The 115,138-nt window shown below is 37.3% G+C and overlaps 16 protein-coding genes, 1 long non-coding RNA gene, 1 other non-coding gene and 3 pseudogenes across 22 annotated transcripts in view; 5 read left to right on the top strand and 16 right to left on the bottom strand.

The window, feature by feature from the left end:
* The window catches only part of LOC106384377, a 3,176-nt gene extending 1,903 nt beyond the window's left edge, over positions 1-1,273 (bottom strand). The window contains exons 1-2 of the mRNA XM_013824350.1: positions 380-1,273; positions 1-255 (exon numbers count right to left, since the gene is read on the bottom strand). The exon at positions 1-255 is cut by the window's left edge and continues 270 nt beyond it. Coding sequence (XP_013679804.1) covers positions 1-255; positions 380-1,273 — 1,149 coding nt within the window. The remainder of the gene's footprint in view (positions 256-379) is intronic.
* A 9,965-nt stretch (positions 1,274-11,238) lies between these two features.
* LOC106389267 lies at positions 11,239-15,868 on the bottom strand (annotated as a pseudogene).
* An 11,977-nt stretch (positions 15,869-27,845) lies between these two features.
* On the bottom strand, positions 27,846-29,160 carry LOC106412461 (F-box/kelch-repeat protein At3g16740-like). The gene has a single exon (XM_013853377.3). It carries the CDS (start codon positions 29,055-29,057, stop codon positions 27,846-27,848), a length of 1,212 nt encoding a protein of 403 aa, XP_013708831.1. The 5' UTR covers positions 29,058-29,160.
* Positions 29,161-33,627: 4,467 nt separating this feature from the next.
* Positions 33,628-34,401, top strand: LOC125583003 (secreted RxLR effector protein 161-like). Its single transcript, XM_048749528.1, has one exon. It carries the CDS (start codon positions 33,628-33,630, stop codon positions 34,399-34,401), a length of 774 nt encoding a protein of 257 aa, XP_048605485.1.
* A 5,481-nt stretch (positions 34,402-39,882) lies between these two features.
* LOC106389264 (zinc finger protein AZF2) lies at positions 39,883-40,984 on the bottom strand. The gene has a single exon (XM_013829473.3). The coding sequence runs from the start codon at positions 40,865-40,867 to the stop codon at positions 40,061-40,063; it is 807 nt and encodes a 268-aa protein (XP_013684927.1). The 5' UTR covers positions 40,868-40,984; the 3' UTR covers positions 39,883-40,060.
* A 9,733-nt stretch (positions 40,985-50,717) lies between these two features.
* LOC106384373 lies at positions 50,718-52,002 on the bottom strand (annotated as a pseudogene).
* Positions 52,003-54,475: 2,473 nt separating this feature from the next.
* LOC111204446 lies at positions 54,476-56,312 on the bottom strand. Of its 2 annotated transcripts, none has more exons than XR_007321451.1 (3): positions 56,010-56,312; positions 55,582-55,658; positions 54,476-55,376 (listed from the first exon to the last, which is right to left on the bottom strand). It is a non-coding gene; the product is annotated as an uncharacterized LOC111204446 (long non-coding RNA). The 2 variants fall into 2 exon arrangements; XR_007321450.1 differs by having other exon boundaries at positions 54,476-55,380.
* A 980-nt stretch (positions 56,313-57,292) lies between these two features.
* On the bottom strand, positions 57,293-58,474 carry LOC125584536 (RNA polymerase II C-terminal domain phosphatase-like 5). The gene has a single exon (XM_048753193.1). The coding sequence runs from the start codon at positions 58,234-58,236 to the stop codon at positions 57,379-57,381; it is 858 nt and encodes a 285-aa protein (XP_048609150.1). The 5' UTR covers positions 58,237-58,474; the 3' UTR covers positions 57,293-57,378.
* A 1,425-nt stretch (positions 58,475-59,899) lies between these two features.
* On the bottom strand, positions 59,900-62,224 carry LOC106384372. Of its 2 annotated transcripts, XM_048753192.1 has the most exons (7): positions 61,569-62,221; positions 61,206-61,479; positions 60,995-61,109; positions 60,800-60,924; positions 60,567-60,648; positions 60,374-60,485; positions 59,900-60,296 (listed from the first exon to the last, which is right to left on the bottom strand). In XM_048753192.1, the coding sequence occupies exons 1-7, from the start codon at positions 61,977-61,979 to the stop codon at positions 60,135-60,137; spliced, it is 1,281 nt and encodes a 426-aa protein (XP_048609149.1). In that variant the 5' UTR covers positions 61,980-62,221; the 3' UTR covers positions 59,900-60,134. The 2 variants fall into 2 exon arrangements, with proteins under 2 accessions (XP_048609149.1, XP_048609148.1); XM_048753191.1 differs by having other exon boundaries at positions 60,374-60,648; positions 61,569-62,224.
* Positions 62,225-62,484: 260 nt separating this feature from the next.
* Positions 62,485-65,038, bottom strand: LOC106384371. Its single transcript, XM_048753194.1, has 3 exons — positions 63,950-65,038; positions 63,543-63,812; positions 62,485-63,476 (listed from the first exon to the last, which is right to left on the bottom strand). Exons 1-3 carry the CDS (start codon positions 64,751-64,753, stop codon positions 62,592-62,594), a joined length of 1,959 nt encoding a protein of 652 aa, XP_048609151.1. The 5' UTR covers positions 64,754-65,038; the 3' UTR covers positions 62,485-62,591.
* Positions 65,039-65,351: 313 nt separating this feature from the next.
* On the bottom strand, positions 65,352-65,729 carry LOC106386481. Its single transcript, XM_013826321.3, has one exon. It carries the CDS (start codon positions 65,727-65,729, stop codon positions 65,439-65,441), a length of 291 nt encoding a protein of 96 aa, XP_013681775.1. The 3' UTR covers positions 65,352-65,438.
* Positions 65,730-66,269: 540 nt separating this feature from the next.
* On the bottom strand, positions 66,270-68,383 carry LOC106389263 (dual-specificity RNA methyltransferase RlmN). Its single transcript, XM_013829472.3, has 7 exons — positions 68,035-68,383; positions 67,727-67,837; positions 67,519-67,653; positions 67,242-67,346; positions 66,970-67,139; positions 66,782-66,881; positions 66,270-66,693 (listed from the first exon to the last, which is right to left on the bottom strand). The coding sequence occupies exons 1-7, from the start codon at positions 68,287-68,289 to the stop codon at positions 66,457-66,459; spliced, it is 1,113 nt and encodes a 370-aa protein (XP_013684926.1). The 5' UTR covers positions 68,290-68,383; the 3' UTR covers positions 66,270-66,456.
* A 2,398-nt stretch (positions 68,384-70,781) lies between these two features.
* Positions 70,782-72,095, bottom strand: LOC106384370 (leucine-rich repeat extensin-like protein 5). The gene has a single exon (XM_013824343.2). It carries the CDS (start codon positions 72,093-72,095, stop codon positions 70,782-70,784), a length of 1,314 nt encoding a protein of 437 aa, XP_013679797.2.
* Positions 72,096-74,283: 2,188 nt separating this feature from the next.
* On the bottom strand, positions 74,284-81,550 carry LOC106384369. Its single transcript, XM_048749529.1, has 3 exons — positions 81,535-81,550; positions 76,700-76,848; positions 74,284-74,600 (listed from the first exon to the last, which is right to left on the bottom strand). Exons 1-3 carry the CDS (start codon positions 81,548-81,550, stop codon positions 74,394-74,396), a joined length of 372 nt encoding a protein of 123 aa, XP_048605486.1. The 3' UTR covers positions 74,284-74,393.
* Positions 81,551-83,317: 1,767 nt separating this feature from the next.
* LOC106385829 lies at positions 83,318-85,443 on the top strand. Its single transcript, XM_022699186.2, has one exon. The coding sequence runs from the start codon at positions 84,102-84,104 to the stop codon at positions 85,410-85,412; it is 1,311 nt and encodes a 436-aa protein (XP_022554907.1). The 5' UTR covers positions 83,318-84,101; the 3' UTR covers positions 85,413-85,443.
* A 1,163-nt stretch (positions 85,444-86,606) lies between these two features.
* Positions 86,607-88,618, bottom strand: LOC106386288 (pathogenesis-related protein 1-like). The gene has a single exon (XM_048753195.1). It carries the CDS (start codon positions 87,921-87,923, stop codon positions 87,417-87,419), a length of 507 nt encoding a protein of 168 aa, XP_048609152.1. The 5' UTR covers positions 87,924-88,618; the 3' UTR covers positions 86,607-87,416.
* A 391-nt stretch (positions 88,619-89,009) lies between these two features.
* TRNAL-UAG lies at positions 89,010-89,089 on the top strand. Its single transcript has one exon. It is a non-coding gene; the product is annotated as a tRNA-Leu (tRNA).
* A 1,980-nt stretch (positions 89,090-91,069) lies between these two features.
* On the top strand, positions 91,070-91,741 carry LOC106384368 (glutathione S-transferase T3-like). The gene has a single exon (XM_013824341.1). The coding sequence runs from the start codon at positions 91,070-91,072 to the stop codon at positions 91,739-91,741; it is 672 nt and encodes a 223-aa protein (XP_013679795.1).
* A 7,617-nt stretch (positions 91,742-99,358) lies between these two features.
* On the bottom strand, positions 99,359-102,100 carry LOC106385828 (methionine aminotransferase BCAT4). Its single transcript, XM_013825728.3, has 9 exons — positions 101,857-102,100; positions 101,556-101,733; positions 100,945-101,121; positions 100,552-100,683; positions 100,364-100,459; positions 100,172-100,288; positions 99,992-100,087; positions 99,798-99,910; positions 99,359-99,643 (listed from the first exon to the last, which is right to left on the bottom strand). Exons 1-9 carry the CDS (start codon positions 101,886-101,888, stop codon positions 99,502-99,504), a joined length of 1,083 nt encoding a protein of 360 aa, XP_013681182.1. The 5' UTR covers positions 101,889-102,100; the 3' UTR covers positions 99,359-99,501.
* Positions 102,101-103,771: 1,671 nt separating this feature from the next.
* LOC106389262 (cleavage stimulation factor subunit 77) lies at positions 103,772-107,145 on the bottom strand. Of its 3 annotated transcripts, none has more exons than XM_022699185.2 (6): positions 106,671-107,145; positions 106,343-106,406; positions 106,095-106,243; positions 105,925-106,002; positions 105,685-105,849; positions 103,772-105,064 (listed from the first exon to the last, which is right to left on the bottom strand). In XM_022699185.2, exons 2-6 carry the CDS (start codon positions 106,366-106,368, stop codon positions 104,946-104,948), a joined length of 537 nt encoding a protein of 178 aa, XP_022554906.1. In that variant the 5' UTR covers positions 106,369-106,406; positions 106,671-107,145; the 3' UTR covers positions 103,772-104,945. The 3 variants fall into 3 exon arrangements, with proteins under 3 accessions (XP_022554906.1, XP_013684925.1, XP_013684924.1); XM_013829471.3 differs by having other exon boundaries at positions 106,343-106,424; positions 106,578-107,143; XM_013829470.3 differs by having other exon boundaries at positions 106,343-106,424; positions 106,671-107,142.
* A 237-nt stretch (positions 107,146-107,382) lies between these two features.
* LOC106389261 lies at positions 107,383-109,662 on the top strand (annotated as a pseudogene).
* The last annotated feature ends 5,476 nt before the right edge of the window (positions 109,663-115,138 follow it).

Raw genomic sequence — 115,138 nt, forward strand, 5'->3', positions numbered from 1 at the left:
GGTTGTTGTCTGTTTTGTCTGCTTTGGCTTCACTGTTTTCCGGTTAATTGCCTCTGTTTTTGCATCTTCGCGCATCCTATTGACCTCTAGCTTAGTTACGCCGCCGCTAAAGCTTGACTTGTTGAAGGGAAATTGCTGCTCGAGTAGACTCATCAAATTGTCCACGATAGGATCCTCCACGTCGTCCGACCAGCCAAGATCAGGTGACGCTTTGAAGTGTTCTTTGTATTCTACTATTATAGAATGAACTGCGACCTACCACGCAAAGTAAAAAAGTAACGAGAAGTCAGTGTTGGTTGCAATGGAGACAGTGCTCAAATTGTACTATTTCACATTTTGACTGAGAACGTGAATAAGTATGGGTAATGGTACTATGTACCTCTCCAGCTGCGTCGATGACGCGAGCATGACCCGGGCTGAGGCTCTGCTTCCCATTCTTATCTTCATCTACTAGATCATATTCCTCACAGCCGTCACTTTCTGAGCCAGATGAGGATCCATCGTTGACAACCTCTGTTAGAGCGGGGATGGCTTCGACCATTACAAGCTGTAGTGAAAGCACAAATCCTTTCAGAGCAATGGTGTTTTGCGACAGTGAAACCTCCTTCCTCTCTTTAATACTACTCATGAGCATGTCAAAGGATACTCTGCCCCATGGGTATGCAAAGAAATCATCTATGTCTTTGATAAGCTCTGCGTGATCTTGTGAGATACGTGGTGTGTGTGTGGTTGGTAGAATAACAGCAGCTAGTAAAGCTAATAGAGCGTATTTCACACGAATGCAGCTATCTTTGACGGTTCTTTTCTTTAGCATTCTTACAACAGAAGTGACGGGGACCTCCTTCAGTGTCCCAAAAAGCTCCCCCCAGTATGGTTTTTCCGAGATAATTTTCTTGGCTCTTTTTTTTGTGTGTTTGGGAAGCTTGCGACAGTTTAGCCCAGTTACATAGGCGACCTCTCGAAGAGAAAAACGTACAGGTTTGCCTGCGAAGATGAACCAAGCTTCGTGTTTGCTTGAGACTAATAGCTGCCTGGAGATTATGAAACGGCCAAAACGTCCGGAGAAAGAAGGCTTCTCCCCAATCTCAATAAGCTTCCCGAACGATGAGCCCCTGATGGTGTCTACTTCTTCAGGATCGAGAGCGTTGAGTATTTTCCTAATGGCATAGGGTTTGTGGTATGGCGTTACTCTAACGCCGACTGGTTCATGGTCCACCGCGAAAATCCTGTCTGGAATGCGTAGAGGTGGAAATGAGAGATCTTCTTCTTCCATTTTGTTACTGATTTTGTAGAAATTGGGGTTTGGTGATGAACCTCGATGATAACGATGAGAGAGATGGATGATTGTATCGGGGAAAGAGGAATGAGATTTCAGAGAGTAAATATATGAATATATGTGAGAAGAGAAAGATTCATTAAATCTATTAAGATTTCTTAAATATTAAGGACTGACAAAATCTCACATTACGTACTTCATATCTTCTATTTTAGATTTCGTAATCTCATGCCGAATTGGTACATATAGGGGTAGCAGTGTCTAGAAAATTTATGAATAGTGGTAGTAAAGTGTCTTTTGGTGTGGTGTTAATTATGGTATAATACCTTGGTATACGTCCTAATTTCTCTTAATTAATATCTGTCTGATCAGTGATTCACCGTTTTGCCACGTTGCTTTTTCCTTATGGATTTACACATTCCAGATCTTTCCCATTTGCTTATTTAGAAGTTGCCGTTTTTTCATCTCACATGTGCCGTTTCTTCTTTTTGTGCGTAGACTTCTTGTCGTTCTTTTTAATATATCTTGTCGTTTTGTCCCAGTATGCCGCATCAATGCATTTTGGACTAATTTTTTTTAATTACTAGGGTCAGACTACGGGCGGGTAAGCAAATGAACGAACAATATAAATATATTTTAAATTGTCACCATTTTACTACAAATTTTACTAATTCTCTTTTTAGATATTATATATTTGTTACTATGTTATAATAATTCTTTAAAAATATAAATATTTTACTTTGTTCACAATATTTTCTTTTTTGAATTGAATAGATTTTAAAAATATTTTTAATAAATTTTTAATAAATATTTCTTAAAAAAATAAGCAAGAACCATTAAAATATGATATTAACTAAAGCAAACATTTTGGATATCGTTTAAGCATGATATATATAACTATATTATTGTATATTTTCATTGCGTATGTTATATTAGCATTTGCAAGAAAAATGTATGATAATGTTTATTGTTTTTAAGAATGTTTGGGCATGGAGGAAGTATATATGTTAAGATTTATTATGTTTGATTTTGATGGCTATGTCTATATTAAGAGGTTGTGGTATTTTTTATATTAAAAGGTTGCAGAGTGTAACATACTAGATAGGTTTGGTCTCTTGGTTGTATGTTTTTTTATAAATCTGAATCCATTATTGATTTGTTAAATTTAGTTTGTTATATTTTGGACTCTAAAAAATGGGTTTGTGGTTTTTATGGTTATCATTTGTATGAATGGCTTGGACCGTAGGAAGTTGCATTAACGGTTTATTTTAGGCTGAATATGATATTGAAGAGGTGAATAAAATAATAAAATTGTAATGTAATATAAATAACTGTAATTGAAGTTAACCCAAAGTTTCACATGATATGTAACGTGGCCAAAGTTACTTGTGTTGTAAAGAAGTGTTTATATGAATATTGTTGGAGTGTGAATAAATTTTATTTGATATGTTCCAGACAACTTTTTATCCATAAGATTTGTTATTTTATTTTTTTATAACTAAAATGACAGCACGTATTTTCAGACGGTTACTGATCAAGTTATGTATATTTTGTGTTAGTTTTATTTTTGTTTGTTTATAATCTTATTTTTCATCCCGGTTAATTTGATTTGTTTATAGGATCATAGTGTTCGTAATTAAAAAAATTAAAAAAATTGAAGCAATGTAAGCACTGAATGCGAAGAGATTATCAAAGCATAACTAATCAAAATTTCAAACACTGAAACAGAGAAGTGAGAAAAAAAAGGAATTGTGTCTATGAGTTGAGACTGTTGTTATGCATGGTAAACTTCCTCTAAAAATGTTTCCATTTACTTGAAATAGAAACAATCAATGCATCTACTTTCAAGATCATTAAACTTCCAACTTTTGGTGGCATTATGAAGATCATGTTAGTACCGCAAGACTTCTTCCTTGTGATAGAAACATCGGGTAAGAAACGTTTGATTTTTCTCCAACACTTTTCCGCTCCGGATTGTTGGTGTGCCACTTATGGAGATACATATATTTCATGCATTCTTTTTGTTCATCCATATCCTTCTATATAAACTATTACTATTTATGAAATAAATATTTTTGATCTAAATTACAAATGAACTTTTATATTACTTTCAATCTTTAGATATCTAAATGACAAAAAGGTAAACAAATTTTATATTTATTTCTAATCTATCTATATATTAGTACAATTAATTATCTTTAAAAACAAATCTTGTGAAAATACTGTTTTAATTTTATAGGAATTCATATTCATTTTACTATTTAATACATAGACTTGATAATAAAAAATAAACTTTAAAATGATAGGGTGTGGTATATATGTATATTTTATATGTCATTATAGAAAAATCTAAATTTTAAAATGGTGAAATATCAAATTTTCTCTGTTTTGATGATTTGATGGCACAAATATATATATAAAATAAAATAAAATATCCAAGTGGGAGAAATTTTTTCAAAGAAAATAGGGGATAAATAGTAAAAAAAATTGTCTTCTTATCTCCGGTCTCAAATTTATCGTCCAACTAACTATATATTCAAATCTAATAGTTTTTTAACCAAATTTGTATCTTTTTAAAGTTTTTATATATTTGATCTATTTAAATATGTTCTCTTGGCCCAAATTACCTGAAGTCCATCTAAAAATAATAAACCCAATATGCAATTAAAGTAATCCAGTAAACATATATTTTATTAAATAGAAAAAAACCTAGACTAAACATTGTTTTTTAGCGGTTGAAAATCTTTTTCTTTCTCTGCCGCATAAAACGACCGGATCAGTTTCTCTATGCTCGCCGTCGTACATCTCGTAATATCTCCTCACCGTTATCCTTTTCTTCTCTGCACAAAATCTAGATCCTCTTTAACCTTCTCTTCTTGCCATTTATTAAAATCTCAAAAGTTTGTTAAAGCTTGTGGCCCTTGTCTGTCTTCCTTCAATCCTAAATCCCTTTTTCACTGTCCAAGTCCGCCTCCGTTTTGCCTCCTTCACTACCCCTTAAAATTTATTACGGCCATCCCGTCCTCTTTGCTTCCTTTGCCTTGATATGCTCCTCACCAGCTAACTACCCACCGTGGTTCATCGGAAAGTTGCTGTATCTTCTGATTTTGAGGTGAAGGAATTACGATATGCTCGTTGAGGAAGTGCTGAGAGATGCGGGGGTGCCATTTCTTGAGTTCGGATTTGACATATATAAAGAAGGGTGGTGTTAGCGAGTAATAAGGCAGCCCTTATTCTGATAATAAAATTTCTCTGGATAATAGGAACTGTGAGGATGATGCTAAAGAGATGAATCCTTAGCTTTTTATAGGTGAGAATGACCGTCTAAATGAATGCTAAGAATCAGTGAATGCAAGATCATGGTGTAGTGGGCATGAAGAGTTAAGTTTTGGTTAATTATGTTCAATTAATTCGATTTGTAACAGCTGGAAGTTGAAGAACATAGACAAAACCGACATAAATAAACACATTCGGAGAGTGCTGACAAAGCTTCAGACCCACACGCAAATTCAGAGACAGGCTCAGCATTTGCTTGGATATAGCGGCCCAAAGAACATTATCCGTACACTACAAATTAGAAAGTTTCGTGGAAGCCCATTTTAAAGACACAGGCTAGCATTTTTAAATTTTTAAAAAGAAGGGGACACGTGTCGACAGCACAGAAGTCGACTTTCTGACCTGGCGCTGAGGTGGCACAACAGGAGGGAGACCAACATATTTTTATATATATAGATACTTGCTCTTTTTTTATCAACAAAATATACTTGCTCTGTTTCACGAAAATTTCTTTAATTATATTTGCTCTGTTTTACGGAAACTAGATCGTTTGTCCGAGCTGCGCGCGGAAAATTGCTTTTAGACATTTAACTATTGTTTTTTTGTGCGAATATCAAATTTTATAGAATAAACATGTTTATAAACAATTAAGAGTATATAATATAGTATAAAAGGATGGAGATTATCTGATTTATGTTATTTCAATGTTGTATATAATTTTATTGGTTTTATCTACTCACATTTTTGTAATAGATTTGTTTTATTAGTTTGGCAAATTAGCAAGACTGACTTATGAATACATAATTAAGTTGGAAGATGATGGAAAGTTCTTCTTAGTTTTGTTTACTTGATGATAATCTTTTTATTTGTTGTTAAAATTTGTTCTTTGAGCTCATGCATTGAACTTGACTCTTGTTTTTTCTTTGAAGTCTTTGATGATGCTTATTGTTTTGTCAAAGTAAAATTGTGTGGCCGATGATGAGGTAATTAATAACTTTTCTATAAATAAGAGTTATTAATATGTATGCATTACCCCTTTAATATTGAAGCCCACACTGAAGCCCATCTTATGATCCATTAAGAAGCATATGTAACTATGTAACTATGTAACTAGGGTTTTATAAACCACTATATATGTCGTTAGAATACTTGCTAGTATGGAACCTTTGGCTGCCTTTCAAGCAGCCTCTCTTTTATCTTTATGAATCAATCCAAAACCTTCTTATCTTGGTGACAATCTAAGCTTTCCTCTATTTAGTTTGTTGCATTCAATAAAGCTCTCATAAGCTATTTCAATATCTCTTTTCTATCTTAATAAAGCTCATTTGAGCAAAGTCTAGTATTGTTTCAGTTTGTCCACATGGTATCAAAGCTGCAGTCGATTCATGGGTTTAACTCTTGACTCTTCTCCAGCTTCCGCTCAAGCTTACAAGTTCAGTAAAGCTCCAAACTTGCAAAAAAAAAAAAAAAAAAAAAAAACATGCGACCAAGACTAAGCCTTTCAACACTGTCTTCACCAAGCCACTCCAGAGACCTGCTGCAGCTGTGACTTTGTCATTGAAAACATCAGTTTCAAAGAAAATCAGAAGATGTACAGAACCGGTCAGAGCTTGCTCATATGAAGAGGGAGAAGTCCGAGACAAGACCGGACTTGTTCCTTGTTTGAAGAAACGTCATGTTGTTACCAGATGCGAGCTGCCTCTTGTCTTTGTTCCTGCAACGGACGAGTACACTTGCAACAAGATGTTCTCGTTGAAGTTTCAGACAGGTCTCAAACTGGTTAGAGAAGAATGAAGACTTATTCAGCTTCCTCACCACTTATTCACGGTATTATCTCTGTTTCTTTTCTTGAGACAGAACAGTGGATGATAAAATATATATGTCGTGTGCTGGATTGAGTTGATGTTGGTTTAGATTCTGGTTAAGATAGGTTTGGAACAGACAGGTTGAAAGAGATAGGCTTGTTTGGTTTTGTTACGTGTGGAGTTGGATGCAAGTTTCTGGCTTTAATACTAATGCACACAAGGTGCTCGGTGAAATGCCAATGAGACAGTCAGATTGTTTAGAGGCAGAGTTTTTTGGTAGTATACTGATGGGAATCAGAGATTGAGTATAGTTTTATTTGGTAGGTGTGGAAAGAGAGTTTTTCATGAGACACATTAGAAGAATGAAATGGGTAAAGTAAACCTAGATTCATAGTGAGACAAATAGTCCACAATTATACCTCTGAGTGAGATCAACTAAGCTCTCCAAGTTCAAGAGAAACCTCTGAGTGAAGCCATGTGATACTCTCCAAGTATAGGTCTGAATAGATCTCACACTAATGTTTGTCTACAATGGTGAGTAGAGCCATTTGCCAACATCTCAAGCATCCTACTTCATCTACTTATGCTCATCTCAAGCCATCTCCATCTGTGCTTTCAAACTCAGCGTATCTGCTCCATCCACGCTAAGTTTGCGGGAGGATATTGAAGCCCACACTGAAGCCCATCTTATGATCCATTAAGAAGCATATGTAACTATGTAACTAGGGTTTTATAAACCACTATATATGTCGTTAGAATACTTGCTAGTATGGAACCTTTGGCTGCCTTTCAAGCAGCCTCTCTTTTATCTTTATGAATCAATCCAAAACCTTCTTATCTTGGTGACAATCTAAGCTTTCCTCTATTTAGTTTGTTGCATTCAATAAAGCTCTCATGAGCTATTTCAATATCTCTTTTCTATCTTAATAAAGCTCATTTGAGCAAAGTCTAGTATTGTTTCAGTTTGTCCACATTTAAGAGTTACCTTGATTGCATAGTAAGTGATTTTTAATATATTTACTTAGAAGGTAGGTGTTTGTTGTCGATGTACATAGTAGTTGATTGTAGTTTTAAGGCGAGAAACTGTACATGTGTAGGGAACTTTGGTATAACCTTTGTTTTTCCACTGCTTTGCATTATTAATGTGAATGATGTATGATTGTAGTGTGAGCTTGTATTTGTTATTGTTAGGGAGCACCAAATATCTGATTTGATATTTTTAACCTACTGGGTTGTTATGTTACTTGATAGTCTCCCTTCAAGAATATGACCCTGAATAGAAAACAAATCATGGTTGGTTGATTTGTTTTTGGGAATATTTTACCGGGTTGACCCTTCTGGAATATTGACACACGTTTTGGCTTAATGCATTATCCTAGAGGATGGCCCCGTTTTCTTTTCTCACCAAGTGATGTGGATGTCTCTGCATGGAAAAATTATTTTAGTTTATGTTCCCTCATAAACAAATTTATCAATTTTTTTATTTTAAATAATAGTATTTAAAAATACAATAACAATGTACTATATAACTACTATATATTTACTGAACAAAAATCTCAAACCAAAACAAAATACGAACACCTATGGTGTGTAAACTATAAGAATTCAAAGTGAAATATATTGTGAAGATAGATGCTAATCATTGAATACAAAAGAAAATAGAAATACAAACCATGTCAAATTAATAAATACACTGGATGACTATTATCAAATGATTATTAAATGACAATTAAGAATGAGCAAAAAAGACTATTATTAAATGACTCAAAAAATATGTATGCAGGCAACTATGATTCATATTAAGAGAAGCTTATTTTGGTTTTCTGTTGCTTAGATTATTAAAAGAAATCAAAATGCGAGAAAGAGTGAATAACATGAATATGAGGATAACTTGGACGTTTCTCAAGTGGTTGGGCATTCGAGTAAGTGTTTTTTTTTGGTGAGAAGTCCTTCTAAAATGGTTTGTGAAGACTAATAAAGAGATTCAGGTGCAGCGCTGAGTCAGTAATACTTTAAAGTGAAACATGAAGGTCCTTGTAGAGAAGATAGTTGGGCTAAATTTGAAGAATTAAGTTCTAATGAATAACTTAATGAGTGTAAGACGGTTCCAATGGTGTTCTTAGAAGCGATTTGGAACATGTGAAAAGAGAGGTTTTTTTTATGCTTTGTGTTTCTTTTGAGAAAGACATTTTCACGCAAAGAAAGTGTGAGTTTTGTTTAAATATTTAGTAGTTCAGTTTAATCTCCTTTTTTTGTAAAATTTTACTTTCCTTTGTCGTAAAGGATATGTGTATATGCGAAAAGATATTCTTGTAATTAAATTGAGAGATGGAAGAAGGTTTGATTCCTTAATTTTGTGCCCTTTTTGTTTTGGTTTTGTTTCTGAATTTCAATGGGATGGTTGCTAAATTTGGAAACCTCTTTGATGGAGTGTAAAAATTATCTACGCATAAGAGGTACCTGATATCAATAAAAATGATCACATAAAAAGTGATAACTCAATAGTCAGTACCATTCATTTGAGCTACCACGGTCGTAATCTAAAATAGCAAGTGCTTCTGAAAGCTGGAAATCATTATGTATGTATTCCAATGAAATCAAAGCCTAAAGAAAGAAGCATACTGTTTGCAAATATTAAACCAAAGCAAGACAGAAAATTCAAAATAAGACATAGAAAACATAGTCTTGGCTCAAAATGAAAATAAAGAAGACAGTGACACTGCATCGTATGAAATGAGTTGTATGATGGCCCTGTTCGTTTCGTAAACTGGACGCGGCATCCAGACGCAGACGCGGATCGATGTTCGTTTAGCGCGAAATAGGAGGTTAAGTTGGGCGCGGCATCCAGATTAATTTTGAAAACTCATCCGGATTTTTCGGGATTTCTGGATGAGATGCTTGAACGCTTCCAACTACAGCAAACTCATCCAAAAGTGCTAAAAGTCGGTAATACACTTATTTTATTTTAAAAATTACAAAAGTTTTGCCATTAATTTTTTTTAACCTAGATCCCGTATCTCTTCATCCTCCTCTCTTCAACCTCAGATCTCTGCAACCATGAACCTCTGATCTCTCTCAGCCCTCTCTCTCTGTCTCTCTCTCTCAGGCAGTCTCTCTCTCTCGAACCCATCTCTCTCTCTCACAGAGTCTCTCTCTCGAACCCATCTCTCTCTCACGCAGTCTCTCCCTCTCTCAAGCTCTATTGGTAAGTCTCTCTCTCTCTCTCTCTCTCTCTCTCTCTCTCTCTCTCTCTCTCTCTCTCTATCGCCGTTTCTGTATCCGAGAGTTTTATCAGTGTTCCATTTCGAGGAAGAAACCGACGGCAGTTACGCAAGACGAGTGGGTGACGGCGGCTCTGACGGAAGACGCGGTGGTGGTGAAGCTTCTTATGCGTCTCAAGCACGCCGGAACGGTAGAGTCCACCGCGAATACACCTCTGCTACGGTGGGGTTCTCGTAAACCGAGGTCGAGATTAGGCGTCGGCGCAGTCTCTCCCTCTCTCTCTCTCTATTGGTAACCTTTTTGGAAACCGACGGCAGTTACGCAGGACGAGTGGGTGACGGCGGCTCTGACGGAAGACGCGGTGGTGGTGGAGCTTCTTCTGCGCCTCAAGCACGCCGGAACGGTAGAGTCCGCCGCGAATACACCTCTGCTACGGTGGGGTTCTCGTAAACCGATCTCGACCTCGGTGCAGTCTCTCTCTCTCTCTCTCACTCACGCAGTCTCTCTCTCTCTCTCTCTCTCTCTCTCTCTCTCACTCACGCAGTCTCCCTCTCTCTCTCTCTCTATTGGTAACCTTTTGGAAATCTCATTTGTTTTGTTTTTCTTAGCAGAAAGAATGGAGCTTTGATGGTATCTCTCACACGGTCTCTGTTCTAAAGCATCTCGGTTTCCTTCTGGTAAGCTTCATCTTCTTTGATGTTTGCAGGATACTAGAGAGTATGTTCTAAAGCTTGAAATGTTATGTGAGATTTTTAATGTTATGGGAGATCTCTAATGTCTCTTGTGTGTTGGTTTGTTGAGAAATGTATTCATTTCTAATGGCGAAATCATTTCTAATGAATTCTCACTGCTCTGTTTTATTGTGTTGAGCTCTGTTCTCTTTTCTCTTGCTGTGTATTTGTGTTGTTTTGTTGTGCTTCATGCTTTTGTTTTTATTGTGTTGAGCTCTGTTCTCTTTTCTCTTAATCATAATCCCAAAAGAAAAGAACAATTATCACTTTATTGCGTTGAGCTTTTGTTTTATTGTGTTGAGTATGGTGTTTGTTTTGTTGTGCTTCATGCTTTTGTTTTTATTTTTGTTTCAGTGACTGTTCAAGCTTCAATGGCATCTGTCCCTGGAAGTGATGTAAGTCATTCTCAACACTCTATTTTGGTGTTTCTGTGTTGCATTTAGTCTTGACTTAGATGGTCTTTACGCACTGAATTTAGTTTAGTCTTGACTTAGTAATGGTCTTAATGCATTGAATTTAGTTTAGTCTTGACTTAGATGGTCCTCTTATGTTCCACGTTTCGGACGCTTAGCCTTCTGTGATTCATCCCTGTTACTGATACTTTCATTTCGCTTATCAGTATTGAATCCAGAGCCCGCAACGACACTTGCAGAGAGCACATCAACTTCATTGTTTGCATCAAGAGGTATTTCAGTTGAGTTGTTACAGGTGGAAGAACTCCTGGTGAGACAATCTTAGTAACAGTTATAGCTTGAGTCTTGTCTGTGGAGTTGTAGTCAGACATCTTGACCCTGAACTAATGTGTTTGCCGAATGGTGTCGAATAAATTTTGGGGGCATGCATCTCATGGTAAGAACCAAGTTCTCGATTAGCCTAAAATTTTTGAGGAGGAATAAAGTGAGTTTTAATGAACTGGGAGAGGATTTTCAGTTGATGGCTAGTTACCTCAAAGTTGTTGTCAACTAATTCCGAGGCATGCTTCCATGTCCACTCACGTCCTGCGTCACCAAGTAGGACGAAAAAAGCCTGGCTATTATTGTCGTAGACAGAGATCTTTGCAAGATTCATGCGAATAAAAGAGAACAAAAATCAAATTTGAGAAAGATAAGCAAGAAGCTGTGAGGTTAGAGTTCATACTTTGCTACACCAGCAATGTTAGTGTTGTGTTGCAACACTTGGTTAACATCAACGAAGAAGGGCCTCTGGTGGTCTTAGTTTGACAATCGCTGCAGGCAAAATAATACCATGCAGTGTCACGCTCAAATCATCATTAATGGCTATGCAGTCGGAAAAAGCTTGCTGCAATAGGTAAAAAGCTAGTGATCTACATGGATATGCTTTTTTTTAACAGAGTTATCTTACGCTTTTATTTAACCTTGGCATTCCTGCTTGGTGTAAGCAAAGAGATTTTCCGAATTCTCATTATCTCAGTTCCGGTAACCTCATCTGCAGTAACCAGCTTAGCAATCTTTGTGTTAGAACACTACCTGAGACAATTTAGAAAACAATAGATTTCTCAGTCCAAGAGAGACTGAATTATAATATTACTTGAAATTGACAAACATAACACTGTTTGCTCTACAACTGATAACCAATAGAAGTGATCAATCGTGGGCTGGACACATGAGGATGACACTGAACTGAGAACTAAATTCCTTGTTTTTGGTTAACTCTTAAAAGAATAGACATCAGCGAAAATGTTTCACAAATGGCAACATATATCGTAAAGTCTATTACTTGAACAACAATGTAATTCTCTACTTAGACACCAGAGTCAACCAGAGTATTGATTGATATCAGATCGGAGAAAATGGCGACGTCGATGATAGAGAGGCAGTTCAAGCAAGGCACCAAGATCGTCGGCGTCAGTCGCAACTAGGCCGCTCATGTCAACGCCCTTCCCAAGGTATGCAGATTCTCTCTTTCGAACAGGAACCAGTTATATTCTTAAAGCCGACTTCATCATACTTGGAGAACGGAGGAACGATTGAGATCCCACATCCTCTAGATTCACTTTATCATGAGGTGGAGCTTGCTGTAGTGATCGGAAAGAAGGCTACCCGAGATGTACCCGAGTCAACCGCCATGGATTACGTTGGAGGTAAGTACTGTTTTCCTGTCTAGTGAGAAAAGAGTTTTGCGAGAAAGAAACTGTTAAACTCTGATCAGCAACTCCATAAATCTCGTTGCTTTTGGTTGCGTAAAAATTCAGAAGTATGTATGGTTGTCCTTACTTTGAGATGAAAGCATTCATACCTGTTCATGGATGAGAAGGAGCTCTAAACACAATAAAGGTTTACCGGTGGATTTCATGACAGTTGCTATAGCTTCTTCAGTATAGATTTTTCTATTAGGGTTGATTGAAGATCAGACAGAACACTTTATATAGAAAGAGATATAAGGGGAGATGGAACAAACCCATTTAAGGTACTTTCAAGAGGATAATAGATTGATGAAGCTTAGGTTACTGTAATGGATAAGTGCATAATTTGATCGTGACAACGATGTGAGATAATCGGAGAAGAACACAAAATTACGCTTCAGACTCTTGAGGCATTTTGGGTTTAATGGGCTGTTTAAATTGTTAAAAAAAAAAAAAAACCCAAAATGAAACCAGTTTCGATGACGTGTAAAATGAAGTCTTCTGATTGGTTGATTGTTTAAGAGGACGTGAACAGCTTAGAATTTGATTTTTTATATACTTTCATTCAAAAACAAAAGGAGTTTTTGTACACTCATAAAGTTATAGCACCAAAAAAAGCCGCAATGTAAAAAGAGAAGCCACTAACAAAATGATTGTGTTCCATCATCTAAATGATTTGAGTATAACATTCTCCTGTTTTTATGTAAACACGCCTTGGCTCCGCTTTGTTCTATCATTCTTTAGTCGCTTTCGTAGTCGTCTTCATCTCCAAACGAGAACACAGATGCATCAGCCGCCATAACCTTGAACTCACTACTCTCTGAGCTTGACGCGTTGACCCCAGACCCAGCAGAGTTCTCTCTTGCTTCAGCCTTGCTTCCGTGCACCAGCTGTGATGAGATGACCCTTTGTTACCCGAAATAGACACTTTCTCGAGCCAGACCAGAGGTGCCATCTGTGCTCTGTTTGGATTCTGGGGTTTGGGAAGAGGCAGTCGGGCCAGTTGAGTCTGCTTTGTTATCCGAGAACACATCGTTCTTCCTTATCAGGGTTCTCCGATTCTGTACTGGGTAATGGAACTGGTGTGATAACCTCTACAGGGGAAGAATTAGCTGGCTGGAGTTTCTACAAATGTCTTGGATGCTGTTTCAGAACTAGGGGTTGTTGGGTTAGTATCAGCAAGAACTACTTCGACCATGAATCCAGGTGAAGGTAGCTTCCTCTGTATTGGAACAAAGGCCAAGCACAATTAAAATTACTTTTAAACCAGAATTGATACTAACTGAGAATAAGGATACAAAAGAAAAAGCAAATCCGTCAGACAAGCAAAAAAATAAAAGCAAAGCTAATGGATTTGGATAACGAGTAATTAGCTTCCCAACCAGTAAAAATCTCCTTAGCCGTCGTGAAAATGGATTTCACATATCTCTACAAAATAATTATTTAAACAGACTCACTAGTCAAAAGTAACGCAAAGGACGTTTTTACGAGGGGCTTAACTAGACTTACAATTTGGCTAGGTAGCACAAGCCCATTTCCATCCACACATCGTTTCTGATTGTAGAAGTCCATGTACTCTTCAGCAGTCGGAAAAAACTGAACAAGAAAAAAGAAAATATGATTAGTTCCCTGTTTTTGACTATGTTTCATCCAAATTTTATGATAAATTATCTACCTTCAGATACAGAAAAAGACTACATATCATGAGCCCGGTCCTTGCCATTCCAGCCTTACAGTGAACAGCCACAACATTCTCTATGTCCTCCTTTAACCAGGAATATGCACTTTGGCAAAATGATGTAATCAAATGGATTGGTGGGCAATTATGGTCATCAAAATGGGAAACTGGCCACCTGGAGCGTTAGCGGAATAAAAGATGTTTAAACTGACAAAAGGAAGGAAAATAGTTCACAATTTGGAACAGAAAAAATAAGGCAATACATTCCACCAAGTTTTCAACATGATAACTTGCAGCATTACAACAAATGAGTAATTTATCACCGTATTGATGGCTAACTGATTCATAAGCATCTCGGAGTTGAAATAGCGCAGTGGGTTTCCTTAACTTTTGACTAATTCATTATTACTCAAGGAAGTCAAACGTTGGTCAAATGCAAGGAAAAGAGTGAAGAAAAAAGACGAGGGTATAACATACCTTCCCTTCAAATAGTGATACATCATACAACCTCTCTGAACATAGATTGTAAGCTTTGTATTTTCCCTACAACAAAAAAAAAAGAAAGCAACTTTAACTAAGACACATACAGATTCTTAGAGACACATTAGCTCTTTTTGAGATGTGATCATCACAATGCCAATTAAACAAAAGACTGGTGCTACCTTGTGTCGAGTTTCAAGAAAGTCAATAACTTCTTCCATCTGGTTGCGGTAGCATTGATTGAGGTTTAACACACATTCATTAGCCAGATAACCTTAAGGGGCAAGCATACTAATTGACTCACACCTCAAGGTATCCAAAAAAGCCAGAGCTCATATCAACAGACCAGCAGGAAATCCCATTGCAATAATGTTCTCAGTTATGTAAGTAAGATCCAAATCAAACCCTCTAAAAACCACCACAAAAGAAACAGCATGTCGAGCCTTGTTGACCTGTACTGCCTTGATAGCATTCTTGGACGTATCCACCAAACCTTTCGTAATGGTCCCAATGAAACCAGGTTGTGAAGAAGAAGTTCCTTTCGCAAAGGCTGACTTTTCAGTATCGTTGACATCGGAGAATGGCTGGGAAAGTTTGAAACTTTTGGCCCAGGTTGAGATCCCAGAGGCATATAGCTTCGAAGAATCCAAATTGTGAAAATCGAAGTGAACAACCAAAAATGGAGCTAGGGCTCGAGGATTTCGATTTCTAGAGGAAGAGTGTACTATCAATCGTCAATCGGAGATGATCAAGTCGCCGTCAGATATACACTATTTTGCGTGAAATTTTAATTCTCTTAAGATAGAATTTCAAATCTAATAAAGATGACATAACAAGGATGTTTATCATTTCATAATAGTAACCAAAGATAAAATAACATATGCGGATAGGGGTATAAGTTTGATAATAGATCCCGAAACTCAAATACATAGAAAATGAGAGACGTGGACGTGTGGGAGAAGAGATGATGATGATAAACGTGGACGTGGGAGATGAGATGAGATCACGAGTTCCTCCTACTCATTGCGGTAGTGAACCAGGAGAAAACGACCGTACCTACGTATAAAAGATAGTATTAATACATATTAATATTACAATTTGCTTTTAACTTGATAGATAAATTTATTTACCTTGTGCTGCACCGGTACATCCTGCGGCAGTAAGTCGGAGCTGGGGGAATGGCAGGGCGTGACTGGGTGACACGGATAGTGTGCCCGCGATGGCTGTGTTGGAAAGTGTGCGTGTCGTGTAACCCATTCGTGTAATTGTAAAAGCGTGGACAGTAGAATAGGTACAGGCCGATGACCCCATGGTGTGGAGGCTGTCAAGGTTCGTCTACGCCTGAGAATCCTGTAGATCTCCGGGCCAGTGAGCCAGCGGGTCAAGGATTCCTGGATGATGAGTCCAACCCTAGCTGCAAATAAGCAGGCCCACAAGCAAAAAATAGAGGATTAAAATTTCATACAGAATCGGCCTTGTATTTAGCTGGCCCACAAGCAAGTTTGGGGACAATCTGTTGACGTCATATCACGTTTTCCGCATGAGGGGGAGAGAGATGAACGGGAACCGAGAAGAGAAGAAGCAGACGAAACCAGAATCAGACTACGGTGACGGACGGAGAATAAAATAAACAGTGTGAACATAGGAGAGACAAAAAAAATGTGGAGATCGCAAGAGAGAGAAAGAGATGGAAAGAAGAAGCAGAGGAGACTAGAATCAGACTACGGTGACGGACGGAGAATAAAAAAAACTGTGATCAGAGGAGAGAAAAAAAAAAAGTGAGTACGCACGATGATTGCTGTGGTTAGTTTGAAGATTTCGGATCCCCGGCATCCTGTTTTCCCTTGCAATCTCTGCGTTTACAGCATTTAGCTCTTGATCCATATTTGTGAATATTTTGTTCTCCTTCTTTATATATAATAATCAAAAAGTAGTTTAGGCCGTCACAGATATTACCTTTTGTGTGCGTGTGTGTGACTGACGATCTCAACAAATTACGAAATTGCCATCTTGTTTGCCACGTGGATCAATAAGCGATGGTGTACGAGAGAATCAAATCAACTTACGAAATTGCCATCTTGTTTTCATTATTTTTATTTTTAATCTCCACTTGAATGGGACAAAACTACAATATTAAAATGTCATCTGAGAAAGGAAAAAAACTGTATTTTCCCGAAATAGGTATAAACCCCTTTTGGGTGATGTGATTCTAAGAGCACCCACATCAATAAACCCTTTTTTGGGATTCATCCTTTTAATTTTTTATTATTAAATTTTTTTTTTTCTTTTTGATTTTAAAAAAAGAAAAAGAAAAAACTAGATCAATCGTGGACCGCCACGACACGTGAGGTCCGCGCTACAGTGATGAATTTTAGGAGAGAGAAGTTCAGCCCAGAGAGCTTTATGAGAGAAGGTTCATGTTATTGAATTATTTTATTTTATTTTTTCTTGATTTCTGTACGAACTCCCCTCCATAAATCCTCATCACGGGTGCTCTATCAAATGTTGCTTTTCAGTTTAAATAATAAAAGTTCGTTTTGTTTGCCCAATTTAACTATTTTAATGTGTGACATCACCAAAGTCACTTAATTCCTTTCTTCCTCTATAACCATTTTCTTATCATATCACCCAAATTTTGATCCGGGAAACCAAATTTAATTACTAAAATTAAAACCTTCATTTTCATGGTGGCTGTTGAAAATAATTAGAAACAAAACAACAAAATTAAAAATAAACATCCTATAGTCCCTTGAGTTGGCTGACCTCAACAATGGTCCGAAGCAGACAGGGTTTACATGAACAGATGAAAAAGGTGGTACTAAAATAAAAGACTAATTAAGAACAATCAACTCCATCCCCTACAAGAAAACAACAAGGATTCTAAGGGAAAAAAATCGTCAGAATTTCGTCGGAATATCGATACTCCGACGACATACCGACGAAACAAGTCCTCGAAAATAATTCCTCGGAATTTCTTCTTTCCTCGGAAATCCCTCGGAATTTTCCGACGGAATTCCGAGGAATCAAATTTCCGAGGAAATTCCGAGGATCACTAGTTTGTCGGAAATCTCCTCGGAATATACCGAGGGAGAACTTCGTCGGGATATTTCCTCGGAAGTTCATCGACCGATGCGTTTTTGGACATATATACATCGATCGATCGGAATATACCGAGGGACATGTGTCCCTCGGTATATTCCGAACGTTTTTTTATAAATAGATCGATCGATGGATTTATGTACAAAAACGCATCGATCGATCGAATAAAAAATATAATTAATTTCCTCGGAATGTAAAAAATATTAATTTTTTTAAAAAAATAAAATTTTTGAAATTTAAATTCTAAAATATAAAATTAAAATTAAAATTGAAATCATATTAATTAATATTCAAAGTTTCACAAATAAAAATAAAACATTCCGAGTTTTTGGAAAAAAAAACTACGGGTCTGCCACGTCCGGGAATACCTCGTTCGGGTACATCCTCTGCATCATCTCCATCATTTGCTGGTTCAGCCTCCTCTGTGCCTCATAGCCCGCCTGTTGAGCCGCCATCTGGGTCTCCAACAAAGATATGCGATCATCCTTGTCCTTCAACTGAGCCGTAAGTACTTCTGGATCAACAAAGGGTGGTGGTGCAGAAGAAGGAGGAACCGACCGGGTGCGACGACCCAAACCGACCAAACGTCCCTTCTTCTTTGGAACCGACTGAATAGAAAATAGCCAAATTTACAAATTTAAACCAAGAAATAAATGAATTGAACTTATGGATTCAACGATTTCGTTGATTCGAAACCGGGACAAGTTGGTCGAAGCCGTCGAAGCGTCATCCTTGGTTTGAAGCTGAGACACTTCGTCTAACACCTGAGTTTTGACCAGGTCGACCACGTCCCTCACAAGACCGTCATCAATCTGGCCGGTCTTCTTGTTGGTATACGCCCTCCTCATTAGGGCGAGATCATCAACCGGCTCGCCATCATTTTCTTCCGCCTTGAAAAAAACATAAATTAAAGAAACATTAGAAATTAGAAGAAATGCACAATAAATTAAAATTCTGAAACTCAAATAATTGAAGAAAAAGCGGTTGAACTTACCATGCGATCTCCCAGAGTGACAATAGATTGAGCACCCAAGTTATGCTTGTAGATGCCCTTCCCTTTACGGTCGCTCCTACGGTTGGTGGAGTTGGTGGAAGAAGTTTCTTTCGTCTCTTCCTTATCCCAATGCGCACACAACTCCTTCCAGACCATGTCGTTCATCGACTTTGAGACCTTTTAATAAAAAAAAAAGAAAATAGTTTAATAAATTAAAAAATAGTTTAATAAATTAAAAAAAATTGTTTAATAAATTAAATCGAACCTTATTGATTTTCACTTCTTCTTCCACTCGTGGATCTGCTTCCCATAGTTGTCCATAACTTTATGGAAGAAGTGGTGATAGATAAAGAGCGTCTCATCGGAATTCCAGTTGAACTCTTGCTGGAAAAAAAACACAATTAGTAGAAAATTTATATTAAAGATTAAAAATATAAGTAAAAAATTAGAATACTTACCGCAAACTGACGAAACCACAGAACCTGCTTGTCGGTAGGGAAGTGAGTGAAAGTCGGATGTCCCCTGTCGAGGGCCGAGTACATCATACGGTTGATCCATGCGCTGATCCCGTTCCCGGATCGGTTGAACCTAATAAAAAGAACAAACGGTTAATAATGAATCCAAATTTAAAGAAAAAAATGTTTAATTACCATGTTTGACCCCGTCCATGTGGATACGGAGTGAGATACGAAAGATGGTCACGACCGGGCTGTTGAACCAACTCCACAACACTCATCACTCCCGGAGGACCCGGAGGAACAGGAGCGGATGCAGCAGCGGGAGCGAGAGGAGCATGAGCGGGTGCAGCAGAGGGAGATGTATGGTTGGAGCTGTGGGGCGAAGGGGAATCCTGAAAATGGCTGGAATCCCGAGACTGGCTCGCCGTACCACCACGACCACGACGCTGTCGAGGCCGGGTCTGATCATCATGAGACCTGTAAATTAAATAAATATATTTAATAAATACAGAAATATATAAATTATTATTTTTTTTAAAAAAAATCCCAAATAATTTAATCACAAAAAAAGAATTATATATATTTAAAAATATTTAATAAATATATAAAAATAGTTCTAATAAACAAAAAATAGTTTTAATAAATAAAAAATAGTTTAATAATTACAAAAAATAGTTTTAATAATATATATATATATATTAAAAATATTTTTAAATCCCAAATAATAGTTTTTAATCACAAAAAAAGTTTTATAGATATTTAAAATGTTTTGTAAAATCTAAAAAATCGAATTTATATAGAAAAATCGTTTTGTAAAATACAAAAATCGATTTTATATACAAAAATCGATTTTATAAATACAAAAAAATAAAAAAATTCTAAATCAATTCAACAAAACAAATTATTCAACCAAATCACAATTCTAAACCTATTATACAACCAAATCACAATCCTAACCAATCACCTTAACAAAAATCTATACAAACTACACAAAAACCTAACAAATAGAACCTAAGAGAGTGGGATAGGGTCCTTACATGATTTGTGTAAGACAAGGGGGAGGTCGCCGGAGATATCGTCGGATTTCAGGGGGAAATCGCCGGAGAGAAGAGAGGAGTCGCGCAGAGGAAGAAGAGAGAAATGGGGAAGAAGAAGGGGCTCGTGGTTATAAAACCTAGGGTCCGACGGACATTATCCGTCGGAATTCCGTCAGAATTCTAAATTCAATTTTCGCGAAATATTTACCCGGTAAAATGAAAATATTCCGAGGAAATTCCGACGGATAGTAAAATATCCGTCGGAATTTCCTCGGAATATTCCGAGGAAATACCGAGGAACTAGTGTTTGGGGTTTCAACACATCAATTTTTTTTTGCCGTATTTCATTTCTTATACAATTGTAATGCATACCATTGATGATTCTTTATATAGATGAGCATAAACCATGAAATAAAAAATTTCAAAACTAATTGAAAGTATTCCCTTTACCGTTCATTAAAAGGTATAAGTGTTTCTCTTATGTTGTGGGATTTCGTTCATACAATCGGAAAAATGTTAATTATACGGTAAGGAACAAATTTTTGACTTCATAATGAACGTAAGACACTTAATAAGGGTTATATAGGCGTTATTCAAACCGCAAAACGTTGTTTTCAGTTTAAAAACCCTATTTCCTCGGAATTTCCTCGGATTATTCCGAGGGAATTCCGAGGAAACCCTCTTCTTCCTCGGAATTCCTTCGCAATATTCCGAGGAACTAGTGTTTGGGGTTTCAATACGTCAATTTTTTTTTTATAAACGGATCGATCGATGTATATATATATCCAAAAACGCATCGATCGATCACTAAAATGGACCAAAGCGTAACAATGTGATCGATCGATTAGATTATCCCATCGATCGATCGAGAATCTCAAGCCTTCCTCAGAATGTCCTCGGAAAATCTCGTACGTTTTTTATAAACGGATCGATCGATGTATATATATCCAAAAACGCATCGATCGATCACTAAGATGGACCAAAGCGTAACAATGTGATCGATCGATTACATTATCCCATCGATCGATCGAGAATCTCAAGCCTTCCTCGGAATGTCCTCAGAAAATCTCGTACGTTTTTTTATAAACGGATCGATCGATGTATATATATCCAAAAACGCATCGATCGATCACTAAGATGGACCAAAGCGTAACAATGTGATCGATCGATTAGATTATCCCATCGATCGATCGAACAAAATCTCGGGAGCCTTTTTATAAACGCATCTATCGATCCGTATTTGTACACAAACGCATCGATCGATGCGTGTGCGGGAAACATAATTATAAGGCAAAACCCAAACTTTTTGGATCAAAACCTCATAACTCTCAACCCCTCCGATTTCCCCTATAATTCCCCCCCCCCCCATTTTCTCTCTATAATCATCCGATTTGAACAATTTTGGGCTCTATTCCCCTTGATTTTTCGAGCTCTACCTGATTCCTACACTCGTTTTCACCCTAAGACAGGTATACTCCGCGAATCTCCACATTCTGAAATCGTGTTCTTGAGCAATTTTTTGGGTTTTGTGAATTTCTTATTTCTGTGTTGATTCCTTGATCAAATATGCATGAAACAGATGTTTAAACATGGAATAGAACACAATTGTCTGTGATCAAGGAGTTTGGAACATGATTTGAGATGATTTAGGGATTGAGAATTTTTTTCAATTTGTTTTTTTTATCACAACTCGATTTCGCCTTTCATTTTCATGTTGCTTTGAGTTCTTAATTGATTATAACCATGTTGAGAGCAATGATTCTATTTTGTAGAGAATGAAGCGCACGAAAACATCAGCAAAGAAGAACACACAAGAAGAGGGTTCGTCTCAGCGAGAGAAGCAAAGGCCAAAGAAGTGGGATAAGTCTGATACCACCCACTACAACAACATGAAGAAGGTAGACGTTCCGGCTACACAACTAGCATGTCCTGAGACGATGACAATATTGGGAATCAAATCAGACATTGAAGGGCTGTTCCAGAACATGGGTCTAGGCCAACTATGCAACCTCAACGAACCCACTTATCCGGAGTTGGTACGCCAGTTCATAGCATCCGCATACGTCAGCCGTCCCGATGATAGCCATCAGAAGGTTTTCTGGCATTCGTAGTGCAGAAAGTATACTTTGAGGTATCTTTCACAGACCTCTGCGGACTATTTGGATTGAGTGCAGGGGAGAGGACATCTGGTCTTTATTGGACTTCAGAGCTGTTGAACTTCTGGGAAACGATTGGCACAGGGGTTTATAGATCTTCTCAGGCAAAGGAGTCACTTATCCGGAGCCCAGTACTGAGATATGCCACACGCCTCATTGGCTCATTGCTATACGGGACAACCACAGCCGCATCAGTCACGCAATGGGAGTTGTGCCTCCTGTACCAAGGTGTGAGGCATTTGCTACCGGCATTTGGAAATCTACATTCCCACCTGCACTGCCTTCAACATGGGAGCGGTGCTGGCCGCAAACTTAGCAGGATACAAGGGGAAAGTAACCAAATCAAGAGCAATGCATGTGGATTTGGTGCAGTGATTACTCGGATCCTTACACATGTGGGTGTAGACTGCGAGAACCATCAGGTAGCACTGGACAGATCGAACAACATTGCTTGGAACTACCTGGATGTCATTTCTCTAGTAAGTAAGGAGTTCATAGCTGGTCCCCACTCGAGGATCGATCGGGATGGTCCTTACGTCTACGTATTCCAGGACCGAGCGAAGAAAACACTCTACTGCCACCTGCCTCAGATCGGCCTGACTGCTCTACTTTCAGAGGCTGCAGTTGAGTTCCTACCCCCTGCTACCACACTAGTAGACAAGCCATTCTTCTTCACGCCAAAATATCAGACCAAAGGCAAGGCCGTGGTTGATGAAGAAGGAGAAGATGAGGCTGCACAAGCCATTCCAGATGATTCACAACCCCATCAGCTACTCCCATCAGACTCCAGCCAGTACAAGCTGCAAGAGCTTCCACCGAATGCCACTTCGCGCCAGCAACAACATTGGAGAGATCAGAGCATAAAGACAAACAACGACATGCTACACAAGATCTGGGTTGCCATTTCACGTATCAGGCCGTGTCGTTGCCAAAAGGATGATTTAGTTCATCGGGACAACTCTCCATCCAGCTCTGGTTCGGGTTCGAGTGGTACACACAGGGTAAGAAAGAGGTCCAAGAGACCCAGAGATGCAGGAACATCTGGAGCAGGAGACGAGGAGTAGGAGCTATCACCGGCCAGTATTGCCATTTGATTTCCGACCGCGCTATTTTATTTTCTTTTCTATTCTAACGTTTCATGGTCTTATTTTCTGTTAATTTTGAACTTAGTTTTTTTTTTTTTTTCTTAATTATGAGTTCGTATTTTTTTTACATGGTTTCTTCGTTTTATTCGGTTGTGTTTTGAGTAGTTTTTAATTCGTATTCAGCTTTGCCTTGTTAGATAAACCAAATAACTAATATCCGAGGAAAGAGGTTATATCAAGTCTTCCTCGGAATTTCCTCGGTATTTCTTAAAAAAAAAAAAAAATCAATGGTAGTCTGTTTCCGAGTCATCATCACCAGATGAATCTGAATCTGGATCTTGGTGAAACTCTCCAATCACTGGTTCATCCTCTACGTGAACGACGGCTTCCTCTCCAAAGTCGGTTAAATCGACTACAAGGCCAACTCCAGCTAAATCTTCTGCTGCACTTAAGTTGCCGGATGTGCTTGGTTGTAGTGGGTCTTCCAGCTCAGAACTTCCCTGAACTCGGCCTCTCGGGTTGAGTCTTGTAACAGTAACCCATGGATCATCTCTGTTCCTTACCCGGGGGTACTTGATATAACAAACCTGTAACATTTAGAAAAATTATAAATTAATACACATGATGATGAATCATTCTGAATAATTAACATTTAATTACCTGATCGGCCTGAGAAGCAAGAATGAAAGGATCATAATATTGCAGCTTTCGCCTCGAATTTACTGATGTAACACCAAATGCATCTGTTCTCACACCTCGATCTGGAGTGTTGTCGTGCCAATCACAATAGAAAACAGTACAGCGCAATCCAACCATGCCCAAATACTTGATTTCCAAAATCTCATGTATGTGTCCGTAGTATACATCATCTCCTGATGCAGAACAAACGCCAGCATCATAAGTCGTACTCGAACGTCTCCTCTTCTGAGTTGTGAATGCATATCCTCGAGTACAAAATCTCGGATATGACTTCACAACAAAGTTTGGTCCAACGACCATCTCACGTATCCAATCGTCAAATGTTTCACCTCTGGCCAAACCAGCAGACACATATTAATAGCACATATATATATTATATCAATAAATGTGAATTAGTATAAATGTGTAGTGATAAAATATATTTTAATTTGTTTAAAGCACTCACATAAGTAAACATCCATCCAGTAAATTCTCTCTGCTTCATTTCTTCTAGTTCGTCCTCTGTGGCGTATCTATACTCGAACCGCTTTTCTGCCATGAAAATCCTGTATATAATGACAATAATGTAATTAATTAAGATTTAAAATAAAAATTTGTAAGCTCATTTATTTACCTCTCATATTGAAGAACGTCTTCGCAGTTGGTGAGCAAATATGTTTGCAAATGACTGCGCTCCTGCTCAGTAAGTCGACGGTCTTTTTGGTTTTCCGCTAAGTCGTCCAACGTCTGTGAAAATGTCTGGAACCGTAACATGATATGTTGCCCGTTTGCCTCTATCATCATGCCGAGCAGGTCTTCTGTTTTTGGTCTGAACTTCTGCTGGAAAGTAGTACTCGGCAAAGTTTGAAGTTTCTTCATTGATCATCTGTGCGACTATAGAACCTTCCACCCTACTTAAATTTTTCACCATCTTCTTCAAATGGAACATATACCGCTCATACAGATACATCCATCTATACTGCACAGGACCACCAAGTTCCAATTCTCTTGCCAGGTGAATAACAAGATGCTCCATAACATCAAAAAATGAGGGAGGAAATATCTTCTCAAGGTTGCACTGAATCACGGCTATGTTAGTCTTCAAATTTTCAATACCTTCAAGAGTCACTGATCTCGTGCATAAATCGCGGAAGAAACCACTTATCCCTGCAATTGCTTCATGAACATTTCGTGCTAATAGTTTCTTGAAGGCGAACGGAAGGAGGCACTGCATCATTACATGGCAATCGTGGCTTTTCAAGCCATTAAACTTTCCTTCCTTTCTGTCGATACAGTTACGTAAATTTGATGCGTAACCGTCTGGAAATTCCACATCGTTTGAAATCCAATCAAAGAACGCATATTTTCCCTCTGCATCAAGTCGGTATATGGGAAAAGGAGCCCTACCATTCTCATCAACATGAAGTTCTGAACGAGCACATATATCGACTAAATCCAGTCTTGACTTCAAATTATCCTTTGTTTTACCTTGAACATTAAGGATCGTGTTCATGAGATTGTCAAAAAAGTTCTTCTCAATATGCATGACATCTAAATTATGCCTAGCAGATGATCCTCCCAGTATGGCAGATCCCAGAAAATACTTTTTTGTGCCAGTTATGTAGTTCTCCAACAGCATCTACCGGAAAACGCTCATGTCCACCGACGTCTGGCGTCCTTTCTGCACCAAAATCTCTTAGTTGTATCTTCAAATCTTTCCCACAAATTTCCGGAGGTGGACTGTCAAACACCCTCTTGTTCTTCATAAACAAATTCATACTCCTACGATATGGATGATCAGGTGGTAGGAATCTCCTGTGACAGTCAAACCAACACGTTTTCCTTCCGTGTTTTAGTTGGAAAGCATCAGTGTTATCTTGACAATATGGACATGATAGCCTTCCATGCGTTGTCCATCCAGACAACATACCATATGCTGGAAAATCACTTATTGTCCACATTAGTACTGCCCGCATTTGAAAGTTTTCTTTACACGAAACATCGTATGTTTCAGCACCTTGAGCACATAGTTGTTGCAACTCATATATTAGTGGCTGAAGAAACACATCAAGTGATCTCTTAGGATGCTCTGGTCCGGGAACGAGAATCGAGAGAAACAAAAACTCTCGTCGCAAGCACAAGTTTGGGGGTAGGTTGTATGGTGTAAGAATGACGGGCCATAGAGAATACTGTCTTCCACTCTTGCCAAACGGACTGAAACCATCAGTACATAATCCAAGGTAGACATTTCTTCTCTCATACGCAAAGTCGGGATACTTTGATTGGAAATGCTTCCACGCTTTTGCATCTGAAGGATGTCTGATCTCACCATCTGTTGAGTGCTCCGCATGCCATCTCATTGGTTGCGCTGTGCGTTCAGACAGATACAACCTCTGCAACCTTTCCGTCAAAGGTAAATACCACATCCTTTTATATGGCACTGGAACTCTTCCACTCTTATCTTTATAACGAGGCTTTCCACAAAATTTGCATGTAACCCGCTGTTCATCCGCCCTCCAATAAATCATGCAGTTGTCGCTGCATACATCTATTACCTGATACGATTAACCAAGACCAGCTACGAGTTTCTGAACCTCGTAGTATGAACCAGGAGCTACATTATCCTCGGGTAGAATACCTTTTACAAAATCAGCAATCGCATCCACACAGTCTTCAGCCAAATTATAATCCGTTTTAATGCCCATCAATCTTGTAGCAGATGATAAAGCTGAATGACCATCTCTGCAACCTTCGTACAATGGTTGTTTTCCAGCATCCAACATATCATAAAATCTCCTAGCTTCTGCATTGGGTAAATCTTCCCCTCTAAAATGATCATTTACCATCTGCTCAGTACCTACACCATAATCTACATCCGTTCTAATTGGTTCTTCTAATCTAACCACTGACTGAGGTTCGCTAGTACTACCATGTTCATAATCAGTTTCCCCATGATGATACCAAATTTTGTAACTTCGTGTAAACCCACTCAAATATAGATGAGTCCAAACATCCCACTCTTTAATAACCTTTCTATTTTTACAATTAGAGCAAGGACATCTTAACATACCTGTTTTTGCTTCCGGTTGTCGGTGAACTAACCCCATGAATTTGGTTATACCTCGTTGGTATTCTTCCGTAAGCAATCTCATGTTCGGATCCAAATGAGGTCGATCGATCCAAGAACGAAAATAATTTGAAGAAGACATATTTTTTATGAATCAAATTCGTGTGTAAATAGAGTAAGAGGGAGGATGGAGATATGGAGTGAATGAAGAGGAAGAAGAGTGCTTGTATTTATAGTTTAAATTCTGCCGACAGACCGAGGAAATTCCGACGGAATTCCGACGGAAAAGGCTAGTTCGTCGGAATTTCCTCGGAATTTTGTAAAATCTCCCAACGGCTCTCCAACGGCTATAATATTTCCTCGGAATTCATCGGTTTTTTCCGAGGAACACATTTTTCCTCGGAATTTCCTCGGAATTCCGTCGGTATATTCCGAGGAAATTCCGACGAAACTCAATTTTGTGCTTCCTCGGAATTTCCTCGGAATTTCCTCGGAAATTCCTCGGGATATTCCGAGGATTTCATTTTCCGTCGGAATGTCTGTCAGAATACCGATGTTTTCTTGTAATGATCAGAAAGAAAAAAAAACTGTTTTGTTAACCAAACAGAAAGAACTTAATCTTCTTGTTTAAAGGAGATGACACAATAAAACAAAATGATACTAATAATCTCGTTCTTTCCTTTTGCCTCGTCTTGCACGTTGTTGGATCTTCACCAATGTCGGAAAATAAGAGCACACGAGTTGCATACTAGTGTATTCTCCAGTTTTTTCTCGGTGGTATCTATCCTCTCCGAGATCCAATGTTTTGTAATATCCATTCTCCCCAATTAGGTAAGCTGTATTGTGGATATATTCTTTGTCTTTATCGAAAATCAGGGCGAGTTTTTGTTCCTCGTCAATGATGAAACTCCCACCGGAAAAATCAAACTGATGAAGACCAAAGAATGGTTCAATATCCACTGATAAAAACACCTTTCTCCATGACACTGCATTAGGCTCGATTCTATTTGTAACCCATATCTCTACTAGACACGATGAATCCCCCTGATATAACACTGCAAGCTGCTCTTCTCTAACACTAGACAGGGCCACAGTTTCCTCAGCATGAGAGTGAAACGGCATAGGCAGACGCGGTCCAAATCTCTCTCTTGTAAAATAAAAACAAAGCAGAAACGTCTCTTGGTCTGTTACGTCTATTTCTCCTTCTCCGTCCCATTCCATTTTTTCTTTAGCAAAAAAGTAAGCACTTCCCTTCAAAGACAATCCACGATGATAATAATCCATCTCCCAGTCAGCATTGACATCAAGATCCCTCCATGAGTTAGACTTTAAATCGTAGATCTCACATACAACATAAGGGTTTCTGAATGTCGCGTAATCATCCAAAAACCTCAATATTTTTTGGTTCTTGTTTACGTCGTAACCGAGAGCATATATGTCGCGTTTGTGGAAAGCTATCCTGGGTTTGATCCGCCTAGTTTGTCCCAAGTACGGGTTCCAAACCACGAGCCTACGCTTGTCTTTGGTCGAGCATAAGAGTAACCCGTTGCAGTGAAAAACTTTTGATATCTCGGGATCTGAATTATTTAGGCTAGTAAGCTTACCTTCTTTAACATATGGAGCAACGTCCAAGTCGTCCTTATGGTTGAGGCTACCATGGAAATCGACGCTCATTAACCAAAGCCTAAACTGAGACCTCATGATTATCAGCCTTGACAACCCTTTAACAAAGTGTTTTGCAAAGTCGGGATCCCTAGATAAAGTGTTCCACCGTTTGCATGTAGAGCGCACCTTTCTCATAGATGTCATCAGTGGAACCCTCGATAGTACATTCTCTACCAAATCCTGTGGAAGATCAGAGATCATCGTCATCTTTTCAAGTTCCAACGAAGGAAGGCTGTAATAATTTGCGTGTGACGGCTTTTCTTTTTTTCCTCCCTCACTCTCTTTTTAATAGGTAAAAGAGGCTAGGTTAACCTTTGCCCAAAAAAATACAAAAAATCTTAACATTTTACAAAAAAATTTATCAGAAAAATGAAATATATATATATATACATATTGATTCAAATAGAGGAATAATACATATATGTGTTTTCCAAAACATGAAGATTGCAGTAAGAAAGCTCAGAAAAAAAAAAGCTTTTTCAAATTTTATTTTATGTATTGCACGTAATGTTACCTTTTATTTTAGATATGCATTTAATTGTATTTGTATTATTTTATGTGTAATACTATGTTTTATATAAATAAAATAGTTGTTAAAAAAATTTGTGTTTTCCAAAAAAAATTATTTAACCGGCGATTGAACCGGATGGGAGGATGCAAGATTAAATATTAAAAAAAAAATGTTTTTGTAAATGCTTAATTAAGCCTCTAATACGCGTTCCTTTAACTACAATGTTATAAACACGATTTTGTTAATCTACTAACATGGCAAGCTTAATAATTCTCAGGTAAGAGGACCCAGAACAGGTTGATTTCACTTTTGTGCCTCTCTACGTTTTGGATTGCGCTGCATACTGATAATTTTCGGATGCTGTTGTGATCACCAATGCAAATATGAACGAGAATAAGCATGAATAAGTAATATAGTCCAGATTGATAGTTGACTTGAGTCATTGGTGAAGAAGGCACACTTTCTTTCTTGACCAAAAAACCTGTGGAATGCATGGGTATCATCAATCTCGCCATTTTGTCACTCTGAGACGGATCAAGTTGCTCTTTCTGATGAAGAAACTGAAACTAGCTTTCATCTTAAAGGAGCAGGTGAGAATATGAACTTCTAGCGATTTCGTATCATTATTTGTAATTTTGCTATATTGATGATAACGAAATAACTGTTTTGAAATTGTGGACAGGTTACCAAGAAGAATGGTCTCTTCTGGACATGGATCATTTGAATTCTTTGTCAGGGGCAACTGAAGCCTTGAAAGCCAGCACGCTTTGTTATCCAATTATTGAAAATCTTGTGGTGAGTGCCTGTTTGCATGGCCCTGATGTTGTTGTTTTTGGCTTATTCTGTATCATTAGAGTCTGTTTTCTGAGTGCTTTTTATGATTTTTTTGTGTGTGAGGCCTTGGTGTCTCATTGGGCAATTCTTGGGCTTATTGGGCTTCGGACAGAACCTGAAAAAAAGACGAATAAGATTAATTCTTGTGAAACAAGAAACTCCTAGTTCTAAAGGGAAACAGATGCGTATGGCGGTGGATTACTAAATCCTGTTCCAAGTAGAACTAGCTTAGATCTTGTAGTATAAATAGACTTCTCCTATCATTGTTTTAGATACAGAAACATATAAACTCTCTAAAGCATAGAACACGCAACTAGTGCGAAGCTTGTAACGTTTTCGATTCATAGTGATATAGAGTTTGTCTCCGGTTTGGAGAGAACTCAGCAAACATATTGGTGTGTCGATTTACTTATTACAAGAACAGCCAAGGTTGATTCTCTACAAGTGGTATCAGAGCTTAGGCTAACAGAGATCCTAGTTACAGGGATTCGAAAGCAAGATTCAATAAAAGTAAAATTCTTATCTGGTAGGGTGAAGAAGACTCAGCTCGTTGGTGATTGAAGCTTGAAGCGTGTTACAGCAACCTGTAAACAAAGGAAAACAAGTTTACGGGTTATAAGAAAGATGGAAGCAATTTCAAAGAAATTTGAAGTGGAAAAATTTGATGGCAAGGGAGATTTTGGTCTATGGAAGTATAAGATGTTGTGTCAGCTAGAGATCTTTGGTTTGGGGTCTGTTCTTAAGGAGAAAACTCCTTCTACGAATGTTGAAGATGAAGAACAGAAAGATGAAAAACCTGATCCTAAGGAACAAGACCGGGAAATGCGTACAAAGAATCTGATCAGTTTGTGTCTATCTGACCTTATTCTGCGCAAGGTTATGCAAGAGCCTACAGCACTGGCTATGTGGAAGGCTCTAGAAGCTGAGTATCAGACCAAGACATTACCTAATCGAATCTACATGAAGCAGAGATATGCAGGTTTCAGAATGGAAGAGCACAAGTCCATTGAGGAAAATATGGATGTGTTTCTGAAACTTGTGGCTGATCTAGCAAGTCTGGACATTAAGATCAGTGAAGAAGATCAAGCAATTCAGATCTTAACCAGCTTGCCCAAGCAATACAAGTCTCTCGTTGATGCATTAAAATACGGCAGCGGCAAAGAAATTTTAACAGTTTGTGATGTTACAAGCTCAGCTTATTCTAAGGAAGTTGAATTAAGAGAGAAGGGACTTCTTAACAAATCCAAGAGTAACTCAGAGGGGCTGTACGTTGGCAACAACAGAGGCAGGGGCGAAAAGAAAAACGACAAGACTTGGAGAGCTAGATCAAAGAGCAAAAATAGATCACAATCAAGACCTTCTCTAAGGAATGTTGGACGTGTGGCAAGGAAGGACACTTTAAAAAGCAGTGTCCGGAGAGAAAGCCATCAAATTCGGTCTACATAGCTGAAAAGAAAGAACAACCATTGGTGTTAGTAGCTAGCCAGCAAGCTACTAAGGACGAGTGGGTACTTGATTCTGGTTGTACATTCCATATCACTCCAAATAAAGATGTCTTATTTGATCTTGAAGACATAGAAGGACGAAAGGTTTTGATGGGAAATAACACTATCAACGAGATTAAAGGGATCGGGAAGATCAGGATCATGAATGATGATGGATCGAGCGTGATTCTCACTGATGTTCGTTACATGTCTACAATGGGCAGAAACCTCATCTCCTACGGTCTATTGGAGAAGATGGGATGCAGATACGAAGGCAAAGACTTCATGGTGCAGTTTTACAAAGGAAATCAGAAGGTTATTTCTGGAAAATACTGTGATGGCTTGTATTACTTACAAGGGACAGTATTGGATGGTGAAGCTACAGTCGCAAGGCCTGATATCGATTTGACTAAGAGGTGGCACTCTAGGCTTGGACATATGAGTCTAAAGGGAATGAATATTCTAGTCAAGGAGGGATATTTAAACGCAAAGGATGTGAAGACGTTGGAGTTTTGCGAGAATTGCGTTTTGGGTAAAGCACACAAGCTAAGTTTTCCAAAAGGCAAGCACACGTCTAAGTTTTCTCCGTACGATTATGGAGAAAGTGAGATGTATGTTGACAGAGGCAGGCTTAGAGCAAAAGTTCTGGGCGGAAGCAGCTTCTACAGCTGTATACTTAATCAACCAATCTCCCAGTACAGCTATTAACTTCAAACTACCGGCAGAGGTTTGGTCTGGAACCAAAACAGACTTAAATCATCTAAGGAAGTTCGGGTGTACAGCTTATGTTCACGTGACTAAGGCCAAAACCAGTCCAAGAGCGATGAAAGGAGTTTTCATGGGATATCCAGAGGGGACTAAAGGTTATCGAGTGTGGTTACCAGAAGAGCTAAGATGTACAGTGAGCAGAAACGTGATTTTCAATGAGGAAGAGATGTTTAAAGACATTAAGGGAGTCAGCGAGAAGAAAAGGAAAACGAAAAAGGTAACGTTCAATCCTGTGCTGATTCAAGGACCTTCAAACACAACTACAGACACTGAGACAGAGGATACAGTTCAAGGTGGAGTTTCTCCACCATCAGAGAACTCAGAACCTGAATCTTCAAGCTCAAAAAGTGAAGAAGAAGTTGTGGAAGCTCAACAGGAAGATCTAGACAACTACATTCTTGCTAGAGATAGAATCAGGAGAGAAGTAAAGAAACCTTCTAGGCTTGATGATTCAGATTGCGTGGCTTATGCTCTAGTTACAGCAGAAGAAATAAATAAGGATGAACCTAAATCCTATTTGGAAGCAAGAAGGAGTAAAAACTGGAAGTTATGGAACGAGGGAATGCAAGAAGAGATGGATTCATTGGAGAAAAATCAGACTTGGAAGCTGGTTGAGAAACCAGTGAAAAAGAAGATTATTGGCAGTAAGTGGGTTTTCAAGCTGAAAGAAGGCATTCCTGGAATTGAGAAGCCGAGATACAAAGCTAGATTAGTAGCTAAAGGGTTTTCACAAATTGAAGGGATCGACTACACATAGGTGTTTGCACCAGTGGTAAAACACGTGTTGATTAGAATTATGTTGTCACTTGTTGCAAATTATGATCTAGATTTGGAACAACTAGACGTGAAAACGGCTTTCCTATATGGAACGTTAGACGAGGAGATTTATATGGCACAGCCAGAAGGTTTCGTTGAGGAGGGAAAAGAAGATCAAGTTTGTCTCCTGTTGAAATCCCTTTACGGATTAAAACAGTCACCAAGACAGTGGAATAGAAGATTTGATAGCTTCATGAAACAACAAGGTTTCGAAAGAAGTGCATATGATCCTTGCGTCTACATGAAAGGTTCAGACTTATCTCATATGGTTTATCTCTTGATCTATGTTGATGACATGCTCATAGCATCTAAGGATTCTAAAGAAATTAAAAGAATCAAAGATAGCTTGAAGAGAGAGTTTGAGATGAAGGACCTTGGAGCAGCTTCAAGAATACTTGGGATGAACATTATCAGAGACCGGAAGAAAGGAACTCTAAAACTATCACAAGGGAAGTATCTACAGAAGGTGCTGGAAACTTTTAACATGGCAGAGAGCAAAGCTGTGGTTACACCTATCGGACCACAATTCAAACTTAAAAGTTTGACACAAGAAGAAGAGCACGTGGAAGCAAGTTTCATGAACGTGATTCCATACGCATCAGCCGTTGGAAGTTTACTGTATTCAATGGTGGGATCTAGACCAGGCTTATGTTTCGCAGTGGGCTTAATCAGCCGTTATATGAGCAAGCCAGGAAAAAAACATTGGGAAGCGGTTAAGTGGGTGATGAGATATCTTAAAGGAGCTCTAGATTCAGATCTATTGTTTACTAAAGGAGAAGATTTTATGGTACAAGGATTCTGCGATGCAGACTATGCAACAGACTTGGACAGAAGAAGATCCGTTACAGAATATGTGTTTCAAGACGGAGGCAACACTATAAGCTGGAGATCAGGTCTCCAACATATTGTTGCACTATCAACGACAGAATCAGAATACATGGCATTAGCCGAGGCTTTTAAAGAAGCATTATGGCTTAAGGGATTTGTTAGTGAATTAGGATTCAAGCAAGATGACGTGAGAGTGTTTTCAGATTCTCAAAGTGCTAGACTACACTTTATGAGAGACGTAATTGAGGCTGGCGACGTTACGGTTCACAAGATTCACACATCTATCAACCCTGCAGATTTTCTAACTTAGTGTGTACCTGGATAGAAGTTCGAGACATGCTTGGAGATCCTCAAGGTTCTGCCTTAGTAGGTCTCGGTGGCTGCAGGTGACACAGCTGTCGAAGTGATCACCTCGCGGAAAGGCCACAAAATGTATCAGTTTCAGGAAAAGAAAACTGATGGTTTCGACAGGGAGTTATAAAAGGCTTGGGATGAGTTCAAGAAAAAAAAATTATTACCTTTGAAGAATGGTGACTGTAGACAGGAGTTGTCTACACAAGGAATCGGCAAAGTTAGTTCAAATACTAGTCAACCGAATGATTTTGCAGGATAATAAGCTTCAACAGAAGTTGAGACACCATTATAAAGAAGCAGGATCATATGTCATACCTGAAGGATACGTGTGGCTGTAGCAAGGAAACGTCTACAACAAAGCTGTGAATATAAGGTTATTAGTTCACAGATTCAAAGCTCTTAAAGGGATTGAAGAAACAACTCTGTTTGATTACCTAATGGAAGTGAAGTGGTGAAGAGACGTCAACACCATAAGCTGTGGAAATTAAACAAGGAATATGTTTAATTTTCAGCAAAGGAATCTTTCATTACAGGTTTTCTTTAAGAGAGCATGAAGACACGGATGTCTACAGGAATAAGAAAAAGTCAAAACAAAAGGATTTACTTTTTGAAATTTGACGTGTCTGATTTGGTCCGTATGAAGGTCGTGTGGTGTAGGATTCACCGGAAGAACACGAAGACTCAAGGGATTTTATTGATTTCATCAAGGGACAAGCTGGAAAATTGAGAAATCAAAGGTTAGGGTTTGTTCAAAATTGTCTAAGGAAACAGACAAATAAAACAAATGAAACCTGAGATTATCATGGTGGAGGCGGTGAGAGCCAACGCCGGTGAAGACAAGCGACGACGGCGTCGGGATCTTGTCTTAGTCACGGAGAATCGAAGAGGGGTAGTGTTCGGAAGCGAGAAGAGAGGCAAAAGGTCGGAGAAAGGGCATGCAACTCCGATGAAGAGTCATCGAAGAACCGACGGAGGAGAAGACGGAGTGGTGAGCTTTCGTCAAAGTTTCTGATCTTTGCGCAGAGAGAGAGAGATGGAGAAGCGGAGAAGCCGATGAATGACCAAAAGAGCCAAGGTGGAGAATGTGAGGCCTTGGTGTCTCATTGGGCAATTCTTGGGCTTATTGGGCTTCGGACAGAACCTGAAAAGAAGACAAGAATAAGATTAATTCTTGTGAAACAAGAAACTCCTAGTTCTAAAGGGAAACAGATGCGTATGGCGGTGGATTACTAAATCATGTTCCAAGTAGAACTAGCTTAGATTTTGTAGTATAAATAGACTTCTCCTATCATTGTTTTAGATACAGAAACATATAAACTCTCTAAATCATAGAACACGCAACTAGTGCGAAGCTTGTAACGTTTTCGATTCATAGTGATATAGAGTTTGTCTCCGGTTTGGAGAGAGCTCACCAAACATATTGGTGTGTCGATTTACTTATTACAAGAACAGCCAAGATCGATTCTCTACGGTGTGTTTTATGTTGATATTCTAGATCTCACACATGTTATTAGCTCAGCTGTTGATGTCATGCACGCTATACAGTCTTCCATATTATCGCTGAGATCGAAGGTAAAAAGTGTAAATAACAAAAGACGCACATAATACAACTAAGCCGGATATAGACCAAAGGGACTTCACAACTGTAGAGATTGATCTCCTCTGAGTTTATGGCTACTCTCAACCATGAGAATAATAGAATGCGGCTCTTGTTACCTGTGAAGTTAGCATTAGTTGTATACAATGAATCTTTTGCCTATGTTGATGTTCAAAAAATCTCTAATGAAAAAAGATGTAAATACGAAAATTTAAGGTTCAAATTAATATCCATCTGATCACTGATTCACCGTTTTGCCACGCACTACTACAAGAAAACACGCCGAATTCCGACGGAGGTTCCGACGGACACCAATGTCGTCGGACATTTGTGACGGATTACTGACAAATTTCCGACCAAATCTAAAAAAATGAAGTCGTCGGAATTCCGTCGGCCATTTCCGACGGAATTCTGACGAAACAAGGGTCGTCGTAATTTTCCGACGACTTTTCGACGACATTCCGATAAAAAATGTAACCGTTGTAGTCGTCGGAAGTTCGTCGGTATATTCCGACGAATTTCCGACGACATTCCGATTAACAGTAAAGTCGTCAGAATTCCGTCGGTATTTTCCGACGAATTTCCGACGAACCATGTGACCGTTGCCGACAAATATATATGACCGTTGTATAGCCGCTTGATGTCTTCGAGTTCATCTTAGTTTTTTCGGCTTTTTAAAACTTTCAGAATGTTTTTTTTTTCTATTTCGGTTTGTATGAATTTTAAACTTTCTGAATGTTTTTTTTCTATTTCGGTTTGTATAAATTTAAATTATATAATATTATTAGTTTTAAATTTCTGATTTTTTTTAATTTATTAATATAAAAATATATATAAAATTGCAAAATCAATTCGTTTTTAAAATTTATATAATTCGGTATATTCCGACGGACAATGGTCGTCGGAATTTACAGACGAACCAATATTCGTCGGAATATACCGACAGACAAATATCCGTCGGAATTTACCGACGAACCAATATTCGTCAGAATATTCCGACGGACAAATATCCGTCGGTATATTCCGACGACCATTGTCCGTCAGAATACACCGAGGAATCCACTACGTCGGTACATAGTTTTTCCGATGAACTCTGGTCTCGTGTGTCCGCATCGTAATATCGTCGGAAGTTCGTCAGAATGACGTTTCTCGGTATTCGTCAGAAAGTCGTCGGAAGTTCTGACGAAATTCCGACGGATTTTTTTTTTCCGACAAAACGATACCGACGGACAGGTTCGTCGGAAATTCGTCGGAATCGGTCTATTCCGACGAATTTCCGACGATTTCGGCCATCAGAATCCCCCTGTTTTCTTGTAGTGACGTTGCTTTTTCCTTATGGATTGACACATTTCAGATCTTTCCAATTTGCTTATTTAGAAGTTGCCGTTTTCTCATCTCACATGTGCCGTTTCTTCTTTTTTGTGCGTAGACTTCTTGTCGTTCTTTTTAATATATCTTGTCGTTTTTCCAGAGTGCCGCATCAATGCATTTTGGACTACGTATTTCAGTGTTTTGTTGTGCTTAACGAACGCGACAAAGGACGTTATCATTCTCATTTGTTAAGTGCAACCAACAGAGACAGCAAGACTTGGTTACCAAGCGATCCTTATTTAAATAACATTTCTAGATAGATAACAAGAACAAATAAAACAAAAGCTTTTTAAAGATGTGTTTGGATAAGATTATATTTGGCAACACGTCAAGAACATCACAGTTTATATGCAAAGCGAACACGAATGGAATGAATACAATTGATGGTTATTTTAGTATTTTCAATGTTCTTATCTCTTAGATAACAAACTTTTTATACATTTTTGTACTTGTCATTTACATAGTTTCTTCACTTCTCTTTTTTTTTGTCAACTGATATTATATTAAACAGAGTTTATTACAAAAAAAACATAAAAATCCAGACAAAAAGGCACATAAACCCAACATCATATACTTAAAGATCTAAGGCCCAACAAACGGCCCAAATATTAAAACACGCCAGAAGAAGATTCGGTGGTCACGTAGTAACCGCTCGAAGAGGAGGGACACGTGTTGGAAGCAGCCTCCACCGTCTTCACCAACTGAGATTCGTCGCCGGAAACCTACCGGAGATAGTAGCACGATCACAAGCCCACCAGTTTCAGGGCATACACCGATGGAGAGCCTCAATTGACCAGAGTCGAGACCTCGTCCATCCCCACACCACACACACACAAAGCTTTACCCAGGTCGGAATCATCACCTAGCGGAGAGCTTCCTCGACCTATTCGAGATCTCATCCGCCTCAACGACTCACCAATCACACACCAAACATACTTTTTCCGCAGATCGGGAGAATTTTATAGGATAACGCCGACTTTACCATAAGAGATCAAAGTCGGAAGCAGAGCTGGCCGCCTCACCAAAGAAGAAAGTGATGACGCCATAGTCATAAGCCAGCCACCCGGTGCACACGATTGCCACCGTTGCCGGAGAGAAATAAACCAAAAAGACTACACAGTCGCCGGAAAACGTAAAAAATAAGAAAAGACAAGCTATTCCGACGGTGACGCCGAAGGCGCGCTACCGCCGGAGAAACACAACCACCAGCCGGAAACGATGAAGAAGTTGAAGAGAGAAGATGGAGAGATCCTAGAGAGAAGTCTCTTCTTCACTTCTCTTCTATGACGAAATTGTTTTTTTTTATCAAGAAAATGTAATTAAAAAATTGTTTTGTGGTGTTCTTTCGGTGAATAACATGTCACGGCACCGCCAAATTATCACTTTATAATTAAATAACTATGTTTTATTGGTAGAAATTAATAAAAAAACGTTGGAAAACATAGAATCAGCGAAGACTTTATGTGGTTTTATTGAGTTTGCGATGCGTATTAGTTAATTACTTTACACTTAATAATAACGTGTTTGGTTCTCGTTAGTTTGATTAGGTGAAACCGTACACGATTCGGTTATGGAAGCAAAACGAAACAACCAATATCTGTATTTTCTATCAGACACTCAATTAATCTAAGGGTAAACTTGAAAAAAAAATTAATATCCTAATAGCAAACACCGTTACATAACGAAAAAATAAACAATTTGTTTTATGTATATCTAATCTATTAAAATGGTAGATGCTCGAATTAATGTTTTGTGTCCAAGGAAGTTACGCAGGTTAAGTTACAAAAAAAAAAAAAAAAAAAAAAAAAAAAAAAAAAAAAAAGTTACGCAGGTTAAGGACATACCTACTCATAATAAGAACCAATGCACAGATGCGTGGTCACATCTGTATTTATGATTCGATATAATCAACAAAATTGAATAATGATGCCATTGCTAAAACACATGTGCAGTTAGTTACGATTTAATACGAATAAGCTTACGGTAAACACTATACTCGAAGAGTATGATTACGAGAAAATTTTTAGAATGAGATTCTTAGCGGAATATAAGAACCCGTTTCTTAACTTTTAACTAAAAAAATTAATAACCGGCTCTTAAAACTCTTATTTAAAAACCGATTCTTAATTTTTTAGTTAAAAGTTAAGAGACGGATTCTTATATTCTGGTAAGAATTCCACCCTAAGAATCTTTCTTAATTTTTTTAGTTAAAAGTTAAGAGACAGATTTTTATATTCTGGTAAAACTCCACCCTAAGAATCTCTAATAATCATGTTCTCAATGGCCAATAAAAGAAGAACCATAAAAATAATAGTATTTGTTATTTATGGACCAAATTATACATGTGCTAATTGCTAATCAAGGCAACGAACGTAACCACATGGAAGGAGTGTCGTTTGCCAACTATTTATACTCTGGGTTCACACACAAAACGCCACGTCCTATAATTTACAGCGTGGATTCAAGAGATTACCAACCAATTAAAAATAATTAAAAAGTAAATTCTGACAATCAAATCCATCAATCAAATTGAATCAATCACTAACCGTCTAAACACAGATGAGTATATATCCAATCCCAGAAATAAGAAGAAAGATTGTAACGAATAAAAACGAAACTAAATTACATAATAATAATAAACTAATAATTAGATTCTTAGAGATAAATCTTCTTTCTTGATGACTTGGTCGTGACCGGTCAACAAAAGCGGTTTTTTACCGGTCAACGGACTTAGAATCTCTTCGTCGACGACTGAGTCGTGATGAAGGCTGAGCTCCGGTAACGCCGGGAGATTCAGATCTATAATAACACGGTTGCTTCGTCCTTCCGAAACCGTACTTGACACGCTTCCACTGTGGCTCACCGACTTGCTTCCGGCGCCTCCGCCGCCGAGGTTCCCTTCGTAGTGACAGCGTTTGTGGCCGCCTAGAGCTTGACCCGTCGGAAACACTTTATGGCAGATAGAACACTCGTGGATCTTCCCGGAAGGAGCGATGGCTGTGGAAGTCGGATGCTTTTCTCCGGTGATGCTCGGAGCTGTTGAATCACCGGCGGTTGGAGGTTTGATTCGGTGACTGGCTTTGTGACCGCCTAAAGCCTGATACGAAAGAAACGCTTTTCCGCAAACGCTACAGTTATACGAAAGCTTCGTCCTTGCTTGAGGCGGCGGCGACAGTGAGGGTTGGAATCGCGTCCGCGGCTGGTCTTTAGCGAGCATGAGGAGACAGAGAGCGAGATATTCTTCCTCCGAAGGATCCTGACTTTGAGATTTAGCGTGAGATCGAGGCGGCGAGGAGGAAGGGCTGGGAGAACGCTGGCGTTTGGAGCGTTTGCGTTTCAGCCAAGGCTCCAAGAAAACGGCGTCGTTCATCAGATCATCCGTTGCTCCGATCCTATCTTTTCGGACTGTGAACGAGGACATAGTTGTCGGAGAATTCATCGCTTCGAGAGCCATAACCAGACGAGTCTTTCTTTGTTGTGTGTTTTCTTGTCGATTTTATATCAGAAATTTTGAGAGTATTATCGCTGGAGAGAAAGAGAGAAGAAGATGGAGTGAAGTGCTGAAGAAAGGTCTGGACTCTGTTTTTATATGGAAATCTACGTGGCGGATGAATTTTAAGTCGGTCAATAATGTTTATCTCTTTATTGCGTCATCTATACACACTCTGTTGCTTAAGAGGCATGAAAACTAGGGCTGGAAGTTCGGGTATTCGGTTCAGATTCGGACCGGTTCCTTTCGGTTCAGATTCGGACCGGTTCCTTTCGGATCCGAATCTTTTCGGATCTTAAATATTTAGATCTAATAGGTACTTAGAAATTTTCGGTTCGGGTTCGGGTCGTTTCTTCTCGGATCCGGATCGGTTCGGGTCTATAATTAAAATACCCATAATACCCGTAATTTTTCGGGTCCATATCGGGTCCGGATGGGGTTGGGGTATTTAGGATTTGAAAAGAACATGATATACCTAATTCAATCAACTTTAGTTGAATATTTGTCATATATATCTAAAATTTTACAAAACAACTTAAATGAAACTATTAATAATTAAAATAAAACATTTTAAAACTCTAAATTTTACATTTTAAAGCTTTATATTACTTTAAAAATGTTAAAAAATAATAACAAATATTGTTAACAAAAGATATTTCAACTAAATCATAAAATAATATATATAAAATAGAACACAAAAACATCATAGTTTTAGATATACATGTGTTTTAAGTCGGGTACAAATCAGTTCTTATCTGGTTGGGTCTATTCAGGTCGGTTCTTTTCGGGTCCGGGTCTATTCGGGTCGGTTCCTTTTCGGTTCCGGTTCTTTCAGGTAAAAAAAATTTAGACCCAAGAAGTACTTGTAAATTTTCGGTCCGGTTTCGGATCGGATATTTTTGGGTCGGTTCCGGTTCGGATCTTCGGGTCCAGGTTAAAATGTCCAGCCCTACTGAAAACTATAGTAAATAACTAACTATAGAAGGAAATTTTTATAAAGTAGAAATAAATTATAATCTCAACAATGATTTTATAATTATTGTACAACATTTTAGCTTTTGAATATGTGTCAGGTTAAAAATAAAAGATGATGCACAAATGCTATGGGATACAAATTATATTAACCTATCAAATCTGAGGTTAGCACCTTTTATTTTCTTTAAAACTTTCGTAATTATGTCTTCTGTTTATTTTATAAAAATAGCCTTACTGATAATAATTTTATATACAGATATATTTTATAAATAAAAAATCATAGATGGTTAACTAAATTTGACCAAAAGCTGACCAAAAAACTAAATTTGACCAAAGAAACTAAGCGAAGTATCGATGAATTTACTGTACACACCGGGTTCTTGGTCACGGCTGACCTAATCAGGTATTAGCCATCACGAGTGAGAGACCAGTTCAAAGTCAAAAACCAGAAAATAAACTGGTAAACTCAAAAATAGATGAGATTTTAGCTAATATAAAAAATTAAATAAAATAAAAAAGGACCTTACCTTTCCCGCGGAGCTGGCTTATGTGTTGGCTACGAGCCACGAGACGTGTGGGGCACGTCTTAAACCGAACGCGTACACGCCTAATTACGGTTTTATCGGTACTAATCTTTCCATTATTTATCGAATATTTTCGATTAATTATCATTATCTGACTAGCATGATCTCAATGATTAGTTAATCCTTACCGCATGACAACAATCACTAAGTAATCATTTAATGAATTTCTCAGAAAATACTTAGAAAAATATTTAGAATAACTCGTTAATATTCGTCAAATGAAATAAACACCTGGATGCCTCGAGAATACGTAGGAATGCTGAGCTAACTTCAGTGGAGTTGAGCGTAGGTGAGGACAAAGATCGTCTGTGGCGTGCCGTACCGTGTTAGCAACTAAAAGGCGGCGTGTCTATAGGACACGTGGTAGTTCCGTTACACTTGTAGGCCGATGTCACTTTTCTTGTTATACCCAACAAGCAAAAATAGTGGACGTGATTTATCCAAACGCGTTGGCGGAAACGTCACGTGGCGGTGTTTACACGTGTCAAATTCATGTGAAGACAAACAATCATAGACATTTTAAGACGCTTTCTCTTATTCTAATCTTCTTCTCCTTTGCTTGAAATAACGTGAAGTGTAATGGGACCTTACGTGGCTGTGCAGTACTGCTGGACTACTGTTTCCGTTGGTTTCAGTGTTCGCCGCGACATAAAAGTCAGACAGTACTGTCTCTTTGTCGCTACTCCCGACCTTCTTTTGTTTACTGAAGTAAAGTGTGAATATGATTTAAAAACACTGTGAACAAAGCCTGCATTCAAAAAGCTCAATGTTATACTTCAAGACTGTTTCCAGTGTTGGAAAAAATGACATTTTGAGGATGTATAGTGTTTAATTTTGCGTTGGTGCTAGTTTAAACCAGTTTGAACTATAACATGTTCCCAACCATACCTCTTACATCAGTTTGCAATTTCTAATATTTGAAAGTTTACAGCGTATGTTGTTAGCTTTGTTGAAAGAAAGGTTGCAATCACAGGCTGCTTAGGCTAAGAAGTATTTTTTCCTCATATTTGTACTTGTTCTCAGATATGGTTTCAAATGTCATCTGAAATCAGAGGCTGGAAGATAAATTGTTAATTTACCCTGTAAATGCCATTGTCTTCCATCCAATGTGAGTTCTTATCTTAGCAGCAGGAGTCCAACTGTTTCCTAGGTTTCTACATTTACTACTTTTTTTAGTCCCCCTAAATAAGGGAGGAGGCAAAATTAATTTAGTGTCAGTTGAAAGCTAGTTGGATACTAATATGCAATGTTTGTAAAAAAAATCTCTAGCTATTTTGTTTTTGTTTCTAATATATTTGATTCAAATATCATAGCTACTAAACTAAACAAAGGTTTACTTATGTATGCTTTGTAGAGATAGAGAGAGGAGATAATGGGAACAATTATAACGCGTAGACACACTGCCCTGAATAATCATCCGAATTTGATAATTGCAATTATGGCACATTTGCAACCAGAGGTTGTGATAGTTTTGTGAACATTTGGGATGGGAACAACAACAAGAAGCTGTATCAGGTTTAGTAAATGACTTGAAAGCTTTTTGGTTTCATTATCTGAAAATGTTCCTTAGTGTTACACAAAAGTGTATTGTTATATGCTCCTTGATTCATTTGAAGTATTCGTTAATAAAATTGAAGTGCAACCCATCCAAAGCATATCTAAATCATGTAACGCAGTAAGGAAGAAACAGAAGCATCCTCAACACAGATTGGGTTTTGTCTTTGCAAATAGTGTCCCTAAGTATAATTAATCCTTTTTGTTGTTGTATGAAGTAGAAGTAAATACCGATGAGACATATTATTACCTAAGAAATACACTACAAGAAAACAACAAGGATACTGAGGGAAAAAATCATCGGAATTTTGTCGGAATATCGATATTCCGACGATATACCGACGAAACAAGTCCTCGGAAATAATTCTTCGGAATTTCTTCTTTCCTTGGAAATCCCTCGGAATTTTCCAACGGAATTCCGAGGAAACAAATTTCCGAGTAAATTCCGAGGATCACTAGTTTGTCAGAAATCTTCTCGGAATATACCGAGGGAGAACTTCGTCGGGATATTTCCTCGGAAGTTCATTGATCGATGCGTTTTTGGACGTATATCCATCGATCGATCGGAATATACCGAGGGACATGTTCCTCGGAATATTCCGAGGAACATGTCCCTCGGTATATTCCGAGGAAAGGTGTCCCTCGGTATATTCCGAGGAAGATGTCCCTCAGTATATTCGGAACGTTTTTTTATAAACAGATCGATCGATGGATTTATGTCCAAAAACGCATCGATCGATCGAGTAAAAAATATAATTAATTTCCTCGGAATGTAAAAAATATTAATTTTTTTTAAAAAATAATTTTTTTGAAATTTAAATTCGAAAATATAAAATTAAAATTAAAATTGAAATCATATTAATTAATATTCAAAGTTTCACAAATAAAAATAAAACATTCCGAGTTTTTGGAAAAAAAAAACTACGGGTCTGGCACGTCCGGGAACACCTCGTTCGGGTACATCCTCTGCATCATCTCCATCATTTGCTGGTTCAGCCTCCTCTGTGCCTCATAGCCCGCCTGTTAAGCCGCCATCTGGGTCTCCAACAAAGATATGCGATCATCCTTGTCCTTCAACTGAGCCGTAAGTACTTCTGGATCAACAAAGGGTGGTGGTGCAGAAGAATGAAGAACCGACCGAGTGCGACGACCCAAACCGACCAAACGTCCCTTCTTCTTTGGAACCGACTGAATAGAAAATAGCCAAATTTACAAATTTAAACCAAGAAATAAATGAACTGAACTTTAAAAAAAAAGAACTTACGGATTCAACGATTTCGTTGATTCGAAACCGGGACAAGATGGTCGAAGCCGTCGAAGCGTCATCCTCGGTTTGAAGCTGAGACACTTCGTCTACCACCTGAGTTTGGACCAGGTCGACCACGTCCCTCACAAGACCGTCATCAATCTGGCCGGTCTTCTTGTTGGTATACGCCCTCCTCATTAGGGCGAGATCATCAACCGGCTCGCCATCATTTTCTTCCGCCTTGAAAAAAAACATAAATTAAAGAAACATTAGAAATTAGAAGAAATGCACAATAAATTAAAATTCTGAAACTCAAATAATTGAAGAAAAAGCGGTTGAACTTAACATGCGATCTCCCAGAGTGGCAATAGATTGAGCACCCAAGTTATGCTTGTAGATGCCCTTCCCTTTACGGTCGCTCCTGCGGTTGGTGGAGTTGGTGGAAGAAGTTTCTTTCGTCTCTTCCTTATCCCAATGCGCACACAACTCCTTCCAGACCGTGTCGTTCATCGACTTTGAGACCTTTTAATAAAAAAAAAAGAAAATAGTTTAATAAATTAAAAAATAGTTTAATAAATTAAAAATTTTTTTAATAAATTAAATCGAACCTTATTGATTTCCCACTTCTTCTTCCACTCGTGGATCTGCTTCCCATAGTTGTCCATAACTTTATGGACGAAGTGGTGATAGATAAAGAGCGTCTCATCGGAATTCCAGTTGAACTCTTGCTGAAAAAAACACAATTAGTAGAAAATTTATATTAAAAATTAAAAATATAAGTAAAAAATTAGAATACTTACCGCAAACTGACGAAACCACAGAACCTGCTTGTCGGTAGGGAAGTGAGTGAAAGTCAGATGTCCCCAGTCGAGGGCCGAGTACATCATACGGTTGATCCATGCGCTGATCCCGTTCCCGGATCGGTTGAACCTAATAAAAAGAACAAACGGTTAATAATGAATCCAAATTTAAAGAAAAAAAAATGTTTAATTACCATGTTTGACCCCGTCCATGTGGATACGGAGTGAGATACGGAAGATGGTCACGACCGGGCTGTTGAACCAACTCCGCAACACTCATCACTCCCGGAGGACCCGGAGGAACAGGAGCGGATGCAGCAGCGGGAGCGAGAGGAGCAGGAGCGGGTGCAGCAGAGGGAGATGTATGGTTAGAGCTGTGGGGCGAAGGGGAATCCTGAAAATGGCTGGAATCCCGAGACTGGCTCCCCGTACCACCACGACCACGACGCTGTCGAAGCCGGGTCTGATCATCATGAGACCTGTAAATTAAAAAAATATATTTAATAAATACAGAAATATATAAATTATTTTTTTTTAAAAAAAATCCCAAATAATTTAATCACAAAAAAAGATTTATATATATTAAAATATTTAATAAATATATAAAAATAGTTCTAATAAACAAAAAATAGTTTTAATAAATAAAAAATAGTTTAATAATTACAAAAAATAGTGTTAATAATATATATATATATTAAAAATATTTTTAAATCCCAAATAATAGCTTTTAATCACAAAAAAAGTTTTATAGATATTAAAAATGTTGTGTAAAATCCAAAAAATCAAATTTATATACAAAATCTTTTTTGTAAAATCCAAAAAATCGAATTTATATAGAAAAATCATTTTGTAAAATACAAAAATCGATTTTATATACAAAAATCGATTTTATAAATACAAACAAAATAAAAAAATTATTAAAAAATTCTAAATCAATTCAACAAAACAAATTATTCAACCAAATCACAATTCTAAACCTATTATACAACCAAATCACAATCCTAACCAATCACCCTAACAAAAATCTATCAAAACTACACAAAAACCTAACAAATAGAACCTAAGAGAGTGGGATAGAGTCCTTACATGATTTGTGTAAGAGAAGGGGGAGATCGCCTGAGATATCGTCGGATTTCAGGGGGAAATCGCCGGAGAGAAGAGATGAGTTGCGCAGAGGAAAAAGAGAGAAATGGGGAAGAAGAAGGGGCTCGTGGTTATAAAACCTAGGGTCCGACGGACATTATCCGTCGGAATTCTAATTTCAATTTTCGCGAAATATTTGCCCGGTAAAATGAAAATATTCCTAGAAAATTCCGACGGATAGTAAAATATCCGTCGGAATTTCCTCGGAATATTCCGAGGAAATACCGAGGAACTAGTATTTGGGGTTTCAAAACATCAATTTTTTTTGCCGTATTACATTTCTTATACAATTGTAATGCATACCATTGAGGATTCTTTGTATAGATGAGCATAAACCATGAAATAACAAATTTCAAAACTAATTGAAAGTATTCCCTTTACCGTTCATTAAAAGGTATAAGTGTTTCTCTTATGTTGTGGGATTTCGTTCATACAATCGGAAAAGTGTTAATTATACGGTAAGGAACTAATTTTTGACTTCATAATGAACGTAAGACACTTAATGAGGGTTATATAGGTGTTATTCAAACCGCAAAACGTTGTTTTCGGTTTAAAAATCCTATTTCCTCGGAATTTCCTCGGATTATTCCGAGGGAATTCCGAGGAAACCATCTTCTTCCTCAGAATTCCATCGCAATATTCCGAGGAAATTCCGAGGTACTAGTGTTTGGGGTTTCAATACGTCAATTTCTTTTTATAAATGGATCGATCGATGTATATATATCCAAAAACGCATCGATCGATCACTAAGATGGACCAAAGCGTAACAATGTGATCGATCGATTAGACTATCCCATCGATCGATCGAGAATCTCAAGCGTTCCTCGGAATGTCCTCGGAAAATCGTGTAAGTTTTTTTATAAACGGATCGATCGATGTATATATATCCAAAAACGCATCGATCGATCACTAAGATGGACCAAAGCGTAACAATGTGATCGATCGATTAGACTATCCCATCGATCGATCGAGAATCTCAAGCGTTCCTCGGAATGTCCTCGGAAAATCTCGTACGTTTTTTTATAAACGGATCGATCGATGTATATATATCCAAAAACGCATAGATCGATCACTAAGATTATCCAGTCTTGACTTCAAATTATCTTTTGTTTTACCTTGAACATTAAGGATCGTGTTCATGAGATTGTCAAAAAAGTTCTTCTCAATATGCATGACATCTAAATTATGCCTTAGCAGATGATCCTCCCAGTATGGCAGATCCCAGAAAATATTTTTTTTTGTGCCAGTTATGTAGTTCTCCAATAGCATCTACCGGAAAACGCTCATGTCCACCGACGTCTGGCATCCTTTCTGCACCAAAATCTCATAGTTGTATCTTCAAATCTTTCCCACAAATTTCCGGAGGTGGACTGTCAAACACCCTCTTGTTCTTCGTAAACAAATTCCTACTCCTACGATATGGATGATCAGGTGGTAGGAATCTCCTGTGATAGTCAAACCAACACGTTTTCCTTCCGTGTTTTAGTTGGAAAGCATCAGTGTTATCTTGACAATATGGACATGATAGCCTTCCATGCGTTGTCCATCCAGACAACATACCATATGCTGAAAATCACTTATTGTCCACATTAGTACTGCCCGCATTTGAAAGTTTTCTTTACACGAAACATCGTATGTTTCAGCACCTTGAGCCCATAGTTGTTGCAACTCATATATTAGTGACTGAAGAAACACATCAAGTGATCTCTTAGGATGCTCTGGTCCGGGAACGAGAATCGAGAGAAACAAAAACTCTCGTCGCAAGCACAAGTTTGGAGGTAGGTTGTATGGTGTAAGAATGACGGGCCATAGAGAATACTGTCTTCCACTCTTGCCAAACGGACTGAAACCATCAGTACATAATCCAAGGTAGACATTTCTTCTCTCATATGCAAAGCCGGGATACTTTGATTGAAAATGCTTCCACGCTTTTGCATCTGAAGGATGTCTGATCTCACCATCTGTTGAGTGCTCCGCATGCCATCTCATTGGTTGCGCTGTGCGTTCAGACAGATACAACCTCTGCAACCTTTCCGTCAAAGGTAAATACCACATCTTTTATATGGCACTGGAACTCTTCCACTCGTATCTTTATAACGAGGTTTTCCACAAAATTTGCATGTAACCCGATGTTCATCCGCCCTCCAATAAATCATGCAGTTGTCGCTGCATACATCTATTACCTGATACGATAAACCAAGACCAGCTACGAGTTTCTGAACCTCGTAGTATGAACCAGGAGCTACATTATCCCCGGGTAGAATACATTTTACAAAATCAGCAATTGCATCCACACAGTCTTCAGCCAAATTATAATCTGTTTTAATGCCCATCAATCTTGTAGCAGATGATAAAGCTGAATGACCATCTTTGCATCCTTCGTACAATGGTTGCTTTCCAGCATCCAACATATCATAAAATCTCCTAGCTTCTGCATTGGGTAAATCTTCCCCTCTAAAATGATCATTTACCATCTGCTCAGTACCTAAACCATAATCTACATCCGTTCTAATTGGTTCTTCTAATCTAACCGCTGGCTGAGGTTCGCTAGTACTACCATGTTCATAATCAGTTTCCCCATGATGATACCAAATTTTGTAATTTCGTGTAAACCCACTCAAATATAGATGAGTCCAAATATCCCACTCTTTAATAACCTTTCTATTTTTACAATTAGAGCAAGGACATCTCAACATACCTGTTTTTGCTTCCGGTTGTCGGTGAACTAACCCCATGAATTCGGTTATACCTCGTTGGTATTCTTCCGTAAGCAATCTCGTGTTCGGATCCAAATGAGGTCGATCGATCCAAGAACGAAAATAATTTGAAGAAGACATATTTTTTATGAATCAAATTCGTGTGTAAATAGAGTAAGAGGGAGGATGAAGATATGGAGTGAATGAAGAGGAAGAGGAGTGCTTGTATTTATAGTTTAAATCCTGCCGACAGACCGAAGAAATTCCGATGGAAAAGGCTATTTCGTCGGAAGTTCCTCGGAATTTTGTAAAATCCCCCAACGGCTCTCCAACGGCTATAATATTTCCTCGGAATTCATCGGTTTTTTCCGAGTAACACATTTTTCCTCGGAATTTCCTCGGAATATTCCGACGGATTGATATTTCTTCGGAATTCCGTCGGTATATTCCGAGGAAATTCCGAAGAAACCCAATTTTGTGTTTCCTCGGAATTTCCTCGGGATATTGGAAATTCTCCGGGATATTCCGAGGATTTCATTTTCCGTCGGAATGTCCGTCAGAATGCCGCTGTTTTCTTGTAGTGATACTATTAGATTAATGTGAACGAAATGTAGTAAACACCACGTATATATGGAATATGCTATAAAGGTTTTGTAATCAAAATTTCAAAGATAATCAATACTTCTTACATATGGATGAGACACAAACTGACAACACTTCAATAAAGTTTTTTTTTTTTTAAACACTTCAATAAAGTTTCTACACTTGAACATACTTCCAAAGCTTATACAAAGTTTTTGTTATAACACGATTGAATTATATCTCTTGTAGCAGCAGCCTCACATCTTTTGACTCAAACTCTTTTTCATTGGCGACTCTGAAGAACTCACAGTGAACTTCTTTAAGTAACTTCGAAACATCAGCCAATCCACCGGTGCTTTCACTTTCGTCTGTCTTCTCCTCAGAGTATGGCTTTGAGTGTCGGCTGTTCATCCTGAAATACTTGTATCTGCTAATTTCAATCAAGTTACGCTTGTGATCAGGCCATACATCACGTGTATCATCCACAATCACCACTCCACGCTCATGAGCCAAAACCAAATCAAGCGTTTTCATGTAAGGACTCTCATCTCTTGTTATCACTCTTTCCCCGAAATAGATTTGTTTCGGATCAATTACGTCCAAGATGAATTTAGAGTAGTCGCGGTTACCCATTGTGTAAGCATACATTGTAAACATCTCATTGGCTTCTTTCAAGAACTCGCGAACAAAAGGCCTTAGCTTTGTCAAGAACACCATGGGATCACCTGGGGCTTTCCACTTGTACAGATCGTCTCTTGTATTCGAACCCGCTTCTTCGATTAGATACTTTTCTGCTTGGGTGAGACGTGGAATACGAGTGGTGTGGAGAAGCGTGTGGTCCAAGTCAAGGACCAAGTGGAGTTTTTTTCTCGTTGGAACAAGAGACTAGTGTGGTGAGATGTTTAGTCACCGCTACAGCCTCGTGGCTTAGCTGTAAACCATGGGAAAGATAATCGAATGCTCTGCTTTGAGATTTATCAACTGTTGATTTGCATGTGGTGCAGATTCCGTAACGGACAAACCAGTGACGACATATACGAGAAGACGGCAAGTAAGAAGACGTGTTGATCACGGGTTCGGTTCTTTGTCTTTTGGCTCTCGGTTCAAGAGAAAGATTCTCAACAACGGACATGGCTTCTTCTATGATCGCTTGTTATAACTTTCAAATATACAAAAACTAAAGTCGAGTATCAACAGAAAAAAAAACCTTTTTCGCTAAAAAAAAAACAGAAAAAAAAACCCTTTTTCGCTAAAAAAAATAAAACAGAAAAAAACCCTAGTCTGATCTCAAAACTGGAGAGGAGATTTGTAGAATCGAGTTTATTGCGAATGGTTTTACAAGAACAAGTGGAGTCTCTCAGTCTTTGATATCGTTGTTTTTTATAGTGAGAGCGAGAGACTTTTTAGAAAGTGTTTAAGAAAGGAAAGTCGTTATATTAATTGACCATTATGCCCTTAAATCTATTTGTTGTCTGTGTTTTCCTTTTTAGACCAATCCGTTGTCTGTGTGTTTCCTTTTTCTTGGGAGCTCTCTCCAACTGTGCCGTGTTTTCCACGCGCAAACATTCGTAATTGACTACTTTAACCCTCTGTAGTCGTATCCTCATGAACCAATTAATAGGCCAGACTTTTACTGTTTTACAGGGCCTTTCTGTTTTAAGTGAAGTTACTATTACTAATTTATTACTAGTCCCTCTGTTATTTTTAAATTATTTTTTAACAGAACATGTTTTATGTTTTTATTAGTTAATAATAAATTACAAACTTCACAAAAATTAAATATACTTATTAGAATAACTCACAATTCTACTATTTTTATCTTAGAAGGTTTTAAAATAAAATCCAAGTGTCTAACTAAGCAAGGGGAAGATGCATAATGTATTAGTATTAGACTATTAGTGTAAGGTGCTGGTGTTCTATCCTTGTCCACTGAGTCAATCTATTTGAACTTTCAGACAATGTTCCTGAGTCTTAGAGATGGTCACAAACAAGTAAATGCTTGAACCGCACACTTGAGTTTAGCAATCTTGTAATGCGAACCCAAGAGCATCATAACTAAACCACTTTAAAAAGATGGCTTTAGAGATATTATGCATAGGAAGCGCCAAGGAGTTTAATTGTTAACCCCTTCCATAACTCGGTCGAGAATGAGCAGCAGAAGAAAAATGATCTCTCGTCTCTTCCATTGCGTTGCAGAGAACACATGTAGAGTCGATATGAGGGCACCATCTGATGTGTTGTGTACTGCAATCCAAGTAATGACTGAGTATTTTGGTGCAGCAGATGCGAACCAAATACCCTTGTGCTAGTTCTGGACTGAAGTAGCTGATCTAGTGATTAACCAAGTAGTTTTTGTATCAAAAGACTTCTTGAACTGATCTCCCAGCCCTTTCCATAGGCGAACATCATCTAAAGTAATCTACTCAAATGAATGGATTACTCATCTGCAGATCATGGTCGACAAACGACAGGACAAAACTGTTCTCTTTTTGCTTCGCTATGTGTTCCAGTCAACAGTTTACGCTATTTGGCGGGAAAGGAATGGTCGAAAACATGGAGAGGCTCCTCAGACAGCTGCAAGACTGCAGAGCTACATTGATAAAACTGTTCGAAACAGGATCTCAACGGTTGTGACTTCGGGGAAGAGGGGATTTGAAGCGGCTATGGGAACATGGTTTGCTTCTAGATAACAAATCATAGTGAGATTATAGTGATGTTTTAATTTTAAGAAAAAACTATAGAACACATGATGCAGTCTTTTTTTTTTCCCAAATTGAGATATTATATATTCCATTTAAAGGTGGGGCAAGCCCAAATATTACAAAATCCAACCAACAAGGGCAATCCTACTCCACACAAACATAAGTCCATAAACCCAAAAAACCGGAAACCCTAGCTACCCAAACGAAAGCGCCGCTCACGCGCTCCACCGCTTCGATCCACGACGGAACCCCGCAACAATCGAACCCCGGTGCCATCTCCAACGATCGATCCACCGGTACAACCCAAGCTCAAAAGCTCCACAACATCATCACCGCTAACGCCCTCAAGACGGAGTTTCTAATATCGGAATGCATCAATAGCAGAAGGAGAGCTAATCCGTCACTATTAAACACCACCACCGACGAGAGGCTTAATGCAAACCATCACCCAGTTACCACCGGTGAGCGTCAATCATCCTCCGACGAGAGCTCCTCCGGCCAAATCAACCCGACATCGCTAGAAAACTAATATAGAAACCTAAAAACGGAAGTAGAAGACCACTACCTGGCGGCACAAGGCACATAACCACCTTCACACCCCAGAGGCAAGAGCCGGCGAAAGCGGAGCTGAGGAAGCCTCCGCCTCCCGGTAACAAGGACGGCGTCGATGGAGCTCTAGAAGCCTCCACCTCCCGGAAAACTAAGACTACTCGAAACTGCCGGCTTCACCACCCCCATCCTCCACCCACTCGCGTCGTTACTCCAAACACAGCGCCTCCACTGGTGATTGATCACCCCCGGAGAAGACGACAGCGGATAAAGCCCGGATCAGAGCTCCGACAAAGCGATAGGGAGAGGACGAGTAAGAGAAGCCATAGAAAATCACTCGGTAGAAGATCGGCGGGCTCCGGCGACGGCACGCGCGCTCACGCGTCGGCCGGACGTCGGAACCCTCAACCCGATCTGCTTTTCTCTCTCTCTTTCTTGACCTCACTCCTGATTTGACATGATGCAGTCTTTATAAAAAGGTTTTTGAGTTTAATAAATTTAACATTCATTAAAAAAAAAGAAGATATTATGCATATATCTTTTGTATTTGGTTTTGGGTTATAATTCTCTTTAACTGGGTGGATGTGGGAGAGTTTTAAGGCACGAAAGGTCTACCAAACCAAAGGGAAACCTAAAACCAAAGCATATCCAAGTTTTGCAGCTAAGTAAAATGAAGCATCATGATTCATGAACACAAGTTGATCTTGTCATAGCTATGAATGTCCCAAAGATTCGATTGATAATTATTGGGAGATCAAGAAGATCTACCGTATCAAAATTATGGAAATACAAAGATAAAAAAGATCTAGAAAATTGAGACGAATTTAGAGTAATCTAGAAAGGTGAAGAAGAATAGAGAGATAACATTTATTTAATTTATCGTTCCATATTAATTTAAGAAATTAGGTTGATTTATTCTCTATATAAAAATATATATATATATTATATATCTTGTAACAAGCCGCCATGCTCAAAATCGTTACTTTGAAACTTTTGTATTCATATACAAAAAGCTAAAGTTTTTTTTATCTCAACAAGTTTATGTTTTTCATTCACGAAAACTAAATTTTGTGATTAAATTCTCGCTTTCATGAGTTGTTTTTCTACTTCGCAATTGCGAATTACTACTTGGACATCATGCAACATTATTGGTTGGACAAAATTTTGTCTTAGAATAAATTAGTATTATTTTTTAGTTAGGGACAAATGCATAAGGATTTTTTTAATTTTGTTGATTATTGGTAGGACAAAAAAAGTCTTTAGCATATTTTCACACATTTATTTTAATGTGTGATTAGATATAAAAGATACATTTTAAATAAAACATAAAAGAGAAGTTTAACATTAAATTGAAAGCAAAATAGAATTACAACAAAAAAAAAAATTAAATGGAAACAAACATTTTATTAAATTCATAAAAACTTATAAATTACATGTTATCTAGACGATGTCCAAATTTTACCCATATATTTTCAATCAAATCATATTTTAAATTATGATGGGTTTGTATATTGCGAACGCTCGTCCGACGATCCATTGTATTGCCGACCGGCGAAGACATATTGACGGAAAATCTTTCCATATCACTTTCTTGAAATCCAGGAACCACATATTGTGTCCTTGATGCCCGTTCATCCTCCACCTATCTACAAGTGCATTAACTACTTTCCAAACTAGCCTTGCAAACAAACTAGACACTTTGGTCACAATCAAAACAGACTCGACACTATGGTCACAATCAAATTAGACTCGACACTACCAAGAAAGTGTGTCCTTGCAAACAAACTAGACGCCTTTAACTATTGTACAAACTACATTACTTGGTAGCTGAAGAGAAATAAGTTTACCTTCAAGTGTGGAGGAAATGGTTGTTTCTCTTTGATCTCCTTGCTAATACAATCCTCGTGATCGAACCTCACCTCACCTAATAAACTCGGAAACATAAGAACACACTTCTCAGTTTCAAGAGTTAAACAACAAATAATTACACAATACACAATCTACTAAATCGTTACACGTCTATAACAGAACGCATTTACCAGATACGAAGAACACATTACACGTCTACTGAATCGATAAACTCATCTCACCTCACGTACACAATCTACATCATAATCCCTAAATCTACACGATAACATCACAAAATACAAATGAATCATTTATCATCAAAGACTAAAGAGACGAAAATATAAATACGAAATCCCTAAATCTATAGAAAATCAAACAAATGATTCAAAGTATAAATACATGCAAATCCCTAAAATCACCCTTTCACCTTCGATTCGCAGCGATAAAGGTCGGGAGGAGACGATCGAGAGGAGATCCGTCTAGAGGAGACGCTCGGGAGGAGATGCGTCCAGAAGAGATGCTCCACAAGCAAACCGTCTAGAGGAGACGCTCGGGAGGAGATCTGTGGTTCTGTTATCGAATCGGGGGGAGATCCGTCGGCGGGAAGGAGATGCGCCGTTGATGAGAGCTCTATTGCATATTCGATCACCGCGAGAGAGAAAGAGAAAGAAGTGAAAAGTTGATTCTCGATTCTTTTCGGTTTTGCCCAAACCAAAACGCTTCCACCATTCCCTTGCCGGCACGTATCACCTAAGGACAAAAAAAAAATATGTTAGCCAACGACAAACCGCGTCCGTCCCAGCGATATTATACGATTTTTATTTAGATAAAATCAAATAAAGTCTAACGACTTCCTCTATCATACCCGATAATGTTGCCCTCACAATGGTAAGTTTTTGTCCCTTATTTGAAGAACCCTATATCCGATCGGGTGTTGCTGCCAGTTTGACTCTACGATCGAATATAAACATCGTTTACCCGACGGTCGGGCGTTGCTGTCGATTTGACTATGTGATCGAGTAAAACATCACTTTATTTGCTTCACTGCAGGGTATATTGCTGATATTTTGAAAATTTTATACAATCTGAGCTTGCAGGAGGGTATTGCTGATATCAAAATTATAGAAACATGAAAATAAGAAAAAATCTAAAAAGATCAAGACAAATCTAGAGTAATTTAGAAAGGTCAAGAAGAATAAAAAGTTAACATTTTCTAATATATTATTCTATATTAGTTTAAGAAATAATTAACATATGTATCTTGTAACATTATTTCTGTGAGAATCAAATAATATTTCTTCCAATTTATAAACTCTCATTAATTTGTCGATAATTGATTCAAAATATGTTTTAAGTTTTAAGACTTTTAGTCCTATTTTTCTGTATCATGCTGAAGTAAATACTAAATATATTCCTTTGTACGTTTCAAATTCTCTGAGCGGTATATTATTACCCAAGAGATACTAAGATTAATATGCAAAAGAAATATAAGAAAATACGTACCCATATTCACCTCATATGGAATATGCTTTTAAGTTTTCTACTCAAAACAGCTTTGCAAACATACTTATTACTTCTTATACATGAAACGAGAACACAGACTTACAAAACCTCGATGAAACTTCTACAGAACAGATCTTTTTGTTGACACAATTGAAGTCAATCTCATATAGAATATGCTTTAAAGTTTTGTAGTAAAAATAAATTGGATTCGCAATACTTCTTATACATGAAACGGGATAAACAGATTTACAACAATGCTTATATTTTTTTTTTACAAATTAAAAGATTACTTGTCAGACACGATTGAATGCTATCTCTTGTAACAGCAGCCTCACGTCCTTTGACTCCAACTCTTCTCTAACCCTAAAGAATCTACAGTGAACTTCCTTTAGTATTCTAAAAACATCAGCCAATCCACTCTTGCTTTCACTTTCGTCAGTCTTCTCCTCAGAGTGCGGCTTCGAGTGTTGGCTGCTCTTCATTCTGAAATACTTGTATCTGCTAATTAAAATTAAATTACTCTTGTGATCAGGCCATACATCACGTGTGTCATCCACAATAATCACTCCACGCTCATCCGCCAAAACCAAATCAAGCGTCTTAATACGAGGACTCTCGTCTCGTGTTATCACTCTTTTACCGAAATAGAATCGATCCGGATCAATCACCTCCAAGATGGCTTCGGCGTAGGAGCGAGTACCCATCGTGTAAACGTGCATGGTGAACATCTTGTTGGCTTCTCTCAAGAAATCTCTAAGGAGAGGCCTTAGCTTTACCAAGAAGTCACTGGATTTCAACTTCCACAGATCGTCCCTAGTAGTACCGGCTTCGCCGATTAGATACTTCTCTGCTTCGGTGAGACGGTAAACTTTTTCGGCGTGGAGAAGCGTGTGGTCCAAGTCGAGGACCAAGTGGAGTCGTTTCTTCTCGCCGAGGGAAGATGATAAAGTTTCGAGGCGTTTGGTTAACGCTACGGCGTCGTGGGTTAGCTGTAAACCGGGGGAAAGATATTCGAACGGTCTGCGGTAGAGGTCGAGTTCGTCGACGATCGAGTTGCAAGCGATGCATATTCCGTGGAGAGAGACCGAGTGAAGACATGTGTTGGAATACGGTGAGAAGGAGATGTTGATCACCGTTTCGAGTACAGACATGGTTTCTAAAACAATATCAGAGGATTACGAAAACGAAGTCTGAGAAAGTAAAGCGTCGAATCGAGTTAAGATGAGAAAAAAAAAACGTTATCAGTTCTTCTGGTCTCCCATCGTTTTTATAAAGAGATAAAGCTACGAAAAAGGAAAATTTAAATATGCATGATTGACCATTATGCCCCTGTCCAGGCGTAGTCTTTAATCCAAAACAATTTGTGATTTCTGTTTGTAGTGTCTCTATATATAATTATATAGTACTAGATATTTTGCCCGGGCTACGCCCGGGTTTATACAAATATCATTATATTTAATATGTATTAAGAAATTTCCTAAACCTTAGTTAATATCCAGAAAATTAAGCACTTGGTTTTAGCCAATTATGTGACTAATTTTTCTTGGGGAGCACGTCAATAAATATAAAAACACAAAAAATAAGTAACCGATGCCTTTCCCTTCGCATGATTAATGACGCAAGAATGATCTGGTGACTCTATTAACACGTACTCTATGTCCTTTCAATTATATATATATATATATAAAATTAAACATATATAAATACTTTCTAAAGGAACATATTGTTTTCCGTTATTTAATGAAACTTATTTTTAAAAGAACTAATTAATAAATTGAGTTCCTGCCAAAAAAATGTAAAGTAAATGTTTTTTTGTCTTGATCAGATTCCCAAAGTGTGTATTTAGTCCGGTGGTAGAGCATCCTTTGTATATGCTCATTATTCAGGGTTCGACCCCTTGCACCAACATTTTTTGTGTTCGGCAAATAAAATCATTTTTGGATTCTAGCAAGAGTTGAAGTAATTAGTCGTTTAGTGATTTAATAGTGTAATGATGATTACTTACGTAGTATTCGTAGTTTTAATATCAAATAATTAAATAGGAGAATTTGTACCTTTCTTATTTTTTAAATCATATATGTTATAATAGAGAAAGTCTACTCTAAAGTTTACTATAAATCATGTATAATTCAATTATCTCAGTTCCCTAATTTTTATTACATACAAATAAGAGATAATTTTATAAATATATATGGAAGAAATATATAAAAGTAAAATAATTTTTTCAAGTTTTTATTTGTCCCTTACTATTTTAAAATAAACAACATAATTATTACTAAAAATAAAAATACTGTATAAATTTTAGCAACTTAAAAAAGGGTAAACCTCAACATAAACAAATGAACCAACGAAGCAAAAATTATCCAAATAGAAAATACGATATATAAATAATGTCAACACAAAACTGAAGCAAACGAACCAAATCATAATATTTCAACAAAGAAAAAACAAAACCAGAAGCAAAAGAACAAACAGATAGTCGTTCTTCAAACACAACCGAAGTACACAAAACATATTAGCCACTTTTTGCACGCTTAGCATCATCTGACACAATCATATCAGCACCTCTTTTCACCCCCTCATCTGCAGTAGGAGAGACAACCACGTCGGCGGCTAAATCGTATCCAAGTGCTGGAACCTCGAGAGGGAGTACCTTGGTGACAGTCAAAGCTTGAGTCTTGCCTTCCAAGTTGTGCTTTGATATTTTGATAACGAACGTGCGTTTCTGTCCGATGGTGTCAATAAGGACTTGAGGCACCGGGACTACATGATCATCTCCTGATCCCTCATTAGCCTATATAAATTTAAAAATTGTTAGAACACAACCAAAAATTGAACGATGGACAGGTATGTGATTACCTCATAGTAACTCTCAACCAATACAGATGCTTTCTTCCCAGTTAACTCAAACCCAGCGTCACCGAGAAGTACAAAGCTCGCATGATCATTGTTGTCATAGACAGATAGCTTGCTGAGATACCTGTTTCAAATGCGCATTAATAATGGACGTTGATGGTATATATGACACAAAAAAATATAATTACAATTCTTACTCTGCAGCACCAATAATCTCAGTCTTTCCACACTTCCTACACATAAGCGTGGTAGGTCCTTTAGTAGCTTTAGTCTTGCATCCACCACAAGCAATGTAGTACCAAGCTGAGCCACGCACAACATCATCAATGGTGGCCGTACACTCGAACCAAGCAACCTATAATATTACAACAGTGAAGATACTCAATAACAAATCTAATTCCAATGCAAGTATGAAAGCATGAGATGTCGTACCTTCGCTCCTTCCTGCTTCATGTAAGTGAGTAGCTCACCGATTGTAGCTGTCTCAGCCTTGGTGACAATCTCAGCATTAACTCTATTAGCAACTTCCGAGTTTGATTCAAGCCTAGAAATGTTCAAAAAACAAAATAAGCAACACAGTCGGTAGATTAACGTAAACGGTGCAAATATATAGATGAATACATACCAAGCCAGATACTCCCTGGTTTGATGAACATCCGTATCAAAAAAAACCCGTGAAGATGATAGAGATGACAGAGACAAAGCACCTGTAGCATAACCAATTTCCATACCCAAAAAATAACAAATTAATCAAACAATCTAGCCATAAAACAGCCCTTCTCAACACCTAATACTACTGTGATTCCCACGCAACTTACTAACATCTATGTACCACAACAATCGTTAGATAATACGAACCTCCTAAACGCTTAGGATTCACAGTTGTCACCATGATAACACTCGGAGGTTTTCCAAGCGATCTAAACTTCTCGCAAAAGGCTGTTGCTACCTTGTCCCATATGTAGAGCTTCATCACAGGACCACTGCATCGAAGAGAACACATTTATTAAACAAAGAAGTATACTTCTAGAGCATAAAACTTAGATGGCTCACTCATGTGTCTGAACATGAACCAAAATTCGCCGATCAGAAGCTATCTCGACTTCATCAAGCACAAAACTCTCGTTAAGAGCCTGCTCATTCACCAATTTGATATGACCAATAAAATCTGCGATAAAAACATAACTTAATAAATAATCAAGAGATATCTGATCAACATAAACAGATAGACTGAGCACAGATCATAAAATATAAGAGATCTTACCATACAGATCCCCTTTGAGGTCACAGGCCGCTTCGAACTGTTCATAACCATGGAAACGAAAACGGTCTTCAGGAAACCAAGCCGAAGTGTCTGTGAGATCGGAGAGGACAGACTTCCATGAGAACGCAATGGTCACGTCTGGATCAGCAACCCGGTACACCTTCTTGGTCTTAGAACCAAAAAAATTGGTAAGTCTGTAGGTGGAACCGGGCTTCATGTGTCGTAGATAAGTGTCCATCCTTGATGGTGGGATGAATCCCTGAATCACAGTGCCCTGTTTAGAATGAACAAATCCGGATTGTTAGTAATCTGTGTCGCAACATAAACAAATTAAAAAAAAAAAGAGAAGATGTCGGAACAAACCTCTGCGTCGACCAGAAGCATCTCTAGACCCATAAGTATCTTCGAGAATGCGTGTTTTGCCTCCCAAAAATGGATCAGTCGAAATCTCAACTCGTGTTCTTGTGGTCCAAACGTCACATCTTTGAAGAACACGACGCGATCGCTGTTGTCAGAGGGGACATCGGAGCAGACAACGGCCTTGCCGTGACGTTTTGTCGAAGAGGAATCACCGGAGACACCGGATTGGCCAATAGGTTTCATCGATGCGGCGAAGGGGATCGTCGGTGCGGCGGAGATTTTCATCGCCGCGGCGGAGGGTTTCATCGATGCGGCGGAGGGTTTGACCGGTGCGGCGGAGGAGACAACGTCCTTCCCGTTAGGTTTCTTGGAGATAAGATCGCCGGATGCGGAGTTTTTGCTGTTGGAATTCATCGGGAGAGAAGATAGTTTTGCGGGGAATCAAACTGGTGGGATGATTGGGGTTATAAAAGAAATCAGAGTGAGGGATGCGAAAGGGATCCATTAATGGAGGTTAATGAGGATTTGATGAAGGAGTGAATGAACAGACGAAACCGTTAAACGGAAGAAGTGGGAAAGACGAAAGGGATGAGATATTTGTCTGCGCAAGGGAGAATGAAGTTAGGGTTCGTCGAGGTTCGTCGAGGCTCGATGCGGTCTGCGTAAGGGAAATAAGGCTAGGGTTCGTGGAGGCTCGATACGGTGTTCTCCGTTTGGCCAAGCTTATGGGCTTATGGGCCAGGTACATAACAAAAATAAAACATAACAACGAAGCCCATCGTAATGAAGCCCAACGTAGCAAAGACGTGGACGAAAGATGCAACGGGATTGGCTGATTATTTCATCCGACGTGGACGTCTGAGCGCTGAGCGTATTCCCCTTTTACTTATTAGATGATACCGTCTATGGCATTAAACCTGAAAACTGCATTAGAGGAACAAAGGAAAAACTACTACACAAATTCCTACTGTCACCATGTCACGACCAAAAAATAATGAAAACCTAAAAAAGGAAATTTGTTCTTTTTCAGTAGTATTGTTGATGAGACATGAGATTGGTATTACGTTGATGACTTAACAAAGAAGTTTTCTCAACATGTCTCAAAAGAATCCTATAAATCTTGTTCCTCACTCTACCACAAGCCTCTCTTTCGGACTCTGTCATCATCATCACCACTTCCTCTTCTTCTTGTTCCTCCTCTTCTCCTTTAACCATAGCGTCTAACCAATCACTCACTCGCTTTATCTGATACATCGTTTCCCCTACTTGCTGACTACTCATCTCTCTCCACTTTGTTACGTTACTGATCTCATCTAAATACTTCTCAACACGACTCAAGTACCACCTTCTTCCTTCTTCCTTTACCAAGTTTCTGAGTTCTCTTGCTGCTCTGCTTAACCTCTCCTTTCTCTCTCCCGACGCCATGTCTCTTTCCCTTGTGTTGTCTTCACGGTTATTGGTTTCTTGAGCGATTAGGGTAAAACTCTTTCTCGCGGGACTCTGCTTAGGCTTACTTGCGGGTAAAGAAACCGGTTTGAGATCCGTAGCTAAAGCTGATTTGATCCACTGAGTCGCCTTTTCGCGTCTTTCCTCTCCCGTTCTTGAGTTGCAATGCTCTGTTTCTTCAGTTGATAATGATTTTATGATTAGCCTGCTCTTGCTTAACTCATCTTGGAAACTCAAGAACTCTCCTATAGGTGGCTGATGATTATGATGGTGTTGATTTCTCTTGTCTGAAAGCTCCGAATATGACCTAAACATATCATTTTCAGTGAGAACATTGCTTGAGGAAGAAGTTACATTTACTTGTAGCACATACCTTAGACATTTGAGCAATCTTTCAGCAGCTGAAGCCTCTAACAAAGCTTGAGACGCAGCGCGAATAGCCTTATCTCTCTGCCTCAGAATCTCCTGCCAAAATATATAGTTTAAGTTTCATTCAAACTTGTTTCTTGATCAACAAGTTATCTGTATTACCTTTCCTAGGTTTGCAACTCTGGGAGGAAGTGAGTTCCAGAGAATCTCTGTCTCTGTCCAGCTTCTTTTCCTCGATATCGAATCCGAGGATTCTAGGGTATTGCTTCTAGGTGGAAGAAGAAGGTTCTTACTCTTGTTACTTCCACTTCCATAGCTTAAACTCTTAGCCCATTTTGGAGACGGTGAAACAACACTATCTCTTCTTCTTGTTCTACTACTTGACTTCTCTTCTATCACTCCACAGCTCCTCACAGAAGGAGAGGGAGAAGCCTGAAAAAAAAATACAATCAGCAAAATGTCAAATTCGGGTTTATTACATGATTCCAACTTAAAAAAAAATTAGTGTTAATTGGATTGGCCCTAACCCTTAAGATACAGTATCCCTAATACATTTCTATAAAACTTACAGCAGGATAACTTCGAGTTCTTGAAACATGTAATCTGATGTCATGAACATGACTCTTAACCATAGATGGATCTAATGAATCTCTTCTTTTTCTAGCATCACCCAAACCCATCCAACTTCTTCTCCTAGCTGCTGAAGACAAAGAAGAAGAGCAATTTGAAACCATTGACTCTGTATCATCCCTCTCCTCCATTACACTCGAGAGATTCTTCAACAACCCAAAATCTGTGACATTCATCTCGGAGACGCTTGAACTGCTCCATCTCGTCCTTCTCGGCCTCTTCACTTGTTCATCATAGCTTTCCTCTGTATCAGACAGGCTTGCACAGAACTTCTCTATACGTTCTTTAGGGATCAGGTCGATAGGTTCACCGGTGCAAGCCCTTCGACCTGGTGTTGGTCTGATGCCTTTGATCATAGGAACCGGATAAGCAAACTCAAGCTTCTCGACGAATATCAACTGACCTATCTGTAACTTGTCGTAGAGGACAAGGTCGTTCTCTTCTCTCGGCAAGGAGGCGTACATTGAATGCGATGAGTCTGAGATTCTCAAGAAGAAGCCTTTGTTTGGCCATAACCCTCCAGCTGCTAGGACGGGGATTATGCTTCTTATCTGAAGCAAAACTGGTCTTTGATCAACGTTTCTTCGCGCTTTTCCTACACCCATTTCCTCTAGAAGCTTGAATAGAACACCTGATCTCAGTTCTGCCATTGGTAGAAAAAATGGCTGTTGGGAGATTTGTGTGAGAAGAAACAGAGAGAGATAGAAAGGAGAAAGAAGGGTGTGTTTCTCAATCTGCTGCATGCAGACAAGAACAAGATTGGTGGAATGTAATGTGTTCTGAGGTTTGATTCTGATTGGAACGGAGAAAGAGTTTTGTTTTTGGGGGAAATCATTCACTGGTTTTGTGATAAAATGCCCTAATGTGGATCTTTTTTGTTCCTTGAATGCGAAGCAATCAACAGATTTTTTCTCTGTTTTTAGTCATTGCATTGTTTTTGACAGTTCTCTTTTACTATTATTGGGAATTATTTTCATTGAATACAATAAGTCAGTTAAACCAAAACAAACAATTTGTCTTTTTTTTCACTGAAAATTTATTAGAAGATTGAAACAAAAGATACAAACCAAAGCTGACAAGGATTAACATCCTTCCAGAAGTGAAGCCGGACATGATTCTTCCAGAAGTGAAGCCGGCGAGTTCGAAGTACGAACATCCCGAAGATAAGAAGTCCAAACAAGGGAGATATAAACAGAACGATCTTACAAAAGTAAGAACAACAAACAAAGGATCTAAAACATTATAGGCTAAAAGACCTAAGGATACAAAACCGAAGCTGAAAGCAACAAACAATTTGTCTATTCTGTTTGATTTGTATAATACATTAATATAATAAATAAATAAAATAAATTAATAACATTTACTTGTACTGTATCTGAAACTTGTTACATAGAATGATCTTATACATTTTTCTTTTGTTACAGGAGCTCAACGTCTAAGTGCAAGCTGAGTATTTGTTGCTATATTCTGAGCAGAAGAATCTTTATTCACAGAATCTTGACATAATGTGTGATCGAACATATCCATTATCACAGGTGGCGTGTACTCTGATCTTGTTCGACGGTGAGAAGATCCCTGATACGAAGAAGAACCTTCTTGTCCCATCATTAATGGTCTGTAGCTATGGCTCGATCCTTCAGACATCGACCGATACCTCATATGCTGAGACTTGTGGTGTTTCTTGATAGCATGAATCAGATATGGAATTAACCCCTCCATTTAAAATTCTCTGTTTCTGTATATGAAAATATCATACAGAAACCTAATATTTATATATCATGGTGCATAAGATGAGAAATCAAGTTTGTCTTTGTATTGAATTGACAACTAGTATTGGTTCAAATAATTGGATAAGTATTGACCACTGTTTGTGATATTATACCAATTTTTTTACTTAGGCTTTCGTCATAATTGATGATAGCATGACGGTATTTACTTTGACCACTAAGAACTTCGATAGACAAGGCTCACGTCCTTCGCAGGCGTCAAACTCAATGGTCTGTCATGCTTCTTCCAACTTCTACTCTCTCAAACCCTACCAGTTGCGTCTGTGGCACGACATCACCAATCAGAGACTTTAAACTCTGGTGGTATCAAGAACACAAGCACTACATGACTCCCGGACCTTAACCCGTGGTTCTTGACCCTAATGATGATCCGGATCTCTGAGTGCATCGCTCGAGCCTACGTCTAAACCACTTCTCCCATCTTTAGCCATAACGATGTATTAATTTGTTTTTATTTGATGAAGCCTATGAGGACGGAGGACCATCTCTTCTTTTTTTTCCGAATAAGAGTGAGAGTGAGCCAAGTGTTTTCACCAGAGTAATGAGGAACAATATGTCAAGTAACTAAGAAAAAGGTTTTCAAGAGTGACTTCGAAGATAATACAAACCATATATCTTTGGTCTCTTTAGGAAAATTTCAGAGATGTCTGGTCCTAAAGTTAGAGATGCAGATCTTCAATGTCTCTAAGTGGTTCTGCTGGTCTCTTGTTGTCAGGTTGGTTCACAACTAGCTGGCCGCAAGCACCGCTAATATCCTGACCCATTTCTTTGCGAACCGTGGTTCGTATATTGTAGGTTTCCCTAAGGATCTTCTGGAAGATCGAGACGCTTTGTTTGGTGCTGGTTTTGAACTGGCTTGTGGACCCAATTGGGTTGAACGGTATCAAATTTATCACCTGTTTTTTTTTTGAGAAAACGCCACAGAGATTCACATCAGATAATTGCAGAAAGTTTTAAGACTATCAAGAAACAGAAGATTTTTACCACTTGAAATGTCTTTAGCAATTCGCCTAGTTGATGAGCGTTCTCCTCTTGATCATTTACTCCATCAAGCATGATGTACTCAATGAAGATCTTCTGCTGACTGTTTAAAATCCAAGGAAGATATTGCAATATGTTATGATCTTTATCAACTTCTGAGATTATGGTTTGAACATGTAGTAACAAATAACCTGTTTTTCTGGAAAGCTTGAAGTGCATCCATGAGCTTTTGAAGAGGAAAGGCTCTAGCCGCTGGCATGATCTGGCAGCGGATTTCTTGAACTGGTGCATGAAGAGATACCGCTAAACTTATACCTGGTAGATCATTGTGAAGCTTGTTTATCGCATGAACAACTCCAACCTATGTGCAAACGATATGGGTTAGTGGAGAAAAAGAAAATAAGAAAGAGAATGTTTCTTCTCTGATTCATGAATGTTTCAAGGTAGTTTTCTCAGTACTTACAGTTGAAATGGTAATTCTCTTGGGTGAGAGCTGAAAAGGCTGCTTTAACATGGCACGCACAGATTCAACAACAGCATTGTAGTTATTTAAAGGCTCTCCCATTCCCTGATCACAATCAGTAAAATCAAGCCAACAACCGGTGAACGTTTACTTCATCGATACATAAACTATAGAAAGACACCTATAGCAATCACCGCAAGGCAAGAAGTGAAGACACGGATACATAATGTAGTAACAACAACAACAGCCAAAAAGAAACTTAGACGAGATGCGTTACCATGAATACGATGTTGCGTATATCAGCTAGGCGAGAGGCGTGGACAAGCTGCTCCACAATTTCTCCTGATGTTAAATTACTTTTGAATCCCATGCTACCAGTTGCGCAGAAGGTGCAGCCCATTTTGCAACCAACCTATTGATTAAACACTTGTATCAGATGCTCCACAGTAACTCAATGAAACACGAGTGATGAAAAAAATCAAAACCTGGGATGAAATGCATAGAGTAGATCTCACACCTCCAGGGCGTGGCTTCCCTCCACACATCCCCAACCGAGTATCATATCTCATTATCACAGCTTCCACAAAAGCTCCATTCTTTAAATCAAGAATCAAGTACGAGTTCATCAGATAACACTATAACAAAGGACTTACTACAAGCAATGTTCAGCAACCAAATCTCTTTTATGTATTAAAAGGACAGCTTCTCATCTACAAAGACTAATCTCCTATACAATTGAAAAGGCAATCACATACTCATATCAAAACCCAGAAACAGAGAGAGAGCGGAGTACCTGGAGCTTGATGAGGAGTTTAGAGGTGGTGCCATCGGAGGAGTGGAAGAGGGAGTGGAGAGACGAAGTGAAAGTCTCGAACTTTGAATGGAGGAGAGTGTATGCGGCGGTGGGCAATGAAGGGATCTCGTCCCAAACGCAATCGGGATTCTGAATTACATACTTCCAGATCGGAATCATGAAATTAGGGTTTATTCCCGCTGATTCGAACTCCGATTTGATCTCCGGAGCATCGAATACAGATTTCATCTTCATCGATCTTCCTTGAACACTCTCACCTCGCCGTAGCCGTCGCTATGTTTCGCCGGTTAAAAGTTCGTCTCGCCGAATTTAAAAGCCCTAAACTTTAAAACCCGTCGCCTAAAGTTAAAGAAGCTAAATCCGGTTCGGTTTTGGTGGAAAGATAAACCCGGTTTGATTAAAACCGGTTTGATTAAAACCGGTTTAGTTAACCTAATTGGCTTTTGGCTGTTGAGCCGAGTATGTTAAAATCTGTTGAAAGACCAACATAATGCTAGATGACAAACAGAATAATCTATTGCAAATGGGTATGCATTGGCGGAGGCAGAAAATATTTCTGTTGGGGGCAAAAAAAAAAGGTACGGAACAAAAAATAATTATGAGTGGGGACATCATATAGATTGAGCTTTAAGTTACACTATTTTTTTAATCTTGTTGGGTTCATTGCCCCCATGTTGTTGCATGTGGCTCCGCCACTGTGGGTATGAACATTAACATAGAGCTGTTCAATGATGAAGCAGCTGGTCCGGGAAGATCCATGTGGACTGTGGTTGGAGGTGTTGGAGGAAGCATATTCCTCTATGTTGGTGCAATCGAGTGGTGTAAGCACAAGCTCAAGCAAGCTATTGGGAGAATAGTGTCTTCACAAATTTTTGTACTCTTTCGAGATTTTTTTTTTTAATTTTTAATCAATGAGCATCTTAGGCCATGAATATTGCGGTTTCCTAAACTAGTTCCCGCAGGAAATTAATGTGTGGACCCCACTTTTTTTTAAAAAAAACGGTTTCTAAAGTCGCGAAATAAAGATCGATCTTGAGACAGTTTTTGCACTGTTTGCGGGCTCCATCGACATGTGGCGGCCCACGATTGGTTCATTTTTTTTAGGACAAAAAAAAATCAAAAAAAGAAAATTTTAAGGACCCCATAAACGGTTTTACCGTTAATCATGCCCTTACTAGCTACCTATTAGCCTATTAGCATAGTTCAACTTGTAAGCAAACTAGAAATAACATTATTTTCTTCTCAAATGAACATAGTTGAATGTTTAATTTAACCATTTTAAACAAAAGATTCTTTAGTTAATTTTTAAAAAGCTTTTGGAATGTGACAGAGAAGGTGAAGACGTTTCATCATTTAGGCCGCTTGGAATCAATCTCTTAGCTCCAAAATTCACTATGGAATGTGAAGACGTTTCATTGTTTGGACCGCTTGGAACCAGTCTCTTAATTCCAAAATTCACTATTGAATCTGGTGGAGAAATCGGAGATGTTTCATTGTTTGGACCACTTGGAACCAATCTCTTCACTCCGATTTCTGCAATAAAATGTGATAGAGGACATAAAGATGTTCAATTGTTTAGACCGTTTGGAACTGATCTTCTTACTTCATCATTGAAAACCTTTCTAGACACATTAAAATCAGAATTAAAAGAATATTACCGCAAATTGCTAATGATAACGTAAGAAATAAGAAGTTAAACACCACAACTCCAAAGAAACTCTTCATGTTTTTGGTATTTGGTATTTTTGTTGTTGATTGGTATATTAGAAATGAATGTGATGTAATTTAACCACCCGAATAGAACTATTTATTGTTATTAGTCTCTCTGCATAAATGTAAGTGCTTCATAATTACCTGTTTATAGGAAATTCTAAAACAATTTAAGTAAAATATCACTTATAAAGAAAAAATATGATATACATAATAAAATCTTTTGAAAATAAAGACATGTGTATGCAACTTTGTTTATATAGAAGTATATTATCTTTTTTTTTTGACAAACCACAATTTATAGAAGTATATTATCTTTTTAGTTTGAAACAAAGAAGTATATTATCTAATTGATGAAATGCATAAATAAAGAAAGATTTATCGACAAAAATATCTATTTTATTAAACCATAATTTTTTTTTGGAAATTAATATTTTTACTACATTTTATTTACACAAAATACTATTGCTTATCAATCTAAGACACTCATTGATCATATTTTAGTACTACTAAAATTATGGAACACTTAATATAACAGTTAATCTACTATACATTGTTATGCATGGAGAAATAATAATATAGATCAAACAGATCTTGATTCCACATAATAGTATATAGCAAACCAAATCAAATAATATAACACAATCATGTTACCTAATTTCCTAATTAAATTGGTTTTGACCATATACTTAACCAAGACAAACTTTGATTTCACGTAATATTATAAGTAAACCAAACCATACACAACATATTACCTAATTATCCAAATTTCTAATTGTCTAAATTGGTTTTTACACTATTAAGTTAAATCACACGTAGGATTATATGGTATACGTTTTTTTATATATTGGTTTAAACCAAAAAACATTGAGTTATAGAAAATCCTTATTATATAGATAACTAAATCATTCTTATAAATTAAAACTTATAAATTACAATATATGGTAACATTTTATAAGTGTCATTTATAGATAAATGCAACATCATTTATTTTAGTTGTTTCGATAAATTATTTTTTAGTATATGGAATGTGGTGGAGAAGGTGGAGACGTTTCATTGTTTGGTCCGCTTGGAACAAATCTCTTCACTCCTAAATTTGCTATGGAATGTGGTGGAGAAGGTGGAGACGTTTCATTGTTCGGACCGCTTGGAACCAATCTCTTCACTCCAAAATCCGCTATGTAATGTGGCGGAGAAAGTGGAGACGTTTCATTGTTTGGGACGCTTGGAACCAATCTCTTCACTCCAAAATCAGCTATGAAATGGGGTGGAGAAGGTGGAGACGTTTCATTGTTTGGACAGCTTGGAACCAATCTCTTTACTCCAATATTCTCTATAGAATGTGGAGGAGAAGGTGGAGACGTTTCATTGTTTGGGCCGCTTGAAACCAATCCCTTCACTCCAAAATCCGCTATGGAATGTGGTGGAGAAGGTGGAGACGTTTCATTGTTTGGGCCACTTGGAACCAATCTCTTCACTCCAAAATCAGCTATTGAATGTTGTGGAGAAGGTGGAGACATTTCATTGTTTGGACCGCTTGGAACCAATCTCTTTACTCCAATATTCTCGATAGAATGTGGGGGAGAAGGTGGAGACGTTTCATTGTTTGGGCCGTTTGGAACCAATCTCTTCACTCCAAAATCCGCTATGGGATGTGGTGGTGAAGGTGGAGACGTTTCATTGTTTGGGCCACTTGGAACCAATCTCTTCACTCCAAAATCAGCTATTGAATGTGGTGGAGAAGGTGGAAAAGTTTCATTGTTTGGGCCGCTTGGAACCAATCTCTTCACTCCAAAATCTGCAATAGAATGTGGTGGAGAAGGTGGAGACGTTTCATTGTTTGGTCCGCTTGGAACAAATCTCTTCACTCCGAAATTTGCTATGGAATGTGGTGGAGAAGGTGGAGACGTTTCATTGTTTGGGCCGCTTGGAACCAATCTCTTCACTCCAAAATCCGCTATGAAATGTGGTGGAGAAGGTGGAGAAGTTTCATTGTTTGGGCCGCTTGGAACTAATCTCTTCACTCCAAAATCAGCTATGAAATGTGGTGGAGAAGGTGGAGACGTTTCATTGTTTGGACCGCTTGGAACCAATCTCTTTACTCCAATATCCTCTATAGAATGTTGTGGAGAAGGTAGAGATGTTTCATAGTTTGGACCGATTGGAACCAAAATTCCAAAATCCGCTATGGAATGTGGTGGCGAAGGTGGAGACGTTTCATTGTTTGGGCCGCTTGGAACCAATCTCTTCACTCCAAAATCAGCTATTGAATGTGGTGGAGAAGGTGGAGACGTTTCATTGTTTGGGCCGCTTGGAACCAATCTCTTCATTCCAATATTCGCTATTGGAACCGGTGGAGAAGAAGGAAACGTTTCATTATTTGGGTCGCTTGGAACCAATTTTTTTATTTCATCATAAGAAACATTTCTAGACACATCAAATTCAGGAGTAAAGAAAAAACTATCACGAATTGCTAAAGATAATGTGAAAAACAAGAATTGGAACACCACAATTCCAAAAAAACTCTTCATGTGTTTTGTATTTTTGTTGTTCATTTGATATGTTGAAAAATGAATGTGATGTATTATTTAACTGTCTGTCTAGAGCTATTTATATAGTTATTAGTCGCTTTAAAAATACAGGCATGTCATAATAATTTGTTTAAGGTAATTGTTAAACTTTTAAAGTAAAATATCACTGATTATATATTCGTAGCAAATATTTGATATACCAAATCAAATCTTTTGAATATAACTACACGTATCTCTTATGTACATTTAACTTTGTTAATATTGAAATTTATTGTCTAATTTGATCAAATGCATGAATAAAGAGATTTGTTGATGAAAACAATATTTTATTACAGTTGAATCCAAATCTAATAAAAATAGACAATGATAAAAAATTAACTATCCCAACAAATAATAAATTTATTATTTTTGTATTTTCTAATTTTTCATAATTCTAAACTAATAGTATTTTGAAAAGTACAATTAATTTTGTTGAATTTATTATTTAACATTCTCCATCCGTTTTTATTAGATCTTGTTTAGGATTGTTGCATATAGATTAAGAAAACATTAACTTTTTTTATATTTTCTAAAGAAAAATATTATTAATTATTCATTTAAACACAATTCCACAAATAACAAAATAGACTACATAATACAAATAGTCATATAACATAAAAATTAATATTTTTTCATTAATAACGGAAATTTTTTATCTAATTTGGAACAATTTTTTTTTTAAATGCCATCTATTAGAAAACGGAAAGAGTACTAACTAACAAAAATTGCATTTAAAACTTCAAGCATGCGTTTATTTGAAACAAAATTTTATTTTAAAACATTTTCTTATAGAATTAGAGGAAATATTCTTCTTGCAATAAAATAAAATAAAATATAGTAGATAAACATTCTCATCGATATTTTAGAAAATTATGCAAAAGAACATAACTATACGGATTCCATACTCATCAAATATTAACTTAAGCTTTTTATGGTTATTTGACAAAATTTCACTAAATTGTATATTTTTAAACTTTTGTGAAATACAATCTCATAACAAATAACTATATTCATGATTGTCAGTGCAAAAAAAAAAGATTTATTTCTCATTTGGATTACAAAAGTTTAAAATTTCCAACCAGAAATTTCGTAAATTCATTGAAATTAAACTACTGGTAAAAAAACATGGGAATTTTGCTAATAGGAGACAACTAATCTCATATATTATCTACTCTGTCATCTATTTCTAAGTACACTAAAATCCACTATATAACACAAGGAAACTATACACCATACTCACTACCTGATTTTTAGTCAACACAACAATGACCGCCCAACAAAAAGGAATAAATGAGCATCCACAGCGTTAAGACCATGATTAAACTGTTTCTTAACTTTTAACTAAAAAAACTAAGAGTCGGTTCTTAAATAATGCTAGAGTATACTGAACTACTTAAAATTGAAAAGTAAAGAGTTTTATTTGATTAAAAAGTTAGCCAATGAAAAACAAACACGTGGAAGGAAAGTTTTTTTAAAAACAAGCAGAGTACGGTCTCCCTTATACTCTTTTTATTCTTCTTTTTCTAACGTTGCATATTTGGTTTTAGCCGAGTTATATAAGGCACAGACGAACTCAAGGCTGCCCATTATCCACCCCGAGTTTATCTACAACGCCCCATCTTCTAAAAGGTTATGGCGTTTCAATCAGTTTAACCGACCCATCTGAAAATCCAACAGCTATGTGATTCAGTTCTTGAGGATGAGCTGTGATTACCCGTGGGATGGATGGGAGCGATATTGCAGAAAAGATACTAGATTTTTGTTGGCTACGTGTGGGTTTGGGCTTGTAGGCTGATGGGGCAATGCGACATCTGAGTCTCAAGTATTGAGCATAAAAAAATCCAATGTTCCCCCATCTAAAATGATGTATAAACCAACGGGTTGTTGCGTGAGATTAAAGATTGATGTGTCGGACATTTCTCAATTTTGTTCAAGTAAATCTTCAGCGAGGAGTACAACCATTGTCTATATAATTTTACTAAAGCATCTTAACATTTGCTTACTTCCACTTAAGTAGATTACAAAGATGCTATTAGCTTTGTGTAAGCTAGGGTTTCCTCAATCTGATAGGCTTTTCCAAATCCATTCAGCACTATCAGAAGGAACTGTAAACTCTGATAAAGGCTCCCCTAAGAGAATATAGCAATCATTCCTATGCAAAAATGTAAGTAACCTCATCCCCCATGTGTCTTGTTTGATGTCTTTTGAGAGTAGCATCAAATTCGATTCTCCAGGATTGTTCAATGCCCATAGATAACTGTCCAATCACTACAAGAATTTATTAAATTAGTTACGGACTGGCGAAGACATTTCTGTAGCCAAATGTATTAGTTACAAAAATAGCGATAAAATACATAAATTTGTTTTTGTAGCTAAATTCGTAGCCGGTTGTAGCAATTTGTAGCTATATAGCTAGAGATAAAATCCGTTGATCTCTGTAGCTAAATAGCAACGTCTTAGTTAGAGATAAGTTGTCGCTATAAATATTATACTTATCAATCTATAGCCACAAAAATATGTAACTAAATAACAATAACTTATGTATCATCACCAATCCCTAAACCCTAAAACTTATAACCTAAACCTCAGATACCTAATTTTATATACTTTAACTTAAACCTACAAATTTATGTATATAATCATCAATCGTTAAAACCTAAATTCTATCCAAACTTAACACACTTACCTTAAACTACAAATGTATGTGTATGAGCAACAATCCCTGAACCTTAAAACCCATACCCCAAACAAAATCTAATATCAAATCTTAACATCCAACTTAAAATCTCAACCCCACACTCCAAAACAAATAACATACAAATGAAAATTTAAAAAATCTTATTAGATAACCTACATTCAATTAAACAATTTTAACACCTTTGGATGAGATTTGATCCGAGAGACAAAAGCGTTTTTTTTTTCCTTTTTCTTATTATCTCCGTTCTCTTCCTTCGACAGGTTCCCTTTCTCTCTTTCTATTGGTCAATATGTTCATTTCTCTCTTTCTACTGGCCAATCTTCCCATTGGCCAATTTTGAGTCACACGGATTGACATATCTACCGTTGATATGTTTTTGTCAATGGTCCAGATTTCTTCTATTTTTGTTTCTACTCTTCCTCTTTTTGTCAATCTCTTAACATATCACAGAGAGTTTCTCTTCATCCATTTTACCTTCAAATTTGACGTCTCTCTGTTTGCGTTTGCTCTTTTTCTTATTCTCTTCACCATTCTAGTAGAGCCAGAGGGTGTTGTGTTTCTCCTTCTCATCTTTCTCTTTCTTAACATCACAGATCTATACTCTATTTGACAAATAAAATTATAGATCTCATCTTCTTCCTCTTTGTCGTACCAAACCTCGTCGTCGTTACCACCATAGCTCGTCGCCGCCGCCACCACCGAAGCTCTTTTTCATTCTTTGACTTCAATTGAAGCGGAGACGGTGAAGCGGAAGCTAGGCGGAGGTGGCGCAGCAGAGACGACGACGTCTGCGGTCATCAAGTTCTTCTCAGCCCCTCTTTCCCATGAACCTCGCCTGTCAAGCTCTCTCTCTCTCTGTGGTTTTGTTTTGTTTATGGTACGGGAAGGGTTGTGGTGAGCAGAGTTGGTGGTCGTGAGCTTGACGGCGCTGTGGTGGTGGTACGATGGTGGTGCTTACCGGAGAGTGAAGACAAAGCTTCGTGGTGGTGCTGCTGATGATGATGACGCTGTTTAGATATAGATTTAGGTTTAATTTGTTTTCGATAAAAAAAAAATAATAATTTGTTTTCTGTTTAGTGTTTTTTTTGCTTCTGTTTAGTGTTTTTTTTTTCAATTTTGGTTTACTTCTGTAAAACAATTTGAATATATAAATCAATTTTAATTTTATTATTCAGTTCTCAGATTAACTTTTGTTTTGATTTATTTGATTTAAAATTTTGATTTAATATGTAATTTATTTTTACAATATATTTTTTAATGTTTGTATCCACATAGCTACGGAAATTCATTAGCTAAATTGTCACTAACTAGCAAAAGAACAAACTGTAGCTAAGTTGTTGCTTTTGGCTACGAAAATTGTTTTAGCTAGTTTGTCGCTAATTGGTTACGAATTGGCTACGGAATGAGTTTAGCGTCGGTGCTGAAGCCAAAGAATTAATCTGTAACTATTTGTCGCCTTCTCAATTCTAGCTAGGGATTATGTCTAATAGCTACAAATCAATCCTTAGCTATATTAACAAATTCTTGTAGTGAATAGCATCAAATCACCTCTCGTATACGTAACTCCTTCAACTATATATATATATCAACAGAGATCAGTATATATCAACAGATAAGAAATATATAAAAAGATATATAATTCACCTTCGGATACGAGTCAGATTTTGATTCCAGCTTCAGCATATTTATCCATCATATCTTTCCCAGAGAGAATACTATTATCCCCGTACAGCTGTAGTGACAAATGACTATGGTAACCCTTATTCTCAAGAGCTCGTTTGCTTTTCTGATAAATGGATTTTGGATCGAGATATGCTTAGGGGTTATAGGAAATCGTCTACGTCCAAGAATACACTGGTGTTACCCGCTGCCAAAAAAAATAATCAAATCAAATCGTGTGTATAATTGATAAAAAATTTACTGTGACAGATCGATCAAATGAAATATAAGCACTATATAGACAAAAGGGAATATTCCGAGGAAATTCCGAGGAACACTTGATATCCTCGATCGATCGATGGGATAATCTCATCGATCGATCACATTGTTACGCTTTGGTCCATCTTAGTGATCGATCGATGTGTTTTTGGACATATATCCATTGATCGATCCGTTTAAAAAAAAATTGACGTTTTGAAACCCCAAACACTAGTTCCTCGGAATTCCCTCGGAATATTCCGAGAAAATTCCGAGTAAATAGGGTTTTTAAACCGAAAACAACGTTTTTACGGTTTGAATAACACCTATGTAACCCTTATTAAGTGTCTTACGTTCATTATGAAGTCAAAAATTTGTTTCTTACCCTATAATAAACACTTTTCCGATTGTATGAACGAAATCCCCACAACATAAGAGAAACACTTATACACTTTAATGAACGGTAAAGGGAATACTTACAATTCGTTTTGAAATTTGTTATTTCATGGTTTATGCTCATCTATACAAAGAATCCTCAATGGTATGCATTACAATTGTATAAGAAATGAAATACGGCAAAAAAAAATTGATGTTTTGAAACCCCAAACACTAGTTCCTCGGTATTTCCTCGGAATATTCTGAGGAAATTCCGAGGAACAATATAAATTAATAGAAATACATGCACAGGATATTCTTTTTCCTCGAATTAATGAAAATATTCCGAGGAAATTCCGACGGATATTTAAGTGGCCGTCGGAATTTTCTCGGAATATTTTCATTTAACCGGGCAAACAAGCCGCCAAATATTTCGGAAAAATTGAAACTGAAAATACTGATGGAATTCCAACGGAAAATATCTGTCGGACCTAAGGTTTTATAAACTCCAAAAGCATCTTCTTCCCCATTTCTCTCTTCTTCCTCTCCGGCAATCTCTCTCTCCTTCTGGCGTTCTCCACCTTCTCTCGCGATGAACTCTCCGGCGAATCCTTTCCATTCCCTTACAAATCATGTAAGGACCCTATCCCACTCTCTTAGGTCCTATTTGTTAGGTTTTTAAGTAGATTTGATGATTTTAGAAGGTTTTTGATAGATTTTTGTTAGGGTGATTGGGTAGGATTGTGATTTGTTGTGTAATAGGTTTAGAATTGTGATTTGGTTGTGTTGAATTGATTTAGAACTTTTTTTTATAAATTGTTCATTATTTTTGTATTTACAAAACGTTTTTTCTATATAAATTCGATTTTACAAAACGTTTTTTGTATATAAATTCGATTTTTGGATTTATAAAAGATGCTTTAATATTTTAAAATTAATTTTGTATTTATAAAACATTTTTTTTTTATTTATAAACACTATTTTTTTATTTTTGTATTTATAAAACCTATTTTTAAATATACAAACCGTTCTTTGTATATAAATTCGATTTTTGGATTTATAAAAGATGATTTCATATTTTAAAATTAATTTTGTATTTATAAAATATTTTTTTTATTTATAAACACTATTTTATTATTTTTTGTATTTATAAAAACTATTTTGTATTTATAAAAAGATGATTTCATATCTATAAAAATTTTTATATTTATAAATCTAATTTTGTATTTATAAAACATTTTTTTATTTATAAACACTATTTTATTATTTTTTGTATTTATAAAAAGATGATTTCATATTTATTAAAACTAATTTTGTATTTATAAAACATTTTTTTATTTATAAAAACTATTTTATTATTTTTTGTATTTTAAATATGTTTTCTATTTCAATTTTAATTTTATATTTTCGAATTTCAATTTAAAAAAAATAAATTTATAATTTTTTTTTTAATTTTGGAAATATTCCGAGGAAGTTTATCCCTCGGAATATTCCGACGACATCTTCCTCGGAATATTCCGAGGAATTTCCGACGACCTTGTGGTCCTTGGAAATTCCGAGGAAATAGGGTTTCCTCGGAATTCCGTCCGAGGAAAGATGAATTTCCGAGGAGTTATTTTCGAGGACTTTTTTCGTCGGTATGTCGTCGGAATAGCGTTATTCCGACGACGTACCGGCGATTTTTTCCCTCAGTATGCCGCTGTTTTCTTGTAGTGAATGGTGATTTCCGATTAGGAGTCCTTAAGAATAAAAAAATAGAATCGAACCAAAATCGAAAGGAACAAACTTGGGATTTTGAAACCCTAAATCGAATGGAGAAAATTTCGATTTTGAAACCGTAAGAACAAACAAGAACAACCCAAATCGTAAATCGAATGGAACTTAAATCGAAAGGAAGAAACTTGGGTTTTGAAAACCCATAAATCGATCGGAACCAAAATGGGTTTTGAACCCGTAAGAACAAATCGAATGAAACGAAGCAATCCCCAAATCCCCTAATCGTTTTATACCCAAATCGTTTTCAAACCCTAATTTTGAAACGAAACTATCCCCAAATCAATTGAATAAACAAAACCGAACCCTAGATTGAGAGGAAAACAAGATGCAAACTAATCTAAATCGATTAATCTAGAAGATAAGCCTTCTATTTACCTTGAGGATCCGAGGGAGACCAATCGCGATGGTGGGTCGAGAGAATCGCCGTCGAGAGTCGGGAAGATTTTTTTTTTCTTTGCTTCGGTCGAAATGACCCATTTTTTCCCCATACGAAACACAAAAGCGGCCCGGTCCACTCAAATTCGGACACGTAACACAAGGATCGAGTCCGTCAACCACCTAATTACGGACCAATCCTTACGTTTATTAAGCTTAATATTATTATTATATTAAACTAATGGGACCATTAAGCGCTAAGGATTCGGGGTCATCCCCGGTTGCGCATGCTCTTACGGATGATGAAAGGCGTTTTGTAAATTAGTGTTATGGCTGTGATTGTTTACAACTGTTGTGATTGTGGCTTTTAAAAATATTTCTTTAAAAACCTTAGGCTTTAGTAAGTTGACACTTTTAAAAAAAGTGTTTCAATATTATATTCTTTTATTGTATTGTATATGTATTACTCTAGTTTTATTACTCTACGTAATTTCTATATATTTGGGTAATTTATATAAATAAAATAGTTGTTAAAAAACTTTTAAAAAGTCTATAGACACTAAATGCTGGTTTTTGCAAAACTTATATGTAACAAGAAGAAATTTAATAAAAATTACTTTAGAACAAAGAAAAATCATAAAAACATGATTGGCTGGCTAAATCTTAGCTGTAAAAGCTTTACAAAGAGTAAAAGTCTCAACAGTCTAATTCACAATCGGAACCAATACTTGTGCTGAGACTTCTGTGTCTATTACAAAGAGAGTGTCTTTTTGGCTGGGACTGCTAGATATGCCCAGTTGTCCTAATCGTTGTGTCCTATGAAGTTAATTTTGTTCGGGTGTTGGTTCAGTTCTTTTTCTGTTTAACACTAGTACATGGGTGAAATACAGTTTTAAGATACAAATCTGACAGTACAGCAAGAGATTGGAACCAAACCTAACAAAGGGAGACTACTAGCAACAACTAAAACATACAAGCAGAGATTGGAACCAAACCTAACATTTGATAAACAAAAAACAAACAAACAGAAGATGATGGTCAAACTGAAACATCAAAGCAACAAACACCTTGAGAGCCGTTGACAGAAAATCACCAAATTTCGAAGATGACTAACTTTTTTTTTTTTTTTGACTAACTCCTTCTACAGTGAATAGCACATGAAAATTACAAAGAAGATAGTTTTAATAACCAGCAAGAAAGACTGGAAGGGCGAAGTCGACAAAGAAGTGATATGGGAATGTCAAAAAGAAGCCATATGAGAAGCGAGATTCCGATCAGATCTCAAAGAAGAATACAAGGAGCGAGTTAATATCCGAACAGATCTACTCACAAGGATGAGACTAGAATTTGATCGAAACTAGAATGGATCCAAAGAAACATACAAGCTATTGTTGGACCCAATTTCGGTCAATCCAATAATGGGCCACGATCGCGGATATGAGCCGTAAAGAGCTGAAGCCCATAGCGAATATACGAGCTCGAGACGGAGACTTCGAGGGCCCAGAGGTCGCGGAACAAGATACGGAGATCGCGGAGCGGTTACAGAGATCACGAAGTCGACCTACTGTAAAGAGAGGAGAACATACATGACCTACTGTAAAGAGAGGAGAACATACATGGAGGGACACACGTTGAAAACCCTAGAGAGAACTACACCCACACTTCGACCTTGTTTTCATCCATCTTTAGATCTTTTCTCTTAGCGATCTCGTTGTAACGTTCGATCTTATTCTGCTCATTGTATTCGATCTTATTCATCAATAAAAGTCTATTTTTTTGCCTACCGGAAACTGATTAGATCGTTGTGTTCGAAAGATATCGTTGCTTACATCATTTATCTTCATTTGATTAAACTTCCGATCACTATCAAATTCTTAGTGTAGATTTTAGGATCTATGGCCGGACATCCAACGACCAAGATGATGATCGCGTCTTGTAATTAAACCTTACAGAGATTAAAACTGTGCTAGCTAAAAATGGTTTATGTTAGCTAATTTTGCATGTGCCATGTCAACATGTACTTAGAGATGTCAATTGGACACACTGTCTATTGGTTACCGATGTCCAAGTCCATTTGAACTAACCAAATTAGACCAATAAATAAAGCTGTCCAGTTGGTCGAAACCCAATAAACTCCAAATCCAATGGGCTTAAACCAAATGGACATGGGCGGCCCAATGTATAAAAAATCCTAGGGTTTCCAATGAAAATCACTCTCTTTTTTTGGCTCTCGTCTCTGCGACTCTCATCTCTGATTCCCGTTCTCTCTCGATGAAGTCGACTCACGGCGACTCTCCGTTCTCTCTCCCCTCGGCGTCTTAATCCTCTCTCTCTCTCTCTCGCGAGTCGCGACTCTGATTGTGTACAGCTTCTCAGTGACTCTCTCTCTCTCGGCGTCTCGATCCGCCTCTCTCTCTCTCGGCGTCTCGATCATCTCTCTCTCTTTCTCGTGAGTGTGATATGAATCTATAAAATGTTTGATGCCTTGTTGAGTAGTGTTTTATACATTGAACTGATGTTTGTATGATATGTACTGTCATGTTACTTTGTTTGAACTGATGTTAGTGTCATGTTTAAACCAATGTATTTTACTATCTGCTTGTGTGATAACTTATGTGTTTTAATTTGATAGGAGAGGCTGAGAAGATAAAGAAGAGAAGGGCAATCAAAACTTATGCTTTGGATTTTTTATTTTTATGTATGAACCATTATGTATGAAATAATATATGAATTTTCTATGCTTTGGATATGTAAAACTTATGAAACTTAATGTGTAAAACTTGAAATTTATGTTTTTTATGGATGTTTCACAAAAAAAATGTTTTTTTTATGGATTTAGCATATTAAAGCAGAAATTGTATTTGGGCTTTGTGGAATGCCCATTTGGACTTGGGCCAATTTGGTCTGGACAATTTGGTCTGGTACAATTTGAGCTTAAAAAAATAATGTCCATTTGGACTGTTGTGTCCATTTGGACAACCCATTTGGACTTGGGCAGCCCAATTGACATCTCTACATGTACTCAGAGTTTAATCACATGTGGAAATTAATCACATTTGACACATCAATACATGTCATCGTAGCCATGTCATATTTTAGAACTGATCAAATCATAATGCTTTTATGTGAACGTATTTTTAATTAATAGTACGATGCTAATTTATTTTGTCTAAATTAAAATTACTACTGTATTAGCTTAGTCATACTTTATATGAAAACATGAAAAGTTTTATATGAATATTTTATTTCTTTGGATATATGATTTAGCTTCCACGCATGTGTCGCCTTTCTATAAGGAAATGGTCCAGAAAGTTGGATATATATAGCTGTCGTATGAATGATGATTTTGATAATACATATTGATCTTAAGTAAAATAATGAAAATAATATTTTGGCTCTGTGTGGGTGGCCATACATACAGCTGCGGCTCGAGAGTCTCCTCAACATCCTCCTGTAATACAGGTCTTCTTGCTCATTTGACTTCTATTATCCTTGTTATATGTCAAACTTCTAATTTCTCAACTAATTCATCACTTAACAATTAACATAAACCCATATTGACATGACTATGATGATATGTATTGATGTATTGCATTGATGATCAATCATGACATCATGTATTCATTTTAGTAGTGTAACAAAGTGGAATTAATTTGACGGCATGAAACCATACGTGTCGGAACAGAACAAAACGACAGAAGTTAATGAAAAAATAGATAGAAGTCAAGGCAATTCTAATATTTCATGTTTCATTACTTAATTATTTAGTAGAAAATAAATAAAAGGAAATGATATAGATCGATTGAATGCATATTATTAGCAGCCTTCCACTGAAGATGATGCCAACTAAATACATACGTGCTTCACTTTGAGGCCAGCTCATATCTCATCTCTAAGTGGTGAACAGAGGTCGAAACTATAAGTTTGCGTAAAGGGAGGGAGCATAGCTAATCTCAGACCCCACCTTGGTATCCAATGGCAGCCACTAACCTCTAGCGTCCACGGTGTTTCACAATTATTCCGGTAACATAAAATATCAATCCTTGTCACGTATATTTTTTTTTGTTCACCTAATAATTCATTCAAAAGGGTTAAACCGGGTTCGGTACAAAACCACTAAAAGCTTGTTTAGCGAAACCGTCTTCCCAGACAAGGTTCTCACGATGACGAAATCGAAAGCAAATATCATCAAAGTACGAAGCAAGCAAATGGATATCAGAAATAGTTCCATGAAGACCGGAGAAATCCTTGTCACGTATCTACCGACTACAAATTTTAGCTGAATAAATATCATTTATGATCTAAACAAATGTTTGTTTTGATGATCTGAATAAATGATTTCTATTATAGTGTGAGGATAAATGGTTTGATCATTTCCTTGTATCCAATTAGTACAAACCCCATAAAAAATCATTTTTTTATCCGACGATTGCATGAATCATACACGTACTACAATTTGGAAACGTTTGACAAAATGTTCAAAAAAACGTTTCCAAGAAAAGAAAGAAAGATAGTTGAAACTGATGATTGAAATGTTTGGCTTTGAACCTAAAACCAGAGTGTCTGTTTTACTTCTCTCTCTATCAAATTCGATCAAAGAGTTTGAGAATCCAATCTAAACTCAAATGGATCCGTGCTCTTTCGTACGGATCATAGTCGGAAACTTGGCCGTTAGGTTTCCGGCTTCTTCGTCTTCCGAACCGTCTGTTTCAGCTCCAAATTGCTACTGCAAAATCAGATTCAAGAACTTTCCTCGCCAGATCATTTCTGTTCCGGTTATCTTCCAAACCGAATCTGAATCCGAGAGTCGTTCCTCCAGTACTGTCGCTGCTTGCTTCAGTTTAAGCAAAGCTCAGATAGATGCTTCTTTGAAGAAGACTAAGTTCAGCGTCCTCTCCGTCGAGACTTATTTACGCGGTGATGTCGTTAGCGGCGCGTCGTGTGGACTCGCTCCCGCGAGTGAGAAGTTACTCGGACGATTCGAGGTTTCGCTGGATTTGAAAGCGGCGGAGACGAAAACGTGTGCGGCACACAAGGGATGGGTTGCCTTGAGATCCAAGAAAGGGAGGAATAAAGCTGAATCCGATCCGGAGCTCCATGTTAGCGTACGGGTTGAACCCGACCCGAGATTCGTGTTTCAATTCGACGGCGAGCCGGAGTGCAGCCCTCAGGTTTTCCAAGTACAAGGAAACACGAAACAAGCGGTGTTCACTTGCAAGTTCGCCGCGAGGAGTTGCATATCGTCGGAAAAGGAACAACAGTCCAAAGAGAGAAAAGGTTGGTCCATAACGGTTCATGGTCTCTCCGGCTCACCGATAGCGATGGCTTCCATGCTCACACCTTTCGTTCCATCACCCGGCTCGAACCGCGTGACCAAATCAAGTCCCGGCGCGTGGCTTATTCTCCGACCCGACGGTTGCACGTGGAAGCCATGGGGACGGCTAGAAGCATGGCGTGAAGCTGGTTACTCCGAGAAACTCGGTTACAGCTTCGAGCTCTTACAAGACGGAGTCGCCACTGCCGTCTCCGCTTCCTCATCAATCAGTTTGAAAAATGGCGGGAGTTTTGTAATAGACGTTACCGGCGGGACAACCACGGCGGTCTCTACGCCGACAACGAGTCCTTATGGAAGCTGTGATCTCGGGTCTAGATCTAGCTCCGGGTCGAGATCAGGATCCGGGTCGGATTTTGGATACCTACTGCCGCAGCATCCGGCGCAAAACAGAGGGTTTGTTATGTCGGCTTCGGTGGAAGGAGTTGGGAAACGGAGCAAACCAGAGTTGGAAGTCGGTGTGACGCACGTAACATGCACGGAGGATGCAGCAGCGCACGTGCTGTTAGCTGCGGCGGTAGATCTCAGTTTGGACGCTTGCAAGCTGTTTTCTCATAAGCTAAGGAAAGAGTTAAGACAGCAAAGCCAGCTTGGTGTCGTTTGACGTTTGACCAATTCATGAATTGTCTTCTAGAAAATGTTTATTTATTTATTTTTTAGGTAGCGTTAAGGACTTTAGAGCAGTATTACTGGGAGTCTAGAGTCTAAAATAAAGCAAGATAGAAATGACAGAGAGGAGAGAGGTAAGACCATCATTGACCGTAGAGGGCTCTTAGGTTTTTTTTTTGTCTGATTTTTAAAAAAATTAAAAATGAACCAATCGCGTATCGTCACGTGTCAGTGGGGTCCGCGAAAAGTGACAAAATCCTCCCGAACTCGCTTCTTACGGAAGAGGTAGAAGAGGCAGTCCTAAAAATAACGGTGGTACCCACATAATTTTAAATTTTACTTTTTTTTTAAGGAGCAGTTTTAAGACGCGCCGTTGTTGATGCTCTGAGAAGCATATGGTTATGAAAAGCCGTAGGCTAATGGTAAAGAAACCCATTTAATACATGTCATTCTTTTATTGGTTTAAAAACTAAAGCAAAGTTGAAAAATTAAGAAAACAATTTTCTTTTGGTTGAGAGATTTTAGACGATGTGCATGCTCTTAGCCAGCCAATTAAAATTGTTTGTATATTTCATGTACAGCTAAGAAATGACAGTGACAACTTCTTATCTCATTATCCGATCCTTTTTAACTTCTTATAAACAAAAAAAAACTATAAAAGTAATTCATTTTATATCATTGAAAAATCATTAATATGGTTTTTCTCCATTGTAATTACCAGGAGGATCATAGTTGCATGTAATAAAAGTACCACCACTGTTACACACCACTTTAGAGGAGAGAGGTAAGACCATCATTGACCGTAGAGGGCTCTTAGGTTTTTTTTTTGGTTTGATTTAAAAAAAAAAATTAAAAACGAACTAATCGCGGACCGCCACGTGTCAGTTGGATCTGCGAAAAATGGCAAAATCCTCCCAAACTCGCTTCTTACGGAAGAGGTAGAAGAGGCAGTCCTAAAATTAACGGTGGTACCCACATAATTTTAAATTTTACTTTTTCTTAAGGAGCAGTTTTAAGACGCGTCGTTGTTGATGCTCTGAGAAGCGTATGGTTATGAAAAGCCGTAGGCGAATGGTAAAGAAACCCATTTAATACATGTCATTCTTTTATTGGTTTAAAAACTAAAGCAAAGTTGAAAAATTAAGAAAACAATTTTCTTTTGGTTGAGAGATTTTAGACGGTCGATGTGCATGCTCTTAGCCAGCCAACTAAAATTGTTTGTATATTTCATGTACAGCTAAGAAATGACAGTAACAACTTCTTATCTCATTATCCGATCCTTTTTAACTTCTTATAAACAAAAAAAAAAACTATAAAAGTAATTCATTTTATATCATTGAAAAATCATTAATATGGTTTTTCTCCATTGTAATTACCAGGAGGATCATAGTTGCATGTAATAAAAGTACCACCACTGTTACACACCACTTTAGAGGAGAGAGGTAAGACCATCATTGACCGTAGAGGGCTCTTAGGTTTTTTTTGTCTGATTAAAAAAAAAAATTAAAAACAAACCAATCGCGGACCGCCACGTATCAGTGGGGTCCGCCAAAAGTGGCAAAATCCTCTCAAACTCGCTTCTTACGGAAGAGGTAGAAGAGGCAGTCCTAAAAATAACGGTGGTATCCACATAATTTTAAATTTTTTTTTTTTTAAAGGAGCAGTTTTAAGACACGCCGTTGTTGATGCTCTGAGAAGCGTATGGTTATGAAAAGTCGTAGGCGAATGGTAAAGAAACCCATTTAATACATGTCATTCTTTAATTGGTTTAAAAACTAAAGCAAAGTTGAAAAATTAAGAAAACAATTTTCGTTTGGTTGAGAGATTTTAGACGGTCGATGTGCATGCTCTTAGCCAGCCAACTAAAATTGTTTGTATATTTCATGTACAGCTAAGAAATGACAGTAACAACTTCTTATCTCATTATCCGATCCTTTTTAACTTCTTATAAACAAAAAAAAACTATAAAAGTAATTCATTTTATATCATTGAAAAATCATTAATATGGTTTTTCTCCATTGTAATTACCAGGAGGATCATAGTTGCATGTAATAAAAGTACCACCACTGTTACACACCACTTTAGCACATCCCAATCGAAGAGAGTTTCTCCAAACCACTTGTGTGTAATGCAGACAAGTGCCACCGTTTGGATCATTACAAGTGTTGCTATCGTAGTCGTAGTACTTCTTCTCGTCGATCCACATTTCCGAAGCATCCTCAGCCGACATATCTCCGCTACTCCATGCTATGTTCTCTCCAAAAGGTCCATTCGAATGGACCATGGCACAGTCACTGACTCTCTGGTTTGCATAGCTCGAGGCATAAGCAGCGACCTCATCGCTCCAAACCAATGGCTCTACCCCAACCTCGTGCCGGGCTTCGTTATGTGCCTCTAGGAATTCTTGTTTCCAGTCTTGGGCTAAAGATGGAAGAATGAAATTACAGGAAAGAGCGATTGCAAATAGTAATAAGATGCTGGGTTTGAGTCTTTTGACTAGAGACATTGTTCATTACAAGTTGATTACGTGATGGTGATGAAGCTTTAGGAGTTCATAAGTAGTATTTATATTTCATATTTTGGAATAGTTAACAACTTTGGTTTGTAACAAAAGGAAACAAATCTTTCTCAAAAGAAAACAAAGGAAACAAATTGCTGTTATTTTTCCAAAATTAAAAGAGGACAGTATAGTAACATACTCTCTATATAAGAAAGATAACTAGTCAACGGTACATTCTATTCTTAGTATTCCTTTGATTTTACTGATTCTGGGGGATTTGAATCTTATGTACACGTATCTCTTGATAATGATTGAAAATTTGAATGCTTATATTTTCTTATTATGGAAAATAATCACAAATTAAAATTTAATTTCCAATTCAGTTAGATTTTTTTAGTGATATTTTATTTTTGTTGTATGACAGCCACCTTGCTTTTATAACTTTGTCCAATACAAAGCACAAGACATTTTATGGCCCTTAATATGGTTTTTTTCATCTATCTGGAGGATGGAACTTAGTACTATCCGAGTTCTATGGTTCTTTGTCTATTGACAGTAAACCCTAAAACCGAACTTCTTCGTATGATCGTATCTATGTGGGGATTTGAACTCAAGACCATTCAAGTTTCTTGCTTCTCAAGCTTCGAATTCCTTGCACATCAATCTAGAGTAATGAAACTTGTCTTAGTTACATATAATTTGGATGTTGTCCCCACAATACGCATATAATGTGAACGAGAAGAGGGATTTCGGGGTGGTGCTAATGAAGTTGGTGACAGGGAAGAAGCAGGTGGAGGAAGAGCTCGGCACGAATAGAGACATCTTCATGATGAGATTACTGAAGTTTTGTAGTTCATAGATTGGATAACCCAATTAAAGGACTTATTGTACAACAATCTCATGCCCAATAATATAAAAAGTTCTCAATAGTTTTAAATATGTACAGCTCAATTCTTAGAAGACAGGTGTATTTCTAAGAACAGAGTCACATACAAGAGTTTTTGTATTATCAAATCATTGTCCAAATTTAATAGCCAAAGGTAGCTAACCTTTGTACAATAATATAGGAAATAAACAGGATAATCTCAGAACGACAGTTTGGCCGAGTGGTCTAAGGCGCCAGATTTAGGCTCTGGTCCGAAAGGGCGTGGGTTCAAATCCCACAGCTGTCAAATTTTTATTTTTTCTCCCGTTTTGGTTATCAGTTTTAAGTTCTTAACTCTCTATTCAGGGGTTTCCTTCCAATTTTCACAAAGGAAATGTTGGCATTTTCCTCATTGACGGTATATTCGCTTTCCTTCGATAGAGCGGAGTATTAATGTGGAAATAAATTAAAAATTAGAACAAAAGGAGTGGTGGATTGTGATACATGAGAAAGAGACCGAAAGTCCATGAATAATTTAGCACTTAGACCACTAATTTAGCACTTAGACCACCCGCAACGCGGGATCTTAGTTGTTTCTTACCACTAATCCTTATACAAAATAGATTAAGATAATATTATAAAATTTTCGTAAGCTAAGAAAGCGTCCTTAATTAAGGAGTTTAAAGACTTGGTCCTAGATGACTTGGCAACGTCCGATTGGTGCGGGTTAAGGTTGTGTCTCGTAAGGGAAAAAAAGTATTATACTCGCGACAATAACGGAAAAAAACCTCTTCCGGCGAAACGAAAGGCGATTCTGCGATCCTCGTTGTTGAAGGTATATCAGAGCGTTTTAGTTCATTATTTTTGCATTTGGAGTTGATGCATGTTGATTTCATCAGTTTTAGGGTTCGATTGTGGGGTTTAAATAGATTTAGGGTTTCAAATCGAATTGGGGGTTTAAATCGAATTAGGGTTTTCGTCTGGGTTTACTATTTTCTTCTTTTTGATTCGCTTCTTTGTTGTTTTCGTCGCGATTAAGGGTTTGGGATTGAGTTCTAAATCGATTTAGGGTTTTCGTCTGGGTTTGCTAATTTGGGGCTTTTGATTCGCTTATATGTTTGCATGGGGTTACAATCCAGTTTGTAGAAACGATTTGACTTTAGCTATCCTTATAGCGATATAGAGAATCTGATAAGTTTTTTGTTCTTGCATGTTCTGAAATGGAGGAAGAACAGCGAGATATGAAAGCACACAAAGCATACTGCGACATGCTTGATTTCGTTGCAAATGCGCAACAGGGGATTCCCAAACTATACCCTTGTGGATCAATCACGAAGAAATTCGTAGACGAAGAGGATACATATGACTACCTCCCTAGGAAAAGATACTTCATCTGCAAAGACTACCAGGTTTGAAGTATTCTGTCTCTTATTATCGATCTTGTTCTTCCATATTGATTTGCTGTTTGACAAAGCTTTTTCTGTTTTGGCAGAATGACGGGTTGCATTTCAGGCAACCATGGGTGTGCAACAAGAGGTTGAGAGGCTCAAAGAATAGGTTCACGAGCATGAGAACCTTCTGAGAGAGTGCCAGGCACTTAAGGTGAGTTTATATCTTATCAGTATCATAACATTGGTAGTTGTTTGTACTATCTTTCTAACCTATTGATTGGTTTCTTTGATGTCTGTTCATGCCCAGGTGAGGATGCTGCTTATGCGTGTGTCTGAATTTGAGAGAGTCCTCTGAGGTTAGTGCATAAACTTACCCGTCTTATCTTCCTTGTTTGAACTCTTTAACTCTCTAGTTCAAACTTACCCATCTTATCTTCCTTGTTGGAACTCTTTAACTCTCTAGTTCAAACTTACCAGTTTGACTTCAAACGGATTTTAGTCTGTAACTTTGTAGTTTGAAAACAATAACTTCTGCAGTTTGAACTGGTTAACTTTGTAGTTTGAATTCCAAAGTGAAATGATAGGTTATAAATGCACACTAAACCACCGTTAAATTGTGCCCAACTGCTTCTTTCAGACTAAAACTTCATTAAATTGTCTCTAGCTGTTCTGATATGACAGTTTTCTACTAGGATTCAATAGAGTTGAATATAGAATCCATTATTTAATCCTCTCCGTTTCTACTAGAGAAACACAGAGACTTCTTCCTAAATGGCAAACTCCTCTAGTTTTGTTAACCTATTAGCCAGCCAAGGGCCAGTTGACCTTGACTCATCAGAACCTCTTTGGTTTAGCAGCCAATGTCCTGATGAGTATAGTGTCAAAGAGAGGAGAAAATGGTCACCCAAGAGGATATAATCCTCATTGGTGCTTGGCTCAACACCAGCAAAGATCCAATAGTGAGTAATGAACAAAAAGCTGGTGCCTTCTGGAAGAAGATTGTAGAGTACTACAACTCCAGTCCTCTCCTGGTTGGGACAACCCCAAGAGAACATGGGCAATGCAAGCAAAGATGGGCTAGGATCAATGATTTGGTCTGTAAGTTTGTTGGCTGCTACGAGATGGCACTGAGGGAGCAGAGAAGCGGGCAAAATGACAACGATGTGATGAAGGCTGCCTTGGATATCTTCCACAGTGACCAGAACATGAAGTTCAACTTGGAACATGCGTGGAGGGAGCTTAGGCATGATGTGAAATGGTGCTCCACCTATCTGGAGAAGGACTGTGCTAAGGAAAAACACAAACCAGTGGATTCTGTTGATTGTCAAGGGGCAGTGCCAGAGCCAGAAGAGAGACTAATAGGGCTTAAGGCTGCTAAGTCTGCTAGCAAGAGGAAGAAAACTGGAAAAGAAGAAGAATTGACAAAGCTAGAAGGAATGTTGGAGATCAAAAAACAAATCTCAAAGCAAAGTTTGCTAGACCGTTTGCTTGCAAAGCCCGAGCCACTCTTTGAGATGGAATTAGCTCTCAAAATGAAACTTATGTCTGAAATGTTGTGTGATGATTGATGGTTTGTTAGCTCTAACTTTAGTGATGTTTGCATTAGAAATGTGTGTAATTGTTGTAATTAGAGAGTTTAGAGACTGAATATTTATGTGTTATTAATGATCAATAGAGGTTCCTTTATATAAGGATTACAAGATAAAGAGAAATGAAAAGTATCCAAAACCTAAACTCACTAGGATTAGGAAAACTACTAATACATAATAATGGAAATATTACATCTACTAGAAAAAGGAAAGAGTTTCCTTTTCTCCAAGCTTTGTGGCCGTCTCTCTCTCTCCTCTCTCTAGGGCTTCGGCCGTCTCTCCATCTTCTAGGTATTGGGCCGGTCTTGGACCGGGCTTGGTTAATGGCAATCCACTCCATGATTTATAACACACCCCCTTGGATGCCATAACCATACATGATTTGTAGTACGCTTCATGTTGCCTCATTAAAACCTTATCAGGAAAACCCAGTGGGACAAAACCATGATGAAGGAAAAATAGTACAACACGCACTACTCCCCCTGATGTGAACATCAGTGTTGGTTTCTACATTCTACGCATCTGGTGCGTGATCTTTCATGTATATGTAGGAAGGGAGCAATCGGCCAAGTTCATTACTAAGCTGTATCTAGACCACTTCGACCTCTTAGGTCGTTTCTCATGTCTCTTGACATCGAGTGTCCCGGTAAAGCATGCGTGCTAAATAATGTGAACCATATTGTTCTCGGGGATCACTATTGGGTCTTTGCAAATCATGTTTGCATGTGTCCATAATCTAGACGTGATCGTCTACTGCCAAACTCTTTACTTTGATCGGACAAAATAAGTACTTATGGACAATGTACTAGACATGGTTATCATGAACCTATGTTTCGATCTGGCCGATCCATGTCTGGGTCATAGACCTCATCTATACATGTCCACTACTTGTCTCATGAGTGTTCAAGATCAATGATCATTGATGTGAGTTTATAATCTCTTATTACGGCTCTGCGGCCGAAACACTCTCATTGATGTGGACATCGATTTCTTTGCCTTAGGTAATGCCGTATTCATTATTCTTTGCATTCCTATCTTAATATATGATGATGGCGTCTCATGACCTCAGTTGCTGTGGATCATATCACACGCTAAGTATATATTATTAGGTCATGGATTTCGGTTCTCTCAAGCTTATGGAATACAATACATTTGTATCCGGTTGATCTTTTGTCTCTACTAGACCGTGATCAAGAATAAGGGCCAGACGCCTTTTAGTCTTAAAAGCCGGACGCGTCTAGTAAAAGAGCCAGACGTTCTTTGCTGAAGAGCCGGACGCCCTTAGACGGACAGAGTCGGACATCTTTAGTTTGAAGGGCCGGGGCCGGACGCTTTTGGTCGGACACCCACATAGTTTTATTCTATGCCTACTAACCTCTTTAAGGTTTCGTATAATCACAAGGAATTTCAAATATATGGACTGTATTGGATTGTCTTTTATACAACTCCAAGATCAATGATCATGCGTGATCACTTTCTTTTACATACTATATGCAGCTGCTTTATGTTTCAGTCCATGAATCAGCTTAGGAACGAAGCTATTTTTTCATCTTATCCAGTGATCCCTATGCTGCTTACTACATCATTTGTATCTAATTTCTTTCTTATGACCAGACCATTTTCAATTTCGAAAATCTGTAGCAGCATCCACCACATAGGAGTTTATCTCCTTATAATTTGTTCCTTTGATCTCTGTGAGTACCTTGTGTAACAAGCTATAATCAAATGCTGTTAGTAGGAAAACATGAACACCTTTACATCATGTACATCACTCACGGTTTCTTTACTTCTCACAAGATCCATCTATTTCACTGGTTGATCAGATGGCGTTTCTGTATATGTATATGGCCAATACACCCATCTCTCTTTTAGATACTTTGAACCTCCACGTTTTATCTTTTCAAATCTCTATGATCTTTTATGATTGTATGAGTACTCTTTCGTGGGTTCATGATCCTCGTTCATCTCTTTGTGTTCAAGTGCTATAACTTTATGTATCTTTATACAAATGTGTGTGTGTGTGTGTGTCGACACTTTCATGTGGTTCCATTATGTTCCAAACATGATCTGACCACTTTGAGATTTCATTATCCAGGACCTTTGTTACCTAGTAGCTTGGCGTCTCAAGACTACATGGTTTGGTACCTTAGATGTGTAGCTGCGCAGCCTTTTCTCAATGTCTGGTATGGTTTCTCTTATAATCTCGGATCTGCATTCTATGCACCATTTTTCTATCCGAGATTCCTTTATCTTTATGGAACACTTGGTATATCTTGTATAGACTCTATAGCAACTTGATTATGTCTCTTCTAGGACATTCATTTGGTGCTAAGCTGGTTATTCATTTCTCGGGTTAGTGTCTGGCATTTGGATTAGCTTCTCAATTAGTTAGCTTTATATAATCTTTCTTTGGACGTCTTAAATTATAATCTCTAGTCCGATGATCTTTGCCAAGACAATGATGGTTAAAACCATTCTTATCATTCTTTTACCTTTTAATCTCTCTTTGTCCAGCTTATAATCTTTCTCCTTTAATATTGAATATCCGGATTCATTTGTTTCATGCAATCCGTACCTGGCCACTATTTTAATCACCCATGTTTTGGCTCACGGTCCTTTTGATTTCGTGGAGAAGATCTTATTCTTATATATTCCCAATCCTCTTCTGAGGTTCCATCTTAGACGGCACATGTATGTATGTGGTGGTTTATTCAAAATCTCTTAAGATGGTGTATGTCTAGTTTTATGACCCGTATTCAATCTGAGATGGGAATATCTATGCTTACTTATATGGCCTGATGCATATGATCATATTATCATTCTATACATGTAAAACATAATGTCTCCAAACTTATAGACTTTAGAATCTTAGTCTTATAGATAATGACTTACATGGCCGAACCTTTTATTGGTAATGGCTTACTTGGCCGAACCTTTATAGGTAATGGAACGTGTGCGGCCAAGCCTGCACTATGCAGACAAGTCACGACCAAGTCACGGCCGAGCCGTTTATTCTCATGGTCTCTTCAGCCAGGTAATGGCCCCATTGGTTTGGCCGTTTGTATCATGGCCTCTACGGCCCAGGAATGGTCCTTTATGGCCGAGTAATGGCCGAGCCATATAACATGGTCTTAGACCATAGTGGTACACGAACTTGTAGTATTGATCATGGGTTTATCCTCTCTCCCCCTCATGACCATACTATAAGGTCGTGGTGCTTGGGACAATTAAGCCTAATGAGTTTCCCTTTGTGTACATGTTTCACAACGTGAGATATTTTACGGGATAATTCTGTGCCTTTCCAATCTTTGCATCAGGTAACAACTTTAGGATGGCTAATCCTATCATGACATATAGTGTAAAATTTCGTGGTGTTATCTCAATATGGTTACCACATCTCTTGCCTCTTTATCATACTGATCTGTAGCATAGTTTTGATCAGTAGAGATCATCGGTATAGTCTCGACCACTTTCTTTCAAGGTCTTAGGCGTTTTTCTTCTTAAAATCTAAAGGAACTTGTTTCCTTCCTTACCCATTGTTTCTACTTGGAAACCATACATTATAACTTCAATGGGTCACATGTTCTTTTGGGTGTGTATAATGCCTTTTAAGGCAATGCCTTAGCCATAGTTTCTTTACTATGCTTACTATACCCATTCATGATTTCTTACTTGGTTTTATTCCCTTTAGGCAACTCTTTAAAATCATTTATATGTTCAAGTAAGATCAGACAAGATAATGAATTCAAAATCAATTCTTATTATATATATATAAAATGGTGAAACATCAAAGCAAAACATAAAGCTATAAGACAAGTCGTATCGAAATTTAGTCCTTGACTCAATCAGAAGTCTCAAAGTCCATCTGGTCATCTTTAGCAATGTTGGAATCATTATCGGCCTCATATCCGGAATCGTGAACCATGTGAGCCTCCGGGTTCTTGTTCTTCAGACTTTCTTGGTAGAGCTCACATAGGTGCTTAGGGGTTCTACAGTTCTTGGCCCAATGGTTTCCCATTCCACATCTGTGACAAACGGATTTGGTCGAGTAAGACGGTGTGGATATGCCGCCTCGACCACGGCCATAACTATCTCGGCCACGGCCATAATTGGAACCACGACCACGGTTATTGTGGTTTCCTTTCCGGCCGGTCAAGTAGTTGTCTCAGCTGTTCGAGTAATTGTCACTGCCACGCCCCTTGTAACTACCACGGCCATTGTCATGTGATCTCTTATTGTTTTGGACGTAATTGCACTCGTTGGGTTCTTTCTTTTCAACCTCATTACCTTCCGGTAATGGTGCTGTTCCAACAGGTCTAGCTTCACTGTTCTTCATCAGGAGCTCATTGTTTGCCTCGGCCAGAAGTAGGCACGAGATCAGATCAGTATATGTGGCGAAGCCTTTCATTCTGTACTGCTGTTGCAGTATCACATTCGATGAATGGAATGTAGAGTAAGTCTTCTCAAGTAACTCTTCTTCGGTTACTACTTCACCACAAAGTCTCAACATCGAGACCATCTTAAATAAGACTGAATTGTACTCATCCACCGATGTATAATCTAAGAATCTAAGATTCTTCCAGTCGTTTCTAGCCTTTGGAAGTAACACCGTTTTCTGGTGATCATATCTATGCTGTAAAGCATCCCAAAGTTCTAGTGGATTTTCCATCGTGATGTACTGATCTTTTAGACCTTCAATGAGGTGATGGCGTATAATACTTATAGCCATGTACCGATTCTTATCGGTCTCATTGTTGCCCTTGATGATAGTATCACCAAGTCCCTTTGACCTTAGACTGATCTTTGTATCTAGCGCCCACTGCAAGTAGTTATCTCCGGAGAGATTAAGGGCTGCATAGTCTCTGTTTGAGATTTTCGACATCTAAATCACATCATCATTCAAAATTAAGTCTCACAATGTGATCATGTGGCCGCAAGATAATCGACAAGCTCGGCCACAAACATGTCTTACGCATTTATGAAAATCACGCAATCTAATCGACCATGGTGCAAAACAATCATCAAGCCACACGGCCATGTAGTTCTAGTTAATGCAAACGGTTTCAAGATTTTATAAACTACATGCTAGTCGATTCCTTTTAAACAGTATGAATGCAATCCATATTCAGATTCATATGTATGCAAATAATCTTAATCAATTCTAGCGTTTCGGTTTAAACATTAGTAGGATTCGATTTTAAGATTAAGGTTTCAAAGCCTTTAAGAATATAAATCGAGATTAAGTGTTTTTTAAACATTTAAACATTCAAGCAATTCAGATTCGAGTTTAAACAATCATAGCAATATTTCTAGGTGATCAAATAAAACAATCAAGTTTCAAATCAAACAATTAAAACCGATTTTCCAATTTAGGGTTTTAGGGTTTTCGAAACTTTGATCTTTGATCAAGGGAATTTGATTTGAGATTCAAAATCATTAAGACTTTGATTTTATTTGATCAATGGATCAATCTCGAATTATGGTTTAGGAGATCAGACTTATTCGAGCTCCGATTTACTCTTTAGGATCTGATCTATTTTTTCTATGGCTTTCATCTTTAGAGTTCTGATTTTAGAGTTCAATCTTTACAAAACAACCAGGTTCGATTCATGTTCTCAGAATTTGAATTACCTTTGTTTTGCAGGTCTGAACCGGACCACCAAAGATTAGAGACGAGCTGAGACGAACGGACGCGGGACGGCTCCTATCGGGTCGTGTTGCCAAGAGCTATCGCGAGCTTGTTTCTTCTCGCGGACGGTTGCGTCTGGTCGGGGATTTGGTATGAGCTGGACGCAAGCTGAGCTGAGGCTGAGGACGTTGATCACGGATAGGGAACGTCTGAAGCTGAGCTTGATCGGAGTTGAGCTTGATCGGAGTTTGCAAGCTGGAACGCAAGTAAGAACAATTTAGGGTTCTTCGCGATTAGGGTTCCAAAAGATCAAGACGCCGTGTATTGTTTCTGCGAGTGTGGGCGCGTCTGAGATCGGATCAACGAACGGTTTGCGCTGATAGATTCGTCTCGTCAAGAGCTTCAATTTTATATGTGGCTCGTCGTCTGGTTCCTCAGGTTTTGAGAGATAGATCGATCTTAAGTTGCGCCTGATTTAGGGTTTATGTGTGACGGATTTTAGGTTAGGTTTTGTCTCAGGGTTTTGGAGTCTATCGTGCTGATAACGTGTTGTAATTAGAGAGTTTAGAGACTGAATATTTCTGTGTTATTAATGATCAATAGAGGTTCCTTTATATAAGAATTACAAGATAAAGAGAAATGGAAAGTATCCAAAACCTAAACTCACTAGGATTAGGAAAACTACTAATACATAATAATGGAAAGATTACATCTACTAGGAAAAGGAAAGAGTTTCCTTTTCTCTAAGCTTTGTGGCCGTCTCTCTCTCTCCTAAAGTTGGCTCTCTCTCTCCTCTCTCTAGGGCTTCGGCCGTCTCTCCATCTTCTAGGTATTGGGCTGGTCTTGGACCGGGCTTGGTTAATGGCAATCCACTCCATGATTTATAACAGTAATTGTCATTTCACAGTTGTAGTACACATTTGCTTATCTTTTTACTTTGCTTACTCATCTCATTTTCTCTGTTTCAGGTGAAGTACAGGACCATGTGTCTGATGAAGACAAAAGCTGCTATCTCTTCCTTGTTCAGTCACAGGTAGTTTGTTTCTTTTTGCTTGTATTTTCATGTGAACCAAGTCACGGGTAGTCTATTGCTCTTTCTTGCCTTTGTAAGTCTGTTTGTAGACTCGGCTATGAGCTATTTCCTTTGCTCTTATTCTATTCGGAACATGTAACTCCATAATAGATAACACCATTGGATATGCAATTTTGATTAAAGTCCTTAACTATTTAAACAAAAAAAATTAAAAAAATAATAATATTATTCTATTGTTAAGGACTCCAATGATAGGTAACACCATTGGAGTTGCTCTAAAGGTATAGGGACTGATATAATTTGAGAAATAAAATAATATGTAGGTGTAACGTGTTGGTGAATGGGTCATGGGTGCATGCATGTAAAAACTTAAAAATATGTTCTCGGAAACTTAAAAATATGTTCTCGGAAACTTAAAAACTCTATGGGTCCTCGTCATAACCGCGGGTCGATTCTGTAGCAAGCAACAGTTCTCTCCGAATGTATCCTTTGTGTACTGCGGTGGTGCTTGTAGTGAGTTCATTTGTTTCCTTAAGTTTGAGTCTGTGTTAGTTTCATTATGTTGGTCTGCTACTAGTCATCACTGTCAATTAAAAAACTTAAAATGTGGTAATGAAATCTTAACATTTTTTACCAAAAAAGAAAAAAAATATTCTCGGAAACGGTAAATTGCATATATATCTTTTGTGTCACAAGCATATGCACAAATCCAGGTTTTTCGGATCGGGCCTGGAACGGCTGGTAGGACCGGGACGTGGCTAATCATTCGGTCTGGGTTTGAAAACAAGGTACTAGTTTTGTTTTGTTTTGTAGAAAATAAAATTATTCTTGTTTATAGTTTTTAATTAGAAAGTCTATCACCCAATTCATGATGAAAACATAGTCTTTATGCATAATTACACGTGAACAAATAGTAATAGGGACTACTGAAAACTGAGAAAAGCCATGGGAGTTTTATTTATTATGTTTCTTACCACCTTTATAAAATACATCACAACATGACATTATTTGATAAACACAAAGATCTAGAGACATCTTATGATGTTTCATACATATAAAAGTTGTTAAGTTACAACTTCAAAGTTTCAACCCTGGTGTGGTGGCATCGGTCAACTCCACCGTCCACCCCTTCTTATCCTCTACCCGACCCATCTGGATATCTGTTAACGTCGCAAAGAGCTTCGCCGCCAATGTTTTATCCCCTGTTTTGAATTCAGTCCTGTGCTTGTTGAATACATACACAAAATTCTTTAGCGAACTTATGTGAAAACAAAACAAAATCCAGTATATATATATATATATAATTTTTTTTTTAGAAAGCATAGTATATGTATTTGTTGAAAAGAAAGATTTTATATGTGGTAAAAGATTACTTTGTCTCCTTGAAGGTTACGGACGCAATAGTTGTCACAATTGCAGCAGTGCCAGTGCAGAAAACTTCTTCAGCGTCGAGAAGATCCTCAACGGGAACAACACGTTCCTCGACCTATTAGAATGATGATACCGTTAGATATAATGAATATTATTTTACAAACTTGGATCAAATATGATATTGACTTATTCAAACCTTGTAGCCGAAATCACGAGTTAATTCGATGATACTTTTTCTTGTGACTCCTGGCAATATGGTTCCTGAAATTTCGGGAGTCGACACAACATTTCCCTACAACACGTGCAATATAACATCGATCTTATCTTTAACATCATTATAAAACGTTTGTGTAACTAGTTTCCTCTAATTAATTACCTTGACTATGAAAACGTTAGAAGCGAAAAGCTCTTCGACGTTTTTGCCAGTAGCAGCATCCAGAAACAAAACATCAGAGAATCCTTGTGCTTTCGCCTCTGCTAGTGTTATCCAAACCTTCAACAAGAAAAAACTCCATGACATTAATTAATATTAAAGTTTGATGTATGTAACTCTTTCTTTCAAACTTACAGGAGAATAGTTTGTGATGCTCTTCACGCCACCAGTTCCACTTGGGAAAGCGCGACGAAACTTATCTTCAATTTTCAGGTTCAACCCCGCGTTATCCTATTACCATAAAATAAATCGTTAGAAAAAATTGCAATAGCTATTATCGTTTAGTATCAAGAAAAGTAATATCGAGAAGAGCACATTCTCACCTGGTGAAAACGACCAACGGGACATGCGAACACTGTGAAGGTGTATTCGGGAACAGGAAGTGAGCCAAGAATAGGACCACTACCAAACAAGATAGGTCTGATATACAATGTTCCTCTCCCCGGGGGAGGAATCTATTTATATACAAAATTAAAAGAAGTCATTACATATTTCAAAAATACACATGCATTAGAATTTTGCATAGTTAAAAGATACTCGTCTGGTTCTGGTTTGTGGGTGTGCCAACAGTCTTTGAACACATTAAGGCATGTTAAAACACGTTTTTTTACTAGAGTTATGCATAACATGACCCAAATTTTCGAAATTTAGAAAATATATATAGAACAAAGTTTATTTGTTTTTAGAACCTTTTTTGACTCAAGCTTTATACATACCCATTTCTTGTTGGCAAGAACAACTTGTTTAACAGCGGAGACGAATTGATCGACGGAGGGATATGGCATACAAAGTCTGTGGGCTCCTGATTTAAGACGAAGGGCGTTTTGGTCTGGTCGGAATAGCATAATCCGGCCATCTTCTGTCCTGTAAGCCTTCAGCCCTTCATATAAACCCTATTCATTCCCAAACCACAAATATTTCAGATTATTTTCCTTGCGCATCACTCAATCCATCATCATCTTTTTCAATTTACGTACAGATTTAAAGAAATTTGCTTGTACATTTTTATGGGGCAGTGAAGCTATTCATTTATACATATAAGATTAATCCATGTGTTTTTAACTTAGTAACTGATTGATCAAACAATTACTAGTCAGATTAATAGCAATATCATCATCGTATCAACACTTTCAAACGAATTCGTTTGATTTTTGTAGAAAAAATTCGTTTGATTTTTATAGGCTATGTATATGATCTCTTAAAAAAAATGAAGTTAAGTCCAACTAATTGTTAAAATATACATGGAATGCTATAACAATATTAATTCTATGTTTGATGTGGTTATATGTTCTGATTAGTTAATTGATTTCTAGTGATCAGTAGAAACCTGGCCATAATTAAGAACTGCAGAGCAAGGGCTGATCTGAAAATCAGCGTAAGGAACAATACTTCCCTCTTGGAAACTCTCTCCATGCTTGCACTTGGCAACATACATGTTGTCCGTACGATAAAACCCGAATCCTAATTCTTCCCACTTCACATTCGCGTATTTCTCGTCCGACACACTGTTAAGAGAAATAATTATCATCATCATCGTAATATCATATGATCATATTTACACAAGCTAATGCGAGGCTATTATAAGTTTTTCTTAATACATATAACTTCTTTGCAAGGATATGTTTTACCTTGTAGGAAGAGTTTGCGCAGAAGGAGCCATGGATTTAGTGTTTGAGTCGAGTTGCTTTAATTTTGTGTAAGAAATTTAAGTTGTCTGTCTGTAAAGCTTGGACTGCCTCTCTTTATATATACGTTTACAACATTTTTATATTCCTTAAAATAATATTAAAGTCAAGCGAATATAAATAGAATCTCTTTTATCCATTTTTAAGAAATTAACTTTTATTTCTTCGAGTGACGCGAACCGGAAACAAAAGGAAAAAGAAAAGATTTCTCTTCTTTTTTTTGTCACAAAAGTAATAAGGTTTTATTAAATTTTTTTATAGTAATAAGTTTTTATAATTCCTTTTGGTGATCAAACTAACTCACTTATCCGACTAAGTTTATATGTACAAATATTTTCTTCCGCAATTAATAATATTATCGTTGTAGCTCAATTTTCTTCTGTTTTTTTTTTGCTTAAAATTATTTTCTTATGTTTAGCAGCTCCGTATACTATTTTCTGAGCTAGATTTTAATAACCTTCAATACTAGATAACTTTGAAATTGGAAATTTCACTAACTAACTTGCGGCTTATAAACGATTATGGACCTATGATAAAAAAAAATCACGGTATGCTATAACTTTGGTCGTGTCATTTACGTCTTTAACGAAAAAAGAAAGAAAACCGGAAACTCTAGTTAGATCACATAATAATCATCACGTGGAGAAAACAATTGTTTCTCGTCACGTGGAGAAAACGTTAAGGTTTCGAATTTTCTTTTTAATAATTATTATTGTAAGGATGTGGCTGAAAGAAAGACAGTGTTGAAAATGTGAATGTGCTCTTAGTTAGGTGAAGGTTAATAATGGGTAGGAGGGTAGGTCAAATGTGTATTAGCGAACAAATATATTTAACCTTTATTTAAGAATAATTACAGCCACAAAATGTACATAGCAAAATGGACGAAACATATCTTTTAAGACCCTATATTAGTTTATTCTTCTAAATTTCTGTCCAATATATCAACTGTACCAGTAATGCCATTAGTTCAACTGGAAAAACATTATAGATGGAATCTAGAAGTTATAGAATCTGATGATGCTCGAACAAAACTAATATTGTTTATTGTGATTAGGGAAATCCAGTCAAAACTTTCTAGTAATTCAAAAAAACAAAAACCCAACCATGCATCAGCTGATGGGACGATGTATTCTGATAAAACTCAGTGAACGTATAACATATGTATACACTGCGAAAGATCATGCATGGCAGGGGCGGATCCAGCCACGTAACTAGTATGGGCACACATCATCTAAAATGTTTAAATCAAGGGAATTTACATAAATTGTATGTTAACTATCGAAGGAAAACAAAATTTTGTGTGTAGCACTTGCCACACCTATGGCCTTCCTGCGTTCGCCCCTGATGCATGGATACATTTGAATGAATTTTCTAGAATTTCCATCTCTTTTTCCACTAACGTTACACTTTTTCTATTTCATGGAAAAGCTAGATAGACGTTAAAAGATACAGATCTATTTATCTCTCTTCTTGCATGCGTCCATCTTTTTTTAAGAATATTATTGTGTTCCTGTCATATCCGAAGTTTTTAACACACAAAAAGTTCCCTAAATGAATGAAAAACACTCAATTCGACCTAAACTAAATTATGTAAATGAATATCTTGAAAAAAAGAGATTCATGATGACCGCTTAAGAGCAAGTCTATCCATTAGAACATCTAACGAGCTCTTATGATTAAATTAATAGTTAATAAGGTGATTTGACAAGTTAAGAACCTTTGTTAGTACAAATAATTTTTTCTTCCTCAAATGAAAGAATCTCATGGGGGTTCTTAAATAATTTATTTTTTTAAGTAGAATGATTTAAGACTTGTGACCTTATGATTAAATTAAGTAGAATGAACCAAGACAAACCAAGACAACAACAAGTTCAAGTTTTATAACTTAACCAAATGTTTGATGAACTACAAAGTGTGATCACACAAACCAAGACAACAACAAGTTCAACTTTTATAACATAACCAAAGGTTTGATGAACTACAAAGTGTGATCATACGAGAGACAAACCAAGACAACAACAAGTTCAAGTTTTATAACTTAACCAAACGATTGATGAATTACAAAGTGTGATCAAACGAGAGACAAACAAAGACAACAACAAACAGATTCGACATTTAAAAAAAACAGACTCGACATTTAAAAAAAAACAGACTCGACATTACATGTGTGTGTGTGTGATGTCGAGGAGAGTAATGCAGACAATCTGATTCAACAGCCCACCGAATTTGCAATGAAGGAAATAAATCAGTTCAAAAGACACCTTTTTTTAGTTTTGAACCTATAGAAAATGAAACTAAATATGACAAAAAACAAGACCTGCATCAATGTGAAGGAAGGCAGGTGTACATAAGATGCAGAGACGATCCATGAAGTAGTAGAAAACAAAGATGTGTAGTTGCAGTCAACCAAAGGCTAATAAAAATCTAAATTTTATTTTTCAATTCTGAAATCTGAATGATTGCAAAGGCACTGCTTTCTGACAGTAGGAGTTCAGACATGGAAAGACATGAAGAAGAGAAACAAAACAACGTATGATGATGATGGTGACATAGAAGATATGTATCTCTAGACTCAACGAAGATTTTAGGCACAAAGATGAGATGATAAAGGTAGGCATGAAAACGTAGGAATGTAATTTGCAGGGAAGAGGTTGGAAACTCAATGGCTTCTATGGAGAAAGCCTCCTGCCACCAAACAAACACTTAACAAGCTACAACTTCTTCATCACTTTTTTCTTATACTACTGGTTCCTTTGATTTCTCCTAATACAAAATCCATGTTACTCAAAGTTACTCAAAATCAAGCATCCTATGTATCAAAGTGAACATCAAATAGATCGGCGAAGCAAATTCTTCTCTAAACGAAGCAAGTAAAGAGTATACCAGACTTCATGTCAACGCGCTCCACTCTCCCGTACTTTCTGAACAACCGTTTCAGCTCCGATTGGCGAGTTTCATACTCAAAGTTCCCCACGAACACCGGCCTCATACTTGCAGATGAAGATCGAATCGCTGCAACACCAATAGAATAATCAGTTGTTCCTCCACCCTCGAGAAACTTGCGGACCATTAGAGAACACATAATCCGCCGGCGAAGCACTCCGGCACCGGTTCGCGGTGGATCCGTAACTTCCACAACCTCCGTGAAACTCTGTCACGCCTCCGACGATTGGAGGAAGAAGAAAAAAAATTCATCTAGGATCAAAACGCGACGAACACGAAGGAGAAAGAGAGAGAGAGACAACAGGGATGACCAATACAAAAGTGACACACAAGGGTTGCTTACCAATTCTAAAACTCCTACATTAAGAGGCGGTTCTATCGTTTTTTATCCTTTCTCATATATTTTTATTTGTTTTTTGTTTAAAACTCTAGTTAAGAACCTCCCAATGGAGGTGGTCTAAGAGCATGTTTATTGGAGTAACCTCTAAATGAGTTCTTAGTCAATATTTAAGTATTAAAATTAAGTTAAGAGTTTATGTTAAGAAACACCTAATTTTAGTTTTTCAATGGTAGTTTCTTAAGTTAAGGATTCTTAAAAAAAAAGTGATGAAAGAAATGTTTAAGATTGTTGATTGGATTGATAAATAAAAGGGAAGAACAAGAAAGAGAACAAGAGTTTGTGATGAAAGAAATGTTTCAGATTGTGGTTTGTGATTGAAAACAATGCTATTCAACACTTCATGGAAGTCATATGATAGCTGTGAAGATCCCTAAGCTCAATCCATTCCTTAGACTCTCAATCGCTTGGAACTAGATTAAGAAATTTACCGTCAACATGAGGCAAGTTAGCTAAAAAAGCTAACAATGCAGGTGGAGTAGTCTTTGGTATTTCATCAAATGTGTTGGCTGAGACATGAGTTGCAGTTGCTGTCACATTACTTTGAAAGGTGTTCGAAGCAGAAGCCGCCATTGGTTTTACCGAACTAGAAAACTCTACAATTAAATCATGAATGGTTCAGATTTAGACTAGTTCACAATTCTACTGATCGTGCGAATGAAAATCAATACCTGATTTCTTTGTTGGGTCATAAACGATCATCTGAGCTGTATCTGGATAAACAACTTTTGATGAAGAAGCTACACTACCTGACAAGTCCACAAGGAGATTTATTTACTTAAATCATCACCAAACTTCAACATAATCTTATCCACGCCAGAAAACTAAAAAAACTACAGACCTATAGTTGCAGATCCATGAGGTATGTTTGTCTTCTCTACTTTCAGAACTACAGACCTGAAACTGATATAACCCACTCCACAACACCACCGAGATGAAACCATAAGCTCCACCTTTAACTGTTGCTGCAACTGAAGATCACCAATTATACTGCCAAAACCGTGAAGACTGATTTAGCAAAGATCTTCAGAACTCTTTCATAACATAACAACAAATCCTTGATGATGGTGAGGATCATGATAATCATACCTTAGTTTCTTCCACCTTATAATCATCAAGCGTCATCAGTCAGATAAAACGCAGGATGCAAGCTCTGTAGAATCAAAACTAACTACAAAAGTTGAAGACTTGAATGAATCTCGTTTTTTCATCAGTGTGATAGCTTCTTGAATGATCACAAACATAATACATAAACGCAATCTCAATAGGAATGCCAAAGATGGATCAATAACAAGAGTTAAGAGACGGGATCACGGATTAAAACCTAATCAGATTGATCCTCTCAAAGCGATAAGAAGACTGCGTGAAATGAGATATGAAAGAGGCAATCAGAGACTTAGGTTCGAGTCGGGATCACCTGGGAGAAACGGAGGCGGAAATTTTGGTGACAAAGTTCGGTGAGGATTGATAACTCAGAACGGCGAGGTTCTCTAGTGCCTCAGGGAGGTGAATCGCGGTGGATCGTCTTCGGAATCTAGGTCGACAGAGGAGAGGAGGAAGCACTCGACTTCGTTGCGGCGGAGCACTGGTCTTCCGCTCGTGGTCACCTCCGGGTTCATAAACAATCCGATTCTGCTGCTTTCACTGGCCATGGAAGGCAGAAGATACCGATCAAAGCTTCGTTGAAGAGAGAAAGAAACACCTATCCCACAAGAAACGTTTCTTCTGGCCCTTAATTAAGACAAGTCTCTTAAGTAAATGGCTATTTTCTTCTTAATTTAATTATTTATTATACTAAGAGCCACACTTAAATACCCCAATAAACATGCTCTAAGTCACTACTGCAAGGAAGGTGCCTTGAGATTTTGAGCAAATGCGTCAGATTCTAGCTTCTCATTCATCACTCTGAATTTATATTTTATCTTTTTTATCCGTCCAAAAACATGAAGACATAATCAAATCAACATAACTTGTCTTTTAGTTCTCCTCCTGCCATCAGTTGAGTATCTAACGTGGTTCTTCTGAAGCTTTTGGGTTCGCAAGTTCGACTTTCATGAGCCTTTTAATTGGGCCAAATGCTACAGGCCCATCTTAAAAGTCAGCATTTCTTTAAATAAAAGCCCAAATAAGTCGTCGAATATTTACAATCGTACCCGCGCTCATCTTACGGGACAAAGACAGCTCATTCCAGAGATAGAAACTAAACGACCGAAACCCTAGGAGAGAGAAACAAAGAGGGAAAGTGATGGCGGAAGCGAATTCTATCCGCGGAGGCGGAAGGAGAGGCGGCGGACCGATGGATGACGACAAGTTAGTCTTCGAGACGACCGAAGGGATCGAGCCCATCACCAATTTCAACGATATGGGCATCAAGGAAGACGTGCTTCGCGGCGTCTACGAGTACGGTTTCGAGAAACCATCCGCGATTCAGCAGAGAGCGGTCATGCCGATTCTCCAAGGGCGAGATGTCATCGCTCAAGCTCAGTCCGGTACGGGGAAAACCTCCATGATTGCTCTCTCCGTCTGCCAAATCGTTGACACTTCGTCTAGAGAGTAGGTTTGATCCTAAAATTCAATTCTTTTATGCTCTGATTAGGTCAATTCATTGGTCGGTTTGGTTTGATTATTCAGTTTTTGGTTAAAAGATATTTTTAATGAATTTCGAATTGACTTTGGTTTGGTTTTTATTAGGTTCGGTTTAAAATGCCTAGGCCAAGCTCTAATTTACATCAATAGGGGGGAGGCAAGAAGGGTTTAGGGGTCACATGACCCTATAAATTGATAAATATATTATTTTAGTGTATATCTGCTTAAAATTAATATAATTTTGTTTTTTTTTTTTTGAGAAAATAATATAATTTTGGTTTGTTATTACATTAATTTTTGTTGTTACAAAATTAATATAATTTTGGTTAAAATCTGTTTTTGATCCCATTAATTTGTGTTGCACTTATCCATTTAATTTTTATATTTTTGCTATAATGTCATGTATTATTTAATTAAATTTATATATATTTTGACCCCAATGAAAAATATTTATTTTTGGTTGCAGAGTTCAGGCGTTGATATTATCCCCAACAAGAGAGCTGGCTTCACAAACAGAGAAGACTATTCAAGCCATTGGATTACACGCAAACATTCAGGCGCATGCCTGCATCGGTGGGAAGAGCGTTGGAGAAGACATCAGGAAGCTGGAGAATGGTGTCCATGTTGTCTCTGGGACACCTGGTCGTGTCTGTGACATGATTAAGAGGAAAAGTCTGCGCACCAGAGCTATTAAACTTCTGATTCTTGATGAGTCAGATGAGATGCTGAGCAGAGGGTTCAAGGACCAAATCTATGATGTTTACAGATATCTTCCTCCTGATCTTCAGGTATAAAATTTAACTGCTCAAACATTACTTTATTACCTGTTATTGTGTTTGCCCCTTACCTGAGTTGCATGAATGTTCAGTGTGAAAGCTATTAACTGTAGTAGGATAAGCTAGATTCTGTTATTTGATATCTCTAACCTAGTGCACTATGTTTATAGGTTTGCTTGGTTTCTGCAACTCTTCCTCACGAGATTTTGGAGATGACCTCCAAGTTTATGACGGAACCGGTGAAGATACTTGTGAAGCGTGATGAGTTGACTCTTGAAGTACGTTATGTTCTTCTGCATCTGTGTGCTTGTTGATGTTTTAGCTATAAAGTGGTGACATGCCTCAGAAGGAAAGAGACGAGATCATGAATCAGTTTCGGTCAGGTGACAGTCGTGTTTTGATCACGACAGATGTATGGGCACGTGGGATTGATGTGCAGCAAGTAAGCCATTCCCTTATTCCCTAAATCTTGCGTAGATAATGATGCAGGAAACATGTTCTAGTCTCCTCTGTTACTCCAAAGTCTCAGTTTTTTTTTTGTGTCATAAGAGAGTAGAGGTTGGATTTGACATGAGAAACTTTCTTTCTGTAACAGGTTTCTCTTGTCATCAATTAATAATTGACAATTATGATCTCCCCAACAACCGTGAGCTTTACATCCATCGTATTGGACGATCTGGTCGTTTTGGGCGTAAGGTAACTGATTTGTCATACTTTATGCATTGTTTCTTGTGGGTATATATATTTCTTTTAACGGTCATCATTGTAGGGTGTTGCGATCAACTTTGTTAAAAGCGACGACATTAAGATCCTCCGGGACATTGAGCAGTACTACAGTACTCAGATTGACGAGATGCCAATGAATGTAGCTGATCTTATCTAAATGACCGTGTTTGAACACTTGTGGTAAATGTTTTATGAATTGAGAAGTGATTTAGGTTTAGGGTTTTATTTTCTTTTTTATAAGATGGCAATGAATGTAGCTGATCTTATCTGAATGACCGTGTTTTATAAATGTTTAACACTCAAAACGGTTCACTGTCTTCATATTTTGTGTACTCTTGATTGTATTTTTTTCGCAAAATCAAGCAATTTAACAAAATCAGCTTCTACTAGGTAAAAAGTAAAATCTCTGTTTTAGCAGGTAATAAATGTTAGACCAGAAATGTTAAGACCAGGTCAATGAAGCTAACCTTAATTCCCTTGTATAAGACACCACTGAAAATCAAAAAGCGTAGAGTTAATCTCTCTATCTATCTATTGGCTTTTATGAGTGAACAAAAAAAAAAAAAATCTATTGGCTTTTATTGAAGCGTGTGTGTAGTCAGAGCCGTAGCCGTACTTAACTTGTACTTGGAAAGGGCTTTATAACACTTACCCGAGTTCATTCCCTAAAGTGTTTTCATTCGTTGGTAGTTTCAATACCCAAATAAAAAAAGAAATAAATAATGTCTATTAGTTTTATTTTACCTAGCTGTCAACGCTCCTTTTTTCCTTCACCAACATTTTCTCTGAAATCTTATGCACCTTCTCTTCTCTTTTTTTTTCTTTTTGGTCTAAGAATTTTTTTGGTATAACCTTCTCTTCTCTTTATTTCATTTTTCTTCTGAAAAATGTTTCTAGTGTTTCGTCCTTTTTACTTTAACATTTGGCACTAATTTATATAGACTATATTTTTTATGGTAGTGCTTATTTGATATATTTCGCATGATTTGTTTTTGAAGTAACAGTTCTGAAAGAATATTTGCCACAAGATTACAAAAAAAAAAATCAGTGAAGTTTAATTTTTTTTTTTAAATGAATGAAAAACTGTCATCAGAATTCATGGAATGCTAATCAAATATTGTTGACAATTCAAATTTTAATAGTTTTTATTGACTATTAAAATTAAAGTTCTTATCCATTATGAACCATGTCACAAGAAATAGAATGATCTAGCTCCATAACAAGTTATAATCGAAGTTATTTGGCGAAAGAGTTTAGTAAAAGAAAAAACCATGTCCTATATTATTTTTAGACTTCTTCTCCATTGATCGTCCTGTAGTGGACCACAGCCAAGCTGACAAATCTGTTTTAAAAAAGAGTTTAGTTTTCATTAAAATAATAATAAAATCGTAAGAACTTTTAAAAAAAAATTACCTTTCAAATTTTCTGTAAATCCTCTTTCTGTAAAGCTCATCGTTGAGACCTGTTGACTCTCCCATGGTCATAGTTGAAACCCCATTTCCAATGACATTCCTTTCAATTAACCCATTTCCTCCAACCTGTTGATATACTCTGTGAAAGAAAACATATTAATTGCCAACAGACATATATAAAACATTAGGTAAAATTATATTGTACCCATGATCATGGTAAGCAGGTCTATTGTACACAAAAAGACCAGTTTGTTCAGCATTTACTACAGGAGGTGTAGATATAGGAACAATGTTGGCTTCTGCAGCAAGTAGGATCTCCAATATCTCTTGGGCATTCAACCATCGTTCGTGAGATTCGAAAATAATATGCTGAAGATTTGCTATGAAACATAAGAAAAAAAAAAGCAGTATCAAGCACCATACGCAAAAGAAAAGAGTACGACCTTCATTCATCAAAAAGAAAACAATTAAACACGTATAGTAGCATAGACAATATCATATCCAAAGCGCTAAACCATAAATTTGATATAAGCAATCAAACACGTATAATATAAGCAAATGATATCATATATCACAAGATAAGAGTGATAGAATTTGATAGAAGACCACAAATTATATGTTTAATATAAGATATCATATATCACAAGATAAAAGTGATAGAATTGAAAGAAGACCACAAATTATATGTTTAATATAAGATATCATATATAAGTTTAATATAATTTGTGATAGAATTGATAAGCAAATGATATCATATATCAAATGATATATATGATATCTTATATTAAACACGTATAATATAATTTGCTTATATCATTTTCTCCAGACATGATAGAAGTGCAATTTACCTCTTTTTTTTTATCATTCTATCAAACAAGACATGATAGAATTGTACTCTGCCCTTACCTTAAAGCACTATCTAAACGCTAATATTCTTTATTCCCGCAAAAAAAAAAAAAAAAGAAAAGAATAATCATGCAAAGAAATACAAAAGGATCTTTTTATTCCATAAACTCTTGAATAAAATAATAAAATGGGTACCGTTGTGGAGGTTGTCGAAGTTTTGAAGATTGTAACGTGCCAGAGCACGCACCGGACCCAGCATCGGAGGAAGAGGAGGTGGAAGTTGAGCCATGGTGATTCTGAAAAACATAGAAAGAGACAGTTGTGAGAAAGAAAGATTCAAGAACGTAGACGAACGAGAGAGTTTTGAGAAAGTAAACCTTTCAAGAACGAAGGAAGAAACGTGTTCAAGAGAAAGTGAAGGAAGAGAGAAGAACAGAGAACAGAGTTGTTCAAGAACAGAGAATCGAAGAAGAGAGAACTGCGTAAAACTAAATGGACTTGAGTCGAGAGCCGCCGAGGCTTGACTCTTTTTTTTCTTCTTTTTTGAAACAAGGCTCGACTCTTGGATATTTAAATGAAACTGAGCCGGTTAAAAAATAAAAACAAACACATAATAAAATATATATATATATCGTTAAGTTGCAGCGAATAAATACGAGAATAACCTAGGTGTAGTCTCATCTCGCGATCAACAGAGAGGAGGAGCTATAACGAGTCTTATCTCGTAATCGAGTCTCTCGCCGTGGCGTAGCCGTCGATTCTTTCCGCCGTTGAGTTGTTTCAATCTGTTAGATTGAATTGAAGATTCCTTTCTTCCAAAAGACTTTTACATTTTTTGATACATGTTAAGTAGAGAACATGAGCGTTTTGTGTCAACCGTTAGCGGACGTCAAGTTCATGAAGCTGTTGCATACAGAAACTAGCTCCTCTGTTGACGTGACACAAGATGTAATATCTTGCTTAAGAGAGAACGCACTAGAGCTTGTCAATGTCTTGTCCTTCAGCGAAGGGGAGGCGGTGCAGAGAGAATGTGTAGGGAGATGGGAGTACCATTTCTTGGGAGTGTTCCTTTCCTTTGGATCCACAGCTTTGCAAAGCAGCTGAACAAGGTAAGTCGTGCTTTGAGGGTGACAACAAGTGGTTTGTTAGCGCACCTGAGCTTAAGAGCATCATACAGAAAGTCGTTGCTTCGATGACCGAGTAAAGATGAAAAATCTCAGTAGATAAATCCTTTGGTCTTCAACCTTTCTCACACCACTTTCATGCATGGTATCAGAGTCGGATGAATTATCTATAGAACCTTATCAAATATATGTGTGCAGAGCACGTGACAAGTTGTGTACATTCAACTTCTCATCTTTCATTCTCATCCGTCCAAATATATGCTTTTCTTATTGATTATATCTTTGTACATGAATGTGTTTATATACACACATGTAGCGGTGTAAAACGTAAACCCTATCTAAGTTTACACAAATGCGAAACGACTATACAAGACCAAGTAGTGAATGATATAAGCACAAAACATGTGTTACACAAGACCATCAATGTATAACACAATCAGTCCATATATATATGATGAGGTATTCTCAACTATGATCTAATCATTTCGAACGTAAAACTTTTCTGATGTTTGACTTGTATTTAGGAAAACCACCAAAATAACCTCAAACTTAAAAAAAAAAGCCAAAAAAACTTGAAGTTGTATATGAGTAATTTAAATCTTCAACTTTTAAATATTTTTCATTTTAATCTTGTTTTTATGTTGACCCAGTCATTTTAACTTAGCATCTGGATTTCGATCCGCGCAACCGCATGAGCTTTTGTTTTCATTTATTTTTATATAAATATTTTGTTTTCAATTCTAAATTGGTATATATTATAATACATATGTGTCTATCAATTTTTAAAACATAATAAGTTTACTTTATATTTTTTCATTGAATAGATTGTTTCAAACTTTCACATGTATACGTATCTTCTTCTATATATATATTTTCGGATTATTATTTCATTATTAAAATCGCAACTATATATATAAAAATTAATAAAATATTGTTTTATTGTCAATTCAAAGATATTGTAACATTTCAATTTATAAAGTTTTTAAAAAATTTAACTTTTCGTTTCATAGATTTATATTATCGAGTAAATAATGAAACTTTTAGTTTTTGTTTAATTTTTAAAATAAACTATATAGTTTAAATTTTTTTTTCATTGGTTTAAAGTAGTAAAAATTAATCATTGTTAGATAATATGATTTTTTTTATTTAAAAAAAAATCTTTATAATTTTGAAAGTTAACATCGACAAATATTTAAATATTTAGCATATAGAGATATAATATTACAACATTAAATTATATCTATTTAATTTTTACTATCTATAAATCTAATGAATCATCTATTGTTTAAATCCAATTATTGATAGCCCAATAAAAATTTCTGGTAGGCCCAAAATTTAAATGATAATATTAGATATTAAATGTAACTTGACTTTCTATAAATAGATCTATTAGGTCCATTTTTTAAAAAATCACACATGAATCAAGGTTGTGACTTCTGTTTTAATATATAAGATAGTCAACTGTTAATATACATTTAACGTCTGTTAAGATTAAACTACGTAACTTTAACTAAACCAGCGTCGGTTTTATCTTATTTGAAACAATAGTTGTTTCTTGTGAGTCAAGAAATTGAATTGAAAGACAAGTTTTCGTTTAAGTGTTAATGACTTTTGTCTCAGTACTGTTCTTCTCAATAATTCTTGTGATTATGAATTAAAGATAAGTTAAATTTATTGGGACGAAGATGTTAAAAACACCAGAACAAACATACACGGGCTGTACAAAGAAACAAAAGACAAAAGAGAGACACAACACTAACACGTCATCACCAACCATTGATATAGCTTTAAAGAACTCATAGAACAGCTTCTTGTTTTCCTTAAATCATTATTTCTTTCTTACTGTTAAAGTTTCAAGATTAAGAGAGATTGATTTTGATTCTTTCTCATTCTCAATCTACAAGAACTGCTGCTCCTTCCACCTGTTTCAACCACCATTGTTTGTGTTATGAGTCTTCAAAATGTTGCTGAAAAAACGAAGCTAGATATAATATGTTCTTAAAGAATCAATCAATCAGCTTGAATGTGGCTCCCCAAATTTCTTCTTAAGCATGAATGGCATTGATCTTATTCTTAGGGTTCTCAAAGCTCCTAAGCCCACCTAACGCAATTGAGTAAAAACAGCCTGCAACACAGACAACCATTCAAATCGCTGCAATGTCTTACAAGTCTTGAACCTAAAGCAAAAACAAAAACAATCTTGAGGGAAAGAAGCAAGTGATTTCCCACAAGCACCTTTTAGCAACTCAAATGCATTCTTCTCTTCTTAAATAAAGCCAAAGCAAAGTGACAAAGTCATAATAGCTAAAACAAAGTTACAATCAAGCCACAAAGCCCCAAAGTCTCAACACCAAAACGTAAACCATGGCCATAAATAACAAAGAAATACACACAATAGCTCTTCTTTAAACTCAC

Source organism: Brassica napus, chromosome C3 (assembly GCF_020379485.1).
Source record: "Brassica napus cultivar Da-Ae chromosome C3, Da-Ae, whole genome shotgun sequence".
Taxonomy (NCBI): domain Eukaryota; kingdom Viridiplantae; phylum Streptophyta; class Magnoliopsida; order Brassicales; family Brassicaceae; genus Brassica; species Brassica napus.

Bases quoted from the DNA above. Each gene is read 5' to 3' on its own strand.
- LOC106384370 (XM_013824343.2), bottom strand. From the start codon at position 72,095: ATGAAGAGATTGGTTCCAAGCGGCCCAAACAATGAAACGTCTCCACCT.
- LOC106384371 (XM_048753194.1), bottom strand. From the start codon at position 64,753: ATGCAGCAGATTGAGAAACACACCCTTCTTTCTCCTTTCTATCTCTCT. The intron at 63,813-63,949 runs GTAAGTTTTATA...TTTTTTTTTCAG, and splicing joins GAACTCGAAGTTATCCTGCT to GCTTCTCCCTCTCCTTCTGT. The intron at 63,477-63,542 runs GTAATACAGATA...ATATTTTGGCAG, and splicing joins GAGTTGCAAACCTAGGAAAG to GAGATTCTGAGGCAGAGAGA.
- LOC106384372 (XM_048753191.1), bottom strand. From the start codon at position 61,979: ATGAATTCCAACAGCAAAAACTCCGCATCCGGCGATCTTATCTCCAAG. The intron at 61,480-61,568 runs GTTTGTTCCGAC...CATTCTAAACAG, and splicing joins TGCTTCTGGTCGACGCAGAG to GGCACTGTGATTCAGGGATT. The intron at 60,297-60,373 runs GTACGACATCTC...GTAATATTATAG, and splicing joins TGAAGCAGGAAGGAGCGAAG to GTTGCTTGGTTCGAGTGTAC.
- LOC106385829 (XM_022699186.2), top strand. From the start codon at position 84,102: ATGGATCCGTGCTCTTTCGTACGGATCATAGTCGGAAACTTGGCCGTT.
- LOC106412461 (XM_013853377.3), bottom strand. From the start codon at position 29,057: ATGACGATGATCTCTGATCTTCCACAGGATTTGGTAGAGAATGTACTA.
- LOC106386481 (XM_013826321.3), bottom strand. From the start codon at position 65,729: ATGGAGGGGTTAATTCCATATCTGATTCATGCTATCAAGAAACACCAC.
- LOC106384368 (XM_013824341.1), top strand. From the start codon at position 91,070: ATGGTCACCCAAGAGGATATAATCCTCATTGGTGCTTGGCTCAACACC.
- LOC106384369 (XM_048749529.1), bottom strand. The intron at 74,601-76,699 runs AAAATCTGACTC...TTCTTGTAGTGA, and splicing joins AATATGCTGAAGCTGGAATC to TTGGACAGTTATCTATGGGC.
- LOC125583003 (XM_048749528.1), top strand. From the start codon at position 33,628: ATGAAGGACCTTGGAGCAGCTTCAAGAATACTTGGGATGAACATTATC.
- LOC106386288 (XM_048753195.1), bottom strand. From the start codon at position 87,923: ATGTCTCTAGTCAAAAGACTCAAACCCAGCATCTTATTACTATTTGCA.
- LOC106385828 (XM_013825728.3), bottom strand. From the start codon at position 101,888: ATGGCTCCTTCTGCGCAAACTCTTCCTACAAG. The intron at 101,734-101,856 runs GTAAAACATATC...TTCTCTTAACAG, and splicing joins GCGCAAACTCTTCCTACAAG to TGTGTCGGACGAGAAATACG. The intron at 101,122-101,555 runs GTTTCTACTGAT...GGGAATGAATAG, and splicing joins CAGTTCTTAATTATGGCCAG to GGTTTATATGAAGGGCTGAA.
- LOC106389263 (XM_013829472.3), bottom strand. From the start codon at position 68,289: ATGAAGATGAAATCTGTATTCGATGCTCCGGAGATCAAATCGGAGTTC. The intron at 67,347-67,518 runs GTAACGCATCTC...GATTGTGATCAG, and splicing joins TACGCAACATCGTATTCATG to GGAATGGGAGAGCCTTTAAA. The intron at 66,882-66,969 runs GTTATTTGTTAC...GATTTTAAACAG, and splicing joins CAAGCTTTCCAGAAAAACAG to TCAGCAGAAGATCTTCATTG.
- LOC106389262 (XM_022699185.2), bottom strand. From the start codon at position 106,368: ATGATTATAAGGTGGAAGAAACTAAG. The intron at 106,003-106,094 runs GTCTGTAGTTTT...TGGACTTGTCAG, and splicing joins TCATGGATCTGCAACTATAG to GTAGTGTAGCTTCTTCATCA. The intron at 105,850-105,924 runs GTATTGATTTTC...ATTTAATTGTAG, and splicing joins TGACCCAACAAAGAAATCAG to AGTTTTCTAGTTCGGTAAAA.
- LOC125584536 (XM_048753193.1), bottom strand. From the start codon at position 58,236: ATGTCTGTACTCGAAACGGTGATCAACATCTCCTTCTCACCGTATTCC.
- LOC106389264 (XM_013829473.3), bottom strand. From the start codon at position 40,867: ATGGCTCTCGAAGCGATGAATTCTCCGACAACTATGTCCTCGTTCACA.